The 144,179-nt window shown below is 43.9% G+C and overlaps 1 protein-coding gene across 1 annotated transcript; it reads left to right on the top strand.

Moving 5' to 3' along the window:
• The first annotated feature begins 31,010 nt into the window (after nucleotides 1-31,010).
• On the top strand, nucleotides 31,011-143,932 carry CCDC149 (coiled-coil domain containing 149). Its single transcript, XM_021668216.2, is given in 13 exon segments — nucleotides 31,011-31,106; nucleotides 67,392-67,553; nucleotides 69,979-70,017; nucleotides 92,045-92,152; nucleotides 107,130-107,246; nucleotides 108,007-108,179; nucleotides 108,923-108,995; nucleotides 110,394-110,478; nucleotides 113,769-113,913; nucleotides 123,292-123,368; nucleotides 125,073-125,105; nucleotides 126,157-126,273; nucleotides 138,008-143,932. Coding segments are annotated over 13 exon segments (1,623 nt in total). The 5' UTR covers nucleotides 31,011-31,043; the 3' UTR covers nucleotides 138,439-143,932.
• The last annotated feature ends 247 nt before the right edge of the window (nucleotides 143,933-144,179 follow it).

Below are 144,179 nucleotides of genomic sequence, written 5' to 3'. Positions count from 1 at the left end.
TGCTCCAAGCCAAATTAGTGAATAAACAAATATAGGAGCTCAATATATCTGGATGACAGATGAGGGAGGCCTCCCACCTCTCTACGACAATTTGGAAGGAATCTCAGAAGCTGGAAGTGTCTTTCTGCGTAGGATCAGGTCCCCATAAGCACACGACGGTGGGCACACTGTGTGCAGGGCGGCCCCAGTTACACTTAGGGCACAACCTCTCTGGTCTGATTTACCTAAGAAGTCTGTAAGTGCATCTGTCCCAGCAGGAAAGAGATGTCACATTTCTGTGGGGTCATTGAGGAGAGTTTAATGAAAAGATTGTTTCCAACAGAATGGACAAGGTTCAAAGAAACCCCAAAGGAGTGATGAAGCTCTGGAAACTAACAACAGCAGCTGCTACTGTTGTCTGAATGGGCAGGGTTAGGGGATTGCATTAGACTGTTTTCACGCTGCTGATAAAGACATACCCAAAACTGGGTAATTTATAAAGGAAAGAGGTTTAATTGACTCACAGTTTCATATGGCTGGGGAGGCCTCACAATCATGGTAGAAGATGAATCAGGAGCAAAGGTACGTCTCACATGGCGAATGGCAAAGAGAGTTTGTATAAGGAAATTCCCCTTTATAAACCATCAAATCTCATGAGATTTATTCACTATCACAAGAACAGCACAAGAAAGAACAGCCCTCATGATTCAATTACCTCCCACCGGGTGCCTCCCATTATATGTGGCAATTATGGGAATGACAATTCGAGATTTGGGTGGGAACACAGCCAAACCATATCAGGGATGATTCTGGAACCCAGAGAGAGGAAGAGAGAAGTATGGTGAAAGGAGGACACTGGGCAGAAGCATTGCCACTGCCAACCAGTGGCCTGGCAGGGAGGGGGTTAAAGGTGTCAATGCCCTGACCTCTATCTTATTTCCATCCTCCAGTCTCCTATGAGCACCTCCTGCTGGCTTCCACTAGGTTCAGCCAGCAGGCAAGGTCATTTGATGATGCACTCCTCAGCACTGTGGAGCCAGAGCAGGGTGAGAATGCTGGAGTGTGGGTCTGCAGAGGCAAAGTGAAAATCCAGCAGAGTAGGATGAATCCATGAGCAAAAAGCCTCCTACTATTAAAAATACAAAGACAACACAATACTGTGGAAGACATTATTCTGCTCCATCCATTTTATTTCACAAGAGAGGAGACTGAGGTAGAAAACAGGGACTTGAGTTGATCCATTTGCAAAACTAGAACCCTTGTCACCTGATGGCAAATCCCTAATTTGTCCTAAAGAACATCCTTTGAACTTTCTCTCTTGGACGTACTTCAGAGTCACATGCTCCTCTAAGGACTGCTGTTTGCAACCACTTGCTGATTTTTCTTGATAGGTTTCTTAAATCACCTGCTGTAACCCACTGCCTGCCACTCCTATACCTGTGAATTTACAGTTCCAGTTAAAGTCACGTCCATGAACAGGGAGGGAACAAAGGCTCTCCCTATCCCTTCAAGCCCCCAAATTGATTTGGCACTCGAAGTCACTGTTATATTTTATACTGAGTCTTCTGAATCAGTTCATTGAATTTTAGCTGTAGCTATATAAAATCCTCTCCAGTGAAATTATTTGGCCATATTGCAGATGGCTCTGCCATGATCCATCAATGCCACTAACTATCAGCAATAAAAAAAAAAATCCTCCTTCTCTTTTCATTGTAATGAATTTTCTAAACTCGGATTGAACCTTGGAAGGTACTTCACTGGTTTTTTAATTTTTAAAAGGTAGCATTTTGTGTTTTTTATATAAAGCCCACAAGATGGGTGGTGGCAAATTTTGAATATTTCCTATTCTGAGAAAGGTTGTTGAAGATGAGGTGATTCAGGCAACCCTGGCTTGGATTTCATGGAAGAGGAAGATAGATGTGAGAAGAGCTTCACTGGAGTTTAGTTTGATGCAGACATCTGTGACTTTGTGTAGGTTAGGAGGGAGGAGTTTTCTAAGTGTATTAGTCTGTTCTCACATAGCTAATAAAGACACACTTGAGACTGGGTAATTCATTAAGAAAAGAGGTTTAATTGACTCACAGTTCAGCATGGCTAGGGAGGCCTCAGGAAACTTACAATCATGTCAGAAGAGGGAGCAAACATGTCATTCCTTACATGGCAGCAGCAAGCAAAAAGAGGAAAACCCCTCTATAAAACCATCAGATCTCATGAGAACTCACTCACTATCATGAAAACAGCATGAGGGTAACTGCCCCCATGACTAAATTAACTCCCATCGAGTCCCTCCCATGACAGGTGGGGATTATGGGAACAACAATTCAAGATGACATTTGGGTGGGGACACAGCCAAACCATATCACTAAGCAAAGAGCAGGGATGAAAATCCAGCTGTGATTCTTTCAATGCATTAGTAAATAAATAAAGGGGGAAAATTAACATAATTTATCCAATAGTTGCAAAAATATATATTATTGTCCTGCACAGAAACCTGATTTCCCAGGCAGAGAAGCTATTGAAATTGACTTTAGGAAAGTATTGTAAAGTGGGTATAGGAAGCAGATGGCATTACAATGAGGAAATAATTCACAGTTTGGAGAGGAAAATCTATGAGTACATATGAATATATGGACACCACAAGTAACTGTGTATTAAAAACCTAAGTCTTAAACTCTAAAAGTGCATCTGGAGTTAACATAAATAAGATTTTTCAGGCAAATCTTTAGACTAATCACAAAGCTGGCCTTAATATTAACTTGCCCAGTAGGCTGGCAGAGATGAAGTTTCTACCCACGCTAGGATAAAGTGGCCACATATTCACTGTGGTCTCCTTAGACTGCCATTTAATATACTTTCCTTTCTCAAAGGAACATCCTTTAGTGAATCAACATTTTATTTTCTCATTAGCTATGCAATGGCATTTTAACCAATGGCAAGTTAATCGAAAAGATTTTTTAAAGTATCTTTAGCAAGTACCCTCTCTTTGTTGCAACATTTGCATTACTTTCGTAATTAGGAAAAATACCAAGATGTTTTAGTTGAACAATGTTACGTATGAATTACAGAAAAATGGAAGTAGATAAGTTCTCACTCCTCCTTAACCCAACTAAGTACAGATCACTTCAAAGACACATATGAAGACAAGTGGTATTCTGTTGTTAGTTTAGGTTCTTTGGTTGCAAGCAACAGAAATAGACTCTTTAATTTTATAAAAAGGGATTTATTGGAAGGATGCTGGGGAGTCACAGAATCTCAAGGAGGCTGGAGAACTGGCCTGAAAGTGGACAGGATTCAAACTAAGCAATTGAACCACAACACCTGTCCACAGTGGAGCCTGGTCATGGCACTGGGAAGAAAAAATGCTATATGTTTGAGTCTGCATCTCTTGCTAACAACCTAAAGTCCCAGAAGAGAGAATGATTGGCCAAGCAAGGGTGATGTGCCTATCTCTGACTGTAAAACATTTTTATCAAAAACATTTATCACCTAAATTCTTCCATTTTTGCCTATGGGAAGGTACTTGGCCTTCTTTTGTTTTTTTCCTAGAACAATGGTTCTCGAGTTGTGATGCATCTTGACCAAGAGCATCACCATCACTTGATAGATTAGTTTGTCATGGCTGCCAGGCATAGTGGCTCATACCTGTAATCCTGGCACTTTGGAGGCCCAGGCAGGCAGATCACTTGAGGTCAGAAGTTCGAGACCAGCTTGGCTAACATGGCAAAACCTTGTCTCTACTGAAAACACAAAAATTGGCCAGACATGGTGGCAGGCCTCTGTAATCCCAGCTACTTTGGAGGATGAGGCAGGAGAATCACTTGAACTTGGGAGGCAGAGGTTGCAGTGAGCTGAGATCGTACCACTGCACTCCAGCCTGGGTGACAGAGCAAGACTTCGTCTCATTAAAAAAAAAGTTTGTTAGGGCAGCCATAACTAATTATCATAAACAGAGTGACTTAAAACAACAGACCTTCACACTCTCACAGTTCTGGAGTCCAGAAGCCTGAAATCAAGGTGTCAGGAGGGCCATGCTCCCTTCGAAGGCTCCGACGGGGACTCCTTCCTTGCCTCTTCCTAGTTCCTGGAGTTGCCAGCAATTCATTGGTTTTCCTTGGCTTAGAGATGCATCACTCCAATCTCTGCTTCTGTTACCACATACGTGGCACCTCCTTATGTGTCTCTGGATCTGTATGTCTCTTCTCCTCTCTTTATAAGGACATCAGTCCTACTGGATTTGGGGCCAGTGTGATCTCATCTTCACCAAGTACATCTGCAAAACCCCTGTTTCCAGGAATCCCTGGTGGACATGAATTTGGGTTTGAACAGGGGAGGGGTGCAATTCAACTCAGTACACCTGAGTAATGGAAATTCCCAGAAATGCAAATTCTCAGCCCCTACCCGAGAGACCCAAGGGGTCATCAAGTTTGGGAGTGGAGCCCAGCAAACCATGCTTCAATAAGCCCACTCGGAGATTTGGAATTCTCTAAAGCATGAGGACCTATGTCCTAGAGGGGGCTGCACAGGCATCTTCCCACTTCAGCATTCAGTTTTCATATAAAATATACTGGTAGTTTTCCATTTAAGGAGAAAGGAGGGTTTGATGGGAGAGGTAGTTTGGGAGTAGGGGCTGGACCCTGAAGCAGAAATGAACCTGCACCTGCGCTCTGATGACCTTACCAGTGTTGTGAATTCCCTTACACTAATACTTGCCAAAAATAACTACGATAGTCACTATCCTTTCCAATTATACATGGCAGAAAACAAGTCATTGCATAGAAGCTCTCAAAATTTATTTTATTTTACTTTAAGTTGTGGGATACATGTGCTGAACATGCAGGTTAGTTACATGGGTATATACATGCCATGGTGGTTTGCTGCACCTGTCAACCCATCATCTAGGTTTTAAGCCTTGCATGCATTAGGTATTTCTCCTAATACTCTCCCGCTTTTCTTAATAGTCAAAGGAAAAACAAATAATATTCCTCTTTTAGGATTTCTAACCTCAGACTCCTCCTGATAAGGGCTCTCTCTCTCATTAATTTCTCTTTAATGCTCATAACTGATGCATGACACAGATTCATTCTCAGGGTCTGGCTGAAATGAATTTACACTATTTGGAGATCTTGGTCCTGATGAACTCTGGTGATTTCACCCTGATTAAGCTTTACTCCACATATCAATCAACCCATCAACAAAGAAGAAATTTCAAGCATATGCTCTGTGCTCCAACACTGTGTTAAGTATTTTTAGAGAGGAATAGGAAGGCATATACGGAAATACCAAATAGCCCCTACACAACCATTCCCCCGCCACACCGACATATCATCCTTAAGGAGGCAGCGCAATATTTAGGAAAGAGGGTGAATTTGGTGTCAGAAGACCTCAGATGTATTGCCAACCTCCCTCTTCAGTTCTAGAACAGTGGCACATTTACTCCTCACCGACTTCCATGTGCTCTTCTGTAAGTCCCTGAACCTCTTACAGTTAGGAGGAGTCACGTGTCTAACTCTGGCCAATAGGTGTGAGCAGAAGTGATGTACGTCACTTACAAGCCAAAGTATTAAAGGGCCAGTATGTAACTCTCCAGCTTTTCTCCTCCTCTTCCTCAGCAAGATTTGAAGCCATCAGCTGGGCAGTACAACCAGAATAACCTTTAACAGCCTGCATCTCTGAGTGACCACATGGCAAGAGCCTCCGGCTTAACTACAAAGACTGAGCAAAAACCAAAATCTTTTTTGGTTAGGCCTTTTGAGATATGGGTTTTTAGTATGTCACTGCACCATAACCTATTTGTTAAGCCACTGAAATGTGGGTTTTTAGTATGTTATTGCAGCATAGCCTAGTCTGTTGTGACTAATACAGATGCTGATCTAAATTTGGTCAACAGGTTATTCTCCCAAGGCTTTGAGTCCTGAGTGAGCACCTCAATTCAAGAATAAATGCTTGAGGACATTCATCATGACCACAGTTTGCTTATCAGAGTATTTCTGCTACAAAGCTAACACCACAGCACCTCCTTCCACCCCTCCTGAGTTCCATTTATTCCTATCTGTTTCCCAGCCAGGTTCTCCAGATTTTTGTCAATTCTGTGGTTCTCTTGATAACCTTCTAATAAATTCACTTTTGCTTAATTTAGGCCAAGGTCTGCTTCTGTTGGCCTTGATAGGACTCTCTTCTCCTTGGCCTTGGCACCACCAATAATGGGAAGTAAAAGAGACCCACCTGTGCCCCTGAAGACATTTACCATTCTCCTTTCATCAGCACTGCCCACTGCACCACCAAAAAGTACTTCAGAAACCAGGCTCCAAAAGGAGTCTGTAATTAAAACTTGTTTTCCCTTTCCCCTAAGAGACTTTCAGGACTGATCTCACTACCTCCGACATCACAAAAGTGATGCCAGCCCCTCAGGCCATTCCTTGCTGACCCAATTCCCATGCAGCTCTGGGCATCTCCTAATGAGTCAAGTTGCCAACCCTTCCCACTCTCAGGTTCTTCCAGTGAGCCTCTAAAACCCCTGTTCCCCACCAGCGGTAACATCCACACTGTCCTAGTGAGGGACTGCGGAGGTTGATTAACGGGAACAAAGAGTTAGACAAGAGGGATACACTTTGCTGTCCCGTTATATACTAGGGTGACTATAGCAAATAACAATGTAGTATATATTTCAAGAAAGCTAGAAGAGGAGATTTTGAATGTTGTTACCACAAAGGAATTATAAATGTTTAAAGTGATAGATATGGTAACGACTTTCATTTGATCATGATACGATATACACATGCATTGAAACATTACATTATATCCCTAAGTATGGACAATTATTATGTGTCAATTATACATTTAAAAAATAAATTAAAAATATTTAAAGAAAATAAAGCCTGGTTTTCCCCGAGAACAGTTTCCCTAAAGCCCTCACCAGTCTTCACTGGCTTTCTTCCTGGAGGAGGTACAGGGGCACTTTCCTCATTGCTCCTTCCAGACCACTATTTTCCACCCTACTCCCTGCTTCCCCATCCTGCAAACCTTGCAGCTCCTTGGAAGCATATATACTACTTTCCTAATGCCCTTGCCTACCAGCCTCAAAGACACCCTCCCCATTCAGTGCAGAGTGAAGCAGCTGGTTTGACTCATAGTATTTTCTCTCCACCACTACTTGTCAGCATTCTTGGAGGCTTTAGAATTCATGTAGACAGCCTATCCAGCACTCTGGGCTCTTGGTTCCTCTCTTCCAATTGTCTTTGCTTGCACCCATCTCAGCTACCTATTCCCAGAATCACAGTGTAGATCTTGACATTATCAACTACTCCATTTCCTTCAAAACCTCTGTTTCAGTTAGCAGCCTACTCTCTAATTATAATACCTCCTTCCATCTTCCCAGCTCATTCCCTTTGCTATCCTAACTCCAGCCAAAATCTTCCATTCCACTGACCCTGCAAACTCTTGCTGTCCATCACTGACCTGATGCCTCTGCTTTCTTCCTCACCATCTTATTTCGAAGGTGCATTGCTACAACCACTTTTGTGCACGCATCCTCAGCCGAAACCTCACAGCACTTAGCAGCACAGGTTCTGAGCAGACTGCTGTTCACCTCTTGACTCTGGCACTTACTAGCTATGATCCCTTAATAAGCTATTTAATTGATCTGCACATCAGCTTCATTATCTATAAAATGGGGAAAATAATAGTATCTATCTCACAGGATTGTTGTAAAGATTAAATGGGTTAATATTTGTAAGGTACTTAGAATTGTGTCTGGCCCACTGTTTAAGTGTGTTAAGTTTTTTAAACTCCTCAATCATTTTTGAAAAAAAAAATCTTACTCCTTCTCTTTTACTTACCTGGAAAAAACTAATTCCACATTTATTCCACACATGGGGTAAAAAATATACAGCCATATTTTATTTTGAATTCGTGAATGTACGACTGTATACCTCACGTGGGCTCAGATCCTACTGCATTCCCTAATCAATACATTCTCCCACTCTGTTTTTAAAGCATCTTCTTCTCTTCTTGCATCTGTAATATCCCTCCCCACCCCTTAGCTGATGACTTTGTTTCTCCTTATACTGAGAAACCAAGACAGCTGGAACTTTCTCACGTTGTGAGCACCATATCAGTCAATCCACCTGCATCTGCACCCATCTTCTCTTCTGTTTTAAGGGCAACTCTTCGTCTTGGGCACTAGATCCCATTCTCTCTTATCTACTCAAAGACTTGGTTTCTGCAAGCATCTCCTTCCTCTTCTGCAATGTAAATTTCTTTCCATCAATGATGTATATTTCAATCATTATAAAAATATGCAGTAATATTGCCTGTCTGAAAAAAATTCTCAAAAAGCAAAACTGAAAACCTTTCTTATCTATACCCCCCACTGATCCTACTGACCCATTTCTCTCCTGTCTTTTTAAGCAAAAGTCTTGGAAGAGTTGTATATAAGAGCTGCCTCAACTTTCTCATTAGTTCTTTTTTCCCTACTACTCCACTCAACTTGCTCTTGATGAGGTTGCCCAAGACTTCCGCACCAATGAGCACTTCTAATCTGAGCTGACTAATATCAGCAGCTTGGGTGAGCACTGCCTCTTTCTTGGCACATCCACTTTCCATGGCCTCCTGGGAATCATTCTCTTTCTTGTTTCTTCTGCTTCCTCACTGGCCACCTCTTTTCTGTCTCTTTTGCTGACCTCTTCTGTCCCTGACCTCTGAAAATTAAGAGTTCTGGGCTCTGTTCCGTTTCATGGTTTTAAATACCAGCTATATATTGATGACTTCCAAATATATAACTTTGGTTCTCCCTCTCCCCTAAACCTTAGAATATATTCATTGTGTCTAGTCTTTTTCTGGCTGCGATGATAAAATACCATTTACTGGGTGGTTTATAAGCAACAGAAATTTATTTCTCACAGTTCTGGGGACTGGAAATCCATGATCAATGCCCTGCAGATTTGGTGTCTGGTAAGGGCTTGCTCTCTGGTTCACAGATGGTGCCTTCACACTGGGTCCTCATATGATGGAAGGGGCAGGGGAGCTTTCTGGGGTCTCTTTTATAAAGGCACTAATACCACTCATTAGGGTTCTGCTATGATGACCTAATAATGTCCCAAAGTCCCCACCTCTTTAGACCTTCACATTAGGGGTTGAGTTTTTACATGAATTTAAGGGAGACACGAACATTCAGATCAGAGTACACTGTTTAACTAAAATCTCTATTTTGATTTATAATAGTCCCCTTGAAGTATTTAAAATATAAGTCTTTACTTTTACTACTCCTGACCCCAAATCTGCTCTTCTCATGTCTTTTCCATTCTAGAAAATAGCACCATGATTAACATGGTTGTCTCATCCTAAAATCTTGAAATGAGTTTTGTATGCACTTTCTTTCACTTCTACGTCCAATCTATTAGCAAGCTTTGCTAGGTCTAACTTAAAAACACGTCCAGAATCTGATAATTTATTGCAACTCCATTGCTACTGCTCTGGTCTAAGCCACCATAATCTCTCATCAGGGTGACTGATAGAGCCTGTTATCTGGTCTCCCTCATCCCACCTATCCTCCTCCTTTTCTCTGATCCATTCTCTCCATGGCGGCCAGTGTAATCCTTCAATATATAAGCCATTTCATGTTACTCTTCTACGAGAGATTCTCATCCCATTTGTAATAAAATATAAGGATCTAATCATGACCTTCAAGTCTCATGATAACCTGTCTGCCTCTCTGTCTCCACCAACCACTTACTTACCCTACTCTCGGTCTTCTTTAGCCACATCCCAATCTTTCTTCTCTTTGACCTTCTCATTAATCCTGAAAGTCACTAAGTGTTTCTAGCTCAAGACCTTTGTCCTCATGGTTCCCTCAGTCTAGAGTATGCATCTAGGACACCTTTGCTGTGACTCAACCTCTCCCTTCATTCAGGTCCCTGTTCAAATGTCATTTCCTGCGATTACAATATCTAACATAGTCCACTGCTCCCAGTCACTCTCTGTGGTAGATAACGAATTCTGCCACTAGTAGGTTGAGTCAGTATCTCCACCCTTGAGTTTGGGCCAATTTTGTGGCCTGCTTTGATCAAGACAATGCAGAAGAGGTAGCAGTGTGCCAGTCTGTATTAGTCTGTTCTCATGCTGCTAATACATACCCAAGACTGAGTAATCTATAAGGAAAAAGAGGTTTAACTGGCTCACAGTTCCACATGGTTGGAGAGGCCTCACAATCATGGTGAAAGGCAAAGGAAGAGCAAAGCCATCGCACGTGGCAGCAGGCAAGAGAGAGAAGAAGAGCCAAGCAAAGGGGGAAACCCCTTATAAAACCATCATATCTCATGAGACTTATTCATTAGAACAGTATGGGGAAAACCACCCCCATGGTTCAATTACCTTCCACTGAGTCTCTCCCACAACATGTGGGAACTATGGGAGCTATAATTTAAGATGAGATTTAGGTGGAAACTCAGCCAAATCATATCACAGTCCTAAGATTAGCCTTTAAGAGGATTGGCACCTTCCACTTTGGTCTTCTCTGGAAAGGCCAGCTGTCATGATGCAAAGAAGATCAGGCTAGACTACTAAATGGTGAGACTAACACCACAGAGGGTGACAGAGGACACATGAAGGAGTCCTGAGGCATCTAACATATGAATAACTTCTTGGATCTTTCAGCATTGTCCAGTGCCAACAGAATGCTGACAAGTGGTTGACTCCACCTGGTGTCACATGGAGCAGAAGAACCATCCAGCTGAGCCCTCCCCATATTTCTCACCCACAGTCATGAAAAATTGATGTCATTGTTTAAAGCCATTACATTTTGGGATAGCTTGTTACATGGCAATTGATAACTGAAATACTCTCCAACTCTTCATTCTGTTTATTTTTCTTCATAGCAATTATCTCAATAAGAAATTACACAATTATTAGCTTATTTGTTTACAGCTTATTAACTCTCTCTCCCTCCAGAATATGAACTCTGTGAGGAAAGGACTTTGTCTTGTTCACCACAGTATTCCTAGTGCTTGGGACAATGCCTGGCCTATTTCAGGACTTAACATTTGTTGAATAAATTAAATACTAAGAACCCTAACATACACCTTAATGTTCCATAAAAAATTACACCCATCTTCATAGAAACATTTTTTGCTTTAATATCCACATCCAATTACTTTTCCCTTTTATATCAAAGTTCTCTGTCAATTTGTTAGAAAAACTTACCAGGCATTTTTTTTTTTAAATCCAGAAAATACTTTGGTTCAAGATCTGCAATACATTTTAAGATGACTTGGACATTATTACCATTCACTGAATAATCCCGTGCGTAGGTTAATGACAAAGTACCACTTAGTATCCTATCTTCCAGGGTAGATTTCTAGTGCCACCCAGCCCCTCCCATTTAAGTACATACAAGTCCTCACTTTTAGGATAGCACATCCAAGCAGGGGCTGTAGTTCCTTATTAATTCCTGAAATCCCACCAATTTTTCCATCAGGGAAACACAAGAACAACCCCCTCTTGGTTAGTCATCGAAGAAGATCATTTTCTGGTATTTTTCCTCCCTGACTCACTGGCCCTGACCATGCATAAGACATCAGTCGCTGACACATTGGGAATGCCTTTCTCTGAAATAGGTTTGCTGTGATTTCTCTCATGCCTGGTTGGAACACAGAGTCATAATTAGAACAAGGCTCCTCTCCCAGATCATTGTTCTGATGGCTCTAAATTGGTTTGTGCAGTCCCATTTTCTTTCTAAATGAACGGGACCTTTGCTTTTCTGATTGTGGACATGTGAGATTGATCACCAGGTCCCTGACACTTTCTTCTGACTAACATTTTCCCTGGTGTTTTCAGGTATTCTGCCCTATTCATTTCACTTTGGAAGCCAGTGCTAGGTTGCAATTTAATTTTTCTAAATTTAGTCTGAAGAAGGCTCATGGCCAATGGGAGGGGATTACAGCTTACCAGGAATCCGCATTTAAAGCAAAGGAAAGTCATCTCTGGGGATCTGGATTTATTTATGGAGTTTGAGGACTCAAAAGAAGACCAAATAGACTTAGCAGCCACACTTCCCTGCTTCAATTTAACAGTCTCTTAAGCACAAAATCGAACACAATATAAATAAAGTGGCTTGACTCGTTCCTGAGTGTCTTACCTTAACTTCTCCTGTCTTCTGTCTTACTGTCCCCTAGGTGTCCCCAAAGATCCCATTCTATCTTCTGTAAAGACCTCTAGCTTTTAAAGGAGAAACAATCACATCTCCTAAAGCGATTCCTGGTACAGCTGGAGCAGTCTGACAGTGTTGAAACTTAAATTACTAAAAGATCAGATCTGTTGAAAATCTTCATTAGAAAAGGTACTAATTCTATGCAGTGTCTTTCAGAAAACCTGTTAAGTGCATAAAACTGTACTTGGCATTATGAGAAGTACAGAAACAAATCAATTTTATATTTTAGTCTTTGCTAACAAGGAAGTTAAAAAGAGAAGGCACAATATAGTATAGTAGTTTAGAGCAAGCATTGTGGAACTAAACTGACTGTGCTACAATCCTGTTAGAACACTTAGCCTTTTGGTGCCTCAGTTTCCTCATCTGTAAGTGGGATACTCACCTGTACTACCTGGTTAGTGTAATTATTTCAGCAAAATATACCTAATGGTTTCCTGCTGCCTTGTGGAATAAAGTCTAAAATCTTTTGCCTGGAATTTAAGAGCTTAAATTAGAACCTTTAGCCTTTCTGTGCCTCAGTTTCCTCATCTGTAAGTTGGACACAATAAGTGTAGCTACTTCATAGGGTTACTATGAGGATTTAAATGAGTTAATAAATATAAACAGAAGAGTGGTTACTGACATGTTACTGACATGTAGTTAGTGTTACTGACATGTAGTGATTTATATTTTACATAGATATGGATTATGCATACTTCTATATAGATATACTCTCCATACAATATAGGGAGGAACATATGACAGTGCTGCCAGAATTCAGAGGCAAGAGACATTGTTTGTAGCTAGAGGAAATCAGGAAGGCTTTCTGGAAGATGCAGTGGCAAAGACAATAGTGCTCATAAATATGCATTGCATTAGCTCCACCTGCTTGCTTCTCAAGGCTTTTACAATTAAGGTCATGTGACTGGTTCCTGCCAATTACATGTGTATAAAAGTGTTGGGTTCATTTAACCTCTCTTCTCTCCTGCTGCAGTGAATGAGAAGGCTACTCACCCCAGATGTTGCAGCTAAAGACAGTAGAAAGGCCATCAGCCTGTGTGCCTGAGTGTTGGTGTAGAGCAGTGACACATCCCCCCACCCCAACACACACACCTCACAATGGATATGTAGTATGAGCAAAATATAAACCCATCATGTGCTAAGGCACTGGGAGTTTAGGCTTAATTTTGCACTGTGGCATAACCTTGCCTGTCCTGATTGATATATATACACCCACGTATCTGTGTGTGTATATATGTATACACACGCACACAGGTTAAGGTAACCCTAGCTGCTGTAATCATTCTGTTTATGTAGTCACATAAACCCAAAATTGTGCAATGGCTGAAACATGGGACACACTTATTTCTTACACAGAATTCCAAAATGGTGCTTCTGAATGGTAGGTGGCTTCCCTCCATATGATGATTCAGGGATGCAAGCTCTTTCCGTCTTGTGGCTTTGCCAGCTCCTAGCTGTGGTTTCCAAGGTCACCATGCTTATCTGCACCAAGCTGGCAGAGGGGGAAGGTAATGGAAGGTCCTTTGGAGGTCTAATGCAGGTCTAAAAATGGCACACATCGTTTCTGTTCCCTTTGCACTAACCCAGTTACAGGGTCTCCTCCAGCTGAAAAACAGGCAAGTAAATGTCATTTGTCTGTACAAATTTCCTTTTTTCAGGAAAAAGAGGAAAGGGGTAAAGGTGTTGGGGAATCATAGCAGGCCCTGCTAAACACTTTTCTTGTCAGCACATGTGTATAAAAAGAATGATAGTAAATTTACAGTTTCTTGTTCTTTCAATAGACATTTGTTGAGCATCTGCATTCAAAGCGCATGCTTGTTAGCTGGTAGCGGGAGACACAGAGAGTCAGAGAGACAGTCTAAAATTCATAATCAAATAGGGAAAAATATGTATATAATCAATAAAATATAAAGCGGAAAATGACAAGAGCTCCAAAAGAGGCTCAGATAAGACTTTTTGGGAGTTCAGAAGCAGGGCTCGCTGGAAGATTCTGTGATGGGAGTGGATGTTCTAGGCAAAACAGAAGCAGAGGCACAGAGGGAGGGAATCAGGGAGTCTTTATGACAGAAAGTCAGAGATTCACTTGGACTGCAGTGAAGGGTGTAAGAAGAGAAGAGAGAGAGTTTGTGTTGGAAGATGGTGTTGGGGGTCTGATCTTTCAAACTTTCCCTAATCACACACGATGTGCATTTCTGCGAGAGGCTATTCAATCATCTATCTCCACAGTTTCTATTTTTTCCCACCTATTTTTCATTAAGCAGGTACCCTGCTCCTTTTCCACTTCAAATAATTATAAAGATGATTATGGAAATTATAGTGGTGGTGGCGCTAATGATTAGGAGGGAGACAAGATTTTGTAAAATGTCCTCATCTAACCAGAAATCTTTCTGCCTCGCTCTAAGAAGAATCCTTGAGACCATGATTCATGAGCCACTGAGAGCTGATTTCCAATCCCTGGGAGCCCACATGAGAAACAGTGCTGCAGATGATGGGCTGTTTGTGAGAATCAGCAGAGCAGGGCCGCTTGGCAATTGGTTTAGGAAACACAGAAGTCATAAAGCAGCACATTTAGGTCAACTCAGAATGGGACCAAGAATCTTCACCAGACCACGGGGAGGCAAACCCCAGGTGTTGAAGCTGGATTTCCACACCTCAGCCTTTCAAAAAAGAACCAGTGGATAAAAGCACTCTGCAAAAAGGGTACTGATTCTTCATTTAAATTAGGCGAACAGATAGCTCAATGCATGACACTGTAGCAACCCGGCAGATGAAGTTTAGCAATAATGTAGGATTATTTCAGCTGGCCATAAATGTCACCTGAAAACGAGAAGTGTGCTGCCCAGCCTTGTCACATGAAGTTCACCCCATTCCTCTTGTTCTTTGCCTTCCTGACCTTCTGGACTCATTTCAGCTTTTGGATACATTAGGGAGTGACAAGAAGACACCTCTGCCCTGTGAAGACCATGACGGCACCTGTATCGATTTCCTAGGGTTGCTGTAACAAATCACCACGAACTCAGTGACTGAAAACAACAGAAATGTACTCTTCCACAGTTCCGGAAAGAGCATTCCAAGCAGGGGGTCCCTGAGGTGGGAGAGTGCTAGGCAAGTGTGATTGGAGCAAAGAAAGCAAAAACAAGAGTAGTATGAGCTGAGGGGAGTCTTGAATCACCCAGTCATGGTCAGGTTCACATATTGGCAATGAGGAGTCAGGGAGTTATTGAAGAAAATGAGAAATACTCATGGTCCATGTTAAGCCTTCGACTTTTATGCATACCATCCATTCTGTTGGAATTCCTAGGCATCCTTCAGGACAAGCTTGTGCCCACTTTCCCGCACTATGCCCTACCCTCTCCTCCCCTTCACCATCTTCTCCTTCCTGAGCACCTGCACCATCTACACATAGTATTAATCTTAACCTCTTTTATGCCACCACCATCCAATGTACATGTCTCTAGAAAAACACCTAGCATGTTGCTTTGCACACAGCAATCCCTGAATAGTGTTTTCCTTCTTTATCTCTTAAAATCCTTACCACAACTTCAAGAATTTTCACTGCAAATCAAATTTGAACTGAGTTTTTAGAGAAGTCCAAGTTTATGTGCAAAGACATAAAGATATAATAGAATCCTTTCAAAGAGCTCTCTTGCTAATGCTCAATCACAGGGAACAATGCATTGCCTGACATTTTCAGATTCCCAGACCAGACATAGAATGTGATAGAGGGAGGGAAAGGGGTGAGCCATTTTATAGAGGTTTTTTTGGTTCCTATCCTTCTTCTAGACTCCATCTTTATTCTCAGGGCAAAAGGAAGAAATACACTTAGATTTCATGGATGTGCACAGGTATAAGCGCCATGACTTTTTTTTCAAGCCAATTCATATATATAAATATATACACCCTGTAAAGGATCTAAGGAACTCTAAAGGACTCCAGGGTGATACAGGAAAGAGTGTGTGTGTGTGTGTGTGTGTGTGTGTGTGTGTGTGTAGAGAGAGCCAGAGTTGGTGTATGTTGGACATGGGGGAGGAGGTGGTAGATAAAGTTAATATAAGGAAGTTTAATAGGCATTTGACTGTTTAGCCAAATGTACGAGTAGTTCCTAGAGAACTACATCATTATACGGGAAGGAGGTTGTTTGTAAGTGGAATACTTCAGGCTAGGAGAAGGTTTCAGCACCTGCTTTAATCAACCTTACAACTATTTTTATGAAGATTTACACTTACAGAAGTTTGAGTTGTTTTCTTGAGTTCCTTCCCTTTGCTTATAGTTTGGAATTTTTCCATGTTTTTGGACACAAATAAATGCAGCTGTTTGCTCTGCAAGAGCTATGGAAAACATATATTTATGCTGCATTTGTAATACAGAGAATGTTCAATTGAGACTGAATTTGGCTTCTTGCCTTATGTTTCAACTTTTCTTTTTAATAACGTAAGATCTTTCATTCATGCAAATGATGCTATTGACTCCTCAGCATGGTATAGTGAAAGAACAGAGGTCTGGCCATAAACACAACTGAGTTTCAGTTCTGCTTTGGCAGTAATGACCTTCCTGGATGTGGGAGATTATATTTTTGAAAGATGACTGCAAGAATCTTACATCTCATGTACTCCTTTACAATATGACCTTGATATCTTCTCATCAAGAGGAGAAGTCTACGTCCTCTTCACGAAAATCCAGATGAGCTTGGGACTTCCTTGTAACCTCTGGAACGTAGCAGAAGTGATCATGCATGACTTCTGAGGCTGGGGGTCTTAAGGCAATGCCACTTCTGCTTTGTCCACCAGAACATTCACATTAGGAGCTGTGCTGCCTGTAAGGAGTGTGACTGTCCTGAGATTGCCATTCTGCGAGGAAGCTGAGTGGCACAGAGTAGGTGCTCCAGCCAACAGTCCTCGTCTTCAAGTTCTCCCAGCCCAGGTACAAGACATGGGATTGAAGAAACCTTCAGACAATCCACAGTCCCAAGCAGAGAATCACTCCCAACCTTCAAGCGTTTCCAGCTGAGACCCTAAACAGAGCAGAGACAAACTTTCCCTGTTATGCCCTTTCTGAATTCCTGACTGACATAATCCGTGAGAATAATAAAATGAATATTTGTGCTACCAAATTTGGAAGCAATAGAAACAGAATCAGGGGCAATAGAAATAGAAACATTGAAACAGAAATTTGGAACCGGAAGTGGGAGTTGATTGTAACAACAACAAACAGAAACATGTAGCATTAGCACTGGGACACCCGGCAGTCAGGGGGAAGCCTCTTGTGAGGGAAGGCAGGACAAGCTGGAAGGGCCTCACAGGGAGTGCTGATGAGGGTTTAAAGCTAACTGCGGAGTATGTTATCAGAAACCTAGGAAAGGGAGATCCTTGTTATGCAGTGGAAGAAAGTTCAGCAAAACTGTTTCCTGTGATAATGCAGAAAATAGGAAACATATTTATTAAACTTGATTTCCAGGCAAAGCATTGAGGGTGCTGACTAACTTCTTTCAGTTCCCTATAACAAAACGAGAGGAGTGACAGAAACTAAAGAATTAATTCTTAAGTCTTCAAGCATAATTGGAAGGATATATAAGGCCTCAAAATGGTCATCTTAGCGAGGAAAGTGTCCCAAATTAGGACATAGGCTCTGGGAAAACATAAATTCAGAATGGGACTGTAAGATCCCTTGTTTAAGTCTCAGAAATAGCTTACATGCTACTTCAGAGAATCTTCCAGGAAGATAAAAGTTCTTCTCCAAGAATCTATAGTGTTTGCCTTATAGACCTTCTTTATTAAACAATAAGACTGCAAAGAATCTTGAGGGCACTGTCCCACAACAGTGACACAAAGACCCAATATAGGGAAGGGCCTGACTCAAAGAGATTTGAAAGTGTGATTTTTGTCTATAAAGTGGATCATACATTGATACAAAATAAAACAAAACAAAACACCACAAAGTTTTTTTTATCTTTAAAGGAAGCTATCAGTTCAGTTCTGATGGACAGGAACAGATACAGCATCAAATGAAAAGAATTCTATTGATCCCCCACCCCCAATCTTTTAAAGGCAAGAACCAGGCTAAAAAGGCTATTCAATTACATACTAAAGTATTTCTTATGGAAAAAGAAGGATAACTCAGAGAGCTGAACCAAGAACCACGAAGAAAAACTCCCAGAGAGTGTGAGTGCTAAGCTGTCCCGACATTTCAGAATTGCTATGGACCAGTGACCACCAATGCCTTTCATTTTCCCTGCTTTTGAACAGGAGTGTCTACAGCAGTTATCCAATGCCTGTTCTACTGTGGCATGCTGCTGGCATGAGGGAAAGATAACTCATCTCTTTAGTTCATAGATCTACAGAATAAGGGGAAGATTGACCCAAAAAAAACTGTACCTGAGGAGCCTCAATCACACTTGGACAAGATTTAGTTGAGATTCTGGACTTATAACTGATGTAGTAGCAGGAGGAAACTTTGGCTGTCTTAGGAGAGAGGTTATTCATTTTGTATACATGATGGATATTGTAGCCAGTGGATGTGGCCACAGTAGTAGACTGTATTTTCCAAAGGTGACTGCAACAATTTCTTCCATCCCACAAGCTCCTTCAAAATGAAACCTTGATACTCATCCATACACAAGAGGTGGCATCTGGACAAGTTTTTGACTCACTCACAAAAGAAAAATAATGTGGTGGAAATGATGCTGAATGACTTCCAAGAATAGACGATGAAAGGCAGTGTAGACGCCACCTTGTTAATTAGAATAGTCACTCTTGTGACTCCATGGCACAATGAGAAGAATTCACTACTCTGAAGCTGCTGTGTTATGAGGAAGAAACACCACATGGAGAGACCACACGTAAGGCATTTTAGCCGACAGTCTTAGTTTTTGGGTCCTCCCGAAGTAGGTGTCAGGCATGCAAAAGAATGAGTCTTCAGATAACTCCAGCCTCCAGCCACTGAGTCACCCCCTGTCTTTGAATCTTCTCAGCTGAGACCTCATGCTTCATGGAGCAGAGCCAGCTGACCCTACTGTGTCCTTTCGGCATTCTTGAACATGGAATCCGTGAACATAACGAGATGTTTCACACCACTAAACTTGGGATGGTTTGTTATGCAGATATAGTAACTGAAGCCCTGGACCTCATTTGGCTTTCACATGTGTAAGATGAAGAGTTTGGCTTAAGTGACTTCCAAGATCCATTTTTTCAGCTACAAAGACTTGAATATCTGATCTCATCACTTTATGGCTTAAGATCTTTTGGGTCAGAGTGGTGCTGCTCCCCTTATCCCAAATCCGTTTTCATCTTTCTTGGTACTTGGCCACCCGGCTAGAGAGTACATTTCCCGGCCTCCTTTGCAGTGATGTGTGGCCATATGACTGTTCTCACTAATGGAATGTGAGTGGAAGTGACATATGCTACTTCCCTGTCACTTGCTTAGAAGGATATTGCCTGGACCTCTTCCCTTGCCACGTGCTGAAACACACTTGAGCTGTAACCCAGCTTCAAACCTGCATCTGAGGGCAGTATCCGAGGTGAAGAAGAACCATAGTATGTAAGGAATCTAGGGTTCAGAGTGGCCTTGGGGAGCAGGGCTGCCCTGCCAACCTGTCTTGTGAAGGAGAAATTATATTCTTTCTTAGTCAAGCCACTGTATATTTGGGTGTCTTTGTTACTGAAGCTTAGCTTTAATCCTAATACACACTTCAAAGGTTCCCAGCGCTTGTGTGCTAAATTCCAACTTCCTTAACACATGGCTAAGGTTCTGGTCCTCCCTCCCTCCAGCCTGATCTCCTGTCACTCTCTTCCCTCCTCTCTGTTCTCTGGTCACACTAATCTTCATTCAAGTTCTTTTGTTCTCACGCTGTTCTCTCTGCCGGCATGCTACTCCTCAGTCCACCTCCTTGCCTACCTAACTTTCATACATTCTTCAGGTCTTGCTTTCAATGGCACTTCACTGATTCCCTATTAGATCTCTCAACCTTTTCTTTTTTCTTTCATAGCATTTATCACCTTAGTGATTAAATAACTTTTGCATAATCGTTAGATGTCTGCTTCCCCACTATACTATAGACATCATGTGGATAATATTTACGTCCCTCTTGTCTCCCCTACTAGCCCCAGTACTTAAACAATGCCTGGCACAGCAGGAACTGAACATAGGAGGAACTCAAGAAGTATTTGTTGAATGTTATTTAATGAACTTGTAAGATAGCTGACCAAGGTTTGCAGTTTAGGCTTGTGGCCACAGAAGTAAGCAAAACATTAACCTGCCCCCGTGAGTATCAGCCTGTAACCTTGTCCCCATAGTTATTATGCTCACAAATCAGCTGAGCTCACCCCACCAGGCTGTGACCCTCCTGAGCTTGCTCCCTATAGACCATCTTGAGTGTCATCAGGGACGCTTCTGATAATAGACTCTCTCTCTTTAAAAAATTGGTTTATGGATGAAAAAGTCCCAAGTATATAGGATGCTGAGTTTAGCAGAATCTGTATGTAAATTGGTATTTTGCTGGTGATCAATCTTGTGCTAAAAATGGAAAATCAATAAAAAAAGAAAATCTAAGGGGAAAAATAAGTTGTAGACATTTTTGGTCCAATGATTTTCCAAGTCTGAGGACACTGCATCTGAGACCAAGGTTACTGTGTGTTTCAAAGGAGTATGCAAGAAAACCAGACAACCATCTCACACACTCGGAATATAGCACAAGCCCCCAGCGAGAGAAAAGTTCCAAAGGCAATACCTTCCTATAGCACTCACTGGGGAAAGCCTTTGTAGTATCTCCTTGAACTAAGAAGGGATTCATCATTTGAGAACAGCAGTTCCAGGATCTTGCCAGCTGCAGAGTTCACTAAACTGCTGAAGGGACAGGAGCTGACTCACATACCAGCCACTGATTGTACGAACAGCAGTGAGCTTCAGGACGTTGGAGAAGCATGAAAAAGAATAAAAACGAGTCCAAAATGCCCCATCTTGCAGCCTTCAACTAGGTATCAAAATGATTTGGTACAATAGAAGGATGTCAGTTGCATGGAGGAAGGGCAAATATTACTGAGTGAGTGCCAGTTCAGACTGCTTTGACTGAAGTTGGTGGGGCAGGAGGAAGTCTCGAAATGGTGAAGCATTCACTAGGACCTAGTGGACATACACAATGTGAACATTCTCTAGATAACTTATGTAAATGCCTAATTAACTTTATTATAATGGGGGGGAGATGTGTCATCGAAAAGAAAGTTGCTGTAAGTGCTGGATTGTGCCCTTCTCCCAAATTCGTATGCTGAAATAGGGTCATTACAGATGTGATTAGTTAAGATGAAGTCATGCTGGAGTTGGGTGGGTGTCTTATCCAATATGATGGGTGTCCTTATGAAAAGGGGAAAATTGGACACAGAGACAGATATCCACAAAGGGAAGATGATGTGAAGAGACAAAGACCTGGGACAGATCCTTCTCTCAAAGCCCTCGGAAGGGACCAACCCTGCCGACACCTTGACTGCAGACTTCTAGCCTCCAGAACTTTGAGACGATAAGTTCTGCTGTTTAATCACCCTCCTCTGTGGTCCTCTGTCACCCCTAGCAAACTGACACCCTAGCATAGCACAGCACTGGGGAGCTGGGGGTGTGGATTCTGGAGGCAGTGTAGTCCTGGATCCAACCCTTGTGAGCTATGTGACTTTCATCAAGTCTTTAAAAAAAACTCTTTAAAGTCCTCAGCTTCCTTTTCCCTCACATATGTGGGTAATTAAGACTCCAAATAGTCAACAGCCCATGAAGTGCAGGGCAGAAGCTGCCATTCCCATACATGGGCACTGAGGGGTGACAGCAGGCACATTACTTCTGGAAGACCCAGTCCAGTCTTGCTTGGATGGCTAGATGGGCACCAAACATTTACCTGCTGAGGTACCAGCACCACCTGCATCAGGGCTTTGTCTACCTATTTAAGGTCTTGTCAACTTGGTTTAGGAACGGGAGCCATTGTAGGAGAGCCATAGAGAGCTCTCTGTCATGAGGGAGGCTCCTGGGCCATGCGCGTTGGGTTTCTCCTGGGCTGGGGAGTTGAATGGGGGACAGGGGTTAAGTGTAGGGTTAATTTAAGGGAGACAGAATAGCCATAATTTACCAATCTATGTGGAAGTATTTTGATATTTCAATGACCAATAGGGCCTTCCTGGCTTTCACCTGCTGAGTATCAGGCCTGAGATCATCACAGATAATTATATGGTTTTGTGAAGATTAGATGCAGGGACATGTCACATGCTTAGAAAAGTGTTTGGTGTATGACAAGTCCTCATTAAATGCTATTTATAGTATTAATGAGAAGACTAGTACCTAAATTGAGCTCAACAATCATTTTTAAGCACCTAATATGTACCAGGCACTGTAGGCGCAATCACTGCTCTCAAGGAGTTTATTTTTAGCAAAGCTGAGACACTCTTTTCTATTCCCTTGCTTTTTCTGATGAAGGGAAATTGAGGGTCTTCCAGTGTTTCAGTACCTGTTGCTGACAGTTCCACCTTCTTTTTCATGCTAGATATTCTCACACATTCCTCAATAACAATTACTTTAGGAAACCTCTTACGCCATGGTTTGGCTTAAGTGACCCCAGAACTGGTATTTTCTAAAAATATATATGTATTGAGGCCTGAGTTTAATTGATTTTGTTTCCACTAAGATAAACAATGTCAGATTTGGTTAATACTTGTCTAATATGTTTTTTTCCAAACAGGACATGGAAGAATAATTTGTGGTAAAAATCAGAATTGCTGCTATGGTAGCTTGTCTCCAAAGATGGAGGTCATCAAATCCTTTCCTTCCTGTACAGACATGGCTCCTTTCTATGACCATCTAGAAGTGGAGTCTATTCATCCACCCCTCTACATCTGGGCTGACCTGGTTTTGAATGCTTTGACTAATAGGATATGGTGGAAGTGACTCTATGCCCGTTCCAGGGCTAGACTTTAAGAGGACTGGTAACTTCTGTTTCCTCTCCCTTAGAACACTAGCTCTTGGGAAGCCTTCCCTTGGGAACTCAGCTGCCATGCTGTGAGAAGCTCCCCTGGGAAGCTGCCATGTTGTGGGAAGCCCAGCATGAAAAGACATGAGTGGGGGCTTCAGTTGACAGCCTCAGCTAAGCTTCCAGACCATGGCCAGCCATGTAAGTGGGCCATTTTGAATGTCCAGTGTAGTTGAGCCTTCAGATAACCACAGCCATGGCCATCATTTGACATTCACCTGGAAAACTCCACATGAAAACCACCCAGCTGAGCCCAGTCACAAAACCAAAAGAAATGGTAACAAATTGATGTTTAAGCCACAAGGTTTGGGGTGGCTTGTTGCATAGCAATAGACAATCAGAATTCTGCTTTTCATGAACTTCAAATACCTTCAACTTCTAAGCATTGTGAGGGAGCCAGGGCATGGGAATTAGAAGTTCCAGGTCATAGCTACAGCCTTGTCCTTAACATACTTTGTGACCTTGGGCACATTGCTTTATCTCTCTGGGCCTCTCTTTCTTTCTTTACTTTTTTTTTTTTTTTTTTGAGACGGAGTCTCACTCTGTTGCCCAGGATGGAGTACAATGGTGCAATCTCGACTCACTGTAACCTCTGCCTCCTGGGTTCAAGCGATTCTCCTGCTTCAACCTCCCCAGTAGCTGGGACTACAGGCACGCACCACCATGCCCGGCTAATTTTTTTACATTTTTAGTACAGATGGGGTTTCACTATGTTGGCCTGGCTGGTCTTGAACTCCTGACCTCATGATCTGTCCGCCTTGGCCTCCCAAAGTGCTGGGGTTACAGGTGTGAGCCACTGTGCCTGCCCGCTATTTCTTCTCTTGTATAGCAAGGGGTCCAGATCTCTATGATTCTTAATATTTCTATGTGCTAAGTTATTATGATCTTTCTTGGATAATAGTAACAGCACCTTCACTAACCTTTCATACAGAGTCCCCACCCAAATGTAAAATTAATTTCCTAGAGTCACAGGCCATGAAGATCATCTGGCCCAATCCGTCCATGGTGTAGGTGACAACACTAAGTCACAGAAAGGTTAAAGTGTCACACTTCCTGTTTCAACCCACTGCTCCCTTTTTAAAAGTTTTGTCCAATTACTACTTCCTTCACTTTGGAGAGTTCATTGCTCCTTGTTTTCCAATGTCCTGAGATTTGGTGAGTCTAATCACCCACTCATGCTTTCCACATCTTGGTAGTCTTCAATCCTGCCCTTCCCACAGCTTTCCAAATAGACCTGGTTTTCCTTTCAGTTCCCCCCGCCTACCCATCAAGGTTGTTGTTGTCGTTTAACAGTAAAATATACATAACATAAAATTTTCCATTTTAACCATTTTTATATGTACCCAATGGATCTAGTTTTATGGTTCATTTCCAGTTACCGAAAAGGCTTTTTGTGTCTCATGTCAGGGCTAGAGTCCAATTCTGGGGTGTCTCTCCGTGTTTCTGCAGTCTTAAGCTCTTGGGAACATGGCTATCATATTCCAAAAGCCTGGAGGACAGAGGTCTGGGTCCTGGTTGTCATCCTCACAGCCTAGTTCAGCATATAAGAGAAGCTCAAGAAAGGCTCATTGAGTGAATGAATGACCTGGTATGTTAGAGACCCTGCTTAGCCTCTCTTATAGTACCTTAAGATTGTTTTTTTCTGTTTCATGGAAACAAATGGGGTCAATAAGTGGCAACCAATGTGTCGTATGTGGATACAGAGGGGGCATCCATGTAACTCCCAAAGGTAAGAAGCTTGGTGCAATAGCAGGGAACATGATATGCTGGCAAAGAGCCTTGATGACAGTGTCTATCTAGAAATCATGTTTACTTGTTTCTTTTGGAGAACAAAGAGAAATTTGACTGAATGAGGTCAAAGCAATGTAATGAATATCACCAAGGGCTGGCAGTTTCTGCCCTACAGGTATAATAAAAGTGATCAGATCACTCCCACTTTGAAACAGTTGCTCCAATACACTCACACACCATGGCTCTGAGCTACAGATCAACTCCTCTTTTCTACTGCCAGGCCAAGAGAGCCCCAGCAACTCAGGAACCCAGAAAGTTTTGGATAAAGAAAGGAATCGCAGCTTTGGCCAAAGGCAGGAACCAGTGCTGGTAAAATCTGTGTCTTACAGGAGTGGAGGAACAGTAAAACTCTTTGGTCTGGCTTTGCACCTTAGTGTCTTGAATCTCCTGTTTCAATGAAATTGTAAGGTGCAGAGCAACGCCCGGCCTAGGGAGCCAATTCTCATACTGTGAAAGCTTTGATGTGCTGTCTCGGTCACAGCCAGGCTAGAGAGGTTGCTACCAACTGGGAGAGCCATGTCATTAGATAAATGCTATGACCTGGTGTGGGGATGGACGTGGATAAAAATCAGCGTCTGATGTTTTGAAGGACAGCCTAATGGACAATAAATATTTTACCAGTGCTGGCCATTTATATGAAATGCCACCTTTTCACCTTCTCAATCAAATTGTTTTCTTTTATTTCCCCCTTCCCCAAGCCCCATTATTCTTCTACAGTACAGAAGAAAAAACATTTCTGTCACTTCACTAGCAATTTCCGTGTACACAGTAGGTCCTTGATCATATTTATTCTCTTCTTTTTTCTCCCTTTCCACCCATATCCACTGGCTAAAGATTGTCCCCCACCCTAAGACAAAAATTAGATAGGAGGGCAATGTAGGTGATCCTATTTTAGACATTCATCAGATTTTTTTTTTTCATAAGGCTTCCAGAGCGACAGGGTCAGTCCCTCTTCTGGCCTGCGGGAGAGGCCAGTGGCCCCCAAGTCAGACGTTTCTATTTTCAGCTCCCCAAGTCCAGAGAGCAGTAACCTCCACCTTGCCAAGGGCCAGGCTGCTAACCCGCAGGCAGCATGGGGCCTGCTGCCTCTCTGCGTTTTCATTTCCATAAATTTACATCAAATTTGTGCTGAATCATATCCCCCCCACGCAGAAGAAATGAAATACATTATCAATAAGTACAACAAATTTGAATAATCTGAGAGCAGATGACTTTTCCTGTCTCTTTTCCATTTAACTCCTTACGTGGGCTGCATCTCGATCCGCTTCCCCCTCCAGCCTGGGGTTGGATTTCTCCCCACCCAGCCGGCTCCCAGGGTTTTCTGCTCTCTTCCCATGGTTCTTGATCTTCGGGCCTCTCCTCCAGTGCCCCAGGCCCTGCCTCTCCCTCTGTCTCTCTGCTCCTTTCAGGTCATCCTTCTTTCCTCCTGACATCTCAGCCCTGCTTCTGGGAACCCATCCAGCAGCCAAGGAGTGGCCTTTCCACCAACCCCTGTCTCCCGAAATGCCCAAGCCAATCACGCCCAAGCCTGTGCCCCCTTAGGATGACAATTGTGGTACCCAGCCTGCCAGGCCATCATCAGACCCACTCAGTCATTTTGAGTGCCTCAGAGGGAGGCAGTTCAGCAGGGAGTGCAACTTCCGTCCACCCCCTGCTGCCTGGCTGATTGGCAGCCAGCGGGGCTGGAGGGGAGCAGTTTTTGCTGATTGTTTGCCGCTGGGCAGGAAGGGCTTTGTGGGGGGGGGGTGGCCGTGAGAGGACCTGAGAGCTCAGGGGTCTAAGAGACACAGAGGATGCCCTGAGTCAGGAACCTGGCCAGAATCTCCCATCTCCCATCTGTCCCTCTGGGGTTCGGCTGCTGGCCCTCTGTAGGGAAATGATAGATGAGGTCCCTCCCAGAGGACCTCTATGTAGGGGGAGGAGAGAGAGGCTTATCTTCTACAGAATTGAGGCCAGTGATTCAGGGAACCTCAGGTCTCAGGCCTCTGCAGAAGGCCTGGCTGCAGCACACACCAGGACCCGCAGTCTCCTGACCCTGGTTAAAATCAAGAGCAAAGGAAGTAGTTTAGCAGCCAGGCTATAGGGGCTCCTGGCAGGACCTGTCAAAACCGCCCTGCCTTGAGAAGAGCAAGAATTGGAAGAATTGGGGACCTTGGCTCATATAGAGCTAATTAATAAATATATGTATGTACACACACACACACACACACACACACACACACACACACATCATTATAAACCACAGTCATTATGAATCATTTTCTGCCCAGATTGAGTTTCTTAATTGAGGCAGGAGAAAAGTCACTGGGGAAAAAATGGCCATGAATATTGCCCCAACTGATATTGCCGGACTTCAGAGAGCAGCCTGGCCAAAATCTCTACTGGAGATTTGCTTAGTTTCCTTTAATGAGAACTCCAAATGCCAGAATTTTGCCTGGGCAGCCAGCATTTGAACTGAAATACTGTCTGGAGAAGTCACATCAAAAGCCTTAGGGCTTTCCCGCGTGTCTGGGGTTGCTGAGACCTGGCCAGAGTCTTCGTGCAAGTCGGTATAGAATCCATAATGAGAGCTTAGGTTGCTAACAATAAGTTCAAATCATCCTTTCTTTCCCAATCTCCCCAGAGATTTTGATTGTTTGTTTTCATCAGTCTGTGCTGGCTCAAGTTTTTAGATTAAGCTATTTTGGAGTTTCTGCATCTAAAACCCTCTCAAACTTTTAAAAGTGAAAAGCATCACTCAAAAGCATCTAAGTACTTTCTTCTAACACTATAGGTGCACATAAATAAATCAATAAAACTGGTCCTGGGGCAATGAATATATATGGAAAAATTAGGTCTCTAGAGATGAGTTTTCAGAATGCTAAGGGGATGTGAAAATAGAGGCTAAAGCAAACGTTTCAATACTTTGCAACAGAGTGGCGCATTTAAGACAAGGGTACCCGGTTTTTAAGTGGTCTTGTGCCAGTGGACTGTCGGATGAGACATTTAATGTACTGCTTTTATAGGGATAAAGATAGTTGGTGTATGGGTTTATTTTTTCTTTGAAAAAAGTTAACCACAAAATAATTAGCTCTCTTTTTGTCAGTCTGGGCTGCTGTTGATGAGGTATCTAGAGGCCTTCTGGTATAGGTGCCTAAAAGCTTAAACTGCATTTAATTATTATTATTACTCAATGTCAGGCTACATAAATGAAAAGAGATAAAAGAGAGTTGCTTGCAGCTACATTGCCTTGGTTTGTGATTTCATCACATCTCACAAGCAAAGCAGGTTTGAGCTGGCACTTGGGGCATGAAACCTCTAAGGAAAACCCAAGCAGCTAGAGAAGCCGTTTCAACTGAGTTGAAGGTTTCTCCACATGCTGGGGAGGGTGGATGCTTGCCACGCTTTGATTTTCCTCCCCAGCTTTATTTTTAAATACCTTAATAACTGTCTCACTTATTTCAGAGAAGGAAAGCAAATAGGGGAAATGGAGTCACAGGGAGAGTACTCTTAAAGGTACATAGCCTGGAATGTGAAGATTTCTTGGCTCTCAATGGCTCACTGTCTGTCCTGCTGCCTGAAATACCAGTGAGGGCGCCAAAGGAGCAGTGGTACATCATGAAGGACTCAGCTAAATGTGGAAACTGGAATGGGCTTTCCCACCTGAATGCAGGCAGAGAGCAAGCTGCAGACAAGGAGGCTCAAAAGGCAGATGGATCAAGTTCTGCCCACTTTTCCTACAGTCTATTTCATCCACAGGTCAGGATGAAACCAGATGGCTTGCCAAAGGGCAATATATTGGCGGGCAGTACCTTGCTTTTCAGGCATGAGACGTCAGGCTTAGGAACAAGTGCTTGGCACTGAGTTAATTAACTCTAGACATTCAGCTCAAGGATGACCTTCTTTCTACCTCCTTGGATTAAAAAGATAATGAGTTAGGCAGTCCTGAATGGTCAGAAGACCAGAAGCTTTAGCTGCATTCTAGGCCCCCCGCCGACCCTTTTTTCCTTTTGTTCTCCATAGCATTAGTTTGCAAACCCCCTAGGACAGGGACTATGGTGTGCAATTTTATTGAACTTCCCCAGGATGAGTGCTGCAGTTATATGCAACAGGCAGAAAAGCAACGTGCTGACTAGTACACTGGTTCCTTTTCTTAGATCCTGGCCAGCCAGTTTGTTGTAGAATCTTCTTTAGATTATGATGCCAGGGACTGTTGCTTTTTGAAGGGCTGCCAGGGAGAGTTCAAGCCATTCAGGCCCTTCATCAGTTGTGTCACCATCCATTTTGATACCTAGCAAATTGCCCTAAAACTTAGTGGCTTAAACTGCAACTACTTATTTAGTATGTGATGCTATGAGTCAGCTAATTGAGGAAGGCTCAGCTGCGTGGTTCTTCTGTTGGCCTCAGCTGGGCTCACTCATGTGCTTGTCATCAGCTGCGGGGGTCAATGGTCTCACTCATGCATCTAGTGATTGTTGGCTGGTGATTGGGAGTCCTATCTTATCCAGCAAGCTATTCTGAGCTTGTTTACATGGTGGTGATCACAGGTTGTCAAGAGCAGAAGCAAGAGTAAGTCCCACTGCATAAGTGCTTTACAAGCCTTTTTTTCTGGTAACACATGTACAAACGTTGCTTTGGCCAAAGCAAGTAACATGACTGAGAACAGAGTGAAAGAGACAGTGGCAAGGCAATGAACAAAGAAGGGGAATGACTGTTACTATTTTGCAAACAATCTATCATGTGCAAAACAAGGCCAAGAACAAACTTCCAAAGTGATGCTTCATCCTTAGAGTTCCAAGATGCTGGAGTCAGAAGTTCTAGTTGAGTCCCTGTTTCTCCATGTTTCACACCTCAGTTTTCTTATCTGATAAATGGGGATAACATTCATTTCACAGGGTTGATCCAGAATCAACAAGGATAAAAGTTCTAAATAAATGTTGTCTATGATGCTTCCACAACTGCACAATGGGTTCATGACTTCTCAACCTTCTTGCTTATCTCCACACATAGTGTTTCTGTGAGTACAGAGGGCTCACTATTGGTGGTGATCCATGAGGGGATTTTAGGTGTCACAGGAACACCACCTTGAATAAGATTGACTTACATGTGAGATTCAACTTTCCTCTGTCATTCTCTTTCAGTCCTTCCTCTTAGTAGAAGTCTCAGCTTAATGCCAATGTCTTTTCTTTTTGCTAATTATTTTATTTTTTGTAGAAAGAGGGTGTCTCGCTTTGTTGCCCAGGCTGGTCTTGAACTCTTGTCCTGAAGGGATCCTTCTACCTCAGCCTCCCAAGGTGCTGGGATTACAGGCATGAGCCATGGGATACCACCAATGCCAGCTTGTCTTTAACATCTCTCTCAAGCCATGCTAACCACCCGCCTCAGAGTTTTGGGCCCTATTTAGAATTGAATGCTTTATTTTCAGTGTTTACATTTGCTTTTTATTTATGATAGCTGATACGTTAAAAAAAAAAATAGATACAAGCAAACATTAACAGTTTAAAAAATAATGCTAAATATATAATAATATGTGGTTCATTCATTCTTGCGTTCAACAAAGATTTGTAAAGCATCTTCTACGTGCCAGGATCATGCCATCGGCGAACCAAGGAAGCCCCTGCCCTCAGGGAGCTTACATTCTAGGGGTGAGAGTCGGGATGGTGGTCACGGAAGGGCTGGATTTGGGGATGTGCTGGATTTGGGGATGTGCTTCTTGCGCAGTACACAGGCCAGTCCGTGGGGCCCACCTTCTGCGCCGAGAGCGCTGAGGGGTCCCCAGTGACCTGTGGGCTAAGACCCCGGCCTCCGTTTGCCTAGAGGTCGGGCAGGGGGTCCCGGAGCCCGGGATCGCGGAGCGGGCCGGCGGGGCTCGGCTGCGGCCCGGGCTGTGTCTGCGGCCCCGGCGGCCGCGCCCCTCCTCCCTTTCCTCCCGCGGAGGCTGACGTGGAGTCAACAGCGCGGGCGGCCGAGGGAGGCGGCGGCGCGGCGGCTCGGAGGCGCCGGGCCCTCTCTGGGCCTCTCGGGGCCCGGGCGGCGGCGGCAGCGGAGCGACGCCGAGAGGAGGAGGAGGAGGCGGGGGTCCGTGAGGCCGGCCCGCGCATGGAGGAGGAGGCCATGAACGGCGACCGGACTGAGAGCGACTGGCAGGGGCTGGTGAGCGAGGTGAGGCCGCGGCGCCGGCCAGGCGGGATGGGCCCCGGGCCCGCGCCCCCGGAGAGGCCGAGCCGGGAGGGACGAGTGGGGGGCGCGCACCCCCAGTGGCCGCGGCTGCCGCCCCCGCGCGACCCCGCCAGGTGGCCGCTCCTCCCGCATTCGGGTCTGCGCGGGCGCCACTTTCTTCCGCGCCATCTGGTGCCAGCCTTTGGGGAGGGCCCCCCCCACCCCGGGCAGGGGTTAGCCCTGGATTGGAGGCTGCAGCCCTGGGATCCGGGAGGAGAAGGTGCCAAGCTCCACCTGCCCGCTCGCCACTGTTGTGGAGCCAAGCGATTGGACGCCTGGGACTAAAGCGGAAAGGTGGTGCCATGGGGGAGAATCCGAGCCCTGGGGTGGCACCTGGGCCAGGTGGAATTCTCTGCGGCGGTGGTGGTTCGAGTTGGGGGAGTTCGGGGGTCCCCTGAAGCTGTTCACTTATTCACTAACTCAATCCAGTCAACACGTGTTTACTGCGGGCCTACCATGTGTAAGGTGGGGAGGGGCATTTATCAAAAAAGTGAAACACAGGTGCAGAAGTGATTCGATTTGTGGAAGCGCAGAACACTGTGTCCCCTGCCCGCGACTCTTTTGTCATAAACCTACGCCGAGGGTCCACTTTCAGGATCCTGTGCTGTTTGCTCTTTAGTCCCCACTAAGAGTTTTGCTGACCAGAAGAAGCTGCTGGCCTCTCCAGGTGAGAGGGAATGCAGATGTCTCCCTCTCACAGGTAATCTGCCCTGATTTGCCACCCTTTGTGCTGGCAGTTCCCGGTGTTACTTAGCCATACTGGGGAATTTCTCCCTTCTGAGAACCAAGCTCCAGCCCAAGGCTCCTTTTCCTTTTTTTTTTTTTTTTTTTTTTTTTGAGAGGTCACATTCTGTTAACCAGGCTGGAGTGCAGTGGCGTGATCTCAGCTGCGCCTTCCAGGTTCAAGCGATTCTCCTGCCTCAGCCTCCCAAGTAGCTAGGATTACAGGCGCGCACTACCACGCCTGGCTAATTTGTATATTTTTAGTAGAGATGGGGTTTCACCATGTTGACCAGGCTGCTCTCAAATTCCTGACTTCAGGTGATCCACCCAACTCGGCCTCCCAAAGTGCTGGGATTACAGGCGTGAGCCACCGCGCCCGGCCGGGGCTTCCTTTTCTTTACTCCTGTGCACTCAATGCGGAATGTATGGGTTTGCTCTTTTCCTTCCCTTGTGGGGTATGAGAAGGGAAACCCTCTACTGTCTCACTCCTTTCATCGTTTTCTGGGTCTCCAGGTCAGTCTGATAATAGTGCTTCATGCCCAGTGTGTGCAGAGCGTTGTGTTTCTGAAGAGGAATGACAAGCGTAGCTTCTGCCCTAGTTTAGTTTGCTCAGCATTGGTCTAGTACTTGAAAGTTCTCCTGTCTGGTGTTATGATCCATTGTATTGCAGCCTGGCTTCATCTTCTCAAACTGTCAGGCTTTATGTCAAGGGACAGATCCTCTGGGGACTTTGTTTCTGGGCCCATCAAGATACTTAGTAGTCAAGGAGGCTGGAGGTAGTTCTCCTTAGAAGTCCAGTGTTAGGCCCTTAAATCGCATTAGAATTGTCACTACAACAATTGAATATCAGATGCCTGTTAGGAGTTAGGTACATTGTTAGGTGCTTGGGATTGGGATTCAGTGATGCATAAGACAAAGAACTCCCCTACCCTCAAAGACCTCCCGGGGTTTTCATGATATAGTCTGGGGGGAAGGTCATACCATAGACAATAAGAGCATGAGTGTACTAAAGGATGGAATGTCTTCAAGTGCTAAATGGCATGGGATGTCCCTCAGTGGGCTGGGCTTTCCCCCACCTTGCGCTGACCACATTATTGTAGCAATGGGTTTCCTCACTAGGCTGTGTGCTTTGTTTGGCTCTTTATTTCAAGGGTCTATACACTGCACTCTGTATGCAACAGGTGCTCAATAAATGCTTGTTGAATAAGTCAGTGAATCCTGAAGTAGGTCCTTCAGGAGTTTTCCTGCCCATTCCAGCAGAGTTTTTCCAGAGTAACACCTCCTTAACTTCCACGAACATGAGGTGGGCACATAGCCAGTGGCCATGAGGGGGGTGAAAATGGGTCTAACTTAATTCTCACCTTAATAACCAATGACTGTTTCTTGAGTGTATTGTTCATGTGAAACATTTTACATGGCCTCGTACTCACAATGACATAGTGTAGGAATTCTTTCTTATTTTACAGATAAGGAAACAGTGGCTCAGACAGGCTAAGGAACTTGCTCAGAGCCTCACATCTGGTAGGTGGAAGAGGCAGGATTTGAATCCTGGTCTGTCTGACTCCTTGCGTGAGCCTTGCTTGTCTGAGCCTTGCTAGGCCCCACTTTCTGTTGTAATTATTGCTCATCTGTCTGTATCTTCTGCTGGATGGCAGGCTCCCCAAGGAAGGGGACCCTGGTTCAACTTTGAGTCCCCAGCAACTGGATCAGTGTTTCTCAGAGTATGGCCTACAGATCACCTGCATCCGAGTCATTTTGAGTACCTGTGAAAAATTCAAGTTTATGGGTCTCTCCCAAATTTATTGTAATGAGTTGAATTGTGCATCCCCCACCATAGATGCATCTGAGACCTAACCCCAGTAGCTGCGAATGTGACTGTATTTGGAAATAGGGCTTTTGCAGATATAATCAAGTTAAGGATCTTTTGATGGGATCACCCTAGATTTAGGGTAGGTCCTAAATCTAATGACTGGTGTCTTAGAAGAGAAAGGACAGAGAGATTTAAGGCACAGACACACAAGGGAGCAGGCTACGGGAAGATGGAGATGCGTGAAAGATACCATGTGAAGACAGAGGCAGAGATTAGAGTGATGCAGCCACATGCCAAGGCATGCCAAGGGTCACTGGCAGCCCCTGGAACTGGAAGAGGCAGATTGTCCCTCAAAGTCTCCAGAATAAAACCAACTGCTGACACCTTGATTTTGGACTTCCGGCCTCTATCAATCACGTGAGCAAATACATTTGTTGTTTTAAGCCAGCCCATTTGTGATCATTTGTTACAGCAGTTTATTAGTCCCTTTTCATGCTGCTGATAAAGACATGCTGTAAATCGTCCCAGACTGGATGATTTACAAAAGAGAGGTTTAATAGGCTTATGGTTCCATGTGGCTGGGGAGGCTTCACAATCACGGCGGAAGGCAAGGAGGAGCAAGTCACATCTTACATGGATGGCAGCAGGCGAAGAGAGAGAGCTTGTGTAGGGGAGCTCCTCTTTATAAAACCATCAGATCTCGTGAGACTTACAATCACAAGAACATTATGGAGGAACTGCCCCCAAGATTCAATTATCTCCCATCAGTTCCCTCCCTCCCAAAACACGTGGGAGTTACGGGAGTACAAGTCAAGGTAAGATTTGGGTGGGGACATAGAGGCAAACCCTATCAAGCAGCCACAGGAAACCAAAGTGGATAAGCTTAGAGGGAATTCACTAGGAAGAGGCAAGGAAGAACCCTCCCCTAGAGCCTCACTGGGGAACGTGGCCCTGCCAAGACCTTGATTTTGGACTTTTAACCTCCAGGTTTGTGCAACAGTTGAATTCTGTTGTTTGGAGTTACCCAGTCTGTGATAATACTGCTCAAAAGTGCCTGGGGATGCAGCCCCCTGATTTGCCTTTCTTACAAGCGGAGCTGCCCAGGTGATTCCCCTACCCAGTCACATTTGACTGGCAGGGTTTCCATGGGTGTGACTGGGTCCGGTACCAGCCAAGTAGGAATCAGGGAAGAGTGTGCTCAGCAGCTGTGGTGTTGCACAGTGATTTGGGGACCTGACAGAAGAACGTGAGGAAGATATCACTGCACAGCTAATCTGGACCACATGGGATTTTTGTGGGCTTGTATCTATTTCTATAGAAGTCCTGGGTGCTGCCTCCCACTCTGCATCCTCTCTCCATCACCCTTCCTGCCCAGAGCCCTGTCCTTTCTTTCAATCAGTTTGCTTCCTCCAGTTGCCTCTAGGAAGCTGTTTTCATTTAATACGATCCTAGAGAGATCAGTTTTATTTTCATATTTTTGGCATAATAAGCTGAAATTTCAGCCTTCTCTCAGGCCCTGAAGTAAGCACACCCATGCGTGCGAAAGAAGCATGGCCGGTGTTCTGTTTTGGAAATTAAATGTCTAGGGAGGGGCAGATGTTCTTATCACCACCTGAGGTGAGCTTTCAAAATTGGAGATATCTCTAAGTGCAACCATGCAGGCAATCAATAACTTTTTATTTCCAAGATAAAAATCCTGGTCATCACTCAGCCCATCACTCTATGATAAACGATACATAATTTCATTTCACTAGTTTAATTTTGGTTAATTAGATAACAATCAATCTCCTATTCCTTGAGCATGTTGTATGCGGGGGTCAGGAGGCCAAAGAAAGTTAACAGTGGACCTCTGCCCAAAGTAAAGATGATTTTTTGTTTTTGTTGTTGTCGTTTTAGAGATGAGGTCTCACTCTGTTGCCCAGGCTGGAGTACAGTGGTGCGATCCTGGCTTACTTCAGCCTACATCTCCTTCTTTATTTACCCAAAAGCAGCATGGATGTGGTGCAGACAGCCAAAGGGCCAGAGGATACCTGAGGGGGGATGAGGGAAGACACAACAGTGACCTAGAGTGACCAAGGGCGAGATACAAGACTGAATTAGGAGAGTGTGGGTGGGCAAAACAGCTCACCCCAGCACCCTAGCCAAGACTTAGCCTTAGTATTAGTATTTCATAAGTCCCCTAGAATTTAAATACAAATACTCCTGCGTCAGCCTCCTAAGTAGCTGGGATTACAGGCACATGCCGCTATGCTCAGCCAATTTTTTTTTTTAGAGATGGGGTTTTGATGGCGGATCTTGAGCTCCTGGCCTCAAGGAATCCTGCCTCAGCCTCCCAAAGTGCTAGCATTACAGGCATGAGCCACTGTGTCTGGCCTAGCCACTGATATTTGGAAAGGAGAGGTTGAGTAGGTGCAGAGATGAGCTCTGTGGTTAATTAAGGTAAAGACCCAACTTTGAGTTTCAGTCGTTGACTTAGACTCTGAAGGTAATAAGAGACGCCGGGGTACATCTTGACCCTGCTTCTTTCTTGATACAAAAGATCAAAAACCCAAACCAAAGTGGATAAGCTTAGAGGGAATTTACTGCCTGATGTTGTAGGTTTTACTGTGTCCCCAAAAGGATGTGTTCAAGTCCTAACACCCTCCCCTCAACTGCCACCACACAAACACTTGTGAATGTGACCTCATTTGGAAGTAGGGTCTTTGCAGATATAACCAAGTTATGATGAGGTCATCCTGGGTGGGCTGTAATCCAATGACCTGGTGTCATTATCAGAAGAGGCAAATTTGGACACAGAGCTGCACAAAGGGAAGACAATGTGAAGACACAGATGGAAGAAGGCATGGGACAACAGAGGCAGAAACTGGAGTTATGCAGCTGCAAGCCAAGGAAAGCCAAAGATTGCTGGCAACCACCAGAAACTAGGAAGAGGCAAGGAAGAACCCTTCCCTAGAGCCTCACTGGGGAATATGGCCCTGCCAAGACCTTAATTTTGGACTTTTAACCTCCAGGATTGTGCAACAGTTGAATTCTGTTGTTTGAAGTCCCACAGCCTGTGATAATTTGTTATGGCAGCCCCAGGAAGTGAATATAACTAACATAACTAGTAATTCCATGCTAGGGCTGGCTTTTGACTGATTCAAGACTCAGACAGTTTCTCTCCATCTTTGGGTCTGCTTGCTGCCTGGCTTTAGTCTCAGCCTCTCATCCTCTCAAATTCAAGTCCAGAGGGGAAGGCGAGATCCTTCTCTAGCCGATCCCGTGAAACCCTGGGAAGCTCCATTTAAAGCCACTTAGATCACTCACCTATCCTGCAGAAATCTCTCAGGCGGGCAGTGATCTGATTGTTTTAGGCCTAGAGTTGTACATGGCGCCCTGCCCCAGGACACACAGACTATGAGTGAAGCTAGGGTAGATCCCCAAGTAAAATTGGGAGACTATTTTCCAGAGGAGGGAGAATGCGTGTTGAGGGAATGACTGCACCATGCAACTTCTCTGAGCCTCATTTTTCTAGGCTTTAAATAGGGTAATAAAAGTACCTACCTCCTAGTGCTCCTAATTGTGAGGATCAAATGAAATAATCATGCTTGCTAGTGTGTAGGCCTCTGCCGGGCAATGCAGCAGTGGAACAGTGAGCGTGAACTTCACGGGAGAAACTCTGGTGTGTGAAAACTGTATTTTGCTATGATGCCTTCATTTTGATTACAAGTTTTTGTGGTTTGAGTAGTGGAAATGTAATCTGCATATGAAGCCACACCACTCCCTTTTCCTGAATTTGTATTTAAATTCTAGGGGACTTATGAAATACTAAGACTAAGGCTAAGTCTTGGCTGAGGTGCTGGGGGGAGCTGTTTTGCCTACCCACACTCTCTTGTCAGTCTAGTATCTCACCTTTGGTCACTCTAGGTCACAGTTGTGTCTTCCCTCACCCCCCTCAGGTGTCCTCTGGCCCTTTGGCTGTCTGCACCACATCCATACTACTTTTGGGTAAATGAAGAACAGATAGATGAACTGCTTTTCACTGCTCTGGGCATGGTGAACGTTGCTGTCTTGGCCGAGGTGGGGCAAGGTTTATTCATTTTTAAAATTTGGCTGGGCATGGTGGCTCAGGCCTGTAATCCCAGCACTTTGGGAGGCCAAGGCAAGCATATCACCTGAAGTCAGGAGTTTGAGACTAGCCTGGCCAGCATGGTGAAACCCTGTCTCTACTAAAAATACAAAAATTAGCTGGACATGGTGGCATGTGCCTATAATCTCAGCTACACAGGAGGCTGAGACAGGAGAATTGCTTGAACCCAGGAGGCGGAGGTTGCAGTGAGCTGAGATCGTGCCACTGCACTCCAGCCTGGGCGACAAGAGTGAAACTCTGTCCCTCAACCCACCCCCGCAAAAAAAATAAATAAATAAAATTTGTTTTACTGCCCCTGAGTTACTCTAGGGCTAAATTATTATGCTGCCCTCGAATCACTCTGAGGCTTATGGGAAACTATTGTGCACACACATGTCACAGCACCAAGGCTGGGTCCAGGGAATTGGAGATTATTTTCTACTTCCTAAGAAATAAGAGTGTATTTGTTACTGTAAAGTCTAAGTGACTGTGAGAAAGATGCCTGCCTCCAAAATAGAGTGATTTAAGGTAGACATTTGTGTCTTTCATGTGACAGTGTGGTACTCCAGGCCTAGAGGGCAGCCCTGCTCTGTGAGTCATCTCAGAATTCAGGTTTCTTCTATCGTGTTTCTCCACCATTAGGGTCCTCATCTGTGTGGCTTAAGATTGTTGCTGCCACATTTGTGTCCCAGCCCATAGGAATGGGGAAAGAGAGAAGAGGGAAGTCCAGAGCAGGGGGCTTTTCTTTCATTAGGGATGAATGGAGAGCTGTACATATCACATCTGCTTACATCCCATTGGTCTGAGTATAGTCATATAGCCACTCCTAGCTGTAAGGAAGGCTGTAAATGTAGTCCTTAGCAGGATGTGCCCAAGTTAAATTTGGGAGGGTCTTATTAAGAGTAGGCCGGGCACAGTGGCTCATGCTTGCAATGCCAGCACTTTGGGAGGCCAAGGCAGGTGGATCATCTGAGATCAGGAGTTGGAGACCAGCCTGGCCAACATGACAAAACCTTGTCTCTACTAAAAATACAAAAATTAGCCAGTCGTAGTGGCATGCACCTGTAGTCCCAGCTACCCAGGAGGCTGAGGCAGGAGAATCACTTAAACCTGGGAGGCGGTGGTTGCAGTGAGCTGAGATCGCGCCATTGCACTCTAGCCTGGGCAACAAGAGCAAAACTCTGTCTCAAAAAGAAGAAAGAAGAAGAGTATATAGAACATGAAACAGATAAGTTATCAAGAAAAAAATGAATACGTTGGCATTATCAAAATTAAAAAGTCATTTTCTTCAGAGGACTCTGTTAAAACGGTAAAGAGTCACAGACTGGGATAAAATATGTGCAGAACAGATACCTTGTATCCAGAATATATAAGGAACTTTCACTACTCAATAAGAACAAAATAAACAATCTGAATTTTTAAATGGACAAAAGGAATAAATAAACCCTACACTGAAGAAGAGATATAGATGGCAAATAAGCACATGAGCAGAGGCTCAGCATCCTTAGGCATCAGGGAAACGTAAATGGAAACCACAGTCAGATACCACGACGTACCTATTAGAATGGAAAAGCAACAAGTTACAAAACTCATCATCCAAAGGCTGACAGGGACTCAGAGCAACTGGAAGTCTCATACATTGCTGGAGGGAATATAAAATAGTACAGTCACCTCTGTAATCTTTTAAAAAAACTGAAAAATACTGAGTTTACTGAGGTATAAAAGTTTTGCAGTTTTTTACGAAGTCAAACATACACTTAACCAAACAACCCAGCAATCCTTCTCCTGGGTGAGATTGAAGAGAAATGACGACACATGTCCACACCTCCACACCCGTCTACACTCTGTGTATGTAACTCAAACAGTATATAACTAAATAACTTTCTTTAAAAAATATATATTTTAGCAGCAGAGGTACTGCTACTTGTGGAGCAGGGCTTCGCCACAGGCACTGTGCCCAGAGCAGCCGCAACCAAATAACTCATTTGGGGAAGTGGGATGCAGGGTACCTGGTACAGGATAAAAGCTGATGGTTTTAACATTTGTGATGAGTGACTATTTTGAACTCATGAACTAATGCTATCTCTTTTTAAAAACACCTTTATTAAGGTATAATTAATATATAAAAATGTGCACATATTTTAGGTATATAATTTGATGAGTTTGAATGTGTGCATACACTGGTGTAACCATCCCCACAATCAAGGTATACATGAAATTCTTGAAAAGTAAAAACTAAAAAGACAGAAAACTGATCAATGATTGCCAGAGCCTGAAGGTACAGTAAGGAAATTGGCTGCAGAGAAACGTGAGGGAATCTTTTGGATTTATGGATGTTCTCTATGTCTTGATTTTGGTGATGATTACGTGACTGTGTAAGCTTGTTGAAATTCATGGAAACTTACACCTAAAAGGGGTAAAATTTTCTCTATACCTCAGTAAACTCAGTATTTTTCAAAAGTTGGTGAATGGATATTCAAGACAGCCATTGCTGCAGAGAGCTTTACTCCTTACCTCTCCAATTCCCCAGCTGATCAGGTTTCCACCAAAACTAGCTGTGCCCCCCAAACCTCAGCCCCGAGTCCTTGCTCTGCCCTCCCGACCCGAGGCTGATTGGGCCAAGCTCAGTGTTCCTCCTTGAAAACTGATAACCAATCTCTCCTTTGCACTCTGATTCTGCTCTTTTCTCAACTTATCCTTTCTAGTCTTTTGAGGAGCCATGGTCAAGGGCGCCACTATAGAGACTCCACTGTGCCCTCATATCTTCAGGAGCAGGCCCTCAAAATGGAAAAGCCAGTCAGCTGTTACCTGCGTTCTGCTGGGCTATGCCTTTCTTGGACATAAAGGCAGAATGTCTGGCTTCTTAAAAACAAAGAGGGTTGTGTGGGGGAGAATTAGGGTAGGGGTTGCAGGAAATGGAGGCAAGGTGGGAAGACAGGCTGTCAGTTAATAAAATACACTTGTTTTCTTTTTTCTGAGATGGGATCTCACTCTGTCACCCAGGCTGGAGTGCAATGGCACAATCTCGGCTCACTGCAACCTCTGCTTCCTGGGCTCAAGTGATTCTCCAGCCTCAGCCTCTTGAGTAGTGAGACTACAGGCATAAGCCACCAATGCCTGGCTAATTTTTGTATTTTTTGGAGAGACAGGGTTTCACCATGTTGCCCAGGCCAGTCTTATATTCCTGAGCTCAAAGTGGTCTGTCGGTCTCAGCCTCCCAAACTGCCGGCATTACAGGTGTAAGCCACCGCACCTGACTTAAAATATTCTTATTAGCTGGTATTTTAAGATGAAAACACCATGTGCAATAGTGGACAATAGATCTTAGACATTAATGTAGGCAGTTGGTGAGGCTTGATGAAGTGGGGAACAGCTTCTTAGAAGTTGAGCTTGAACTGAGCCCCTCCCCTTTGGCTGAAGAGGGCAAGGGAGATTATGAGCAAGCATGAGCACTGGGCCAAGTTGGTCTTTGCAGAGATGCTCCAGATAAAGGCAGAAATCACTGGGTTGAAGTACAGTGGAAAATGAGATTGGATAATCAGGGAGGACCAGATGGTGAATGACTTCAAAAGCCAGGCAGCAGGATGTGCCCTGATGTAGCTGGTAATGGAAGGCACTGAATGCTTTTTTTAGCTGGAGTGCAAATTGAGGAAAATACTTGGGATAGGTTTGTTTCTATTGAACTCAACAGTTATTGAGTCTGTATTGTCTGCAAGGTACTATGCTAGGCCGTGATGATATAAAAACTAATTTGGTGACTCTGTCAGGTATCAGGGAAGGACAAGTTCAGAAGTGATACCAGTAATCTAGCCTTTTCTGCTGCCATCAGCATTCTCAATTATTCCCATTGCACCTAAGTCGTACCACTTATTATGTGGGTTTCAACCTAACCCTTGACTTATCTTTCTCTCCACTGGACCCAAAAGATCTGGAACTCTTTGAGAATAGGGACTATATGTTATTAATGTATAACGTTAGCAGTTAGCACTGTACCTTGCCCATTGCAGGTGCTCAATACATGTAGAATATATGGATGTTTGGATGTTTGAATGAATGAGGTGTGAAGAGGTTACAGCATTGGTGGGAACAGAGAAAAAGGAGTGGCTATGGGAAACATCCTAAAGGAAGACCCCCACAGCAAGTCATGGCTAGCAGGACAGGGGAGATAGAATAGAATGAGTCCAAGATGGCCCTTGCTGCATGGCTGGAGGGAGGTCAGGGGAAGTGAGTCTGGTGAGAAGAGCATGGGTTCTGTTCAGAACTGTGCATTGTTCAGAGTTTCCTGGGAGTACTTGAGCTCTTGGGAAGCAAGCTTAGTGCTTACTGGGAACATTTTCGATGAGCAGCTATCTTCATAGTGGCAAGCTAATTTCAGAGTAAGTTTATTAAAATTAGTGTGTGGGGGAAAGTGAGCTGAACTGCTATTTTTAACTGATGGGATTCATGTTCTCTCCTGTGCGGGGAAATTCACATATGTGCTCCTAAAATTGACAATTTCTACTCTTATTATGTTAAAAAATTAATATAGTGAGTTTCACATTGAATAAAATACATTGGCTGAAGATGAGAAGAGGACTTTGGCCAGTCCCTGAATGAAAATGACCGGAGTGAATGACATCTCTTACTCACTGTCTGGTTTTCCACCAATAAAACCATCCTGGGGCTTTGGTACCTCCAGGCAGAGAACTTGCTTAAGTTGAGAGTCTGCGCCTCTCTCTGGCCCATCAGGCAAAATGGTTCCCAAAGAACACAAACCTTCGGTTGATTTTTACTTTGAGGTCTTTCCACTTTCACCTCTTCTGATCCACTCTCTTTTTATTATCTGAAGCTATTTTATTGCAACAAACACCCTAATATTGTTCGGGGTATCAGATTCTCTTCAAGTCAGTTTATCCTTTGTACAGCTAGCCAATTTAACCACCTTTAAGAAAGAACATTTTTCACAAGGTCCTCTTACTCAGAAACCTTCAGTGGCGGTTCCCCATTATCTGGTGTTCGAGCCTCCTCATGCTGGCCTTGACCTGTCTTTCTGCCTCTGTCTCACTGCTCCCCGCAGAAGTTGACTGCTTCAGCCAAAATGATCTGCCATGCCTGCTGGCTGCCACCTCATCCATCTCACACCCTGACCTCATCCAGGTGGCCCCCTCCCTTCTCCTCTGACCACAGCCTTCACCAGTCCTACATCCCTCCTAAAATCCTCCATGACTCCAGTCTTGGAAGTGAGCTCTTTGTCTTGTTGCCTTATGTGACTTAGCTTAAACGGTGATCCTTTCACACTCACATGCTACCTAAGAAAGAAAGGCACCTTCTCTCTGTGTGGATATTAACTCCTATATAAATTGATGAGCTCCTTAGAGAAAGGACTGTGACCACCTGTGTTGGGGCAGGAGCCAGGAATTCTGGAATGATGAGGCATCAGGCAGTGGCTCAGGTGGTGCAGGAGAGGGGGCACTGATACAGAATGTGGAACCAACCTGGTTCTGGCCCATTTGCAGAGCCTCTACTTTGATCTCACATCCTCGTTTAGGGAAAGCAGTTCATGGATGTGCCTGCCCACCTATAGCTTTATTAATGGCAGGCACAAAGGTAGGGGTCAGTGATGTCAGGGAGATCCACCCTTATACTGGGTTGGCTGGTTGATGTGAAGGAAGAGTGAAGGACAGCCCTCATATGTCAGTAGGACAGGATGTCTAGCAGAGGAGAAGGTCAACATTCAGTATGCCAGTTACATAGTGAGCATTGCTATGTGCAAAGCCTTCTGCATGTGACAATTGCCTTCTAGGAGTTTACAGTCCAGTGGTGATAGAGAATGGGGATGAGGCCACTACCCTATGGTGTGCATTGTGATAAGGGTTTTTCAGGTTAAGGGGAAGCTAATTCAGATTTGAGGATTGAGGAGGGTTCTTGATGGAGGTGGCACCTGGGCCAGGAAGGTTGGGCAGAATTTCAGCAAATGGAGATGTGAAGGAAGGGTATTCTAGACGGAAGGAATGGAGATGGCAAAGGTGCAGAGGTAGCAAAATGCAAGACTTGTAGGGGAAGTCCCAGATCATCTGATCTCTGGTGGGGACACGTAGTGGAGCATCAGGTGGTATTGGTTAGGCAGACCTTGAATGCCCTGTTAACTGTATAGAGGGTGCTAGGGTCCCGAGTATGGCATTCATTCTGGAGGTGAACAATGGCACAAGAGTATTCTTTGCACAGAAGAAGTTGCCTGGATGGATTGGGGAGGGAACTGATCTGCCAGGAGTATATGTGAGGGACTGGACAGGGATGGGGCTTGGGGAGAGCACAGGAGCCCATCTGTGTCTGTCTGTCCCTTTGCCCTTATCCACTGTCAACTCACTTGAGTCTCTCATTCACAGCTTCATTGGCCCTGATAATGCTTTTGCCAAGACTGCTTAAGACCAGCTTCCTAACTGCCACACCCAGTGGTCTTTCTCTAGGACTCAGTCCCTGGCCTTGCAGCCTCTGCCACTCTCCTCTCCTTTTCCTACATGCTGAGCTTCTGCATCCCTCTGTGTGGCTCCTGGCCATGTCCCCAGGAACTAAACACCTTACTCAGTGTGCCCTAAGTGGAACTCCTGCTCCTTCTGTATCACACTTTTCCTATCTCTCCTCCTTCCAGCCTGTCTCAATGGTATCACTGTGAAGTCTACCTTGATTCTTCTTCCCAGCTTACACCTCCCAACCCAATTTAATTATTAAGATCCATCTTTTCAGCTTTCGAACAAATCCTTAAACAGGGCCTCCATATCACCATTCTTACTCTTTCACTATGGCCCAGATTCTCAACCCCTCTCCCTGGAATAGCTTCTAGGATCATCTTTCCTCCATGCAGTTACTAGAGTCATCATCTAAGCATTGAAGTCACGTTACCACTCTACTGTTAAGAGCTCTCTCATGGCTTTCCAGGGACTGCAGAGTGAAAGCCATGTCCCTCAGTTGGCCTTCAAGGGCCCTGTCCACTCTACATTTCTGATAACTCCTGTATCCCGTATTTCCACCACCTCCCCTACTCTTCATAGAACTCCTGACTGTGACAGATCACTCCATGCCCTGTAGCATCTCTAAGGCTTGCTTATGTCCAAAGGTGACCTCCTACTCATATGATAAAGCCCAACTTAAACGTCACAGACTCTCCTTGGGTCTCCCACTTCCCTTGAACCTCAAGTTGGGCAATGAATGGCACATTGCATTTGGGAAGATGGCGTGGGGACTGTTGGCAGGGCCACTGGGTTCCTGAGGATGGGGTGGTGGGTGGTCATCAACGTCTAGCACAAGGCCAGGCACAGGAGAGACACTTAGCAGTAGCTGGTAGAAGGGACGGAACAAGAAGGAAAGATAGTTAACCTTGCCGTTCCCAGGTTTGTCTTTGAAGTCAGGCCTGCTGTTGTGCCCCACTTCCAGCCTCTCCTTCAGTCAGTCATGGCCCTAAGAGAGCTGGGAGTGTCTGAAGTGCCCCAGAACATGCCAGTGTCCCGGCCAGCTTCCGGGCTCAAGTTGCAGTGGGTTTTGTAAGTCACCAAGCTCCACCAATAAGTAGCTACCTGGTTTTGAGCAAATCTCCTGACTTCTCCAATGCTTCATTTTCTCTGGACTTTGTACAGTGAGGATAACAGTACTTACCTGTGTCTCTCAGTTAAGTGATTATCATCAATAAAGTGAGATGATGTATGTGAAAGTGCATTATAAAGCCCCCGATCCTCTCCAGATGAGGTGGGGCTTTGGGAAAACCTTCCGGGGCTTCAGAGATGCTCCTGCGGAGGGAGGTGCGGTGTCAGCTGCCAGCTGTCAATATGACACCATGGAAAAATCATATTGATGGGGTGCAGATTGCTGTGCCTGCTTGCTCTGCCATCTGCAGACCCCACGACCAAGGCAGTATTAGAAGTGGCAGGGATGGGACTCTTCTCACTAGCCAGTTCCAATTTGCTTTTTAATTTACTCCAGCCTGGTGAGTGCTGCTGGGGTCAATCTGTAACCTCTTCTTCCTTCCCAACAGTCTCCAGCTTTGCCAGACTTTGTAGCGTGCGTGCAGTCTGCTCAGTCAAGCCTGGGCAGCTGCCATTTCCACGGCCTCCTAGTTACTTTCCGACTTCTTACACCTCTTACTGTACCCAAGTCCAAACTCGTGCCCAAATTGTTCTGCCTCTCTTCATTCATACCCCTTTCTGGCCTTCAGAGCATCTGCTGGCCGCTTCCCTTTGCTAATTTGCTTGGGTTCGAAGAAGCCTTTTATTAAGCTGATTTCAGTGCTTAGGGAAGAGCACTGCAATTGTTCACAAAGAACTCACAGCAACCGCTCTCTGGGATTTTTTGTCGGCCTACTCAGCAGCCTCCCTACCTCCTGTGTCTCCTTGTACCTTTCCATCGCATTCATGACTGCCTGATCAAGTGCCTGGAAGCAAAACTCTGACCGTGACCCTTCCTCCCTCACAGTCCTCCATAGCTCCCATCAGTTCTCTTGTTGGCTCAAACTCTGTTGTCATTTAAGGCCTTTCTTTCATCCAAACTAAACTTTCCAGCCTCATTTCAACTTTCTCCTTTTCATACATCCTGCGCTCCTGGAAAACAACCACTTCCATTTCTGTCTGAAGCCCATGCTGCCACACACCCAGCCTTTGATCAGGCCGTGCCCTCTGCCTGGAACTCTTGTTCTCTTACTTTTTCTTACTTCTCTCTCCAGGTTCAGTCACAACTCTCTTGCCCCCAGACTAAAAGCCCTCCTCCCCTTCTGTGATCTCACGACTTCTAGCCATGCCTCTCCGACCACGTGTCTCCCTGGCCGCTGTGGGTTGGAATTACATGTGTTTGTGCCTTACTGCCAGCCTGGAGTTACTCAGTGTAGGAACTGACCAATTCATCTTTGAATCTCCCGCTGTGCCCATCACAATGTCCTGCATATAGTGGAAAAATCTAAAAGAGATGACAGACCTCACGGTTTCTCAGTTAATACTCAAATTGAAAAACTACTGAATTAACACAAGGACGTTCATTTTTTTTTTGTCCAAACAACATTCTCAACTGTTTCTTTCCTCAAAGTCCCTTTGTATCCATTTTATCCCACAGACATGACTTTCAAAATATAGATTGTGATCTTTTCAAGGTAGTAAGTCAAATCACCTTTTAATAAGCTCTAAGGGATTTATGAACTTACTATAAGTCAATTCCTTCCTCCCTCCCTTCTTTGCCTTCCTTCCTTCCAAACTGGAATTTTATTATCTCAGATATATTGCTTGAAAAAAGCCAGGCAGAGGCTGTGGGTGGGAAATCATTTGGTTATAAAGAGCTACGTTCTATAATGGGATTTGACCTGTATTATATTGTGTCTGAATGTACACCAGGCTTTAACTCTCTTCTGCTCTAGAATTCAAGCTTGCTCCAAAGGTTATTTGCCACCCACGGTTGACTCTTGTGCAAAAAAGTCCTGCAATTTCTTTGGTCCCTATGGTTTCCTCATTAAGAAAAATAATAATAGTTCTTTACATTTGCCTTACATCAACTGATATTTAAAAGGATTTACTGTGTCTCAGGCACTCTGACAAAAGTTGGGGTCCACAGCCCACTAGGATGTCATCACCTTCCTCCTCATTTCCTTATGGAGCCCTCATAGCAAGCTTGTGGATTGGACTGAGCGGATGGTCGTGACCTCATTATATAGACAAAGACATGGCAGTTCAGAGTGTTCATGAAATACTCAGAAATTCAGCATCCTTGTTTATGGTCACTCAGCAAGAAGCAAGCAGGTAGAGCTTGGTTTTAACTTCCTGTCGGATGTTTTTCCCCGCTGCACCCAGGGTTTGTGCTGGGAACCCTGGATTCAGGCCCCCTGCACGCTCACCTCTAGACAAGAGACAGCAGCCCTTGCATGCTGCAAGACTGCTTTCCTCATCTCTACTTGTGCTAACCTGATCTAAACCTGAGCATGTGAGCTGAAAAGGAGACTTTTCGGGTCTGGTTCTAGATTTCTGCCCAGACTTCAGTATAGGCTGGAAATTGAACAACAGTGGAGTCAGGAGTCAGCCACAGTTGGGTCAGGTCATCCTGAAGGGATGGTCTCACAGCCCCTCTGCTGTGGGAGTCTGAAGGCAGGTGCCCCAGGTGACACAGTCCTGTCTGAGCAGAGGCTCCGAGGAAGTGAGATGATCTAGTAACGCCTGCCTCGGACTCACCCCCACTTCATGCCTGCTTCATCCCCACTGTAGAGAATTTCCTCAGGCAGCTGTGAGGGGCCTGCCCCAGACTGCCTGAGCCTGTGAATGAGGAAAGGTTTGAGATGAAAGTGAATGACTAAAGGTGTAGAGATGATAAATGTCTTGGGTAACAGTGAATTTTAACTTTAAACACTGAGCAATGTAAATTCACTGTACCCTCCAAATTTTGAAAATAAAAAATACATATAAAAGAAAAAAAGCCACCTACAGTTTTACTACCCAGAGCTGACTGCTGTAATTGTCCATGTTTCCATGCTGTAATTTCTAAAAATGAGTTTATAGTATATGCTGTTTTACTATTTCATTTGTATCAAGGCTAACATGTAGAAAGCAAATGCACACATTTTAAGTGGACAGCTCAGTGCATTTTTACATGTGCACACAGCTGTGTAACCACCACCTAGAGCAAGTTCTAGAGCATTCCCAGCTCCCCAGAAGGCTTCCTGTGCCCTTCTGAGCCAAGATATTCCTCCTGCCTCACCCAGAGGTAACCGTTATTCTGGTTTCCAGTACCATATGCTGTCTTTACAGCTTGTTCTTATTCCTAGTCAGCAGTAAGTAGTAAACAGTTTCCATGTCACTAACTCATCATCACCGTCATTGTCGTCGTCATCATCATCGCCACAGCGGCAGCTTGGGATTCTGCAGTACTGACAAACCATGCCTGCGTTGGACTTGATGTTTTAGAAATACCTACTGTAGGCCGGGCACGGTGGCTCACGCCTGTCATCCCAGCACTTTGGGAGGCTGAGGCGGGCAGAAAACAAGGTCAAGAGATCGAGACCATCTTGGTCAACATGATGAAACCCCGTCTCTACTAAAAACACAAAAATTAGCTGGGTGTGATGGTGCGCGCCTGTAGTCCCAGCTACTCGGGAGGCTGAGAGGCAGGAGAATTGCTTGAACCCAGAAGATGAAGGATGCAATGAGCTGAGATTGCGCCACTGCACTCCAGCCTTGCAACAGAGCAAGATGCCATCAGAAAATAAATAAATAAATAAAAATACCTACTGTATTGTTTCCCACTATCAGAAAGCCTATGTGGCTGGCATCAGGGGTTCTATTTGGTTCTAGCACAGGCTGCAGGTGTGTCAGTGACTTCGAGATTTTTTTTTTTCTTTAAGGCCTGCTTATGCCTTCTGTGGCTTGTTTAGTTTTTTTGAATATACATGTGTTATGCTAAACATGCTAATAACCATTGCTGTGTGTGTTCGAAAGGGCATCTCACATCCTAGCATGCATGTGAGATGCACTTTGGAACATACGTTTGCTCTGGTGTTTACAGGAGAACAAATACCAAGGTGCTAGTTTGTCCCATTCCTCAACTTCTTCTTAAACCTTTGTTTTTAAAGAGGAGAGAAACTCACTGGACAATTTAAGCACCTGGGTTGAGAGAGAAGTTCTTTTAAGATGACATTGGCGAGCAAGCAAATGACTATTTTGATTACAGGAATTATTTGTGAAGACACTGACGAGGAAGAGAAAAGCTCCACGCATCTCCCAGAAACACCCTCCTACTCAGTGCTGAACAGCTGAGTCTTGATTATGTAGGCATTAACTGTGCACACTTGGAAACCTGCCTCTCTTCACCCTCGCTCACTTTAGGTTTTGATTATCTTACTACCACTATCACTACAACCACTATGCTGATTGCTACCACTACTCTTAATATTATTACTAATGGCAAAACAATTATATTAAGTTTCCATCTGTGGTGTGCCAGGCACTGCATGAAGATTTTTAAATGTAATTTTCAGGAACTTATTTGAAGGGAAAAGGAAACATTCGTTGAGCACTTTTTTTTTTTTTTTTTGAGACGGAGTTTCGCTCTTGATACCCAGGCTGGAGCGCAATGAGCACTTTTTAATGCTTTGAGTCCTGTGCTGGATGCATGACGTATGACTTTCAGTACTGCTAAACGATGATAGGTAAACATGGGGGAATAGGCAAGAAAAGCCAGAGCTGGGATTTGAACTCCAGATTTCTCTCATTCTGAAGTCTGTGTTGTTCCTAGTCTACCATAGCCTCACCAAACGAATGAATGAAGGAATAAATGAGTGAGTGATTGCACCAACCAACCTAGTGCTGCAGCACTCATGTTTAAGAAGTCTGTGTTTTAGCCCCAGCGCGGTGGCTCACACCTGTAATCTAAGCACTTTGGGAGGCTGAGGCAGGCAGATCATGTGAGATCAGGAGTTTGAGACCAGTCTGGCCAATGTGGTGAAACCCTGTCTCTACTAAAAATTTAAAAATTAGCTGGGCCTGGTGGTGGTGCCTGTAATCCCAGCTACTAGGAAGGCTGAGGCAGGAGAATCACTTGAATTCAGGAGGCAGAGGTTGCAGTGAGCTGAGATCGCACCACTGTGCTCCAGCCTGGTCCACAGAGTGAGACTTCATCTCAAAAAAAAAAAAAAAAGTCTGTATTTTAGATTGTGCTAGAAGGGAAATATTCTTTTATTTAAAACCCTAACTTCATAATGTGCTGATGTAGTGCTTACATGCTTTTGTGTCTTGGATAGCCGATGTCATCTGTCAGTGGTGACACAGAGTTCTGATTGTGAAGTGGATTACAAATCTTGCAATATTAGGTGCCCAATTTCCTCATACCAGTTATTTGGGTATGTTGGTATTTTATTTAGGATTAATTTTAATGAAATACCAGAAGTAATAATGGCTTAAATAATACTGAACTTTCTTTCTTTCTCAAGTGCAATAAATTTGGAGCTAGGCAGTTTAGGGCTGGCATGCTGGCTTACAATCTGCTAGAGACCCAGCCTTTTCATTTTTTTTGGTTCATCATTCCACACTGACTCACACCCAGGGTCTTACTTGGAGGTATCCACTGCTTTCCATCTTTTGAAGTTTCTCTGCCTCTGAATTTCATCTCCTTTTGGAATGGTCAGCCTAGACATATATTTAACAGTCCATTTTGATGCTACTATTTATGATCATCCTGATGACTACTGAATTTCCTTTTGACCTTTTTTTTTCTTTTTGAGGCAGAGCCTCACTCTCTCCCCCAGGCTAGCATGCAGTGGTGTGATCATGGCTCATTGCATCCTCAACTTCCTGAGCTCAAGGGATCCTCCTGCCTCAGCCTCCCAAGTAACTGGGACTACAGATGTGTACCACCACACCCAGCTACTTAAACAAAGAATTTGTGTTGAGAGGCTGAGGCGGGTGGATCACGAGGTCAAGAGATCGAGACCATCCTGGTCAACATGGTGAAACCCTGTCTCTACTAAAAATACAAAAAATTAGCTGGGCATGGTGGTGCGTGCCTGTAATCCCAGCTACTCAGGAGGCTGATGCAGGAGAATTGCCTGAACCCAGGAGGTGGAGGTTGCGGTGAGCCGAGATCGCGCCATTGCACTCTAGTCTGGGTAACAAGAGCGAAACTCTGTCTCAAAAAAAAAAAAAAAAAGAATTTGTGGAGAAGGGGTTTCATTATGCTGCCTAAGCTAGTCTCAAACTCCTGGGCTCAAGCAGTCCTCCCACCTTGGCCTCCTAAAGGGCTGGGATTACAGGCATGAGACACTGTGCCTGGCAAATTTTTTTTATTGAAAGCAAAATGCCCAAACCTTGAGCTTACCTGAATTAGTGATGTCTATGTGCACTTCTCCAAAGGAATTTTTTATTTAATATTAGATCTTATAGATGCACATGCAAAAGAGTAAACTGAACAACCTATTTTATTGTCATTTAAATGTTCTCCTGATCAGTAGTGATGACAGAGGTGATGCCATGGTGGTGGTCAATGGACTGTTCAGGAAGGCAGGTCAAATCATGCCCATCATTGGCTTGCAGTCCACTGGCAATCTGCAGCCAGAGAAGATTTTGCCATTTTCCCTGAAAGCCATAATTAATTTGGGTCACCCATGGGAGCGTTTTGCTAGCATAATCAACCCATGGCAGTTATCAGCCAGAGAAACAGACCTGGATGGAGTCCTCGCCTTAAGCAATGTTTACAATTTAGTTTGTTCTCTGAAAACTTCAGTGATTCGAATCATCAGGACTGTACACCCACCCATGTCTCAGAATAAATCTCTGCCTGACTTTTTGCTGGGGGGCTGAGTTCTGAATTGACAGTTCTCGTTGAGGAATGTTTCTCACTAATCAGTAGTGTCTGGAGTTGATGGAAAGAAAATAAAAATGACGAAGATGAAGTGCAGGAGCAAATTAACAGTGCTCAGGAAAATTTGAGCAAGGCACAGTGAGAGGGAGAAAACAGCTCCCAGCCATAGGGCTCGGCTGGGGAGGCCTGCAAATGCTATAGGCAGAAATTCAGAGCCCAAGTGGCCCTTTAACAATGACTCTGAGGTTCTCATCCAGAGAGAAAGACTGTGATGATCATGATTGGTTGAAATCTCAGCAGATGGTGGTAAGAACTCTATTTACTTGGATAATTAAAGTAGTGATGGATTTGCACGGCTGATTTCAAGATCTCAAGTCTGCAGATGACTGCCTTTTGGGGCAGACTGGGATGGAACACCTCCTTGCTTTAGAGTATGTGCACCTGACTCAAGTATCAGAGAGCTGGGAGCCAGGGACTGTTCTCACACATGCTCCATCTTGAGTTGAAGCTTCATCTTGAACACACTGGCCCTCTTACGGGACTGTTCATCCCAGCAGGGGAATCATATTTTTCAGAAGGCAAGATCTGCCGACAAATTGAGGAATAGAGAATGTTTTCTGTCTTCAAATGGTACAGACTCAGTTCTTTTGATTACCATGATAATAAGATTGGTGTCTTTAGAGCTTATTGAGTGCTTTTTTTTCACATGTGTAGTTTTATAGAGTCCTTCCAACTCTCCTGTGAGTGAACGGGGTGCTGTGGCAGAAAGGGCATGGGACAGGCCTGGGTTCAAATCCCGCTTTTGTCTCTTACAAGCATCATGATTTTTTTTTTTTTTTTTTTTTCAAAAAACTATTAGAGCCTTAGTTTGTTCACCTATAAAAGTGGGTAATGATGTCTACATTTTGGGGTTGTGATGAGGATTAGTGATGAATGTATGCAAATTGCTGAATCATCTGTGAGTACTGAGTAGGCTTCAAAATGCTGCTGGCTGTTCATAACATTATAGAAAAGAAAACTGAAGCACAGAGTTGGGGCGTGGCTTTTTGTGGTCCCCGTGGTAGGAGATGGTGGCAGAACCCACATCATTTCACTCTCAAGCCCAGGTGCCACATTGCTTCTACTAATGATGGCTTCTGGTCTATATCTCCTGAGTTTCCCTTTTGTTAAAGGACAATCAAGGAATCAATCCTCGTTGTGCAAATGCCACCCTGTAACCCTCTCAGCACCTCATCTATAAAGTGGAGGCACGATTGCAGGTCTCCTTTGCCTCCCAGAGTTCAGGAACAGGTCTAAGAAGTTAAGAGCTGATAATATGCAAAGGTACGCTGGGGCTCATCAGGAGTAGGGTTTTTAGGGTCTTTTTAGGATTTCTTTTGAGACAGATAAAACGAACCACAGCAGTTTTACAGCTTTTAAAGTCAGTCTGACCAAAATATTGTACATGCTTTGCTGACTTTTTATTGCCACACAGCCCACAAGAAAAGCTCTCTGCAACTGAATTGAATTATTACTCTGTAATGAAGTAACCAGTGACTCTATCATTACATCCCATATGTGATAGTTCTGTGTCATAATATGTAATTGCAGTATGTGAGGGCTGGTGATACAAGCTGTCTGTCACCTGTATCCAGCAGACCTCAGGCCCCTGGCAACCTGGATGGCAAAGAAAGGGTTTCAGATGCATGGGGAATTTTAGTGCTTCATCCTGAACACATCCATGATCTCTGAAACAAACCAGAACTACAAGCCACATGGGCAGCATCTTGGCCTGAGGCAAGGTCAGATCAGCCTAGCACTGGGGACAGAGCAAATTCACTCTAGGCAAGCAATGATTTTTAGAAGCAGATACTCTCTTCAGCAAGTGAGAGGGGGTTTCCCAGTCCATTTATGGCCAACGAGAAAGAGAGCCAATCCTTTTTCCACGTGTTTCCTCCTTTTCTTTATAGGCTTGCAGAGGACAGGGCATGGTCAGTGGAGAATGCAGAGACTGAGAAGATGGTGAGAGGGAGGAAAGGAGAAATAAGAGAAGTGAAAGGATTGAAATAGATATTCAGGCAAACCTTCGTTATTCAAAACTTCGGTTAACCAAGACTGTCAGTGAATTTCACATGCCCCCCAGCTACTATAGTTCACATTATAAACTCTTCCAATTACCTGAAATCTCACTTAAATTTCAGCACATCCCCTGGGGCATTCAAATAATCAAAGTTTGCCTGTCAAAAGTAATACCAGAGAGGGGAAAACACCATGGTGAGCCTGAGAAAGATAGATCATAGAAAAAAAAAAGTCATCTTAGAGAATGGCATTAGAATCATTAAGCTACCAACTTGAAATTGCTGAAATGTTATCTAAAAATTACAGAGGTGAATACAGATTTAGAAATAGCTGTGGAAATGCCCAGGGAGTTTTACAATTGGAGGATGGAGCATACACGTGGGTGAGAAAGGCTCACACCCAGGATGTGAGGGAGTTCACATTGCCTGGCTCAGGGATTGCCGCAGCCTGGAGGACTGCAGCAATATGAACATCAGCGTGTGGCCAGCCCCACGGGGCACTGTACTCCACAGATGCCCAAGCCCATGTCTGGAGAGGTTAAATGTACGTGTATCTCCAAGTGGCAGTTCTGAATGCCTGTCCAGGGTTGGTGAATCTGCAGGACTTTTAAGAATGAAGGTGGTGAATGGAGTGTATACCCCTGTGATGGCAGGGAAGTGGTCCTTTTAAGCAATAAAAATGAGGTCAACACGCAAATGTCATTTTGATGATTTTTTTTTTTTTTTGAGATGAAGTTTCACTCTTGTTGCCCAGGCTGGAGTGCAATGGCATGATCTCAGCTCACCGCAACCTCCACCTCCCAAGTTCAAGAGATTTCCTGCCTCACCCTCCTGAGTAGCTGGGATTACAGGCGTACACCACCATGCCTGGCTAATTTTGTATTTTTAGTAGAGACGGGGTTTTTCCATGTTGGTCAGGCTGGTCTCGAACTCCCAACTCAGGTGATCCACCCGCCTCGGCCTTCCAAGAGCTGGGATTATAGGTGTGAGCCCCCATCAAAAGAGCCTGTTTTGATGATGTATAGGAACATTCCTATTTATCCTCTCCATATACACTGAGCTTGTATAACTGGATTTTTTTTTTTTTTTACTCAAAGCATGATGCTAAATGAGATTTAGACCTTTAGGCACAATAATAAATTGATGGCTATCTGACTAAAATATGTAAATCTATCTATCTATGTATGTGTATATTCAGCTTGGTGGGAACTGAAACTTATTTCTCAAGTATGTATTCAGGATACTCTGTGGGCCAGGAGCTGTGCCCGGCTCTGAAGGTGCAAAGATGAATAAGATGGGCCCTGGCTGCAAACAGGCCTCAGTCAGACAAGTGGGCAGGTGGGCAGGTGCTGCAGTGCAGCGTATGTGCGCGCTACTCTAAGTGTACCCACAATGCTGTGGAGCCAGCTCTCACTCTGCCTGGGTGCATGGCAGAAGATTCCCTGACAGGGACTCGGGAGCAGAGTGGAGGACAGTGTAGAAGAAGAGAGAGGTAAGGAAGCTTGAGTGTGGGGGCAGCAGTAGGTGGACTGAACAGGAAAGTGGAGGGCAGGAAAAGGAAAGCTGACGATGAAGTCAGAGAAGTGGGTGCAGCCAGATACTGAAAGACTCCTGTTTGTGAATCTCCTTAACATCAGAGATTTTTTTTTTTTAAAAGAAGAGTAGCAGGGCCTAATTTACATTCCCTAAAGGGACTGGTACCTGGACTAGCCAGGTAGGGAAAGAAGGCTGCTGTGATGGTCCTGGCCAGAGATCACAGGGCAGAGCCAAGTGGAGGTTCCAGGCATGGAGGGGTGGCTTGTTGGAGGCTGGGGAAGGGATGCTGATTGTTGAATGCTGTTTACTTGGAGCTGTTTGTTTGGTGGGAAGTGAGGTATTGCTGGATCGGGGATGGAGAAGAGGGGAAGGCAAGGGTAGTTACGAGTAGAGAGCGGCCAGGGAAGGAGGCATCTCTACAGAAGAATGAGTCTGCAGTTGAGAAGTTCCTGAATTATTCCTGAACATGAACCCTTTGGCCATGTCTGTTTATCATCTGCTGAGAATCCTGTCTGATTAGCAGGCATGTCCTTGTAGCAGCCAATGAGAGCTAGCTTGATCCCGTTAGTAAAAACTGCCAAGGACCAGGAATCTTTGGTGAGAGGTAACTCCACCCCATTCCCCCTCCCGCCACCACACCTCAGCTACCTTCATCTCTCAGCAGCAGTTATCCGGCTCTAAAGCCACCCAAATAGTAATGTAGTATGTCAGATAGTCCTTTAATTATTATGATCTTTTGATCTTTGTTGTAGCAATTCTGATTTGCTTTAGTGCAGGTAACAGTAAACTGGCAGGTAAAAAGCCCCTCAATGGCTGAGGGTTTGGGCTCTTAGGATGACGAGCACAGGGCTGCCTTCATGGTGTTTGTGTCTGGGCATGAATTAACGTTGACAAATGAGTTATGAGCTCTGCTTTAAAAGTGTAATTGAAATGCAATTCCAGAGAAATATATTTTGAGAGAATAATAAAAATATTTTATGATGTCTAGTATTCACACCCAAAACCGGGCATATTTTACTGAGCTTATTCCATCTGTGTGTCACTGGATACCCAGTATATTTGTTGTTAGTATATACCAGGTGGTTTCTTTCTTTCTCCAGCTGGTAGGTGTGTACCTAAAGGCAGCCGCGTGAGCCTCGCCCTGAGTGTTCCTGCAGCTTCTAGGGACTCCTGTGTTTCTGTGTATGATTAATGGAGACTTAGAGGTTAATTAAAGTGAAAGGATTATTATTAACTGATCACCATTTCTTTTTCAATCTTTATTCGAAAACCACAAGAAGGGGAGCCTTAGCAAGGTTGAGAAATACGCTCAGTAGCATGGATCTCGCCAGGTTGGTGCAATGCACATTCGTTGTTTTCTCACTTCCCAGCATTCCTTTATCTTTCTCAGTAGCACTTCAAAGTGGAGGGTATTACCATTGGATACAATCTGTGTGCGTTAAGAACTGCAGAGAGGTGACCAGGCAAAGGCTTCCCATGATCTGCTTTAGGCTGCTGGAGACATCCTTGAACAGAGATACAGAGACTGAAATGTAACAGAATCCAGTTCATCCTGTTGGGCATCCTCTGACTCAACCTTTCCTGCAACAAGACCTGGTGGTTGGTAGTTCTTGGTTCCTGTCTCCATTGCCCGGAGTTGCCCTGCTGCCCAACTGTGTCTAAGTCTAGCTCTGCATTCTCTTTCCATTTTTATGGAAATTCTAAAATTTTTAGAACAATTTTCACTCTAAGTGCCAGTATCCTTCCAATATATTCCTTTGTTAGAGTGTCAGTTACTGTTGCTTACAACCAAAGAATCCTAGTTGATATACACAGGTAACAGGCTGACTCTGCCACTTACTACCTTTGTGATGAAGGATAAATTTACCTCTTTGAGATCACTGTTCTTCTCTGTAAATTGGGACTAATCTTACAACCTATTTCATAGTGGCCATATGGATTAAATATAGTGTTTGAAGTAGAACATTTAGCAGTTTGGAAAATAGTAATGCTCACTAGATGGTGGCTGCTACTGTTACTGTTATAATCAAATGAAGGTCTTCTTATTATTACTCCTTTTTTTTTTTTTTTTTTGAGATGGAGTTTCGCTCTTTTTGCCCAGGCTGGAGTGCGATGGCATGATCTCAGCTCACCATGACCTCTGCCTCCTGGGTTCCAGTGATTCTCCTGCCTCAGCCTCCTGAGTAGCTGGGATTACAGGCATGTGCCACCACACCCAGCTATTTTTGTATTTTTAGTTAGAGACGGGGTTTCTCCATGTTGGTCAGGCTGGTCTCAAACTCCCAACCTCAGGTGATCCACCTGCCTCAGCCTCCCAAAGTGATGGGATTGCAGGCGTGAGCCACTGTGCCCAGCTCTTACTATTACTCCTAAGAGTACATGGCACATAGTAGATTCAAAAAAATTCTAATTTCATTTCTCTGTCCCCTCTCCTGAAAACAAACTGAAATCTTCTTGAGCTGGGAAGCAGAGAGAGAATGTTGGTGGTCCCTACTCTACACGTGAACTTGACCAGCAGAATTTCATCTTATGAGCAAAAGTGGAGGCATTAGGAGAATAAAGTGTGTGTCTCTGGGCCCCTCCTAGTGACCAGAAGGTGGGGTATTTCCCCGTTTGGCCCTGCTCAGCTTGGCCCTTCGGAGTGTGTTTGGGCAGCCATGTGACCCACTCACCCACTGATGTGATTCTGGCACCAGCTGTCACGGCGGAGGCTGAAACCATGCATATGTCTGGTTGCCTGGGTAGCACCCTGTCTAACAATACTACATTAGACACCATGATCACAGACTGCATTAAGAAACAGCAAAGCCAGTGTGTTCTTTGTAGGCCTGACAGCTCAGATCAAACTGCAGGATCCAAAGGTGTGTCTGCAGCAGAGTAGGCCCTGAACCACAATCACTTTCTCTTCTCTTCACAAGCCTGGCAACAAATTCCACCCACACTGTACTATCCAATATAATTTATACCACAGGATGTCTGGATGGAAGTTTCTTCCTAAGATGATTCTTAATGACACTCCCCCATTCAGAGCTCCTCGGGGCTCCTGGCCGCTGGAAGAATACAATCTGAACTCCTCAGCACCACGTGCAGGCCCTTTCTGACATGACCACCATCTGTCTTTCTGGCTTTATCTCGAACAGTTGTACTCCCACCCTCCACTGCAGTTAGCCCAGGGCGTCACTTACTGTTCTGACCAACCATCTTCTGGCCTCTCACCTTTGTGCTTTGCTATGGCTGTTCCTGCCAGGAGTAACATCTTTCCTGCCACTGCCACTTGTCACAACTCCATCTATCCCCAACCATGATGAATCCCTCTACCTGTCCTTCCCAATCCATTTCAAATACCACATTGTCCTCCAACTCCTTGAGCACCTTCTTTGCTAAGCTATGATCACTCTCCTCCATGATAACAACAGTAGCCATGATCACGAACACATATACAACACACTATTTTAAATGTTTTACATATACTAACTTTTAATTCTCACACCAACCCTCTGAAGGTGCTATAAATATCTTCATTTAAAAATGGAGAGACCGAGGCACAGAGAGGCTAGGTAATTGATCACATCGCTGGTGAGTGACAAAGCTGAGATTTGAACGCAGGCATTTTTGGCTCCTTCTGCCATGTTCCCAGCCATTAGTCTAAACTGCTTTTCTCTCTTTTCTGGGAGTTTTGTGTCTCGTTTTATGGTGTTTAGTATACTGTGCTTAGCAACTATTAGTGAATGATAATCAGCTTCTCATTACCAACTATTATTGTCTATACCCATGCACTGCTTAATGACAGGGACATGGCCAGAGAAATGCTTTGCTGAACAATTTGATCATTGTGTGACCGTCCTAGAGTGTACTAACACAAAGCTAGATGGTATAGTCGGCTACGCACCGAAGCTACATGGCACGGCTTGTTAGTTCTGGGATGCAAACCTGTACAGCATGTGCCTGTACTGAGTACTGTTGGCAATTGTAGCACAGTGGTGTTTGTGTATTTAAACATATCTAAATATAGAAAAGATGTGGTAAAAATATGGCCACATAATCTTATGGGACCACCATTGTATATGCAGTTGTTGTAGACATTGTTAATTTATAGATGGCCTCTTGGACCTCAGCCATGTGGAATTTGACTTAAGGCCCCGGGAGAGCTGCGTCTCTCCCAAACAGGACCGGGAAATGAGTTACAATGTATTCCTCTGAGCTATGTGGTTACCTCTAGGAATGTCTTGTTGAAAATATAGTTTTGCTCAACACAGGTAATATGGTGTACCACTTATAATTAATTTAGTGCCAATATAGAATAGTAAAAAGAACCTGGAATATGCAATGGAAGGTTCTGGTTTGAGCTGACAGTTGTTAGTTATGTGTCTCTAGGAAGACACTAACCTCTCTGAATCTCAGCTATTTTGCCCATAAAATGGGGAAAGCAGTTCTCGCCCCACCTGTCATACAGCATTGATTATCAAATGGGAGAGTGTCTGTGAAAGTGTTTTGTATGCTTTAAATGATCCCAAAATAATGTTTCCAATCTTTTTTTAAGTTTACAAGGCCTTTAACATAGCACACTTCCTTTCAAGCTCACAAGAACCTCAATGTGGAGGGGAGCAGGCAGTGGGCAGAGCTGTGACTCAATCCCAGAGAACCAGAGAATGATTCCCATGACATAATGGTCTCTATTCAGACCTCTATTACACCTACTCACCTCTCAGAATTCACATCAAGCATCATCTCCTCTGAGGCCTTCCTCCCTTCCCCACCCCCACCCACCTGTGCTTCTCTTCTGTTCCTTTCACTAAATATTTATTGAATGAATGGATGAGTGTCCAGAATGGCTTACTAGAGAAAGGTAGTTTTCAGACTTTTAAAATGGCAGTCTATAAGAAATATGTGAAAATAGGCATATGTGTGTGTTTATTCCTATAGACTTTTCAAATAGAAAAGCTTCAGGAAACAATAATTACCCTTACTGCAGAGGATACACCCTGATATTTTCTGCTCTGTTCTGTATCTTTTTTTTTAAAGAAAATAAGAGTTGCGACGAATGTATCATGACCCACAATTTGGAAGATGCTGTTATGGAAGATGCTGGAAGTCAGGATCCTTGTTCTTTGCAGTTGGGCAAGTCACTTGGATTATCTGTGAGGTTTATTCCACTTCCAGCATCCAGTGCTGACTCTAAAGGATGAGGAACACATAAGCATATGGAAACTGGAATATTTACTGCATTTAATATACTTTTAGTTTTTCTTGGCCTATGTGAGGAAGTAGAAATCTAATGAATGCTTAGCTTTTTGGGCGATTACTGTTGGAGAAAGGTTTGATTTTAGTCACACATATGTCATTGAGACTGTAGAGATTTGTAAGGGTGACTCCAAGATTCCATATCGGCCGTGTGCAGTGGCTCACGCCTGTAATCCTAGCACTTTGGGAGGCCGAGGCAGATGGATCACCTGAGGTCAGGAGTTCGAGACCAGCCTGGCCAACATGGCGAAACCCCATCTCTACTAAAAATACAAAAATTAGCCAGGTGTGGCGGTGGGTGCCTGTAATCACAGTTACTCAGGAGGCTGAGGCAAGAGAATCGCTTGAACCTGGGAAGCTGAGGATGTAGTAAGCCAAGATTGTGCCACTGCACTCCAGCCTGGGTGACAAGAGTGAGATGCCATCTCAAGGAAAAAAAAAAGAGATCCCGTATCTAAAGTTCTTGGACCCCCGGATGTGTTTCTCATGCAGGAATTTTGAGAATCTGAAATGAAATGCAATACACATACTGTATATTATATGTCGTCCCTGGCAGAGTCTCAGGCAGCAGCCAGGGATCAAACACATTGATTTTTCTTCAGCAAATATATGAATATCACACTCCATGGGTTAAAGGCCATAGATCAGTGTCTATGGTCACATCAGCTTAGGTCACTAATGAGATAGGAGCACATTTTCAGGTTTCAGAACTTTCAATTCCAGAGAACAGGAAATAACATCTTGTATCCAGGTGTCATGGCTTTCCTTTTCAAAATTTAACGATACCGTTTATCCCATGTATATCCCGTATATAGACCATATATCATAGCTCAGTGCCCAGACATAAAAGGCATCCAGAAAATATTTAACTGAATAATGAGACCAACTATAGCTTATAGAAAACTCCTGTTGTGATTGAACTGCTTTTGGGAAAAGAACCTTCTAGATCCTTTCTGAGGCCCGTTGGTTTGTCCCATTTCTTAGAAGTGAAGTGAATGGAAACCTTATTGTTTCCACTTGCCTCTGTCACAAAGGGGAGAGAGTAGGGAGGCTTGTGGATTTGTGAACATTTTGTTCCGTCTTCCTTCAGCCTTTGCATCTGAGGAGATAAGTGGCAGACCCACTCGTTTTAGAAAAATTTGATTGGATCAATAAAACCTTTATTACCATTGGTTCTAGGTCCAGAAGAGTAGCCAAATTCAAAATGTGTCTTTCTTTCCTTTCTTGTACCAGGAATACCGACTAGATGTGGTAACCAACTCCAGGAATATGCTGATTTTGGGGGCACAGAATGTTTAATTTGTCAGGAGTTGGGGTTCCACAGGCTTGGCTCTGTAGTGAGCTGGGTTCAAATTCTGGCTTTGCAGTCCCTTGGCACATCATGCAAACGCTTTCATTTAAGCCTCATTTCCTCATTTAGCAGATGATAACACAGTAACCTCATTGCATTATCGTGAGGATAAAAGGAGATTATACAGGTAAAGCATGTGTTACAAAACCTTGCTTTTTGTCATCAGTAGCACTGCTAATAGTGATCACATGAACCCTTGTCCTCAGTTTGGTGACTCAGTAGACACACAGCCCAGGGACAAGTAGAGCCTCCCTCCACCCCAGACATTCCCGCTCTTTGATATAGACCATATGAGTCAGAATGGGTTAAGTTATGCTTCAGTAACAAACCCTCAAATCTCAGTACCTTGACACCCCAATATTTTTTTTCTGGATCACACAAAGTTCTCTGTGGACCTGAATGGCTCTCTAGGCAGGTGTCCACTGTGCTTGGCCCTCTAGGCTCTGTTATCCTGTGGCACTCCCATAGCGACCTGCGCTCCCATCATTGTTGCTGCAGGGGAGGAGGAAGCCCAGCAAGTCCCACCTCCCCTCTCAAGTGCCTTCCTCCTGGAAGCAACTCAATCCCTTCCAATCCCATTTTATCAGGCAAAGCAGGTTCCATGTTTCTGCCTTACCCAAAAGCAGTGGGGATGGACAGTCCTGCCCATGCCTGGAAGGAAAGGATAACTAGAAATATTAGCAAGAGCCATGAATGTTGACTCAATAGACATTTGGCCTTTTCTCCCTCTATTTTAAATTGCTGCTACAAATGCAGCTTCAGCCCCAGCACCCTGTCCCATCAGGTGGCTGTCCGCAAGCCCCTGCTGCCAGAGATTCTGGACCTACCCTGGCCACAGATGGGCTTTGGAAATCATTGAGCCAGTTCTGTCTTAGACAAGGCAGAGAAAGCAAGTTGTGGGCACTCGAATCGAGTCGTATCTTCTGGACTGGAGCCCTTACCTCCCTGCAGTCTTCATATCCAGTGATATTGGACAGTGGTGTGGAAATCGTGGGTTCCTCAAGTTGGAGAGCACCCTGGGAACCCCCTTATCTTCCAGGTATGGAAACGAGGCCCAGGTGGTGTGTGCTCTGGTTCCTTGTGCTTTATGGCTTTCACAGGGTACCTGCAGTTCACGATGAGCCCATTGCTGGATCTGCCATCTGTAGTTACTGAGCCTCCTCTGGAGCCTAAGCTGCCCGAGCTCAGTGACTTAGACTGTCTGGTTTTCCGTTCGAATTTTGGTTCCTTCTAATGCCCCAGTCCTTTATTTGCTGGTTCTTCAGAGCTGCCCACTAAGAAGGATCTTCATGATCCTTTTCTCTCCTGTGTTTTTGTTGTTCATTTCCAGTCAGAGGGATAAGAAATGGGACATTTTAACAGCCGTCATTACAGGGAATAAACTTTTACTTTTTTAGAATGAGACCAAGAAATTTCATCTCATTCTCCAACACTCCCTTCTCCCCACTTCCTAGAGTTTTCTGTTGTTGTTTTGATGAGACGCATATACGGTTCCGTCACTTAACGACGGGGATGCTTTCAGAGAAGTGTGTCGCTAGGCGATGTTGTCATTGTGTGAACATCACAGAGTGTATTACACAAACCTAGATGGCACAGCCTACTACTCACCTAGCCTATTGCTCCCAGGCTACAGACTTATACAGCACATTACTATACTGAATACAAAGCAATTGTACCACAATGATACATATTTGTATATCTCAACATATCTAAACATAGAAAAGGTACCACCACCGTTCTATGGTAGGACCACCATCATATATGCAGTCTGTCATTGACTAAAGGGTGATTGTGCTACATGGTTGTATAAGATTTTTGACTAGATGCAGTAAAATATAGTCTATTTTTGTACTTGTTTAGAATCCCAAAAGCTACGAGGTGGCACAGACACTCACTGGAATGGCTCTGAGACTGTTCCTTGCCCCTGAACTCGTGGTCTGTGGCCTCTCAGTCCCTCTGGACTATTTTGGTTGGTTCTAACTTTTGAGACACTGTGCAGCTTGAGGCTTCCAGAGGCTGAGTTTTCAGAGTGTGGACTGGATAAGAATCATCTGGACCATGTGCTAAGAATGCAGACTCCTGAACCAGGCACCCGAGATTCTGATCCAGTGGGTCTGGGCTGGAGCATCCCAGGTGATAGAGAGCAGTGTTTTCTTTTTCTTTTTTGAGATGGAGTCTCATGCTGTCACCAAGGCTGGAGTGCAGGGGCAAGATCTCAGCTAACTGCAACCTCCGCCTCCCGAGTTCAAGCGATTATCCTGCCTCAGCCTCCCAAATAGCTGGGATTACAGGGGCCTGCCACCATGCCCAGCTAATTGTTTTTTTTTTGAAACAGAGTTTTGCTCTTTTTGCCTGGCTGACATGGTACAATGGCACCATCTTGGCTCACTGCAGCCTCCACCTCCCAGGTTCAAGTGATTCTCCTGCCTCAGCCTCCTGAGTAGCTGGGATTACAGGTGCATGCCACCATGCCTGGCTAATTTTGTACTTTTAGTAGAGAGGGGGTTTCACCATCTTGGCCAGGCTGGTCTTGAACTCCTGACCTCAGATGATCTGCCCACCTCAGCCTCCCAAAGTGCTGGGATTACACGCGTGAGCCACCGCGCCCAGCAGAGGGCAGTGTTTTCTAGGGTTCCTTATAAATGCCAAACACTGTCATGCCAGGGTATGGCAGAACTACAAGGGAGGTGTCTTGCCTTCAGCCAGAGCTCTGCTTCGAGCTACTTTATAAATAAGGCTTTAGCCTAAGGTTTGTCTTGCTAATAAAAATAAGTAACATGGAGTAAAATTGTTGGGGCCTACAGAGCTGCTGCTCTTCAAATCCGAGGCTAATGGGTCTCAGCAGAGGCCTCTGTGCCTGTTTTCTACCAGGTACCTTCGACCCAGAAGCAAGGGAGATGTTTTACTGCCCTTCACAGCTTTCATGGCCCTATTTGGACTGTGCCTTGTGAGTGAAACGGCTTTTCTCTTGGACCCTAACAGAGGGCTGTTCAAGGTCAGGGAACTTGAATTTCCACTTTGGCAGTCAGCAGCAGCCCTTACCTGTTCCCCTTCAGTAGACAAGATATTCCCTTGGTGCTTACCTCCTGCAGCTTCCAATGTCTCCATGCTTGACGATTTTTGTCCCCTACGTTGGAAGACACGAGTGTCTTTGGGGCCTCAGATTTGAATCTAAATGAAGGGATAAAGGTGACTGTCTTTGCGTCACTGATACAGTGCTGACACCCAAGGCTGCTGATTATGGTAAAGAATGGGAGGAACAAGGGCAGATGTGTTAAATTGTGTGTAAATGGTATTTTTCCTGTGAAATCTCAATACGTCCCAGAGGACACTGCAGTTTGGGTTTCTGAGCCACTCTCCTCTGATATTTACTCATTGGGAATTTTACTCTTGAGAAATCACTGTGGCAACAGAACCATTTTGCCTCCATGAAGACGATGTCAACTTCTCAAAATCCAGGACGTTTTAAGGCAGAATTCCAACCTCATTACTGCCAGGAATAAAATTCATCCGAGGTGGAAGTATCCTTTTTTAGAACTCAAATCTGTCTCAGAATGCCTTTTCTTTCCCCTTTGTTTTTGAAGCCAATTACTTTTTTTTTTTTTTAGGAAAAAAAAATTGTGCAAATGCACAAAACTCTCTTTTCCCCCCTTTCATTTATTTGAAATTGAACTTAACAAAGTCAGTTCCGAGCAAGCACTATATATGAGTAATGCTTTTTGTCCATAAAAGAGCATTGACTCCAGTGGAATGGGAGTGCTGATTCTCGCTCCGCTTTGTGTGAGCGTCCATAATGACAAAGTACTCATGTCAGAGTGTATAATGAAACTATAAATTGTTTTCATGAATGCTCTGAATTTGGTCTTTTACGGGGCAAATTCAAAAGGTATTTAGTGCCACATTTCACATATGTGAATAATACCAGACGGTGCAATATATCCAATAAAAAGTGAAGAGTCCTATTCGGGCCCACGCTGGCCAGTATGGTGGGTCAGGCTTAGGTGAGGGTGGTTCATGGTGCAGGAGAGTGAGCAGGAGGAAGGATGGAGAAATCTTGTCACTCTGAGGCAAGGGTTCCAACTGAGTGTATTCAACTGCTTTGGGAGAATTCAAAATGTGGCTAAAATACTTCGCTCTTAAGATTAGTCTCTAGATCAGGAGAGTGCCTCCATTTGAATCATAGGAAAAGTTAAACACATCAGGAGCCTGTTAGTGGACAAATTTGCCAGTGAGAAAATACCTGCTAGGTTTGGTGGGCAGGTGCAATCTATGGCAGTAATTTATGGTTCAATTATTTTTAATAATTTTGGGGAGCATTTTTTTTTTCCGATAAAAACCATATGGTCCAGGCATGGTGGCTTATGCCTGTAATCCCAGTACTTTGTGAGGCCGAGGTGGACAGATCACCTGAGGTCAGGAATTTGAGACCAGCTTGGCCAACAGAGCCTGGCCGTCTCTACTAAAAGTACAAAAATTAGTTGGGCATGGCGGTTCGCGTCTGTAATCCCAGCTACTTGGAAGACTGAGGAGGGAGAATCGCTTGAACCTGGGAGGTGGAGGTTGCAGTGAGCCGAGATCACACCACTGCACTCCAGCCTGGATGACAGAGCAAGACTCCATTTCAAAAAACAAACAAAAAACCATATGGATTTACTCTGGAAACAGAAAATGCAGAAAAGCATCCAGAAAAATTTTAAAACCTGGGTAAATAATTTTACTACCAAGAAATTATTGTTAGCAACATTTTAATAAAATTTTTATTGAATATCTTAGTAAGATTTTACATAATCTTATTTGGGTATTTAAGTCCTTTTTAAACAAAATTGGGGTCCAGCTGTCTACCTGTTGATACGTTTATGCAACTTTTTAAAACGTTCTGCTTTCTAATTTATTTGTCCAAGGTTTAGGTTCTGTCATGAGGGCGCTGCATGTTGGCACTGTAGAAGCCTTTACGTACTTATGTCATTAGCTGAAAAATGTCTCTCTGGACATGTAAGCTCTAAAAATGAGAATGGCAAAAACTCCCCGGAGGGTGTGTGAAGCACAGAGTGTGTTAAATGGAGGCCGGTGAATATTTTTGACCCGTTACCTGGATTTGTTTGCTTTGCAGTACCTGGTGTGTAAGAGGAAGTTGGAGAGTAAGAAGGAAGCCCTGCTGATCCTCTCCAAGGAGCTGGACACCTGTCAGCAGGAGAGGGACCAGTACAAACTCATGGCCAATCAGCTCCGGGAGCGCCACCAGTCACTGAAGAAGAAGTACCGAGAGCTGATCGTAGGTGTTAGGCTGCCCTATTCAGAGACCTTCCTGTCCCCCAAATTACAATATAAAGAGATTTTCACATGCTGTTTCTTTAGAAAATGGTTAAATACAAACAGTTGAAAGTGGAAAAGTTTAAAAGTGAAAGTCACCACCCTATTTCCTTTACAACTCAGTCCCACTCATGAGTTAATCTCTCTCTCTCGTGTGTGTGTGTTTGTGTGTGTATGTGCTTCTTGCTCTGCCATCTGTGAATATATATGTGTGTGTTTGCAGTAGGCTCCCTCCTGATCCAAGGGAGACATGTTTCAAGACCCCCAGTGGATGCCTGAAACCACAGATGGTACGAAACCCTATATATACTGTTGTTTAATCTGATAGCAAACCAGCTGCTAAGAGACTAGCAAGTGGGCCACATAGACATCGTGGATACCCTGGATAAAGAGGCGATTCACATCCTGGGTGGGTTGGAGGGAAATGGTGCAAGATTTCATCACACGACTCAGAACAGCATACAATTTAAAATTTATAAATTATTTATTTTTGAAATTTTCTATTTAACATGTTTGGACCACGGTTGACTTCAGGTACCTGAAACTGAGGATAAGTAGGGACTACTATATGTGTGGCTGTTTGCTTGTTAATTTAATTATATGGAGTTTTTCAAAAAGAGGATTCGTAAGTCTGCAGTAATACAGAGGCCACTAGCTACAGCTAGCTGCTTAATTTTAAATTAATTAGAATTCAGTAAAATAAGAGACTCCATTCTACCGTCTCAATGTCATATTTCATGGGCTCAGGTGACTGATGGCTACTGTACTGGGCAGTGTGGCTAGAGAACACTGCCATCACTGCAGAGAGCTCTATTAGGCCAAATGCAGTGACACACCTGTAATCCCAACTACTTTGAGAGGCTGAGACGAGAGGATTGCTCGAGCCCAGGAGTTTGAGACCAAGCTGAGCAATAAAGAACCCCTCTCAAAAAAAATTAAAAAGTTCATGGAGAAATAAAATAAGTTCCAGATTTATTTTAAAAAAAATAATCAAACATGCTATTTTCCCTCAGCACTTTATTTCGGACATGTTTCTAGGTATACAGATCCAACTCATCCAGATTTGAATCATCCAGATTTCCAGGCATGCAGATTTAACTTAATCTTTTAATAGCTCCATGGTAATCCACAGTATGGACATATCCATAATTTTTGTAACCTTTCTTGTATCCTGGACTTTTGTTTTTCTCTAGGTTTTTATATGGCAAAACTTTTAAGATGCAAATGATACTGAAATGGAGAACGCCAATTGTATAATACTAGTTTTCATTCTTGCTGCTTTTGAGGCAGTCTCTTTTTTAAGTGAGACACCGTTACTGACATTTAACTATCTGTGCTGACATTATTAAACTGCCCTGGAGTAGAAATAGAATAGAATAGATTCCTCAGGTTAAAATCATGTTGACTTATGTGTGGGCTGCATCAGATATAACAGTGCTCATTTAGTGAGCATTTGCTTATTCACCTGAGATATTTGTATTCCCAGATGTGGCACAAATGGGAGAGCAACTGAATCTTTTTTTTTTTTTTTTTTTTTTAAGACAGAGTCTCCCTCTGTTGCCCAGGCTGGAGTGCAGTGGTATGAGTGCTCACTGCAACCTCTGCCTCCTGGGTTCAAGTGATTCTCCTGCCTCAGTCTCCCTAGTAGCTGGGATTACAGGCACCTGCCATCATGCCTGGCTAATTTTTGTATTTTTTTTTGTGGAGATGGATTTCAGCATGTTGGCCCAGCTAGTCTCAAACTCCTGACCTCAGGTGATCTGCCCGCCTCAGCTTCCCAAATTATAGAGATTACAGGTGTGAACCACCACACCTGGCCTGAATCCTTTTAAGGCAAAAAACAAACAAACAAACAAAAAAACCTAATAGGACTAGAAATTCTCGATGTCCTCTTAACTTTGAGCAAATACTGTCCTTCCCAACACTGATTGTTCTGCCCATAGAGAAATCTCTCTCTCTCTCTTCTCTCTCTCTCTCTCTCTCTTTCTGTGTGTGTATCTATCTGTGTGTATGTGTGTCCCCATCACTGTTCCTTTGGTTCTAACTATTTAAAAGAGGAACTCAAACCAAATGAAATATTATTTCAGCTTAGGCTCTGATCAAAAACAGTTTTGACAAATCCAGTTTTTTATTCACATAATTTTAGAAAATATATAGATTTGGTCCTAATGGGAACTGATTCCCTAGAGGTTTTTCCAAAATAACTCTGGTTCAGTTTGTAGTTAATTATTTTTAAGTATATTTGAGCTTGCTTCAGTACATTACTGGCTGCAGGGTGGAGAGGGTGGGGAGAGTCTACATTTAAGTTGATAATTTAGTCAATTTCTTGTTTCTAAGTACATCTATTTTTTAAAAAAGAGTAAAATGTAGCATTTATTTCTTTGTAGGATGGCGATCCATCACTTCCTCCTGAAAAAAGGAAACAGGTAAGACTTATTTCTGATCTCGGATTGTTTTATTGATACCTTGCAACGATTGGGAGGATCAGGGAACCTCAAAATGTAGAGAATTTCCTTTAATTTCCTGGAATTCTTTCTGTTATTGGGAGGAGTGGGTAAAGGTTTCAACTGCAAAGAGAAATTGGGAGTGGAGTGAAGGAAACTCAGTGAAGTCTGGATGGAGGAGGTACAGCAGTTGACTGCATTCCCTTTCTTGTTGGAATTGTGATGGGAAATAGAGTTGAGGGCACATGGTCACAGCACTTGAGCTACCTGCCGTTCAGTGAGCATATGCTATGGGCATATACCATTTGGTGAGTGCCTGCTGTTCAGTGGGTACATATTGCTCAGTGGATACATACTGTTGAGTGGGTGAGTGCATACCATTCTGTGACTGTATACTGTTCTATGGGTGCATACCATTTGGTGGGTGCATACTGTTTTGTGGGTACATACCATTCTGTGGATGCACACTGTTCAGTGGGCACATACCATTCAGTGGGTGCATACCATTTTGTGGGTACATACCATTCTATGGGTGCATACCATTTGGAAGGTGCATGCTTTTTATGGGTGCATATTGTTCAGTGGGTACATACCATTCTGCAGGTGCATACTGTTAAGTGGGTGCATATAGTTCAGTAGGTGCATAGAATTCAGTTGGTGCCTGCTGTTCAGTGGGTGTATACCGTTTGGTGGGTGCATATTGTTCAGTGAGTGCATACCGTTCTGTGGGTGCATACCGTTCTGTGGATGCATATGGCTCAGTAGGTACATACCATTCAGTGGGTACATGTTGTTCTGTGGGTGCATGCTGTTCAGTGCATGCATATGGCTCAGTAGGTGCATACCATTCATTCAGTAGGTACGTGTCATTCTGTGGGTGCCTGCTGTTCTGTGGGTACATGCTGTTCTGTGGGTGCATACCATTTGGTGGATGCATACTGTTCAGCAGGTGATACCATTTGGTGGGTAAATACCATTCTGTGGGGACATAATGTTTTGTGGGTGTCACATTCTGTAGATACATAACATTTGGTGGGAGCATGCCATTCTGTGGGCACATACTATTCTGTTTAACAGGTTTTGCCGCTTCACATTCTTAAAAGCTATCTTCCGTCACAATTCACATGCCTTTGCTTTCTTTTCTCCTGCATGGTGGCCAACACTGTTTATTGTCTAAACCAATGGTTTTAGATGCACATTTTTATCATCAAATCCTTATGTGGATCTGCCTCTTGACTCTCTGTTCTGTTCCTTTGAGCTTCCTGAAAAGTCCTGTGGTTCTACCACATTATTCTTATTGTTTTGCTTTATAATACTTTGAATATCTTCTTGAACTAATCTCCTTCACTTTGCTCTTCCTTTTCAGAAGTTTCTTATTTGTTACTTTTCTCAGATAAAACCTAGAAACATTTGATCAAGTTCTCCTCTGATCTCTCCCACACAAATCCTGTTGGTATTTTGATTGGGGTTTTGTTAAATTTATAGATTAATTTGGTGTCTCTCTCATAGATAGATATGTTCTGTGGCTTTATAATTTTAAAAATTTACATTGACTAAGGAGAATCTGATGAATTCCAGTAAGTCTGTTAAGCTGCATTCTTACAGCTCTAAAAATACAAGTTCAACGCCCTAAACATTGGCTTTGTAGCATTTACAATGACGTTAAGTTTCTGTCCGTTTAGGATTGAGACTGTGGTGGTGGGAGCTTGGGCTCTGCAGCCTTTCTGCCTGGGTTGGAACCACTGAGTCACTCTCTCTTATACATGTATTTATGAGAGAGAGAGTGAGAGAGCAAGCTATTTTCATATATACCTTTGTTAGAACTTTCCTTAACTTTATAGTTTTCTGTACCGACATGCCCTAAATGAAGGCTTTTTATGGACTTGAAGGGAGTCCAGATGATGGTGATGTTAATGCTATGTGTTTCCCGTTATAGGGAAGCCTCTGTGCCTGAGCAGGACTTTGAAATGGGTGGATGCAGAGAGCGACCCAGGAGTGATTTCCTCTCTTCCCAGCTGTAATGGCTAACCCAGCATCCTGCTTCTGTTCATTGATGGTGTACCAGAACCACATGTAAATTCCTTGATTCCTTGGGGCCATTACCTTGAGATTTTTTTGTACTGGTGAACAGTATACCCAACACACACACATTTATCCTCAGAGAGCAACTCAGTCCTATGGTTACCCATTCATTCATTCTTTCATTCGGTGTGCTTACTTATACACTCCCTTCCTATCTTACAGGATTATTTTATAATGCTCCAGGTTTGATCTAAAGTCACATTTTTCTGTGGTGCACATTCATGTTTTTTTCTAAATAAAATGTAGAAATTTATCTTTAATGTTTAAAAATTGGAGTTCTTAATTCTGAATTGCCAGGTGTTTTGGGTTTTGTGGTTTCAGTGGTTATAAGCAGCACTTTTGCTGCTATTTTAGAGTTTGTTAGTATTCATGAAGGAGTTTTAAGGGAATTCACATTCTACAACTTTATAATAAAAAATTTATGTCATCTGAGGAGAGTCTGATGAATCCCAGTAAGTCTGTTAAGCTGCATTCTTACAGCTCTAAAAATACAAGTTCAACGCCCTAAACATTGGCTTTGTAGCTTTTCATAAGGCATTAAGTTTCTGTCCCTTTAGGATTGAGTGTAGTGGTGGGAGCTTAGGCTCTGCAGCCTTCCTGTCTGGGTTGGAACCAGTGACTGCTGCATGAGATGGATGCTTCAGAGTGCAAGTGACAGCAATTCTAAACTGCTTGAACAATAAATGAATTAATTACCTTACATAGCCAGATCAGAGGTAATGTGGGCTTTAGGTACTTGATGGTCTGTGGCTTCATGAAGTTGTCATGTACTCGTTCTCTCCAGTGTGCCAAATTCAGCAAGTAAAAATACAGGGCACCCAGGTACATTTGAATTTCAGATAGGAATGTAGAAAATTGTATTCTTTTAAAATACGAAAGTATGTTCCATGTGATCTGGGGGATAAGCTTATACTAAAGTATTATTCGTTGTTTATCTAAAATTCAAATTTAACTGGACATTCTGCATTTTACCTGACAACTCCACCATTTTGCCAACTTTAGCACATCAACTTCCTCTTACATTTAGTATCAGCTTCTTTCTGTGGCTGGTTCCCCCCAGGAGAGGCAGAAAATGCAGCCATGGAAAATACATTCTCCTCTCCAGTCTGGCTGGGCTGGTGTAAGACTTGCTCCCATTCCTGGTCTAATAACATGCACCGGGGGCCTCTATACACTCATTGGCTTTGATTCATCACTTGGGATGGAAGGGCTGTTAGGAGTAAACAATGATGCCCACTAAACTAATTGAGAGGCCTTAGGAAGGCTCCTTTGAGTGTCTCGAGTCTCAACTTTCTCATCCATAAAATGGGGATAAATATGGCACCCACCGCATGGTGCAGCTGTCAGGATCAAATGAGACAATGCAAGTAGAGCCCTCAGCACAGTGCCTGGCGCAAGGTGAGCATCCATCAGTGTTTCTCACCTGCTGCTCCTCATTGTCATCTCGTTTTTAAACAACTGTATGTTAGTAGGTTGATTCTGTCCAGCACAGCTCTTGGCTGTCAACAGGACACACTGCCTCTGTTGGGACCCTTTTAGTTGCAGTTGGTGCTCAAAGTAGCTTGCTCCATAGAGGAGGTTCCAGCTCATAGATTATGGGAAGAGTCGGTTGAGCAGCCCCCATGGGCAACAGAAGTGCAGCTGAGCCCCAGGAATAGCCATAGCAGGGCCCAGAAGCCCAGGCCTCTCCTCAGCTTTCATCTCCTTTTCTGCACGTGCATCCTCAGAAGCAGAAGCGTGGCTGCCAACTGCAGCTGGGATGGAGCCCCCACACTAGAAAAAGGCCACTCCCGAGTTCCACGGGAGAACTCCCAGAGGCCAGGCTTGTGCCAGGGGCCTGTTTCAGGGTCAGATGGGCATGGTCAGGCATCCTGCAGATGAAAGGCAGCTCCTCCCACCACCATGTAGAGGGGTGCTGGGTAGACAGTCTCACAGCCATCTGTCTTACACACCTTCTTAAAACAGTCGCAGGAGGACAGATCATAGCAATCACAGCCGACAATATTGGTGCTCACTCTTACCAAGTGCCAGCTGCTGTGCTGGACATTTTGCTGTGGATGTTCTCATTTAACTCTCAGACAGCCATATGCAGTAGGTACTATTATTGTTATTGCCATCTGATAAAGGAGAAAATTAAATCATATAGAGCTCAAGGAAACTACCCAAGGAAATAACACAACTAAGTGGTGATGGAGCCAGAGCTTTGAACCTCTGCAGTCCACTCAGAGTTCATGCTGGTAACTACCATGACTCAGTGGTCACCCATGGGTGTTGTTGGAAACAGGTTTTTAATGCTGGGAAAATCCACACCGAGACAATGGATCACTCAGCAAGGCTAGTTTACTTCCTGCAAGAAGGGTGCAACTCGCTGGCAGTCTTGCTACAAGAACACACCTGAACAAGGGAGATGGGGACATTTTAATTTTCACAACCTGATGCAATCGCCCTACTGCTGTGTCCAGTTTCCACTGGCCAGAATGAGACCTCACATTCCATGCTTGACCTGATTAGCTGAAAACTTGGAAATGTCCTGAATAGATAAGGGGGGAAGAAGACGAGGAAGAAGACAAGGAAGAAGAGGAGGCTAGGCAGGAGAGGGCCAGGAGGGTTTCCAAATAAGGATTGGCACACACCAGGGTCTGGAGCTTGCCCAGTTCTGTTCAGACATTCCGGAGTGAGTCAAGGTAGCTGAAATAGAGAATATATATATATATGTTTATGCTAATAGCAGATAATAGCCATAGAGCAAGAGATTGTAACTTCTTTTAATGTAGTCAAAGATATGAACTTTGAAGAAGAACTTTCCTATCTCTCACAGGTATTCATTTGTAATTTAGACAGGTGGGGCACAGGGGTGAAAAAAGGCAAACCCAGATCCCTGAGCTTGGAACTTGGATTGCAGTGAAAGTGACCGCCCCTTCATCTTACCCAGGATCGTTTCCACTGACACCTCTTATCCTGGGATCATTTCTATTAGTGCCTCCTTTCACCCCACAAGGCGTCTTGGTTTGGACAGTCAACAATATAGTTAGCGTATAGGGATGCTATGAACAGACAACACACAAAATAATTATAATATATAGGTTGTTAAATGGTAATCAGTGCTAAGGAGAGAAACATATAGTCCAAAATTAGGGAGGGAATTCTGACTTAGTAATGGGCAAAACAGTGGGGGAAATGGCTCTAGGATTTTAAAAAAGAAGACTCTTGCCCATTTAACATATTTTACTTTTTTATTTACCGTTAATTTAAGCATGTGATTGGTTTTAGGGTTGGTGGTAAGATGTCCTCTTCATAGTTCAGCATGGGGCGGAAAATGCAGCATTAAATTTTTAGCGGTGGTTGTCATGAAACTTTCCATTTAGCCAGAAGCAGAAAGCTTTGGTGTACATGGGCAAGTATGGGAAAGGAGAGGCACAATTAGTTTCTAAACCGTGTCACCAGCAGGATGGGGATCGAGGCACACACCCTGACTTGGGGTCTCCTGTGTTTTGCTAAATATCTATGCCAAAGGCAGCACAGAGGGGGAAGTATTTACCCCTCCAGCTGTAAAGCAAACACACCTTGTATAAGCAGAAGGCACTGGAACAAGAACCAGCTGCCGAGTTAACAGATGTGACGTGGAGGTCGTGAGATGTATGTAAAGGAAAAGGAGAAGATGCCACAATGAGCATATTGTTGCCTATTGGCCTTGAAGCTGTGACCTTGATTTCTTGACCCAGAAGGTTGAATTTCTGTGATCTGACCTTACTGGTCTCTTCTGTTTGTTTCTTGACTCAGAGGGAAAGATTGTAATGATCACCCCTTGTCGGATTTTCTCCTTGTTTCAGTTCCATTTCTCTGGCCCAGTGGTTCTTAAACTCTTGTGATGTGAATCAGAGATACCTTTGAGAATCTGTTGAAACTCATGGGTCTTTGCTCTAAAACAGGATGCATGTGCGCAAAAAAATTTGCATTCATCACAGACCTGCAGCCAATCTACAGATCCTTGGTGTTCCATGCACCACATTTAAGACTCACTGCTCTAAATGTATTGATGGTTCTTCTCAACTATAGATAGAAAACAATACCGCATTCTTAGTCTTTGAAACACTATGTACTTTACAGAGACCGTGTATATATGCATGCCTGCATGTAATCTCCTAACATTCTTCTGAGGTCACACAGGGAGGTATGTCTTTCATAAAGTCACAAGGCAGCATCAGTTAGCAATAAATAAAAAGAGAGCTTAGATTCTGGCATTTAATTGCATTGCGTGGATTCAAGTTTAACCTTTACACTTGCTGACTGGGCAAACTATAACCTTTTGTTAAAATGTGCGCTCTGCATGAAGAGACCCCCCACAAGCAGGCTTTGTGTGAGCAGCATGGCTGTTTATTCACCTAGGTGCAGCAAAGGGTGGTGGGATAGGAGTTGGTTTTTTATTTATTTATTTATTTATTTATTTTTTATTGCATTTTAGGTTTTGGGGTACATGTGAAGAACATGCAAGATTGTTGCATAGGTGCACATGAGGCAGTGTGATTTGCTGCCTTCCTCCCCTTCACCTATATGTGGCATTTCTCCCCATGCTATCTCTCTCCAACTCCCCACCTCCCGCTGTCCCTCCCCTATTTCCCCTCAACAGACCCCAGTGTGTAGTGCTCCCCTCCCTGTGTCCATGTGTTCTCATTGTTCAACACCCGTCTATGAGTGAGAACATGCAGTGTTTGATTTTCTGTTCTTGTGTCAGTTTGCTGAGAATGATGCTTTCCAGGTTCATCCACGTCCCTACAAAGGACGCGAACTCATCATTTTTGATGGCTGCATAATATTCCATGGTGTATATGTGCCACATTTTCCCTGTCCAGTCTATCATCGATGGGCATTTGGGTTGGTTCCAGGTCTTTGCTATTGTAAACTGTGCTGCTATGAACATTCGTGTGCATGTGTCCTTATAGTAGAACGATTTATAATCCTTTGGATATATACCCAGTAATGGGATTGCTGGGTCAAATGGAATTTCTATTTCTAGGTCCTTGAGGAATTGCCACACTGTCTTCCACAATGGTTGAACTAATTTACACTCCCACCAACAGTGTAAGAGTGTTCCTATTTCCCCACATCCTCTCCAGCATCTGTTGTCTCCAGATTTTTTAATGATTGCCATTCTAACTGGCGTGAGATGGTATCTCAATGTAGTTTTGATTTGCATTTCTCTAATGACCAGTGATGATGAGCATTTTTTCATATGTTTGTTGGCCTCGCGTATGTCTTCTTTTGTAAAGTGTCTGTTCATATCCTTCGCCCACTTTTGAATGGGCTTTTTCCTTTTTTTTCTTATAGATCTGTTTTAGTTCTTTGTAAATTCTGGATATCAGCCCTTTGTCAGATGGGTAAGCTGCAAAACTTTTTCCCATTCTGTTGGTTGCCAATTCACTCTAATGACTGTTTCTTTTGCTGTGCAGAAGCTGTGGAGTTTGATTAGGTCCCATTTGTCTATTTTGGCTTTTGTTGCCAATGCTTTTGGTGTTTTGGTCATGAAGTCCTTGCCTACGCCTATGTCCTGAATGATTTTGCCTAGATTTTCTTCTATGGTTTTTATGGTGTTAGGTCTTATGGTTAAGTCTTTAATCCATCTGGAGTTAATTTTAGTGTAAGGTGTCAGGAAGGGGTCCAGTTTCTGCTTTCTGCATATGGCTAGCCAGTTTTCCCAACACCACTTAGCAAGGCCAGCGGACCCCGGTGGGCAGTGGAAAGTTACAGAAGTTACTTTAGGGTGGTTTTTTGCAAGCTGGGAGGGGGTCATGGGTTTGCAAGCTGAGAGGGAGTCATAGGTTTGCAAGCTGGGAGGGGGTCGTAGAGTGTGGAGTCAGGAGGTTGGGCCAAGGCCAGTTACAAAGTCCAATGACCTTGTCAATTAAGGCAGGAATAAGAAACAATAGAATAATGTCTCAGGTTAGTTAGGCGCCGCAGGGGTTGATCGGTCTTCCAGCTACTTCAGGTTTTCTGATTCCAGAAGACCCTCCCGAGGTGTATGTGTGGTTCATGGGGTTGCCATGCTGTCCACAGTGCGGTCAGACCTTACACCTCTCAGAGACTCAATTTCCTCCTGTTCATAATGGACATAATACTGAGATGTGTTTGTAAAGCTCTTAGGAGGAAGTAGGGTGGCAATGTTTGTGATGCTCATTGCCTGTTAGTTGGAGAGTGCTCAATGAATATTGGATATTTTAAATTTTTCCTGTGACTTATCCAAGGACACATAGCAGGTTAATGGAGAAGGCCTAGAATCCAGACCCCGCTAGCTTGTAGTTCAGTGTCGTAGTTCAGATTTTTTTTTCTATATTCAATTGTTAGACTGTTTGAGCTGGGAAGAACCATAGTCAATGTTCAGTCCAGCCCATTTGGAAGTCTAAAGATTAAGTGGCTTGTTCAAAGCCCTCTGCTTAGGAGTGGTAGAGAACCAGAAATTGAGCTAGGAACTTTTACCTGCTAAGCCAATCTTCTTTCCTGTGGCAACCAATATCTGGGTTTATATACATACACATGTGTGTATGTGTTTGTGTATGTGTATACATATATATGTATGTGTGTGTATATATGTTTTATATATATATATATATATTTTTTTTTTTTTTGCTTTTTGGGTCTTTGCATTAAAGGACAGACTAGAACTTCTACATTTGTAGTTCTAGAAATATAGTTGTTGGGGTTTTCTTTTGGCACTCAGAATCCTTTTTAAAACAACCAATTTCCAATGGCAAATCATCCGTTAAAGAAGCTGTGAAGAAATTGAGACAACAGTGATTGCACTAATAGCTTCTCTTGGGATATTGAAATGAAAATTTCTTCTTGTGACTTCAGGCAGAAGTGTACACAGAGCGCCCTTTTGCACTGCAGTGCGAGATCACCAAAAGATCTCAAACGACCCTTTAAATATTTTTCTTTTGCTAAATAAGCAGTTCCTGCAAAGCAGACAAAGGGGAATTTTAATTATCTTGGGTTAATCTTCTTATAAACGGGATTCTTCGGGATCACAGAGGTACATTTTCTCCATGAAAACTCCTTGAGTAAACAGTCAAACACATCTTTAAGATCTTTGTCTTTTCCTGTTTTGATTTCAAGCAGACATACCTCGAAAGGTATCTCTCTTGGTTGAGGAGGGAGCTATTGCTTTCTTGCCTCTTAAAAGTAATGGCTTATTTAGACGGAGACATGCGCCAAGATGACAACTCTGGAAAAATCAGAGCGTAGAGTGGCCCTTTGTGAGATAGGAAGGAGCCTTTCATTTCAGTAGAAAAGTCTCCTTGGTCAAGCTTCTTTCAGTCTCCTGTGACTACAAATCACAGTGACTTTATATATGCGTCCTGGTTTGTTGCTCAGAACCTGAAACTTCCTTCGAAGATCTCAAGTGCTTTGAGATGTTTCTTTTTATATCACTTTGAATGGTATGACTTTTTCATTACACCAGGGAAACTAGGAAGAAATCTCAAGTCCAGCCCTTAGAGCACTCCCAAATCATAACAACAGCAACTTTATTGTGAGGACTAATGCACCTTGCCATAAGCCCTTGTAATCCTTGCAACAATTTTGTGAGGAAGGTGGAAGCACCCCTCAATTTATGTATGAGGAAATTTAGGCTCAATGAGTCTAAAGAACTTGGGAGCTATTAATGGAGCCACTAAGTGGCAGATGTAGAATCATAATGGCCAAGATTAAACAAACATTTATTTAAATAGCAACCTCCCAAGCCTATTCAAAAGCATTTGCCTGTGAGGCCTAGAATCCATTTATTCACAAGTGTGTGTTTTGAGATTAGAATTGGCAGTAGGCTGCTAAGGTCTCCTTGCACAGCCAAAAAATGTGTACGAATAAGCTCTCGGGTGGTTGTTTTTTTTGTAAATAAGAAAGCTGTCGCTGTAGCAAAGGTCATCACTTTGGCAGTTGCTGTGAATAGGGGGCCCTTGCTAAGCAAAGCAAGTTTCTCTCTATTCCTGTTAACACAGGAGTCACCATCAGACCAAAGCAGCAGAGTAGAAACTGCAATTAAATTTGCTATCAATCACACCTCTCAAGAACACTTGATGTTTCATCAAACATTTTTTTAAAATGTATTCTTGCTTAATCTAGTACTTTCCCATATTGAAGATAAAGGGTCCCAGAGTACCACACTTTTTAATACCATGTAAAAATCTGGTCTCTTTTTCTCTCTCATTCTTTTTCCTGATTTTTCTTGAGAAAGTGCCTAACCCAAGGGCTTGCTTGTCCATGTCTATCTCTCTCTCTTGTTTTCCTCTCATTTTTGAGTTCCAGTTCTCATTCATATGACTTCAGATTGAGAGGTATGTTACCAGACTTTCTGGTATACAGTATTTCTATATTATGGTGTAGAATAATTTTTCCGTGGCTAGGTTACATATACAGTCAATCCTCAGTATACAAAGGGGATTGGTTCCATGACCCCCATGTATACCAAAATTCTCACAAACTCAGGTTCCTCCATCAGCCCTGCAAAACCTGTGAGTAGAAGAAGTTGGCCCTCCATATCCATGGGTTTTACATCCTGTGAATACTATATTTTTGAACTGTATTTGGTTGAAAAAAATCACATATAAGTGTATCTGTGTGGTTCAATGCCCTGTTGTTCAAGGATCAAATGTATTTAATAAATTCTGAAGATTTGGGTGACTTTGTACTTCCCAATGGGTTCATTTTACCCCCTGCCTAGATAGAGCCAATTTATCAAGAAAAGAAAATTGCAATAGAGAAAGAGTTTAATTCACGCAGGGCCAGCTAAATGGGCGACAGGAGTTTTTTTTTTTTATTACTCAAATCACTCTCCTTGAGCATTTGAAGACCAGGGGTTTTCAAGGATAATTTGGCAGCTAGGGGCCCAGGGAGTGGGAGTGCTGATTGGTTGGATCTGAGATGAAATCATAGGAGTCTAAGCTGTATTCTTGGGCTGAGTTGGTTCCTGGATGAAGGCCACAGGACCTGTTGGCTAGTCCCGGTGAGGTTATCCAGTTGTCAGAAATGCAGAAACCTAAAAAGACATCTCAACTGGCCAATCTTAGGTTCTGTAATAGTGTCATTATTAGCAGGAATAATTGGGGAAACTGCCAATCTTGGGATCTCTCGAATAACAGCCGGAAATTATTTAATAATACCTACCCTTCAGTAGGATTCAGGCCCCTCTGTCCTTCTAACTTGGTGGCTTTTTATTAGTTTTACGAGAGCAGTTTATTTTTTGAGAAGGACTGTTATTTAAACTATAAACTAAACTTCTCCCAAAGTTTGCCTGGCCCACGCTGGGGAATGAGCGAAGACAGCTAGCCTGTGAGGCCAGAAGCCATGTCAGATTTCTCTTACTGTCATAATTTTGCAAAGGCAGTTTCAACTTGCAGGATTGCTCCTGGCATGTTGGCGTTTTCTTCTCTTGGCTACTGGTCTGAAACATTTAAGGACACAGGTGAAAACATGTGGCCTACCCTTCTGATTTCTATTTCCAGTGTCTGGAATAGCACAAGGTTAAAGGGTGTCTCTTAAACTTTTTTGTTTTTGTTTTTGTTTTGTTTTGTTTTGAGATGGAGTCTCGCTCTGTCTCCTAGGCTGGAGTGCAGTGGTGTGATCTCGGCTCACTGCAACCTCCGTCTCCTGGGTTCAAGCAATTCTCCTGCCTCAGCCTCCCGAGTAGCTGGCACTACAGGTGCAGAACTACCATACCCGGTTAATTTTTGTATTTTCAGTAAAGAGGGGGTTTCACCATGTTGGTCAGGATGGTCTCGAACTCCTGATCTCAGGTGATCCACCCGCCTCAGCCTCCCAAAGTGCTGGGATTACAGGCGTAAGCCACCGCGCCTGGCCTCTCTTAAACTTTTATCACTTTGTTTTCATTTTGTCTGTGGAAGAAATAAAGGTTTTCCTTTCCCTTCTTAGATTCAGTGACTGGGGCCTACAAACTTAAATGACAAAAGACAAATTAACAGGAGAAAAAAAGCATACAATTTTATTAATATTTTACATGCAATGGGAATTCACTGAAAAAAATAAAACTCAGGAAGCAGACTCAGGGGCTTATATGCCATTTTAACAAAGGAAAGGGGATTTGGGCTTTGAGTGATGATGAATTGTGGAAAAGCAACCAGGAAACATATGGGAGAAAATAATGAAAAATAAGAGTTATTTTAGTAAGGTTTGTTTATGGAGAATATTGCGTCAGGTTTGAATCAGACTAGTTATGTTAACTCTAGCAGGGGCCAAGAGGTTTCATAATGAATCAGTGGCCAACTAAATGTTTTCAAATTCACGATTTATTGTGAGGGTTTCACACACCAGCAATCATGTAAGTATATTCAGTACGTACACTGGCAGTGATGAGAGAGAGGGGGACAAGCCACAGCGAGTAGCTGGGGAGACCCACACACCCACAGACAAACTAGATAGGCCCGGAATTTTCTAAAAATGCTGACCATTAGGGGTTACTGCTCTTTTTGGGCAGAGCTTCTGGTGACCCCTGATAGTATGGAGAGGAGACCTCAGTGTTATCACAGACAGAAGTTGTACACAGGCTTCTCGAGGGTCAGCCACTTTGCTGTTTGTTTTTTGTTTTGTTTTTTGAGATGGACTTTCACTCTCGTCGTCCAGGTTGGAGTGCAGTGGCATGATCTTGGCTCACTGCAACCTCTGCCTCCCAGGTTCAAGTGATTCTTCTGCCTCAGCCTTCCGAGCAGCTGGGATTACAGGCACCCGCCACCATGCCCGGCTCATTTTTGTATTTTTAGAAGAGACGGGGTTTCACCATGTTGTCCAGGCTGATCTCGAACTCCTGACCTCAGGTGATCCACCCACCTCAGCCTCCCAAAGTGCTGGGATTACAAGCATGAGCCACCACGCCTAGCCGCTTTGCTGTTTTGTTGGCCCTCCACGGGAGGGTGTGCACTAGCTATCTCAGCTGCCATGTGACTTCACTTTCTGGTCAGGTCTCAGGGGTGCCTGGCCACAGCATGTATTATCACTTCAGTCCATTATACATATGTTTATCACTTTGAGGGGGTCAACAGTTTTACTGTCACTTGTCGTCAGTGACTTCATTTTGAGACATTTAGCATCACAAAACGTTACTACATATCAAGATTCATCTGGGTGCCGACTGTCTCTGGTGATAGGAATCTCTCTCTTCTTCCTGGTACTGGACTAGGGGACACCTGCTCAAAGGGAAATGTATGCCCGCTTTTAGGCTGAAAAGGGAGTGCAGAGAGGTCTTCCTTCGTTTGTTGATTCTCAATTGCCTTCAGCTCAAAAGACTTTTATGCCAAAGTGGCATCATTTAGGGCAGTGTGTCCTGATTCCCTTCATGTCCATCTTCTCATTTCTGACAGCGGGGATAGAAATGGTATACAGTGGAAACTTCTCTCCCAAATCTAAAAGATGTAGGGCCGTTTCTTATAACTAGTATCCTGAAATCCCTTTCTTGTGAACCAGTGTCAAAAATTTGATCATTGAAAATAGGTTCCCTTTACATCATGGTCATTGCCAAACAGTATACGTGATTACACAGATACTCCTCAGCTTATAAGAGGGTTACATTTTTTTTTTTTAATTTCAGTAGTTTGGGGGGAACAAGTTGTGTTTGGTTACATGAGTAAGTTCTTTAGTAGCAATTTCTGAGATTTTGGTGTACCCATCACCCGAGCAGGGTACACTGTACCCAGTGTGTAGTCTTTTATTCTTCACCTCCATTCCACCCTTCCCTTTGAGTCCCCAGAGTCCATTGTATCATTCTTCTGCCTTTGTGTCCTCATGGTTTAACTCCCACATATCAGTGAGAACTTACAATGTTTGGTTTTTCATTCTTGAGCTACTTCACTTAGAATAATGGTCTCCTACTCCATCCAGGTTGCTGCAAATGCCATTATTTTGTTCCTTTTTAAGGCTGAGTAGTATTCCTTGGTGTGTATATATATATATACCACATTTTCTTTATTCACTCATCGATTGATGGGCATTTGGGTAGTTCCATATTTTTGCAATTGTGAATTGTGCTGCTACAAACATGCATGTGCAAGCATGTTTTTCATATAATAACTTTTTTTCCTCTGAGTAGATACCCAGTAGTGGGATTGCTGGATCAATTGCTGATCTACTTTTAGATCTTTAAGGAATCTCCATACTGTTTTCCATAGTGGTTGTACTAGTTTACATTCCCACTGGCAGTGTAAGAGTGTTTCCTTTCTGCCACATCCATACCAACATCTATTATTTTTTGATTTTTAAATTATGGCCATTCTTATAGGAGTCAAGTGTTATTGCATTGTGATTTTGATTTGCATTTTCCTGATGATTAGTGATGTTGAGCATTTTTTCATATGTTTGTTGGCCATTTGTATATCTTCTTTTGAGAACTGTCTATTCATGTCCTTAACTCACTTTTTAATGGGAATGTTTGTTTTTTTTCTTGCAGATTTGTTCGAGTTCCTTGTAGATTCTGGATATTAATCCTTTGTCAGATGCATAGTTTTTCTCCCACTCTGTGGGTTGTCTGTTTACTCTGACAATTGTTTCTTTCGCTGTGCTGAAGCTTTAATTTAATTAAGTCCCATCTATGTATCTTTGTTTTTGTTGCATATGCTTTTGTATTCTTGGTCATGATGTCTTTGTCTAAGCCTATGTCTAGAAGGGGTTTTCTGATGCTATCTTCTAGAATTGTTATGGTTTCAGGTCTTATATTTAAGTCCTTCATCCATCTCGAGTTGGTTTTTATATAGGTGAGAGATGAGGATCCAATTTCATTCCTCTGCATGTGGCTTTCCAATGATCCCAGCACCATTTGTTGAAAAGGGTGTCCTTTCCCCACCTTATGTTTTTGTTTGCTTTGTTGAAGATCAGTTGGCTGTAAGTATTTGACTTTATTCTGAGTTCTCTATTCTGCTCTGTGATCTATGTGCCAGTTTTTATGTCAGTACCATGCTGTTTTGGTGACTATGGCCTTATAGTATACTTTGAAGTCAGGTAACGTGATGCCTCCAGATTTGTTCTTTTTGCTTGGTTTTCTTTGGCTACATGGTCTCTTTTTGGTTCCGTATGAATTTTAGGATTGTTTTTTCCAGTCCTGTGAAGAATGATGATGGTATTTTGATGGGAATTGTGTTGAATTTATAGATTGCTTTTGGAAGTATGGTCATTTTCACAATACTGATTCTACCTATCTAAAAGCATGGGATGTGTTTCTATTTGATTGTGTTGTCTTTGATTTCTTTCAGCAGTGCTTTGTAGTTTTCCTTGTAGCAGTCTTTTATCTCCTTGGTTAGGGATATTTCAAAGTACTTTGTTTTTTTGCAGCTGTTATAAAAGGGTTGAGCTCTTGATTTGATTCTCAGCTTGGACACTGTTGGTGTATAGCAGTGATACTGATTTGTGTACATTGATTTTGTATCCTGAAACTTTACTGAATTCATTTATCAAATTTGGGAGCTTTTTGGAGGAGTCTTTAGGGTTTTCTAGATATAGGATCATATCATCGGCAAACAGTAAGTTTGACTTCCCCCTTACCGATTTAGATGCCCTTTATTTCTTTCTCTTGTCTGATTGTTCTGTCTAGGACTTCCAGTACTATGTTAAATAGGGATGGTGACAGTGGGCATCCTTGTCTTGTTCCAATTCTCAGGGGGAATGCTTTCAAGTTTTCCCTGTTTGGCACAATGTTGGCTGTGGGTTTGTCATAGATAGCTTTTATTATCTTAAGCTATGTCCCTTCTATGCAGATTTTGCTGAGGGCTTTAATCATAAAGGGATGCTCAAGGGGGTTACATTCTGATAAACCCATCGTAAATTGAAAACATTGGAAGTCAAAAATGTGTTGAATACACCCAACCTACTCAACATCATAGCTTAGCTTAGTCTGTCCTACCTCAAACATGCTCAGAACACTTATGTATATTATCAGTGTATGGTTGGGCAAAACATCTAATATAAGACCTATTTTATAAAGTATAATTTTTTTCATACTGTACTGAAAGTGTAAAAACAATAGTTGTATGGATACTCAAACTACAGTTTCTACTGAATGCATATCTCACACCATTGTAAAGTCGAAAGATAGAAGTCAAACCATCATTAAATCAGGGACTGTCTATATTTTAAAACCTCCCGTTGGTTCTTATAAGTTTAAAAAACATGTGCATTTGTAGAATAAGCCATTCTCACATATTTTGCAGCATTTATAGGGGAATTGGAACGGTGGTAGAGGCAAGAGCTAGAGTTCAGGGTGCAGTAGGACTTAAAGAAAGGTTGCCAGATAGCTCCCCTCTCACAGGTGGCTAACCGACCTCACTGAGAATTTCTGCAAACAGGAAGAGGCTGGGGTGAGATCCGATGGCTCTATCAATTCCCTGGTCTTTACCTTCACAACAACTGTCAGTATTTGTAGCCATCATCCCTGTCCAGAAAGAATTTCCAGGGCCTCCCAGTTCCCACACCAGGGGCTGTCTTTGGTGAATTGCTTCTGCAGACATCATTTGTAATTGGGAATTGAGTTGTTCCTTGACAAAGGAAGGTATTTCAGAATGGAGAGCTGTCATATCCTTTTGGCCTTGAATCTCACAGTTATGTTTCCATCAAATCTCTCTTCCCTCCCTTTCCCATCACAATTTTAATAAACTCCTAGCTAGAAAGAGTGACTTAAATATATGGATTCTACAGTGTATCCCACTGTATTCAACATTCCACTATTATCAGAGCAAAAATGTCAACCTTTAATGTCGGCCCTGGCTTGATCTGAATATTTAAAAGAAGCTTCTTTGTAAACCTTTTTATGTTTTGCTATTTATGCTGCCTCCTGCCCCCAGAGATTTAGAGGAAAGCATCTCTTGGTTTTGTTTTCCTTCCCTGTGAAACCCAGTCTTAGGCGGGCTGCCACCTTTTCCCTGACATTTCCTTTACATAGTGCTGCTATTCTAAACTGATGGTCACAGAGTCCTTCTCAGTAACAGGGAGACAAAGCACTCTGCATAGCTGATAAATTATAAGCAGGCACCGTGTGTTAGCTTGATGGATTATTATAGTGAATGTGTGTGAGTCATGGGTGTTATTTTTGGTCAAAAGAATTGTGTGAACTTTCCTCCTCTATTTCGAGCACTTTGAAATGGACTACTTTCTTTTTTTTGTTTTTCTTTAAGGTATATGTCAAGGAATTAGGCGCCCTATCAGAATAGTCATTTTCTAGTTTTCAAAGTTATTGTTTTGGAGTTGAGAAGGTGGAGGGACTGAATAGAAAAGAATTGCATGTTGACAAGGAATCTAGCCTGTTACGTGTAAAAGAAAATTATAGTCACCTGCTTTGAAGGTGACTGAACTCCAGGGGTCAAGTTTAAAGCTGGGGTAGATTTACAGGGAACTCACTCTTGGAGGCATTGTGATTTTAATAAACCATTTTTTGCAGCCAATATAGAAATACCTGGCTTTTGGTAGATTTCTTTTAAGCCAGGCTGCAGAGTAAATAATGTTCCATAGTCACATCACTGGATCTCTAAATAAATGTTTCCTAAAGCAGCCCACCGTCTGTCCTGGCCATCACTGGAATTATTGACTGACTTTTATACTGGGTGTCTTCCTTACTCTAGTTTCCGCATTTCTAGGAAAACCGTTTCAGCTCAATGCTTTTTACAGTGAGGCCGACGCTGCAACCTAATTGTTTCTGGTTCATGACAAGATACGTACAGAAATTGAGAGTAAGTGTTCAGAAACTTTTATAGCAGTTTGACAGCATGGTTTTATGTCTATTTAATGATACACGCTTGGGGTTTTATCTTGTTGTCTTCTTAAATTTATCTGCCTAGTAATTCATTTTTATTAGATTTTATAAAAGTATTGATCTATTGTGGATTGGAAAAAGAGAACTGGTCTTTCCTCACCAATAGATTGACTTGTACTGGTTTACTAATACAGTAACTACCAATGGAGCTACTGCAGTTACATTGTCAGTGACTGTCAGGGTCTTCCCACCCACCAGAGACTAAGGAGATATTGATTTAAAAAGGGAAAGTTAGGGAAGTTGGGGACTTTTTCCCCCTGTCTTTTGTTACATTTTCATTGTTGGTCTTACAGACATTTCTCTAGGCCACTCTTTGCCATTTAGCAGAAGGCTAAATGAAGGTTTAGGTGAATTTTGCTGCACGTCCTCCAGATGAGGATGCTGAGAGTCACCTGAATGTGCAGTTGGCAGCCAGCTCCCAGACTGAGCAAAGGCTGGGCTGCTCCTCCTGCCACTCCCCAGGGACAGTCACTGCTGCCCGGTGGCCTGGCCCTCCATCTGGTAGGGAGGGATTATGTTTGCTGCCAAGGGAAAGGATCAATGAGCTAATGTCTGGGGAATGTTCTGGAGTTCCATGGAGGAAAGGCAGAGGCCACCCACACGTGACACCTTGAGCTAAGGAAGGAGAGCTGTGGATAGAAAGGGGGAACCAGCAAAGAAAATCAAGAATTGAGTCATCTCTTGATTTCACTATAGTCCCTGGGGTCAGCCTGCTTTTGCGGCCTTGAACTATCCTTTCAAATGGAAGTTTTGAGACGTGATGGGGAGAGGGAGAGAGGGAAGGCTGTTTGCCTTTTCCCCTGCCTGGGACTTTTTCTCCACAATATCTACAAGGCTCTGTCTCTTGCCTTTTTCAAGTCTTGACTTAAGGCCTTACTGAGACCTTTGGTGGCCCTTTTCTCCAGCTCACTCTATTCCCTTTGCCTGCTTTATCTTTCTCTGCCGCATGTTATCAGCTAACACATGGATCCATTATATATTCTATTGTAATATAATGTAGTTAATGTGATGTCACCCATTCAATGCAGTTTCCAAGAGCAAGGGTTTTGTCTGTATTGTTTGCTGCTGTGTCTTCAGGTCTAAAGCAGTGCCTGGCAGATGCCAGGTGCCCAATAAATACTTGTTAGAGAAATGAATGAATGAATAATCAACAGTGAAGGGGCAGAATCGTAAAGGAGTCAGCTGTGTCCAACTAGGCCTTCTCTGCATCCACGCAGCTCTGTTCACTGAGTGTTGGAGTAGGAGACATGAGATGGGCATAGCTAAGCGATGTAAACCGGATGCCAGGCACTGTGGTAGGTGTTCCATGTTCATTATTTAAAGATTAAATCACTATGTATTGATAGCTCCATATTACAGATAGGGAGACTCAAGAGGTTAAGAAACTCCTGCAAGGTCACCCAGCCCAGGAAGTGGGGCATGATCAGAATGCAGCCTCGTCTGATTTCTCCCATTCAGGGAAATTTCCAAAAGCAGTCATTCGTTCATTTGTTTCTTTGCTTTCCTACCCACAAAATAGGTTTTAATTTTCCTCATCCATCACCAAATTTTTGTCTTTGGAGAACAGAAATCTGGGAAAATTGGAACTCAAATATTACAAGATGGGAGCTTTGCAAATAGGGGGCTGAAAAATTCAATGGAATTACTGAGTAATGTTCTCAAATAAATGAGTGGAGATCAGAGCTTGATTAAGTGATCAGAGCTATTGGGGATGAATGGTGGTTTTGGGTTTTTTTTTTATGAGACAGAGTCTCACTCTGTTGCCCAGTCTGGAGTTCAGTGGTGTGATCTCAGCTCACAGCAACCTCCACCATCCGGGTTCAAGTGATTCTCCCGCCTTGGCCTCCTGAGTAGCTGGGACTACAGGCATGTGCCACCAAACCTGGCTAATTTTTGTATTTTTTAGTAGAGACAGGGTTTCACCATGTTGGCTAGGCTGCTCTTGAACTTCTGACCTCAGGTGGTTCACCTGCTTTGGCTTCCTGAAGTGCTGGGATTACAGCTGTGAGCCACAGCGGCCGGCTGGGGATGAATGTTTTTCTATGCAAGGCTCCATGCCAGACATTGGTTTCAGTCTTGGTACTTGCTCTTATTTTTCTCAATCTCTCCTAGGAAGAGCGCAACCTCCACACTCAGCTTATTGCCTCTTATTTTAAAAATAGTTATGGAGCATCTACTAGGTGCTTGGGAGAGGTCAGTAGAGACAACGAAGTTCCTTGCCCTTCATGGAACTTATGTTTTAGTAAGAAGAGGGAGACAGGAAGTCCACAGAAAGCAATGAACCATGAAGTGAATGATATGGCGTATTAACACATGGCAAGTGCTCCAGAATCAAAGAAAAGGTAGCACGGGGGAAGGTTTCAGTATTAAATCGATCGGTCAAGATGGACTCTGTTGAGACAGTAACCTTTGAGCAAAGATTGAAAGAGGTGAGGAAGTGAACGAACAGGCTCTCTGGAGGGAGAACATTCCCGGCAGAGGGAACGGGGCCCTGGCACTGAGATAGGATCATGCCTGGTCTGTGTGGGGGGCCACAGGGAGGGGAGCATGAGGTGGGGAGACTTGGTAGGTGTAAGTGAGACAACAGGATATCCCAGCAAGTGAGATACGGGAGGTGAGCCAGCATGGGATCGTCATCTTTTCCTTTCATTCTCTTTTTAGTACTCACTGTAGTCACATATTCCTCCAAGTATTAGCATTGAAGTCTTTGGAAGTGTAGCCATTTCAGTCGGGCTCGTTCCCTGACCTCTCCGGATTTGGGTTTCTGCAGCTGTAGCAGGAGGGGATCCTTTACTATTAAGATCATCTTTAATATCCCTTGTTTGACTCTCCTTGAATGCTTCCCCCTTCCTGAGGGCCTGTTGGATTGCTTACTTGCTTCCCTCTCTCCTTTCTTCCTTCATGTATTCATCATGAGCTTTTAAAGCACTCTTCCATACCCAAGCGCTGTCTGGAGCAGTGCACATGGAAGCAGAGGAAGTAGAAAGCAGAATCTTTGCCTTTCAGTAGCTTGCAGTCTTTTCTTGCTAAGGTTTAATAGGAAGGTGATAAGTCAGGTGAGAATTAGGACAAGTCCATTAGCAAAATAAGAATAGTACAGGAGAACAAGAAGCCATTCCAGCGAGGAGGAATGTGAGTGAAAGTCTGGAGTAGGTAGCTACACTGGCGGGACAGTCAGAAATTCCAGGTTCAGGGAATGTGGGAAAGGGGTGAGGATACGGCCAAAGGTGTCTGCATGCTCTGGGGAAAGGGGCGATGAGGCTGTGACACAGAGCCACACCAAAAGGGGAGGCAGACCAATGCACCAGCCGTGGAGACCCAAGAGACCTTGATCCCGACAGGAGGCGAATCTTAAGGAAAGGATGATGCCGTGAAGATAGGAACAGAGAGCGATTATCCTGGATATTTAGTACCGTGTGAGGTAGAATAAGGAAATAAAGAAGGGAAAAGCAGCCCAGAAAACTGTTGCATTTCTTCTGGATCCTGATTTTGAAAATTCTTGCTTGTCACCGACCTCTTTTCTGGCTGCTCCCTAGAAATGTAATCAAAATTTTGGACATTGAGTTCACATACAAAAGCTTATGAGGCAACATATATTTGAAGAAAAAAGGAGTTATCTAAACAAGAAAATGAAGCTTTTCTTTTATATTGTTGGCCCAATTTTTAGAATTTAGTTCTGTGTCCATTTTCAAGATTTTTAGTGATAAACTCTCAGGTTATTATTATTTTTTTTTTTGAAATGGAGTCTCACTCTGTTGCCCAGGCTGCCGTGCTGTGGTGTGATCTCGGCTCCCTGCAACCTCTGCCTCCTGGGCTCAAGCAATTCTCCTGCCTCAGACTCACATTTTTTTAAGGCAAATAAGACTGACTCTTCCATTGCTTGTTCAAGTACCCTCTGTGAGCCATTCTGGAAACAAAGAATATCCCCACATTGAGGTTCATGGCCAACTTCACTTTCCTCCATGCCATTGCAGTGGTGTGATTCGCACACTGGCTGGATTCATATATGCGTTTCCTCTAATGGGCTTTGTGTGGTACAGCTGGGCTTGGATGCTGGCATCAACAAGCCCGATAAAACCCGGCATTTATCCACGCCTCCATTTCTGATTGTATTTCATAATGTGTTGATATTTCTAGGCTAATCTTGCACAACTACTGAGAGATTCTCAGGACCGAAATAAACATCTGGGAGAAGAAATTAAAGAACTTCAGCAAAGGCTTGGAGAAGTCCAGGGTGACAACAAGGTACTGTGAGGATTTACAGAGAAACAGCTCTGCTGCAAAACTGTGCATTAGAGGTTTATGTATTGCACATCGGAAAAATGTAGTGCGGCATTTGTTGAAAAATTTGTTACAGATTTTTAGATTTATAATGGGAATTCGCAGTTAGCATATCTTTTTACATTCCCTTTGTGTGTGTGCATTCCTGTATATGTGTGTTTCTCAGTGACTCTAAAATATTGCCACAACCCATTGTAGAAGTTTCATTACGTTCAGCTTGGTGGTGAATAGCACTGTGGTGGAGGGCAAAATAAAACCCAAATGCTATACTTTCCCCCTTCTATACAAATAATGGATTTGTGGCTCAAATGATTGGAATTATTCACATTCGGTTTTGAATTTTAAGTAGTCATCCTACTAATTATGTTCACATAACCAATTTATTTTATTGCTAAATTTGGCAATTTGTATGGAACATTACTCAAAATCCACTGCTTGGTATTAATCAAACTCCCCTGTTGGCAACGTTAATTATAAAATATGAACTCATAAACTCCCAACTAAATGTGTGCACTCCCTCTCCCAGCTGAAGCTGTGAACAAAAGTACAATTGAGAAAGGAAAGAAAAACTAGCGAAGTTTAATTCTGTCCCCCAGAATCATCTCCTGTTTTACCAAGATTGATTCATTTCCAGCTCCCGCCAGAGGCAGCCTTTGCAACAGAGATGGCATTGGAAGTTGACTCAAGAAAACTATAGTGTGTGTGTGTGCACGTGTGTGTGTGTGTGTTGGGGGGAATAGTTCATAGGGAAATGTTTTTAGATGTTACCAAATTGCTTGACAAATGATGGTGAGTTTCATCATTGCTGGAAGTTGTTAGTTATTAGAAGGAGCCATTTTGAAAAATGCTTACTCTAAACAATGCACAGAATTGCCTGGGTTGTCCAGAGAACTCTTCCGTAACAAGACATCAGAGAGGACCCTGCATACCGCTGGCTTGAGGGGCCTGACTTGAGGGCATACATGCATCTAGTAAGCCTTGTTTACACAGCTTCTTCTCCACCTAACTAGCCTTAAATTTTTTAACCTCTTGGATTTAACATAAATTTGAAAAATTAGGCTTTACTGTTCCTGGTCATGAAATAGAGGGTGGGAAAGAATGTCCAGGAAAGGTTCTAATTAACACTGGACAAGCTAATCCGGCCCGTCGTGTGGTTTTCTGCATCATTAAAAGGATTTAGGCTCTGTAACCTAGGTGTTTGGTCAATTAAGGACCAACCTTAGTCATTTCCTCAAGTGATAACAGCAGGGAAAGATTTTCTAGAGAATTAAACAAAATGTATGCAATGGTTTTCTTTAAGCCCATGAAAATACTGGAGAAGTTTATAAACCCATGAAATACTGAAACATATTTAAGATGTGACTTTTGGATCTGTGACTCCTCTTGACTGACTGATACAGATTTTTTCTATTTTATTTTATTTTTTTCCTGAGCTACCCCCTCCCCCAACTTTCCTAAATATGCTTCTGTCTCATCTTTTGGTCACTTTTAATTTTTTTTTTTCCTTCTAGGCATGAGAATTTAAGAATTGATGTTTGCAACTGATAGTTCATGGAAACAGCAAAGGGAGAGCAGTCAGGCACGGTGGTGCATGTTTATGGTCCCAGCTACTCAGGAGGCTGAGGCCCAACGATTGTCTGAGCCCAGGAGGTTGAGGCTGCAGTGAGCCATGATCATGTCAATGCAGTCTAGCAAGGGTGACGGAGTGAGACCCCATCTCTTTCAAAAAGAAAGAAAAGAAAGGGAGGGCCTGTGTGTGAGTGTGTTAGTGTGTATGCGAGAGCATGTTTGTGTGTGGAACACTGAGCACAGATTGTCACAGTCTGCACTTTGTGATCTGCGTGCTCTCTGGGTCTGGATTCCAGTATCCGCGCACATTCATCAAACTTTGTCTTCCCACCTTAGGTTTAGAATTTAGTGACTCCTATTCATGGCCTGTGAAGAAATTTGCCTGCCAAAAGGGGTAGGGAGGATGTTCTGTTGTTAAGCATCCCTCCCCATTTCAGTGTCTGGCCTCTCTCCCTCAAAAAGAAAAAAAGGCTAACTGCAGTGAGCCCCAGAGATTCCATTTATTCTCATTTGCCTGTAAAGTTACAGGGCTGGTTTATTTTCAGGCTCGTGTGAGTCATGATAATCCTTCCCCCAACCCCCACCTGGAGGCCAGATTACTCATTCCATAATGATACCAGGCTTGCTTGAGAACCTCAGAAGCCCCTGTTCCCAAGTAGCTGTGACTGTGTGGTAGAGAACGAGTTAACCCTTCCGTTTGTTTAAAAAATTAATTATGACCCTTTCTGCTCCAACACTTCCATCACTTTCTGTATTCAGCTCTACCTCCGGGTGCACTAGGCCTCCATGATCACGGTGTGTTAGGCCCCCATGACCTGATCCCTACTGATTTCTACAGCCATATCCTTGCTGCTGGTCACCTCACACTTGAGCCGTAGAGTGCGAATTTCAGCCCCTTTGCTGTGCTACACTGCCCATGGCCACAGGACCTTTGCACCTGCCATTTGCTCAATCTGGAATACTCTTCCCCTTTACTTCCCCTGCAAGCGTCTGCTCGTCTCCCAGGTCATAGGTCAAATGCAGTCTTCTCCAGCTCTTAGGCATCAGTCCCGTGCAGGCTGCAATGCCCCGCTCTGCCCCTCTGCTCGCACTTGTGTGGCACCACCAGCCCCAAGGGTAAGCTCTCTGAGGGCCAAATTTCCAACTGTATCCTATAAATTAGTATTAGTTCCTGATATATAGATATTATACAATCTCTACTGAAGGAATGGAATAGAATAAATGAATGAAATGAAAAGGGAACAAGAAGAAGAGCAAAAGGATTCAAGGAAGAGAAGGAGAAAAAGAAAAAAAGCATGCAAGAAATAAACAGACCGATTGCCATCTGATTGTCATCAGTACTTTGTAGAATAAGTAGTTTAGACATTTGGAGAAAGGAACTAGAAAAGCAAACTGTTCCACAGGGGTGGAACCAACCCCAGATACGTGCCTTTGAGAAGCTTCTGCGGAGAGAGCGGAGGGTCAGCTGCTGAGCCCTGGGGGACAAAGGATGAGTGTCCTGCTCATTGGCTGGTTCAAGTCTGTTAAATTCAAGAATACTTAATTATTGTTGTTTTTGGACTCTTAACTCTGAGGCCAAACAGCAGGGCTAATGGCGTCATTTTATGAGTGACTGTTAAAGTGGAAGACTTTTTATCTCCGAGTTGCCATTTTAACTGATGACCCTTATCCATATTTTGGGAAGCCCAGATTCTGGATGTTAAGTACATTTGAAAAACAAGGTGATAGGAAATTACTTGCCTTGGCTATTTTAGGGTAGACTAATTTTTCCATTTGTTCAGCTAGAGCCTTGTAACCTTACGGGCCATAAAGCATTTCCAAACAGCCTCTTGAAAGATTTGTTGCCACCCTGGCTTCCAAGCAGCTTAGCTCTCACATGGGGCAGAGGCGGGGTTCTTGTGCTGGCATGGGCGTCCTGTGATGGGGGGGCCTGTGTGATCGATTTCCTCCTGCCATCTCTGTCTAGTTCCCAAGAATTTCTCAGGCTCCCGAACTAACACAAACTCCCAAGCCAAACCAGATGAGAGATGTGAAAAGGGAAACCTCCTGGATACCCTCCCTTCCTTAAAAATTACAGTTCTTAAAGATTGACAAGGAAAGAGGAGGCCTCTGGGGAAGGGAGGGCTCACAAAGCCACGCATTACGCTTTTCTTTGTGCGTTGCCCAGGGCTCGCAGCATGTCAGTCTATGAGGAATGAGGAGAGACTCAGGCAGTGCTGGGACCACGGAGACAGCCGCAGCTCCCCTTGGCCTGCCTCAGAGGTTGGCCTGCTTCCTCTTCTGGATGTTAAGAAAAAAGTAGATTCAGGGAACAGGGATCAGGAGGAAAAAAGGGCTCTCAGAGAACTTAAGGATTAGTAAGTCAAACAGTAGAACTAGCAGAGGACATCTGAATCACAAAGACAGCAGTCCTTCCTTATCTGTGGGGGATATTTTCCAAGACCCTCAGTGGATGCCCAAAACCTGGGTTAGTGCAGAACCCAGTTGCCATCAGTCAGAGCCCATTTCTGTCATGTCTTCTACCTACAAATGAATGCCTTTTCCATCTTCACTGAGTACTTCCGCACTGTGGCCGTAGGTTTTGTAGTTTGAGGTGCAGCAGCAAAACTAGCACAGATTTCTCCTTTCTTCTTTACAATTTCATGGATAGAAGATTAGTTCTTATTGTAGATCTCAGCAACCTCAGCACATGATTTTTTTGCCTTAAGTTGAGAACTTTCACCCTTTCACTTAAAAAAAGCACTATATGGCTTCTCTATGTCTCTATATGTCCAAGTTGTCAGCATCACTGTTCTTGTGTTTGTGGTCAGTATTTATTTTTTATTTTTATTTATTTTTTTAAGACAGAGTCTCACTCTGTTGCCAGGCTGGAGTGCAGTGATGCAATCTCAGCTCACTGCAATCTCCACCTCCTGGGTTCAAGCGATTCTCCTGCCTCAGCCTCCTGAGTAGCTGGGACCACAGGCATGTACCACCACACCCAGCTAATTTTTGTATTTTTAGTAGAGACGGGGTTTCACCGTGTTGGCCAGGATGGTCTCGATCTCTTGACCTTGTGATCCACCCGGCTTGGCCTCCCAAAGTGTTGGGATTACAGGTGTGAGTCACCGTGCTCGACCAGGTTATTATTAAGTAAAATAAGGGTCCCTTGAACACAAGCACTGTGATACCATGACAGTTGATCTGATACCCGAGATGACTACCCAGTGAGTAAGGGGTGGGTAGCGTAGACCGCAGGGACTCTGGACAAAGGAAGGATTTGCATTTCTCTGGCGTGCCCGGGTGGGACAGACCAGTACATGAGATTTCATCATCATGTATTCAGAACGGCGCATGATATAAGTCTTATGAATTTTTTATTTCTGAGATTGTTCATTTAATATTTCCAGACCACGGCTAACCGCAGGTAACCAATACCAAGGATTAGAAGGACCACTGTACCCAGAAGCGTGCTCATGAACCAGCTCTCTGAAAGAAGCCTGACGTGTAACATTTTGCCAGTGTCTGTGTGATAAATACTGGTACCATGACAAACGTCAGGTTACCAAAGTGAACTCACCGAACTTGGAAAGATTTGCACTCCAGGAAAAGACAGCTCCAGGCTGTCTCTGTGAAGTGGAGAGTATAGTGTAACCCAGGAGCTCCATCTTTTAAAATCGTCAGGCCTAGGTTTATGTTCTCATTCTGCCAGTTGTTGTCTATGGCCTTGGGCAAGTCAATTTTCTCTCCAGGCCTCAGTTTACTTATCTGTAAAATGGCAGTAATAACATTGCTCATAGAATTGTTTAATCATTTATCCACCACATCATTTATGCCCCACATAATTGAGGACTTACTACATGCTAATTAAACATTCTAGCAGCTAAGGACCCATCAAGGAATAAGAAAGACAAGGTACTAGCTCTTAATGGCACTTACATTCTAGTTGGCGAGTAGATAATAAGAACATAAAATACATAAGTAATTTCATCAGACGGTGCTTAGTACTGAGAAGAAACAATGAGATTGAACGATTTAGGGATGGACACGCATGCAATATCGTTTGTAAAAGATGCTGCGTGGTGCCTAACACCCAGCGAGCACTTAACAGAGGGTAAGTGTTGCTGTTATCTTTAGCACAACATAGACCCATGTTGACTTAGAATCCCCTTGTGCAAGAATTCCACCAGAAATCTTAAGATCTTCCTCCTTATGGATCAGCTGTTTCCAGTGAGCTAGCTATGTGCCCCCTCCCAGTAGACACAATGATCCTGCTGAGACACCTGCCATGTGGCAGACGGATCCCCAAAAGTCAGCCCTCCTTGTCACCAGCCTTGACTTCACCAGCTTCGGGCATTATTGCGTTGGTGGCAAGCTCCTGGGAACTTTCTTGCATTTTGTGTGCCCCTCGTGGAATAAGCACCTAATAGGAGACACCAGAAGCGGCAACTCAGGTTCCCACTGGGACGGATGACAGTTGGTCTTCTTGTCTGTTTGCTTTAAAGATTATGGCACTTTTGCGCAGAGAACCAGTAATATGGTGTAATGTGTTCAAAAGCAAGGAAGTTCGCGGGAGGCGGATGCTCCTGCCAGCGTCATGCATCTACACTTCCTGGGCCCCTGCTGGCAAATTTAAATTTAGCTGTTGTGATATTGCATAAACACAGGGTTTCGCCCTTAATAATGAGCTTTATGCGACACCAGCTGAAGGTCTTTAGGTACCTCTGTTTTATCTGGCGTTGGTGTCATAAAATGATGGAGACCCTCTGTGAACATACCTCAGTTGACGTGAAACTTTAGGATGAATTTGGCAAGCAGACCAATTAACAAACAGCCACAAGCCAATAAAGACAGACCAATGAGTGTGCAGGTGACAAATTAAAGTACACTTCGTTAAAAAGAAGTGCTCAGCTGTGAATGTTCGTAATGGTCCAGCATGAGGGATCTGAGAGCTCTTTGGAAGCTGTTTCACTTTATGCTTCAAAGGGAGCAGAGAGGTCCTAGCCTGCAAGAAACTCAAATGAAGACGGCACTCTAATGAAAAGCTCTCGCCTTGGGGCACTATAGAAATTAATTATGGGCCGGGCGCGGTGGCTCAAGCCTGTAATCCCAGCACTTTGGGAGGCCGAGGCGGGTGGATCACGAGGTCAAGAGATCGAGACCATCTTGGTCAACATGGTGAAACCCCGTCTCTACTAATACAAAAAATTAGCTGGGCACGGTGGCGCGTGCCTGTAATCCCAGCTACTCAGGAGGCTGAGGCAGGAGAATTGCCTGAACCCAGGAGGCGGAGATTGCGGTGAGCCGAGATCGCGCCATTGCGCTCCAGCCTGGGTATCAAGAGTGAAACTCTGTCTCAAAAAAAAAAAAAAAAAAAAAAAAAAAAAAAAAAAAAAGAAATTAATTATGAAGAATTGCAGTGAGAGAGAAGGGCCCTTCACTGTATCCCTGCCCCCACCCCCGGGCCCCATCATGTCTTACTCTACCCGGGATCTTGATTATGAACTACAGGCTGTGCTCAGCGAGTCCAGCAAGCGGCCAGTCTCGTTCAGCAGTCTCTCATGTTTTGTTCTTAAGTGAATCGGATACACTTGGTCTTCAGATACCCTATTTGAGTCTGTCGTGGCTTACGTGAGCTCATAGTATGGGTAGAACATGTGACTGAAACAGCATGGGTTTTCAGATATTCATCCCATAGACTGGAGCATCGCACTTCTTAGTGAACTGACTCTGAAAGATAGCTCTGCCCAAGACTTACTTTATCATATACCATATCCAAATTACACACTAAAATAAAAATAAATCAGAGCTTCTTTAAAACTGCTTGATGGGACACGATAAAGATTTTGGCTCTAGGAGCAACATGTGCTGAACTATCTAACTGTAATCCAGGGGCTTCTTAGCTGTGTGATCTAGGGACAACTGTTTGACTTCTTCGTGCCTCAGTTGTTCTCATCTGTACAACGGAGATAGCAGTAGTACCTCCCTCAAGGAAGTTGGTTTGGTGCAATTCATTTCAACACGTATTTGTTGAGGACGGACTGTTTGGTCTGAGGCTAGCAGCAAACAACACCAATGAGTCCCTGCTCCCGTGGGGGTTTCATTCTAGTGGGGGCAGATGGACAGTAAGCAAATAAATCATATTTCACAGACTCTGAGAGGTGCAGTTTTTCACATTTGGACATCTCTGATACAGTTGGTATTATGTAGTTATGATTGGCACTTTTATTCTTTTTAGAGGTACACAGTGTTCGCTCTTAAAGTTGATGGAGTCTTATATTTGACGAATATAATATGTCATGAGTATAAGGTGTCAGGAGGTGATAAGTGCTAAGTGAAAAACTAAAGCAGGAAGAGGGGCTAGAGAGTGAAGCTCAGGTGGGGAGGGGATGCCGTTTGGATCTGGTGGTCAGGGAATGCCTGCTGCTCATGTGCGTGGCACAGAGCCCTGAAGGAAGTGTGGTGAGAGGGGTCAGATATAAGGACGAGGGATGTGAAATCCAAAGACCTTTGGAGGGGAGCGAGCTTAGGATGTCAGAGGGTTGGTGTGGGGAGGCGGGCAGTGTGCCTTTTGTGAGGATTAAATAAGGAAAGTTCTATAAAGCACTTGACACAGAGCACATTTTCTTTTTTTTTTGAAGAGTTTCGCTCTTATTGCCCAGCCTAGAATGCAATGGCGAGACCTTGGCTCACTGCAGCCTCCACCTCTCGGGTTCCAGCAATTCTCCTGCCTCAGTCTCCCAAGTAGCTGGGATTACAGATGCCCACCACCACGCCCGTCTAATTTTTTGTATTTTTAGTAGAGATGGGATTTCACCATGTTGGCCAGGCTGGTCTCGAACTCCTGACCTCAGGTAATCCACCCACCTCGGCCTCCCAAAGTGCTGAGATTACAGGCATGAGCCACCGTGCCTGGCCGAGCATACAGCACATTCTCTAGGGGAATTGCTGTGTGGGGATTGTTGCCACAGTTGTGAAGAGAGGGAGCACAGCATAGACTTCAGAGCCCTGAACTGCCAGGCTCAATTCCTGACAGCCATTTATAAGATTTGGGACATAGGCAAGTTCCTCTACCTCACTATGTCTCAGCTTCTCATGTGCAAATAAGGATAGCAGCAATACCCGCTAGGGTGCTTGGTGGACTTAAATGGGTGGATGGGAATCAGCACGTAGGACTGTGCATGGAATGGCGCCTTAGTGCTAAGTGCTACCCGGCCCAAAGCTTTGGGACGAGGGTACTGTGGCCCACTGAGTTTTTGTTTTTTTTTTTTGAGATGGAGTCTTGCTCTGTCACCCAGGCTGGAGTGCAGTGGCGTGATGTCAGCTCACTGCATCCTCCACCTCCCAGGTTCAAGCAGTTCAACTGCCTCAGCCTGCCGAGTAGCTGGGATTATAGGCACACACCACCATGCCCAGCCTAGTTTTTGTATTTTTAGTAGAGATGGGGTTTCACCATGTTGACCAGGCTGTCCTCAAACTCCTGACCTCAAGTGATCCACCCGTCAGCCTCCCAAAGTGCTGGGATTACAGGCGCCACACCCAACCTGGCCCACTGATTTGTACATGGTTCCCAGTGGGCCCCAGTGCCCTCGCCTTGAATTTGGGCCAGTTAACACTGGCTTCAGAGCCCTATGCCAACCTCTCAGGGGCTTCTCCACTATAAAGAGATGACAGTGTCTGCCTCTGAGAGTTGTGGGAGCACTGAATGAGGGCTTCCTGTTTATTAGATCTAAGAAGCATGCCAGACACAGTTGTGGAGCCCAAGGTGTTTCAGTGCATATGACAAGCGAGGTTCGTGCCATGATGGAGCTGACAGTGGGGTGGACACAAGCAGATGAATGCAATTATTTCTGGTAAGTATGATGAAGATGGGGAGGCAGGGCAGTGTGGGTTGAGAGTGGTGTGGGGATGAATGCCTCTAGCGATGATGTACAGGGAAGGCTTCTCAGAGAGGGGGGATTTGATCTGACCTGAATGAGACGAAAGAAACAGCTTCTGGACAGACCTGTGAGCAAGCTCTTCCAAAGGCAGAGGGAGTGCAAAGGCCCAGGGGCAGACATGAGAGTGGCATGTTTAGGACAAGGGAGGGAAGCCAGCCTGGCTGGAGCACAGACATAGGGGGATGGTTAGAAATGGGGTCAGAAGGCAGGTGGGAGCCGGTCATGTTGTGCCTCTTCAGCCCTGGTAGAGGCTCTGTGTGGAGCTCAGTGCTGCGACCAGCCACTGGGGGTGTCTGTTGATGGTGTAAGGAGAGCTGCTGGCACATTGCTCGCTTGGACCACATTGGGAACTGGGAGACAGCCATATCCACACTAATGAGTGTGTGCCTGATGATCTCCACGATGAAAACTGCTGTTTTGATTTGTTTTAAGTGAAAAATTCTTCTGTTTGAAACTAGAACTGGAATGTCATATAAATGTAGGAATTTGGACTCTGGTGTACACAGTAGATGGCCCACTTGGAGCCTTTTCCTCTCTCATGTCCAGTTTTATGGAAGGTATTTCCAAAAGGTCAGGGGCATTTGGAGAGGATGTAGAGGAAACCAACAGGAAAAGTAAAGAAATAATAGGCAGGGTCTGGTTTATGGAATCGCCCTGCAGAGTGCCACTCCAGATGAATGCTTAATAAATGCCTTTTGGTGCTGACCTCTCCCCCATGTGCCATCTGCAGCAGTACACGAGGACTAGGGGCAGGGAAGGGCTAGCATCCACTTCCTGTTAATGATTCTTTCATCTGACCCTCCCAATAGCCCTGGCAAATTGACAGCCACTGTATAAGAATTGTAACCATGCCAACTGTAACTGGGGATTGCACTTTGAAAGCTCGTGGAGTTCCACAGACAGTGGTCTTTGCCTTGTATCTTCCCATTGTGGGAATGTGATCTCTGCAGATAGAGTTGTGCAGTGCACAGCCTGGGCAGCTGTACGTGACTGTCCTGTCTACAAGATGGATTTTATCATTTTTTGTTTTTTTTTAAACAAGTCCCATGTGGCCCACCAAGGTTAGAGAGCTTGCCGAGGGCACATAGCTAGGATTAGCAGAAGCTGGATCTGAACATAGATAACACCCGGAGAATAGCTGCTCCTGCACCTGGCTGCCTCTCGCTGTTGAGTGAAACAGATTCAGGCAAATGAAAATAGGATGAGGTAGAGAATGTTGAGGGCTGCGAGAGACGAAGGCTGAGAAGAGATCAAGGAGGGAGCAAGTCATTCTGACTCGGGAGGCCTGGGCAGGCCTCGCGGAGGACAGATTGAGCAGGTCCTTGGCAGAGTTGGGGGCAGGGCACCCAGAAGCCATTTTACCACATTGTTTTGCGGCCTTGTCCCTCAGCCACATCCCAGCTGCAGCTGCGCCTCATCCGCAAGCTGACGACTCACACCCATAATTCATTCATAAACATTTATTTCTATCTAAATCAGCAACTGAATGCATCTATTGGTGGCGGCGCGGGTGCTGTGCGAGGCACTGATCCACTTTGTGGGCTGGCACAGGGAGGCTGGCTGTGCAGTTTTGATGGCCCTGTTTGAGGAAATAAAGTGCCCTGAGCGGTTGCTTCATAGTCGTTTTCCAAGGTGGAAAAACAACATTGTTTGCCTGCGCTACACAGATAAGGCTGGCTCGGGAGCTCGGCTTTCTCCAGCTTAGAAGAAAGGTCAGGCTTCCCTAGTGGGCTTCTGTGTGGGAAAACATACATGGATGATGATGATGGTGATGATGATGATTGCAATAATCATAAGAGCCCCTAACATTTAGCATTTATTTATTAGACATATTATATGCTCCAGGGGCTGTGCTAAATATCGACGAGAAGTCCCATCTTCTCTTAATTAGGGTTCGATTCTGAAGTCAGCATGGAAGAGACAGAAACTTGGATGTAGCCAAAATTCCCCCCGATGGTCCCTTGAAATTGTCCAAAACTTTCAGAGTGTGTGCATGCTTCAGAATAACAGTACTCTGTAAAAATAGAACAGTGTGACTTTGCATAAATGTATTATCAGTCTGTCTCTCCCCTCATTCCCCAGCAGGGATATTGCGCATAGGAATTGGGAGAATCACACAGTGTTCTGGGTTATTTCTCTCTCATCCTTTTTTTCGTCTTCTTTTTAACCACCAAACTCATCTGTACGAGGAATTGAACTCCCCTGACTTCAGTGTTCTTTTAATGCAACCCCACCACTCTCTCACTTCATACTTCCAGCACTTCTCCGAGGCTACACTTTTACTGCTGTGTTTCTACAGAGGAGGAGACTGAGGCTCCGAGAAGTTTAGACAAGGTCCTGAGACTGCACAGCTCACAGACTGTGGAGCCAGGATGCATGCCCTAGGTGGGCCAACTCCAGTGCACACCAGCTGTCAGCTGGGAAGGCAGGAGCTTTCTCCCTGGGGCTCTGCCGTCCTCCCTGCAGTGACTTCCTCAGACCCCCTCAGCTACTGCACTTGAGTTTCAGACCCAACTAATGGACCAGCTATTACCAACTTGGGCCTCGCTTTTAACAATAAGTTTCAACCAGTCCGGCCCTGAGATTTAGCAGCTGATGCTGTATGCACATTAAACACCAAATGATTGTTAACATATTTATGGAAGCTTAACAGGCATCCAATATATGAAAGATGACTCTCTTATATGGCTGTCAGACCTCAATAAACATGTTTAATAATTAATTGGCATTAAGGAAACATAATTGTGCGATTCTAAATTAAGTGCTCAGTGAAGCATACTGGGAATGGAAAACCACAGGGTTTTATTACTTAAAGTTCAGGCAGTCAGTATGGCTTTTCATAGACCAAGAAAAATACCCTGCGTTCGAAGACGTGACCTAAGCCTCCTGTTGGCCTCATACTGAAAGGCAGGAATTTTCTTGTTCCTAGACCCTTGGATCTGATAGACATTTTTTTATTTGGCTTGCTGTTTGCCTTCCTGTGTATCCACTTTTGGGGATCTGATGTCCCAAGCCAAGAGTTGTGTGATGTGATACGGTTTTTGCATATCAGCTTTCAGTGGAATTGCCAGTTTCGCTATAAATTTGTTCGTGAAGTCACTGCAAATGACTAGACTGGTGAATACTGAGCCATTGCTCCTAGGAGAAACGCAAGATGAGGTTCCTGTAAGCCTCTGGTCACAACATTTTTGCCAGTTGATCAGTCATAACCTCGTTTTATGTGTGTTTCTGTTTAAAGTCACCTTATTTGACATATATGGTTAATTCATGAACAGTGAACTGAGTTCAACAGCACCGTCACTCATGCCTGGAGGAAGCTTCTCTAACACACCTATTATCTCCATTAGGTACTTACTACTTAGAGCACTAAGTACAAGCACTTCCAGCACTTCAGCACTACACATAGGGGCCACTTTAAACAGCAAAGTCACCAGTGCAAAGCACAAAAATGTGACAAATGTGGCAACATGCACTAGATCCTGAAAGGGACATTTGTTTGCAATCCAAGGGCTGAAACAAGAAAACAGAATGTGGCCTTGTTTGACCTCCATGGGAATGTGTGTGTCAGGCGACTCTAATTTTTTGCCACTCTCTGCATGTCTGACAATGACCATGAAAGCACTGGAAATATTGATTTTGGGGTTAAAAATAAATTTCAGCAAGTAAGTAGATTCACAAAATCAGAATCCATAGATAATGAGGATCGAGTGTAACCAGATTCCAGCAAGTGCAGCCATCTGCACATCTAAGCGTCCTGCATCTTCTGCCTGCCTTTGCACGGTCTGTTCCACCTGCCTGGGACACTGTCCCCCCAGTCCCAATGGTGCTTTTGCTCTCGGCAGGGGCATAGTAAATATTTGTGGAGTTCGACTGCGTACTTTTCAAATAAGGACCCAAAGTAGGTGTCATTTGAAAATGCACTTTACTTTTCTTTAGTCATCATTTCTTTCAAAGTTCCTTGCTGTTATTTATTATTTCAATTTAGTTAATATTCTCCCTTGGCTTAAATTAACTTCCTATCTCTCACCTGCCCATAAATCCTTCAGAGACTCTGAAAATTAAGCCATTTTCTCGACTGGCAACGAATCCCTTAAGATTCATGCAGGAACAAGGAAGAGCATGGCCCCCACAGGCACTCCGGCTGGGTCGGATCTGTGTGACAGTGAAAAACTGTCCCCAGCATCCCATTCATATATGAAACCCATCCACATCATCCCTACACAGAGGTGTGGAATCAGACTTAAAACCTCCATAAAAGAAACATTGGAAAGCGCTGCTGTAACTTTTGAAAGTCACTCTTCAGTGGCAATCCTTGGAGTTGTGATGGGCAGGTAGGGTGCTCTGAGACCATTGGGGTCTTCCTGGGCCTCTCACACTGTTTCCATTGCAGCCCCACCGAGAAGGTTTGGAGCTGCAGGTGGGGTCTTGGCTCCGGAGTCCAGGAAAGCTATGGGTTCTGCAGGGTTCTTTTGGAAAGATTTATGTTTTGGAAGACTGGAATTTTACTCCTGAGGATTTTAAAATGTAAATAAAGGTATATTCTGAAATTCATGCAGTGAATAAATATTTTAAAAGTTAGAAAGTAACAAGCAGATAGCAACAGTCTCACCATTACCGAAATATACACATTTTAAATATTTGAGTTCATTTGGTCATTTTCTCTCTCTCTCTCTCTCTCTCTCTCTCTCTCTGTGTGTGTGTGTGTATGTGTGTGTGTGTGTGTGACAGAGAGAGAGACAAAGAGAGTTCTTAGTACAATTTTAGTCATACTGCATAGAAACATTAGTATTCTTTTTTCCCCCCACTTAACATGGCATCATAAACATGTCCTCTGCTGTTACCTAGTTCACATAATAAGCGTCATTTCAGACTGCTGCAAATAGGCCACTTGACTGGTTTGCACTGCAGTTTGCTAAGCATTCCACTATTGTTAGGCACTGTTTTTAGTTGTTGGTTTTTTTTTAACTCTGTAAATAACAGTGCAGTCCACTTTTTTATATTTTCTTAAAGTTAGCAGTCTGGGATTATTTTTAGCCCAGATTTTTAGAAGCAGAATTACTGGGTCATTGGGTGGGGACATTTTTAAGGCTCTTGATAACATCACCTCACTGTTAACGTGTGTGGGAGTGTGCCCATCTCAGCAGATTGTCCAGCATTGGGTTATGATTTTTGAATCTTGTCTAAATGTTAATGAGAACCCTATAGCAGTGCTCCACCAGACATCCAGCTTAGAGTGCCTGGGACTTAAAGAGTGTGTGCATGTGTACACTAAATACAATATATATTTTTGATTTTTTAAAAAATTGATGATACTGACAAGTAATTGTTTTGCACTTTCTCCAGTATTTCTTGCAAGTGTCTTATCTCCCAAAAATTTCTTAGTGTCCTTTGGTTTTTATTTGGATCCATTTATTCTCTGTCGCTTTTTCTTTTTCTATCATTGAACAATGCAGCTCTTGAGGATGACGATTGCTAAACAGAGGCTCGGAGATGAAGAAATTGGCGTGCGACACTTTGCAGCCCATGAGCGTGAAGACTTGGTTCAGCAGCTAGAGAGAGCTAAGGAACAGGTTCTCACTAACATTTATTCAGAGTGGGGGATGTGTTTGCACAGCTGGACACAACACAAACAAGAGTGGACCATGCCGTGTCCCGTTCCTCAGAGTGTGGGATGCCTGGGATGCACATTGAATGCCTTTACTTCCTCGGCACTGCACTAGGGTCCCAAGCTGACTCTTGGGTTTCTGGCCTCCAGCAGGCAGGTCTGCTCCCTGACATTGGGTACCATTGTTCTGAACACAGTAAGAAACCTTCCTCCTACCCAGGATAGACAGGGAGAGAACACCACGTGACAAACTGGCCTTACTTTGCAAGTTTCTGCTAAAATGCTGAGCAAATGCCTTTTCGGCAAAATCTCAACAAGTGCAGAGCCCTAGTTAGGTAACAACTAAGACAGCCTGGGCTTCCTTTCCTTCCTCTTACTAACTGAAGAGCAGAACAAGATTTCTGGGTCTAGAGCGGATTTGAAAACGTGTGGATCTGTCAGACGCTGGCAGCTGCAGGGCACCCTGAAGAAGGCGAGGGTTCTGTTCTGGTTTTCCAAGCTGCTGCACCTCTCCTATCTTAGATATAATACGCGGCTGGCAGGAAGTTGTCCTCTCACTTTTAGCTGTTACTGCATTCCAGTGTGTGGGGCTTATGGTTTCAGGGCATGCAAGTGGTATTAATAAGTTTTGTAAAAATCAGTCAACCAAGTGGGAGGCTCCATCTCTGGCAGTAAAGCTGGTGCCTGAGGAACATCTTGAGTAAGGGCGCTCCCTGTGGTTTCAGATTGAGTCTCTGGAGCACGACCTGCAGGCTTCTGTGGACGAGCTTCAGGATGTTAAGGAAGAACGGTCTTCCTACCAGGACAAAGTGGAGAGGCTCAACCAGGAGCTGAACCATATCCTGAGTGGGCATGAGAACCGCATCATTGACGTGGATGCCCTGTGCATGGAGAACAGGCAAGTGGCCAGGCCCAGGCCTGTGCGTGGGAAGAAGGCTGGCTCTATACAGGCCTGCAGGCTGGGAGTTATTTGCAGGCCTATTTACTTTGGAAAAAATTGCCTTACAAGTGAAAAGTAACTCACTCCCCCCAAAATGATGACACCAATGCCATTTATTAGTTGTGATATAACTAATTATAACTAACATATGGAAAAGAAAGCAGCCCACCCCTATACAGTGGCCCACATTCATCTCCCTTCTCATTCCCTACACCTTCCTTGGTAGGTCGAGAAGGGCCAGGAACCTGGGAGAGTTGCTTGTTATTGCCATCAAGGAGAAAGAAAAGAATAAGAAAATAAATTGAGAAATTCCCTTAGCTGTTCCTTTTCCCTGAGGCAAATTTCAGTATGTGTGTGTCTAACTTAATGTTATGTCTGGTGTTGCCTCTTCCTGCCTCTCTTCCCCGTGGAATCATCTTAATGAGAATTATGTGAAAACTGTGTTGATATCCCTTAGGGGAGCTCTGCAAGGGCTGGTTTAAAGTGGGGTGTCTGTGATTTGGGCATGTTTGACCTTGACTGTATTCATTTAAGAAAAGGTCATGAAGATGCATGTGGCTCTCCTGTCTCGTGAGCAGGCAAGGTGTTAAGTGTAAAAGATAGCTCTTCTGGCAAGTGGGTTTTGTTTTTCCTCTTAGATATCAGTGTGTGTTTTTTATTTAGCCCTCAAACATTTCCTAGTTTTATGTATTCTTTTCCAGGTACCTTCAAGAGAGATTAAAGCAACTCCATGAAGAGGTCAACCTCTTGAAATCAAACATTGCCAAATACAAGGTATTGTATGACATGATGACAATGATGGTGATTCACTATTGTGCCTCTAAATATCACTCTATTTTAATTCCCTTTTATGTACCAAAGATATTTTAGTACTTGCCTGCCCTCCCAGATACAGTCTAATAAAAGCTTTAACTAGGGTAACCAGCAAAAATTAAAATCCCAAACAACAAACAAAACCACAGCAGCTTTTCGCAAGAGCTCCTTCTGCGACTGTTATCCAGGCAAGGCATGGCCACCCACGATGTGTTTTAGCGCCTGCTGTAGCCTCTCCACCAGAATCTGAACATTGACTCTTGCCTACTGCACAGCCTTGGTCCATTTGCAATTAGGTTTCTTATCTGTTTTCTCTGTAACGTGTTCACTCATCAGATGCTGTTTCTCTCATAATCATCCATAAGAAAATGGTTTCCAAGTGATGAAGAAACAAATACTGGGAAGTCACAGTCTAAAGCATAATGTTCATGTCACACTGCAAGGACAGAATGTTTAAATTCTCCCCACTGTTATTTAGTCTAATTCCAGCACCATTAGTTTGATAATATCTATTTCTGCAGATGTTAGTTGTAAGTGTTATAATTAGAAAAATCTCCTGGGTTTCTCTGCCTGGAAAATAGATTGATTTCTCTTCCTGAGGGTGAAGTTTTACAGCCGTCTAGATGCTTGGAAGAACCTTGTTTTCCCAGCTTTTGACATTAGCATTTGTTCTTGCAAGTCTCCATGCTGTTCTTTCTTTCCATGTTGTGGGGGCCATGCATTATACCGTCTATCTATACGCATTCAGCCAAAGAAGAATATAGTCTTCAAGGTTGTATAATTAATACATAGTTTTTTAAATGTATGGATGCATTCATTTAACAACATTTATTCAGTTCTCTGTGCCAAGCACTGGCTAGATTTACATATCAATTTTAATGTAAGTCTGTTCTAGAAATGACATGTAGGTGGCACATATGTACTTCCTTAATCTGTAGCCACGGCAGACATCACTAATTGATCATGGCTGTCTTTCCTTCCAGAAATCACCATTGGTCCATGAAAATAAGCCTAGTCACCATCTCAAGTCTATTCAGAAGGAATTTTCATTACTAGTGACTTTACATTAGACTACATTCTTGCTTCAGATTTTATTTAACATGTATTAAGTGCTTTTTGTATACAGGGGACTGTAATTGCTATAATTCTGCCATATACCACCTTTGGAAAAAAAAAAAAGACTACTTACCAGGCCATAAAAATTATAACTCTTGGGTGTAGACTTGGAATTCTAAATATTAGGCTAGCACTTGGAGTTTGCAAGGGGATCTTGTGTGCCGATGGGAGGAGGCACCTGCTAGGTACTTCTCCATTGCTGGCTTTTCTGACGGGCTTTTTTCTATCCCAATCCTGTTTTAGAATGCTCTCGAGAGACGGAAAAACTCGAAGGGCCAGGGTAAATCCAGCAGCAGTGCTCTGACAGGAGTCCTGTCTGCAAAGCAAGGTAGGATATCGTGCTCCAGGAAAGACCACTCATGAGCGTACTACAGCTGCGAGGCCACATCCCATCCAGGCTGCTGCTTTTGTGGGTTGGGAAGCAAGACGATCCGTAGGAGGGTGGCTCCGCGACTTGCACATGCATCGGAGCTGCCGGGAGGGCCTGTTAAAACACAGATGACTGGTTCCACCCCAGAGTTTCTGATTCATAGGTCTGGGATGTGACCTGAGAATATGTAGTTTTAAAAAGTTCCCAGGCAATGCTGACACTGGTTCAGGGACTCCACTTTGGGAACCACTGCATTCGAGGTTTTTCTAATGACTAGACCCCATTTAGGCATATTCCTCTAGACTGTGCTCTCTTTTCCAGAATGTTCTCCCTTTCCTAATCACCAACTCAACATCTCCAAGGATGTGTTTCAACCTCCTTGAATTTCTCCTTTTTTCCCCGGCCTCTACGATCAGAAAAGTCTCCTAGCTGCTGAAATCATTTTCTCACATAACATGCGCCTTCTTCGAAGAAGCTTTTATTGATTGCAATTTTGTTCCTCCTTCTTGTCGATTCCAATGAAAAATAATGATCTTCCAGGAACAGTCCAGGGGAATAAATAGCAGCACGCTGGCTTCTGACACTTAATATTCAGAATTCAGTGCTAAACATAAGTCTTGAGTTGAACATGCTCAGCTGGCCCACTTTTTGGTTGTTGATAGTGCAGACCAGCAGCTATCATATGGCAGTCTTAATCAGCACTACAGTGGCTTAAAAAAAAGTGCTGAGTCTCCAGCCTACATAACAACCAAGGCTCTTTTCCAAGCAACTTCTTTTTTCCACTCAACCAGAAAAGAACACCCTAAAATTGTTTTTAAAAAGAAAACTACAATACTCTATAAAAATGTGAAGTAGCCCATCTAAGTTTAGCTCTGGATACCAAATATAGCAAACCATATTTGAATGTTGACACCCAGTGTTATCATTGATGTGGGGAATGCCAGCCACACTCAGACACGGTGGCAGAACCGTAAATCTGGCACAGCCTTTCCAGAAAACCTATGATAAAAAGCATTCTATCAACAATCTATTGGTATTGGTAAATGCAATCTATGACTCTATGGCAACGTGCTATGAAAAGCCTTAAACTGGCCCCCTTTGAACCAACAAAAAACAATTACAGACATGTAAATACTTTGCTACAAGACAGTTCTTCATACATTACTGATAAAAAATATTGGAAACATCATAAATGTCTAGCAGTAGTTAAATAATTCTATATCTGTTTTTTGTTTTGTTTTGTTTTTTGAGACAGTCTCACTCTGTCACCCTGACTGGAGCACAGTGGCGTGATGTTGGTTCACTGCAACCCCTGCCTCCTGGGTTCAAGCAATTCTCCTGCCTCAGCTTCCTGAGTACCTGGGACTACAGATGCGTGCCACAACGCCCAGCTAATTTTTATATTGTTAGTAGAGATGGGGTTCCACTCTGTTGGCCAGGCTGATCTCGAACTCCTGACATCAGGTCATCTGCCCACCTCGGCCTCCCAGAGTGCTAGGATTATAGGCGTGAGCCACCACACCCAGCCAAATAATTCTGTATCTGTACATGGACTACTAAAGCAGCCATCCAATTTTATGGTTTAAGGGATATTAATGATGAGTATTATTGAGTGAAAAAAGCAGGTTTCTTTTTCCATTTTTGAAGGAAAACTTTGTTTGAATTTGCATATTTGTAGAGAAGATATACAATATGAGATTTATACTATTTTTTTAATGTCTGGTAGGAATACCAGTGATTATTGTCTTTTTGTTTAACTCTTACTTTATCTCCCCCTGAAGAGTGCATTTGAAAAACCCAAAGCAGACTTGAAGAACAGCCATTCAGAGTCAGAAAGACGCATACACAGGAGCATCTGAGTAACCCTAGGGTAGAAAAACACAGTGGGAGAAAAAGCAGAAGATGCAGATGTAGATTGGAGCCATGCTGTAGATGGATGGGGCTGGTGGCTTCTGAGAGCAATTTAAGCCAGTTCAAGCCCAGCCAAACATAAATGGGGAAGCACAGTTGTAACAGTATCACATGTGAAAAAGTCACAGATGTTTTAGCAGGTAGTATTGTCATATTACTCATTAATAGTGTTTTACTACCAAAGAAGCTAAGGACATCTTACATTCTATTTACAGAAATATGAAATTTGGAATAAAGGAGGTGATAGTCCTACTATGTGCTAAGCTAGTCATACCACACTGTAATATTCCTTTATATATTTGTAAGTGGCATGCAGACAAATTAGGAATTTCTTTAAAGTAGACACTTTGGAAACTGGACAAAAAAATAATTTTCTATCAGACCCATCCGTAGATGACTGGAGATGTTAACAGACTCATCCAGCACAGGATATGCACAAGGGGTGGGTCTCTCTCATACGGGTCTCACTCCTTCAATTGCATGGAACTGTGGGTGTTGATTGACTTTCATTTTGAACTTGGCCGTGAATGGGATCTGGCAGTTTGTGGAGTAACAAGCATCCAAGAACAGCTAGCTTTTGTGCATACTCTTTCCCAATATTTAGATGTTTGCAGTCTGCTATGTAACTTTTTGCCCTATCGTTGTTCCATCTTGCTATTGTTTGCTTAATATTTTTCTTTAAGTCGATTTTAAAGTGACTCATTCTACTTGGCCTTGTCCTATGTAGTAGCACCTGTGAAATCACTGGTTTATTATGTCATTTATATCCTTTTCTAGAATGCCTTCAAACAAATGCATAGCTATTAAAATACAAAGCATATTTTGCACTTTAAATAATCTCCTAAATTATCTTACCACCTGCCTGGGGTATCACACCGTGGGAAACTCTGACATAAACAAGGCGCTCGTAGCTAGGAGTCATTGTCATTTGCGTGGCTGTGTGATCTTCAGCCAATGTTCTTAACCCATCTGTGCCTTGCTTTGTCCATGAAATGGAAAAAAGAAAAAACAATATTCTGTAGGGTTTCTTTTCCCCCAATTTTAAGACTTTATGAGTTAGTCATTCATTATGAAAGTGTTTAAAATATTAGACAAATGCAAATATTATTATCCTCTTAAAAATTGCTGATAAAATTCCTGAGAACTTCCTCCTTTCTGTTTAGTCCTCACACTGGATTTTACTTTGTTGTGTTGACATTGGAGGTGGACTCTCAATACATCTAGTAGCATTTTGAAGCAGGGGAGACATATCATTATCCAGGAAGGATTGACACCGGTTTGCATTCCAGCGTTTCAGAAGAATGATGACTGAGTTATATATTTTACGTCCTATCTAGTTCAGGATCTGCTATCTGAGGATCACGGATGCAGCCTCCCAGCTACTCCGCAGTCCATTTCTGACCTGAAATCTCTGGCAACAGCCCTGTTGGAAACAATCCACGAGAAAAACATGGTCATTCAGCACCAGCGGCAAACCAACAAGTAGGTGGCCAAACTCTTGGGTTGGGGGGTGGGCGCGAAGGAAGTGGGACCAGGCTATCAGAAGTGAATGTCAACCAGGTGGAGCCACAGACCTGCAGGGCAGGTGAGACCCCTCAAATCAGGGAGGAAACTTATTAAACTAGGATGGTGCGTCTGCTTTATATCAGCATCTTGGCTATCAGCTGGAGCCAAGCACGGAAAGAATACCAGCCATATCGAATGCTTCCTCTGAGCTACTCACTGAGTAGTATGCATTTCATGGATGAGTTCCATAAAATAATCGCCTGAGTGACTTGACCCACCTCTCCTCCAGCTCTCCTTTTACGGGAGAAGCTGCCTCAGTGCCATTTAAAACTCCCAGCATGACTTTGAGGGTCTTTGAATGGCAGAGACCACCCAAGCATCAACTTCCACAGGCTGCTGGGCCTAGAAAAGAATCTCACGTCACTCTTCCAGATCAGCAAAAACGACGTGAAAAGGAAGAGTAATTGAAATGGAATGTCTCATTTGTATTTTATAGCATGTTGACTATGCTATGTAAAACCAAACAAGTTAAAGATGGTTAAAGCAGCCATTAGAGATGACAGAGTCCATTATCGAGAGTGCTCAGAGAGTGGTGAACACACAATAAATTAAAGTAGCAAGTACTACACATGGGGTTGGCTTCGTGGACATGCAGCCTGTGCTCAGAAGGACCCCACATTAGGTCTGATCCTCTGCTGTCACCATCTTGGAATTCTTAGTCATTTTTTTTAACAAGAGGGCCCCACATTTTTATTTTGCACTGAACCCTGCAAAGTATGTAGCTGGTCTTGCTTGTAAGACAAATGTACACTTGGAATGTTCCCAAAATGCAAGTGTGAGAGAACCGAACGGGGCCTAGGAAGTTAGGCTTCAAGTGACAAAGGAAGGGACCAGAGAACTGGGGGCCTGGCGAACGCAGGGGCACGGGAGAGAGGCAAGTGGAAAATGATTGAAAGTATTATAAAAACAAAATAGAAAAAAGAGAAGCTGGAGTGAAGGGAAGATCGCACCAGAGATGAAGATGTATGTGGAAGAAAGCAGAGAGCAGCAAAGGGAAGCAGGGCAATCTCGAAGGGATGACAAGGGTAATTTATTGACAGGAGATTTAAACATTCTTGAAAAAATGAAATCTTAACCAAGGAATGAAAAGCCAGATGCTGAAATGCACATGCTTCTCAGGGGAGGAAGAAGGAATGGGCATCCCCTGCAGCACAAAACATCCTCCGTGAGCTGGCTTCATCCTTCTCTCTCTACAGAATACCTCATCTTTCAAGCCTTCTCAGGTCTTCTAAACCCTGGTCCGTTCTGAGCAGGTGACCTCAGTTCCTCATTCACTGAGAAAACAGGACTTCTCACCGTGAGCCCCTCAACCTGTGGCTGCCCTGAAATCAGTGTCTCCCCATGTTCTGCTCACTCCTGCCTCCAGGAAACACACCAGCCCACCATCTTGTTGGTCCATGACATCCTTCCTCTTCTGGGCCTCCGCTCCCCTGGGACCTCCTCTCTCACCCTCGTCAACCTCCTCCCTTCCTCTGGCTTTTGCCTCTTTGCCCTGAACCTCCAAACCCTTTCCTCAATCCTGCTGCCTTCCCCAAAATTCCACCAGCCTGGAATGTTTGTGAAGAAGGCCTCCTCTCCTTCCTCAATGGCCACCCTATCGAAGCGTGTTCTAGGAGGTCACTTATGTTGGAATTGCTTGGATGCAGGGACCTGGGGGGCACTTGTTTATAAATGCAGATTCAAAGAGATTTGTGGGAGGGAAGGTTAGAATTCTGGATTTTAGTAAGTCCCAGGTGAGTCCGTGCACAGGACAGAAAGATGACCTTGGCTTTAATGCCTCCCAAGACCTCCTCCTACATGTCCCATGCCATTCTTTCTTTGCTGGCCACTAGTATCCCCAAACTCTACCTTTGAGTCTCTTTCTTCTTTAATTTCTTCACATCGAGATTTTCATCTTGAAATCCAAATAAGATGGGCTCCGAGGGAGAAACTCCAACTCTCTCCACTGTCTCATTTCCTTTTCCCACCTCTCCCCTCACCCCCACCCCAGGCCCACTCCATCTTTTCTCTCTGTCTCCTGTGCTTTTCCTCCCACCTGGGGGGCCTCATTCCCTGTCTCCGTTTTGGCCTCTCACTCTCTGCAGACTCTTCTCAGATCTCTTGTCCCCACCACCCCGTCAAGAGCAAGACCAAGACCCACATTTCCAACTCTGGTTGCTGGTTTCTCCGGATATCCTTTCAGCTGCTCAAATTCCATCAGTCAACATCCATTCCCTAGTAGGTTTCAAATATGGCTGTTCCCTCTGAACATCACTTCTTCCTTGGGGAGACCCTCCCACAGCTCCATCCTCAGACCCCAGCCCTACCTCCCCGACCTCACCCACCTGCCAGCTACAGTTCTGAGCATGCCACGAGCCTTCCCTGCAAAGCAGGCTGAACCCCCATTGCGTGCCAAAGACAGCATCCACAGGCTGTCAGCCTGACATGCCTCTGCAGAGGACTCCAGGCTCCTCTGACAGATTGATTTCCTAATGTGTTCCTAACCATACCCGCTGCAGACACGCGCATTCCCCAGGTTCACAGCACTCTCTCCCTCCATTGAGAAAGACCAGCATTTTCGTTTGACCATGTTTATTTTTGTTTCCATGCACTTTTTCATGTTTATTTTCAAATAATTTTTGAGCCATCCTCTGGGTTTTTTTTTTTTTTTTTTTTTTTTGACAGGGTCTCACTCTGTAGCCCAGGCTGGAGTGCAGTGGCACAGTCTTGGCTCACTGCAACCTCTGCCTCCTGAGTTCAAGTGATTTTCATGCCTCAGCCTTCCTCGTAGCTGGGACCACAGGCACATGCCACCATGCCTGACTAATCTTTTGTATTTTTTTTAGTAGAGATGGGGTTTCATCACGTTGCCCAGGCTGGTCTTGAACTCCTCACCTGAAGTGATCCACGTGCCTTGGCCTCCCAAAGTGCTGAGATTACAGATATGAGCCACCATGCCCGGCCCCTATAGTTTTAATTTTAATATTAATTTAAAGTTAAACCACAATGTATTTCCAAACTACTCCCAGCTACCTTAATCCTCTTCCTGGAAGAAACATCCATTCCTCATTTCTTATGTATTCTTCCAAAGGATGCCTAGACAGTATACTCGAATGCACAATACATTTATGTGTGTATACATATACTCATATGTTTACATAGATATATTGTCTTTTTTTTCTTTTTTTACAAATAGTAGCTGGTATTTTTTTTTTTTTTTTTTTTTTTTTTTTTTTTTTTGAGACAGAGTCTTACTCTGTCGCTTAGGCTGGAGTGCAGTGGCATGATCTCGGCTCACTGCAACCTCCCCCTCCTGGGTTTAAGCAATTCTCCTGCCTTAGCCTCCCGAGTAGCTGGGACTACAGGCACACACCACTACGCCTGGCTAATTTTTTGTATCTTAGTAGACACCGGGTTTCACCTTGTTGCCCAGACTAGTCACTGAACTGCTGAGCTCAGGCAATCTGGCCGCCTTGGCTTTCCAAAGTGCTGGGATTACAGGGTGAGCCACCACACCCAGCCAGTATTCATTTTTTAAAAAGATTTGTGTTTTCATTGTTCTACACCTTGAATTTTTTCCCCCTTTAATAATGGATCTTGGAGATTGCTTCATATCAGTATATAAGTTGCCTATTGTGCAATCTTTAATACTTAGAAGATCCTCTGTTTCATACTTTTAATAAATGTTTTATTTGGGGGCATGTAAGGGAACTAATTATACTACAAATGGAATGAGGGCTGAGAGTAGAATGTGACCTTGGTCTGTGTGCATTCTCCCCCCTCGATTTAGCCTTACATGACTAAAATAATAAAATAGCTTTCGGAATACACTGGAACCCACCTTGGTCTCTGTGTGCATGCCCCAGGCATGCACATTCCTTTCATTCTACTCACATTCTACTCACATTCCTTTCATTCCATTCTCAACTAGGCATCATTGAAATACATTCCCATACAGCCTCACCACCAGCTGAGTCTTGTATGTGGTTTTGGACAAGTTAACTAACTTGTCCATCTTAGGAAAAAAAATAATTAATTAATTAAAAAAAACAAAAGAACTGCCTTTGTTTTGCCGGAGCGTTATAAATAGTAGGGAAGGTGTCGTTCCTGGCAGCATGCGCTCCCCTGCTGCTTTTCCACTGCCTGACGGTTACCGCCCTTGAGAGGCGCCAGTGGGAGCCATCCCGCCGAATTGATGAAGAAACCTAGGACTTTACATCTTGAGCGACGTTCAATTAATAGACAATTTGCTTGAGATACTTCTTGCCAGCGAGTTGGCAGTGCCTGGTGATGGAGAAAGAACGGATGTGAGGTTCATTTGTCTTTTGAACTGGGTGGCAAAGCGTTCATGGAAGAGGCCGGTGTTCACGTGGAGTTTCACTGCGCACCACATTTAGTTCTCCCGACCTTCTCCCCAGGCTCATGCCTTGCCATGGCTGGGGGTGGTGGTGAACATATGAGGACATGTTGGCCTTTTGCTATGTTTCCTGCTGTGCCTGAAACTGTTTCGTCTTCTCTTTCCCTGGCCGATGGTAAGTGAGCTTGGAAGTTCAGCATCTTGGGGAGCAGCAGCAAGACGGTGTCATGGATCCAGAGCAGAAATGCGAAAGGAGGCTACCTGGGGTGGGAGGAGGCGGGGGCGTCTCCAGGTGTGTAGAGACACAGTTACCTGCTTCCCCTTTCGAGCCAGGCTTTCCTTAAAGACCCTCGCTCAGGTACTCCTGCTGTCTGTGTCGTCCAGAGAGCAAGCACAGCAGCGCAGTTTCTGTGTGAGTTCTGTCTTCACAGACTCCTCATCCCACCTTCAGTGATGTCATTATTATCTAAAACCACTGCAGGGAAGCCATCTGGAGGCCTAGCGTCCTAAGAGATTTCCCTAGACTACTATGTAGATATATGCTAAAATCTCCCCCAGAACAACCCATAGCTAAATAAAAACTTCAAAACATTAAAATCTCCCTCATCCTGCAAGAAAACAAAACCAAAACCCTCGCTCAAGCCTGCGTATGCCTCAAGCTACTGCCCTGGTTGTCTCCTGCTCTTCACTGCCAAGCTACTGGAAGAGCTGGCTCCATTCACTTTTCCCATAGTATGCTTCTGTCTCTGCCCTGTCCCTTGGATTCCGGATTTCATCCCCTTTGCTGTCCTGAAACATCTCTCCTTCAAAGGTCAGGCACATCTTCTAAGCTGCCTCTTCTCAACTCCTATCTTGCATGACCACTTTCTAGAATAAGACAATACTGATCACCCCTTTGCATCTGTACCCTTCTCCACCTGGCTTCCAAGGTGGCACGTTGTCCTGACTGTCCTCTGCCCCCTCCCCTGTTCCTTCTGACTCCGCACCCTCTGGTGGTGAGCTGCTGGCTCTGCTCCCCTAACCTGCCCTCTCAGAGCTTTGCCTTTCTTCCTGCATCCAGTGTGTCTGCACAGATCTCTCACAGGCATCTCAGACTCATCTACCTCCTTGTTATTGTCCCATTCCTGTAGCACCCCTGCATCCCCACTGGCTTGGTTTGGACCATATCGTCCCCAACCTGGCCAATGCTCTTCTAACTAATCTGTTTCTACTCACATTCCTTTCATTCCATTCTCAACTAGGCATCAAGAATACTTTGCCTAAAGTTCCTTATGCTGCTTCCCTGCTTAAAACCCTTCACTCAGCTGGTGCGGTGGCTCACGCCTGTAATCCCAGCACTTTGGGAGGCCGAGGTGGGCTGATCATGAGGTCAGGAGTTCAAGACCAGCCTGGCCAATAAGGTGAACCCTGTCTCTACTAAAAATGCAAAAATTAGCCAGGTGTGGTGGCATGCACCTGTAGTCCCAGCTACTCAGGAGGCTGAGGCAGGAGAATTGCTTGAACCCAGGAGGCGGAGGTTGCAGTGAGCTGAGATCATGCCACTGCATTTCAGCCTGGGTGACAGAGTGAGACTTCATCTCTTAAAAAATAAAAGAATAAAATAAAACAAAAAGCCCTTCACTCTCTCCCCATTGCCAATATAGAAAAGGCTGAATGTTCTCAATAGAGTAGGTAGGTTTTTCATGGTCTGGGTTCCTACCAGTCTCTCTAGATTGATCTTACGCTTAGCTCTTCATTTCTGCTCTACAGTTTTAATAAGCACGTGTGTATTTTCAAGCCTGTGTTCTTGCCTGGATGCTCTGCTCGTCAGCCGTGTAAGCCTGGGTGAATTAGGTAACCTCTCTGAGTCTGTTTTCTCATCTACAACTGATGTATCAGTTGCTGCAGGACACCAAGAAGTGTGTGTGCATACCTGGTACACAAGTGATTCATACGTGCCAGCTGGTATTAAAGCCTTCACTGCACTGTCCTTGTATGTTTTGTGTATCTGCATCGCTCTGTCTCCCACCAGACAGGGACAGGCTCTCCTCCCCATTATCCTCTACAGCCTGTAGCATAGTGCTTTACAGAGTTGGATTCAGGAATCATCTGTTGAATTGGTCAAACTGAATTGAATGGACTCGGTTCCTACTTCTTCTCTCTCCACCTATCTGTGCTGCTGGCCACTAAGACGCAAATAGCCACTCTTTTCTCCCTGGTCTGCGTCACACCAGGTTCAGTGGGCTCCCTGCCATGTTCTTTCAGTGTGAAGCTAACAGAGACTCTCTTTGCCATGTGAAGCACTGTTGCTTGTATTTTGCAAGTCACCTGTGGCCACATCCATATTTCAACATGAACAGTTTCTAAGGAGCATTCCATGCAGACATGAAAAAGAAGATGAGAAAGTTTGTTTTTGTTGTTGTTGTTGTTATTTGTTTGTTTTTTGAGATGGAGTCTTGCTGTCACCCAGGCTTTAGTGCAGTGGTGCGAGCTCAGCTCACTGCAACCTCTGCCACCCAAGTTCAAGCAATTCTCCTGCCTCAGCCTCCGGAGTAGCTGGGACTACAGGCACGTGCCACCACACTCAGCTAATTTTTGCATTTTTAGTAGAGAAAGGGTTTCACTTTATTGGTCAGGCAGGTCTCGAACTCCTGACCTCGTGATCAGCCCATCTCGGCCTCCCAAAGTGCTGAGATTACAGGTGTGAGCCACCGCGCCCAGCTGAGAAGGTTTGTTTTAAAGTGCCATTATAAGGTATTGGTTAAGAGCATGTGCTTCAGAAGCAAATCGAGGTTTACATTCCCATACAGCCTCACCACCAGCTGAGTCTTGTATGTGGTTTTGGACAAGTTAACTAACTTCTGTTCCTCAGCTTCCTAATGGGAAGATGGACGTATGGTGGATGAGATTGCTAGGGGCTGGGAAAAGACAGAACTTTGAGATAAACTGTGCATCCTTGGGCAAGTTGCTTAACCTCTCTGTTCCTTAGAGTCCACATGTGTGAAAGGAAGATAACAACACCATGTATACCATAGGGTTTTTGTCAGGTTAGATGAGATAACAGGTCAATGTTCAGCGTGGTCTCTGATGCGTATTAAGGACTCAGGAAAGATTAGCTGGCTATTTGTGTTAACAGTAGTGCAGTTGCTATTGTTGTCGATGGTACTATTGTTGTTATTTCTACTATCAGAACCACTACCAAGTCCATTTTACTACCTTCAGCCCTGCATCAGATGCTGATAAGTGTCAGGTCAGAGAAGAAAGCTGACAAACTTAGGCAGGGGCCCTAAAAGTAGATTGCGGGGGACACCAGCACATTCACTTCATTACATTTTTGAGGCAATGTCTGTGTTATCCCAAAACATCAGAAAAAAATATAACCCAATATCTCTTCACCACACCTTCAGACGCAGCTCAGATGGCAACCCCCAGCCTCCACAGAAGAGTTAAGCCTTATCTTTTGTTTCCAAAAACCAGCCACCTACAGATGATCTGATCTAGTTAAGAAACAGGCATCAACTTGAACACTGTTGTGATTGCATCTCAAACCCATCAGCTGGTGAAAAGGGAGCTTGGATCAGAAGGTCTGAGCAAAATATGGAAAGCAAGATTACAAAGGATAGTGTCTATTGAAGGGTCAGGCACATGAAAGCAAAAGAGACCCAACAAATGGAATGAAAATGGAAAGTAATTGACAAAGACTATGCATAATTTTAAGACTTAGGGAAAAGAAGAAAAGCTCTAAGTACCTAGATGGAAGAAAACCACATAGAGTAATTCCAGAGTTTTCTGTGAACTCAAAGGGAATATTAATTAAGATGGTACAAGTCAATTCAGGTAAAACAAGGATGAATCCACAGCCATATGTATGTGCAGATATATACATATTCATGTCTCTGTGTGTATGTGGGTGTGTGCAGCTATCTCTGGAATATAAAAAGAGGTAGGAGAATAATTCTAGTGTTCTGATTTATCTTGCTGAAAGGAATTGAAACTTTGCTATTAAGGGGAATTCCACATCGTTTTAACACAGCAGTGCCAAGAAAATCCCCCAAATAAAATAAAGACTGGTTTTTCAATTTCCAGCCCGGTGGAAAGTGATTGAAGTTTTAGATGACTATTAAATCATTTCTCAACTATATTTAAGTTTTTATAGAGTGAAGTGGGAGTATTATCCCACATGTCTATCCATGCATGTAGTGAAAGTTTGACTTCCAAGTAAACCGTATAGTCTTTTCAAATACACACATTCTAAAACTGATATATCTTAGTGACTCAGAATGGTCACCTTGGAAAGCAATGTAATTATTCTAACGATTCTGCAATTACTGAAAACTCTTTTGAAATGCCACTTTTTCATTCTTCCCTTAGCTAATTATGAGTCATGAAAAAAGAAAAGCATTTATTTAATCAAATATATTTATCAAACACCTCCCGTGTATCAGGCATTGTACTAAACATCAAGAATATGGACATCAGTAAGATGGGGGTCTAAGAAGGCTGATGGTTTTATTTATCGACTCAAAATAACAATACCAAGCGTGCCCATCCATCTTATTTTTTAGACCTGGTTTTTTCCAAAAATCAGATCCACCCTCAAAGAATCAAGGTGTGATACTACTAAGGGTATTCAACATTTATTATCATCTTTGCAATGAGCATTTCTCAAACAGAACTTCCATCAAATGATTTGGGCAGTAGTGGAGTCATTGTGTAGTTTCCCAGGTGAACTACCTTTTAGGAGAGGACTCACTTTCATGGCATTCTAGTATTGTTTTTAATAAGTCACTGTGCTTTCTATTTGCATATGTACTTTCAGTACAGCACATATTATTTACACACATAAACATACAAATTCTCCGCCCTTAGCATGTATCATAAATCTCAACACTTTTCTATTAGGGCACTCGTGGGATTCCTGGGGCTGTGGGCTGGCAGGATGCTCAATAATTGATTGTCATTTTCTCCCCTTTTTTCAGAATCCTAGGGAATCGGGTGGCTGAGCTGGAAAAAAAGTTAAGAACTCTGGAAGTTTCTGGTTTGTGGAGTCTTCCAGGTAAACAGAACTTTATGAAAACTATTTTCCTTTATGTTTTTTTTTAAAGAAATGAAGTTCCCACATAATTTAAAAGAATATGCTACCTTTTTAAAATTATTTTATTTGTAGATCATTACTGAAAAAATCTATAAGTATTCTAAGTTTAGAAATTGACATGGTGGGGTGGGGGTGAAATCAGAAAAATGCAATAAATATTCAGGGTCTCATCTGTGGAACTATAATGTTTTGTAAACCTGAATTCTGAAATTGTCACTGTGTCTGTATTTTTTTTTAAACTTTCATGAATGTAGTGAATTGTTTCTTTTAATCTGTAGATATCTTATAAGGAGTTATTCGATTTGTTCAATTTAATTATTGGCCCTAAAACTGAATATAAGAACTTAACAAAGATTTGTGCAATCTAATCACCAGTCCCAAAATTGAATGTAAGAACATACAAAGATTTGTCCAATTTAATCACCAGTACTAAAAATGAAGATTAAAAACCAACAATTTCTCTAACCCAAAATATACCCCACCACCTCCTTCTCTTCCCTTCCCCCATCCCATTTTTACTTAGTCTGAAATTCTGAATTTTCTGTGATTTTTTTTTTCAGTCGTACATTGTGTTTGGAAGCTCTGGCGTTCCACTTTAATTAGCTATATTTATGTCACTTGTCTTGGTAAACTACTCTTTTTGTGAGACCCCAGTCAGCCATTCCCCATTGATGTTTTACTCTTCAGAAACTTATATTTACCATTTCCACCATCTCCCCTTTCCCTGGAAACCATGCTGTACATACACTTTTAGTTACTTAACCTTCCGCACAAACCAGTCTCCTTCCTTCTTGTATCATATGGACGCTTCCCTGGAGTGAACGATAAGTAAAAATTAGCACAGGGAGGCAGGTGGACAACAACATGTTTTCTGAAATATAAACCCGAATCACTGCCTTAGGTTGCCTTTATGTGTGTTTCTTTTTCTTTTTTGAGACGGAGTTTTGCTCTTGTTGCCTAGGCTAGAGTGCAAGGGCAGTATCTCGGCTCACTGCAACCTCCGACTTGCAGGTTCAAGCGATTCTCCTGCCTCAGCCTCCCAAGTGACTGAGATTACAGGCATGCGCCACCATACCTGGCTAATTTTGTATTTTCAGTAGAGACAGGGATTCTCCATGTTGGTCAGGCTGGTCTCGAACTCCCAACCTCAGGTGATCCACCCGCTTCAGCCTCCCAAAGTGCTGGGGATTATAGGCGTGAGCCACTGCACCTGGCATGTGTTTCATAAATTGGAATTTTTAGCAGTGATTCCTTGAACTTGATGTCAAAAGACCTGACAGAACTAATTAGGGCCGGGTACAGTCCTGGGGATTTGAATGATCCATTTCTGTACAAGAATCTTTTGATGCTGTTAAAACCTCATCTTCTATGAAGGCCTTTCTTTTATTGCATTGAATTGCAACACAGTTGGGCACTTGATCATGTATTTGTAGTCAGACTGCCATTTCTGTGTATGTACAGGGGTACAATTTTGATTTTTTTTTTTCTCAGAGTGACTTGGTGAAATTTCTCACTGTTTCATTTCTACAATTTATATTAAAAGATGGAAGTTACATGAGTGAACAAATGCTGAGAATTTTCTATGGTTTTGTTTGGTCTAGGTACGACTTCAAATGGCCATTATGCAATAACAATTATTTCCTTCCTTCTTTTTGCTGCCTGAAGGCCTGAGCTACAATGTTTCAGTAGGATTTGGGAGTATGTTCTGTTTAAAATCTCTGTTTTTGTGGCTAATATCAGCAGTGCGTTATGTTGTCTCTGCATGTAAATAAGTAGAAATGCATTCTCTACCTTTCCTTGAATGTTTCTGATTAGAATTGTCAATTGAAATAGAGAATTCAATTAGTACAAAACAAATATTAAAGGATGAAATTAGCTTTGGGGGCCTGGCTGAATGAATTTTATGCTATGGCCCTGTGTGTTCTAATCTCTGGTCTCCACATAGATACAAAGTGGGAGGATGGGAAAAAGAGTGGCAGCTCCTCAGATCTAAGACAGCTTAAGTCATGGCAATAGCATTGCCCTCCTGCAGCAATGAAGGATGTTATGATGAAGAATCGCGTTAGAATATTTTCAAACCATGGTGAAAGTAAAGGGAAAAGAGCCTCTTCTAGTGTAGATCAGATCAGTCTCTTCTGTCTGCTCACTGTCTTTTGTGTCTCCATTTAAACTACTGAATGGTAGAATGAGATGCAATACGTTCTTTTTCTCCCCCTCCTCCTCTTCCTCTTCTTTCTTTCCCCAAGTAGGAGTCAAATCATAGTGTTTAGCCAACTTGAGAGCAGAATCCCAATGACATCAAAGAATTGCCAACCCTCTCCCATTTACCATCACCTGGAAAGAATCCATGTCTCTTCCAGTAATCAGCCCGTCGATGCGCTGGTACCCTTTCAACATTTCAGCATTGACTTTGTGAATTCAGTTCTGTGCCAGGCATCCTAGACATGCTTATCGCCCTCTACGCCAGTCCACGTAGGGAAGCAAGATGAACACACATCAAGCAGTGAGAGGAAAGGGAAAAACGGCCTATAGTTCAGTGCTAAATTAGTGATAAAGATTTTGTGCGTGAGTGTGTGTGCAGTGGTTAGGGCTAGAGTGGGTGCAATAGTGTAAAGAAGTATGGAGGGTGTCAGCAGTCGTAGCAGGCTTCCCTTTAGTGGTAGCCCTGAGCCAATTAAGTGTGTGGGACTAAATGTAACCCAACTCCACTGATGATATAAGACATCCATTTTCCCCTTTTCCACAACAGGGGGCAAGGACACCATACTGTTCAGTGACCCCACTCTTCCTAGTGGACAGAGGTCAAGATCCCCACTGCTGAAGTTTGTTGAGCAGCCCCCTGAGAACAAAGTGGACCCCAAGGATGGTAAGCACTCTTCAATTTCTCTGTCTTTACCTGGACTGTGCCTGCCACAGAGGAGTGGCTCAGTGGACATCAGTCTCCTCCCTTCCCCTTCCTGCCGCTGCTTCGGCATCACTGGGACATTCCTCAGATTTCCTCTTGTTGCTTATGTGGGTTCATCTTGTTGGGAGATTTTAACTGAAAAACGCAGGCCCCTGCTCTCTGGGCATGGTGGCAGAGAGGTTAAGAGACAGGACCCCGGGCCGGGTACAGTGGCTCACACCTGTAATCCCAGGACTTTGGGAGGCCGAGGCAGGTGGATCACCTGAGCTCAGGAGTTCAAGACCACCCTAGCCAATATGGTGAAATACTCGGGAGGATGAGGCAGGAGAATCGCTTGAACCCGGGAGGCAGAGGTTTCAGTGAGTTGAGATCGTGCCACCACACTCCAGCCTGGGCAATAGAGCAAGACTCCATCTCAAATAAATAAATACATAAATACATACATACAGAGTGAGGACCGTGGAGTTGAACGACCTGGGTTCACAGTCAGTTCCACATCACATTGGTTATGAGAACTTGGGCTGGAGACTTCAGCCACGGTTTCCTTTCCTTTAAAACAGTGACATGATCATGCCAACCTCAGGGAAATCTGGCACATTGCTTGATACATGGGAAGTCTGCAAAGCAATAGAATAGAGAAAAGCTCCTCCTCTACCAGACAGTTCTGGAGGCAGGGTGTTCTGAAAGGGCTCAAGGACCCATATAGAGACCCAGATGAGCCAACAGGTTTGAGAGCCTGAGCTCTTCCCATGTGGGAGTCTTGTCTCCCCAACAAACTTCTTATCTTCTGAAGCTTTGCTTGTCTTCTTCTGCCACCCCACGTGTGGCAGCCAGCTTCTGAGAATGCACCAAATACTCCCTGCCCCTTGGTATTCATGCCCCCGTGCAACCGCCTTCCATGTTGTATCAGGATCGGTCTGTTTGATTAATAGAATACAGAAGTGAGAGTATGTGACTTCTACAGCCAGGTCATAAAAGACAAGAGACTTGTGCCTTGGGCTTTCTCTTAGGTCGTTCACTCTGGAGGAAGTTGGCGCCATGTCATGAGGACACTCAAGCGGCTATCCACACTGTTCATGTGGCATGGAGCTGAGGCCTCCAGCCATCAGCCACTTGAGTGAGCCATCTTGGAAGGAGATTCTCTAGCCCTAGTCAAGCCTTCAGATGCCAACAGCCCTGGTCAGCATTTCTTGGGCACCTCATGAGGGACCATTAGCCAGAACCACCCAGCTCAACTGTTCCCAGACTCCTGAGTCTTAAGCTGCTAGGTTTGATGTAATTTGTTACACGGCAATAGATAACCAATATACATCCACATTTCTTCTCCATCTTCTCTTGCTCGGACTCTTGCATTTACTCATTACCTCCATAAAAATACTCTCAAAGTTACTATAAGGACACATGCACACAAATGTTCATTGCAGCAGTGTTTACAATATCAAAGACTTGGTACTTGATATTGTAAACAAATGCCCATCAATTATAGACTGGACAGGGAAAATGTGGCACATATACACCATGGAATATTATGCAGCCATAAAAAACAATGAGTTCGTGTCCTTTGTAGGGATATGGATGAACCTGGAAACCATCATTCTCAGCAAACTGACACAAGAACAGAAAATCAAACACCGCATGTTCTCACTCATAGGTGGGTGTTGAACAATGAGAACACATGGACATAGGGAGGGGAGCATCACACACTGGGGTCTGTCGGGGGGAAATAGGGGAGGGACAGTGGGGAGTGGGGAGTTGGGGAGAGATAGCATGGGGAGAAATGCCAGATATAGGTGATGGGGAGGAAGGCAGCAAATCACACTGCCATGTATGCACCTATGCAACAATCTTGCATGTTCTTCACATGCAACCCCAAAACCTAAAATGCAATTAAAAAAAATAAAAAATAAATTAAAAAAAAATACTCGCAAAGTACTTTTCCCCCACAGGGTTCCATCTGCAGAGTTACACCCCACATTTCCCAGAGCCCCAACTTGCCTTGCCCTGAATACTCCGTGGACTTCTCAAGCACAACATCACCAATTCTTCCTGCTTTCTTCCTTCTGTTTTTGTCACCGTCCCAGCTTCTCAGGCTCGAAACCTTGGAGCCATCAACCACTGTCAACCTTCCGTCTCCAGCTCCATGTGGTCTTTCACTCAACTCTTTCTGCAGTTTTCGCACCTGGGGGCCTGCCACCTCTGGCATGATTCAGGCCCTCATTTTCTTGTCGGCAGGGCTCCTCTCCTGGTTTTTCATCCTCCCTGACTCTCCTCGCTTTATTCCCATCTTCATCCTGCTACCGTAGAATAAAGCTTTTGGAGTACTGTTTGCATCACATTTGTGCCCTGCTCAAAAATCCCAAGTGGCTCTCCACTGCCTTCCACTTAACATCTCAACTGTGCGGCCTGGCCTAGCCTACCTTTCCACCTCGTGATTGTCTGCCCTAAGAACTGTGCTCTCATCTAAATGGACTAACCAGCTGTATCAGTTCACTATTATTGGGTAACAAACCAACTCGAAATATAGAACTTAAAGCAACAACTATGTATTGTTTTCGCGAGTCTTTGGGTCTGATGGGTGGTTCTGCTAACCCAAGGGAGGCTCTGCAAGGCTCTCTCTTGCATATGAATGAGGGAGCCTTGCAGAGCTGAGCTTAGATTAGCAGAACTGGAACCACCCATCTGACCCAAAGACTCATGAAAAATAATACATAATTGTTGCTTTAAATCACTCATAATAGTGCATGGAGTGATAAGAAGACCACTTCTTATAACTGGGTAAGAAGACCCAGATGAGCCAACAAACAGGTTTGAGAGCCTGATCTTACATAAGGCCGTGATAGTGCCTGGAGTGGTAGAAACCAGGACATAGCTGAGATTTGAACAGAAATGTTACCCCCACCAAGTACATGTGGGGAGAGAGAAAGACCCTGACTTTAATTAATTCCACATCGGCCAGAAAGCAAGGCCGCGTCTTTGCAGCCAGCCTCATGTGGCTGCTTGTGAGGCTGGCCTGGAACACTATGGCCCACTGTGTGGTTTGGAACATGTTTTGGCTGGTGATTATGCCATGCCGAGATCCAGTGTCCACATGGAGATCCAAAGCCTTCTGTCTGTTCTGGGCTCGCTGAGCCTCAGGGTGGACCTGGGCCTGCTAACCTGAAATGGAGCATGAGCCTGGCTTGATTTTCACAAGGATGGTGTAAGTAGTGGACCGATTCAAAATGATAGCTTCCAGAGTTGTATCATTAGCTCTCATTGTTCCTACCCCATCCTCCGACAGCGCTGGGTGGGAACAAGGAAGGCTTTACGCCGTGACTGTCAGCATCAGGGATGGCCTCATCACTGTCATGTCTATGATCAATTCCAACTGAAAGCGGCACACACTTGGGAGGACAAAGCCTATCAGAGAGCAGTTAACAAAGGAAGATGAATCGCCCCTTTGGGCCAGTAGTGGAGGGGAGGCACATATTTGGGTGATTAGCCATCTTTTAAACAAAGAGATACTGTTTCTTTATCTTTTAGAGAAAATATCTTTCTCTTTCCACACTATTTGTGTCATAATGTGTTTGTATCGGTTGATTGCCTTATTATTGATATGTGTATTAATAAGTATTAACGATAAATCTGTTTGCTAAAACAACATAGAATAATTACTATTATTTGTAATATTTTCCCACCCTTGGTTGGTTCAGAAATCTTTTATAGAAATAGCAATGCTATGTGTCTGTCCTTAAAAATAAAACGCCCACAGCTTAAGAGTTAAGATTCTAGAATCTTTAAAGGAGGATTTTGCTCCCACAGCAAGTAACCAGAGGTCCCAGTGATAGCTCAACGTTTGTGACATTTTTAGTAACTACTTTTTGTCTCCTGATAATGACTTGAGTATAATTTTTCAGCATGTTTTGGATTTAAAAAAGATAGGCAGGGGGGTGGCTCATATTTGTAATCCCAGCACCTTGGGAGGCTGAGGTGAGAGGATCACTTGAGGCCAGGAATTTGAGACCAGCCTGGGTAACATAGTGAGACCCCATTTCTACTAAAAAATCTAAAACATTAGCCGTGAATGGTGGCACATGCCTGTAAGTCCCAGATACTCCAGAGGCTGAGGCGGAAGAATCCTTTGAGCCCAGGAGGTTGTGACTGCAGTGCGTTGAGATCGTGGCACTGCACTCCAGCCTGGGACAATGTGAGATCCTGCCAAAAAAAAAAAATTTTTTAAAAGTCGGGGAGTGGGTTGGTAAATCCTTCTGCTGACTTGTTACAGTCCAATTCTAGATCCTGGCTCCTGTCGCTCTGTGATCCTGAGGCTCTGAAAATCTAGCCTTTCTCAGAAAAAGTAAACAGAGTAGGATTCCAGCCTGAGTTCATTCCTCTCCTTACTGTGACTGTGTTTTAACCTCTAACGAGGATAGCAGTGTCGGCCCCACACGCACCCCCACACCCTCTGCTTAAAAAGTTCTCCCTGCTAATCTCAGAGGTTTACCATATTAAAAGAGACTCATACATTTGGACATGAGCAGAATGTCATCTAGCGAAATGGCACAAGGCAAAATACCAGCAAGGGAAAGTCCCCTGTGTAATTTAGACCACCTTCACTTAGATGTAAATTAAGGTAGAGAAGATTAACCTGACCTACAGTAAAAACACACCGCAGATGGTTTAGGAGTTAGGTTGTTACGAGTAAGGTTAATTAATTTTTCAGGGGCACGAGAATATACTATTAAGTGTCCTGGAAGAAGTAATTTCATAAGAGTAATTTCTAGAAAGAGTTTATTCGTCTCACGTTGGTGAAAAATTTAGCTGCTGAGAGTACCGTAATTTACTCCTTTTAAATAAAGCTTCCCCACCATGCTGGAAACTTGCTCATTTTGACCCGCTGTTTCTCATGTCCTCTGTGCGACCACTATAAAAATTTTCATCTGTTAGTATGAAAATTATGTGATTGCTTCTCTGAGCTACCTTAGATGTAGATAAATGTTTGTGCAAGTCAGAAATCTTTATCTTTCTTTTTCAAAAAGTACCATTTTCAAAACTTTTAGAGTATCAACCTGAACACAACCTTAAATGACTACCATAAATTCAAGGATTGCTTTCATATATTAATGAATGGTATTTAAAGAGATGTACTAATATATTCATGGATTCATGTATATTGTTCATATAGTCAAACATTTAATAAGCTATTTATTATTGAGTCCCTACTGTGGAACAAAGTTAAAAAATTAATCAGGCAAGATTCTATATTTAAGGTGGGACTATTACTTCTGGCCAGATGTAATCAAGCAGGCATCATGGAAGAGGTGGAGGTGGAGCTGACTCAACGTTCATCCCTGGGACATACAAGAGAATGACAGTCATGGAGGAATCAAGTTTCTAAGTATAGGTGCTGGGGACAGTGGTGGGCGACAGGAAGGGCTCAGTGTGGCTGGAGTAGAGGGAACAAGGAGAGGAGTTGGTTTGCCAGGTAGAAATGTAGATGGATGTTGAGTCATGGAAGGCCTTGAATGCCAGGTTATGAGCTCAGGCTTTGTTCCTGAGACACTGGCAGCCTTTACATGATGTATAGCTGGGGAAAGTCATGGTGAGATTTGTGCTTCAAGCTTGCTGTGCTGCTCAAACTGAAGCGTACACCTCAACACCCAGGATCCTATTAAAGTGAAGATTCCGAACCAGTAGTTCTGGAGTAGGGCCGGAGATCCTGCATGTCTAATAAGTCCCCAGGTGATGCTGCCACTGCTGGTCTATGAACCACACACTTCGGGTAGCAAAGCTTTAGGGAAGGTTCCTCTCCCAACAGGTTGGATTAGTGCAGGGGGAGACTAGAATCAAAGGAACCTATTAGAAGCTAACATACCACCTCCTGGCTGAACAGATCTGAATAGTTTTTTTTTTTTTTTTTCAAAATCAAGGCTTGATTTATTCATTTATATATTTGCGCGTTAGGAACTAACATATCTTATCCTGGCTGAACAGATCTGAATAGCTATTTTTTTTTTTTAAATGAAGCCTTGCTTTATTACACGTATGTACTTCATTGTAAGCGAAAGTAATGGTCTCCTTTGCGGATATAATACTGAGGCCAGTGAATTCTTAGAAGAATAAACATAGTCGTGTGTGACTAAATGCAGGCTTCAGAAACCATAAAGTAGATTTGGTCAAAGTTCTGTCCCTGGGATTTGTCATTAGTCATCAAAAAGGCTGAAGACAACGGAAACTTATTTTGAATGTGAAAAGTAAATTTGTATCAGGAGAGTGAGAGCTATGGGGTGTGGTCACAGCAGCCAAGACCCGCCTTGCTCGGCTGAAACCCACGGTCCTGTTTGTTGATACTGATGTTTGTTATCGCATAGATGCTTCTGTCTGTGATCATTTTCTCTTCCCTCCTTGTGCCCCACCCTTCATCTTGGTGTTTCATTTTAGTCTTAAAGCCCATCTGATTTCACTCTTTCATTTCTTCTAGAGCTTCTCAGAGTTTTTACCAAGGTTCAGCCACTTAAAAACATTTAAACATCTGATGAAGTAAATAAATGCTCAAAAGTTTATTCAATTATGTAATTAAGAAATGCTCAACACCACATTCCATGCATATCAATCAATACTTTATGTCGTATCAATACTCTTATGTTGTATTAAAATTAGAATGGATCACAGATGTAGTAACATTGTTACATGCTGCAGAAACTCTAAGCTCCATTTTAATTCAAACTTGTTAGATTATATTTCCTTTTTAGGTTGTATTTAACCTGAAGTATCTAACCACATGCTTAGACTTAATGTGCTTTTAATATACAATTTTTCTAAATGATATAAATAATCCTTACAAATTCGTTTTATAAATTGTCACCTGCCAAGGTCTGAGTTCCAGAAACATTGGGCATGGTTTGCCCTTGCCTTTTGAATGCTTACCTGTTCATTGGCTGAGGGGAAGTCTGAAAGTCACATCCAGCTGAACCTTGGGGAAATATGCTTCAGCAGTTTATCTAGAGACCTTAGAAATCCAAGCCATGTTCGGTACTGGGCAAGGAGAAGAGTGGGCAGATGCAAGGAACATTTCTGAGTGTTTTAGTTCAGGCTGCTATAAGAGACTACCATTCCACAACTACCATGTTGAATGTTTTCAACAATAAGCAGACATTTATTTCTCATAGTTCCAGAGGCTGGGAAATCCAAGATCAAGGTGCTAAGAGATTCTGTGATTCACGAGGGCCTTCTTCCTGGTTTGCAGATGGTGGCCTTCTTGTTGTATCCTCAAAGAACAGAGAGAGAAGGGGTTCTGGGCCCTTCCTCTTTATGTAAGAGTGCAAATCCCATTATGAGGGACCCATTTCATGACTCGTCTAACCTTGACTACCTCCCAAAGGCCTCACCTCCAAATACCATCACACTGGGGATTAGAGCCTCAATATGAATGTTGGGAGGACACAAGCATTCAGTCTATAGCACTGAGGGTGATATGGTTTGGCTGTGTCCCCACCCCAATCTCACCTCGAATTGTAATCATCTCCATGTGTCAAGGGTGGGGCCAGGTAGAGACAACTGAATCATGGGGGTGGTTTCCCCCATACTGTTCTCTTGGTAGCGAATAAGTCTCATGAGACCTGATGGTTTCATAAATTAGAATTCCTCTGCACAAGCTCTCTTGCCTGCCGCCACATGAGATGTCCCCCTTTGCTCTTCCTTCATCTTCCGCCATGATTGTGAGGCCTCCCCAGCCATGTGGAACTGTGAGTCCATTAAAGCTCTTTCCTTTATAAATTACCTCATGTCTTTATTAGCAGCATGGAAACAGACTAATATAGAGGGACAAAAACACGATTTGGCATTGACTGGTCTTCAAGGTCTTAAGCCCGTGTGACCGTGAAGCAGTACTGAAACTGCAAACAGGAGGGACTCTATGGGGGAAACTATCTTCTGGAAAGTGCCAGCAGATTCTCCAGGTGGAAGATCCCATTGGCAGCCAGAAACATGGGTTTGTATCTTTTACAGGAAGTGGTCAGAGCCATCGATACAGATCTGGGAGCTGTACTCAGAGGCAGGAATTAAAGTCACGTGATAGCGAATGAGTGAGAATGAATGAAGAGAAACAGATGGCAGATCCCTGGGGAAGTGCCTGCAGGAGGAGCCAGAAGGAAATATCAGAATCAACAAAGGAAACTGGGAAGGCATAGATAGGAGGTTGAATATGGGCCCTCAAAGATTTCAGGTCCAATTCCCTGAAACCTGTAAATGTTACCTTATATGGCAAAATGACTTTGCCGACATGATTGATTTATGGATCTTGAGATAAAGAGATTATCCTGGATTATCCGGGTGGGCCAAAAATGCAATCTCATTTATCCTTTCAAAAGGGAGGAAAGAGAGAGATTCTGCACACACAGAAAAAGAGGAGGGAGTGTGACCACAGCAGCAGAGATTGGAAGGATACAGCCACAAACCAAGGAATGTTGGCAGCCGTCAGAAACTAGGAGAGGAGAGAAATGGAATCTGCCCAGAGCCTCCAAGGGAGCACAGCCTTGGTTTTGACCCAGTGAATTTTCTTTTTTTTTTTTTTTGAGTCAGAGTCTCGCTCTGTTGCCCAAGCTGGAGTGCATTGACACAATCTTAGCTCACTACAACCTCTGCCTCCTGGGTTCAAGCGATTCTCCTGCCTCAGCTTCCCGAGTAGCGGGGATTACAGGTGCGTGCAACCACAGTCAGCTAATTTTTGTATTTTTAGTAGAGACAGGGTTTTGCCATGTTGGCCAGGCTGGCCTTGAACTCCTGAGCTCAGGTGATCTGCACACCTCAGTCTCCCAAAATGCTGGAATTATAGGCATAAGCCACTGTGCCCAGCCCCAGTGAAATGTTTTTGAACTTCTGATTCCAAAGCTATAAGAGAATACGTGTTTTGTTTTAAGCCACTAAGTTTGTGGCTATTTGCTACAGCAGCCATAGGGAATGAATATAACATGCTCACAGAACTAGATTGAAGGAGAAACCAGAGACCACGGGGGAAAGAGCTTGAGAGGAGCATGTGGCCAATGGGAAAGTATGCTACGGGTTGGGGAGGGGGACGTAGACCTCACAGGCAGGAAAGATGCAGGACAGACTGAAGGATGGAATGTGTGAAGCAGCCCTGGGACGTGGAAGCAGTGGGTGTGGGTTCCCAGCTCTACAGATCAGTGTAGAAAGGAAAGATGAGGTGATGATGGATGGTAGAATCTTGGAGGTTGCATATCTTGTTTTATAAAATAGGAATACAGCACATGTTAAAAAATGTAAACAGCACAGAAAGGTGGAAAATTAAAGACTTCCTCCACCTTTGCTTTTTGCTGTGGTCCTCAGTCTACTTTCCAGAGACAACCTTCAATTTTTAGTGTGTATTATCAGAAAGAATCTCACAACTTGGCCAGTAAATCCGTATACATAATTCCCTGTTGATGGGCACTTGAATTTTTCCAGACTTCTGTTATTAAAAACAGTGTTGCAGTGAGTATCTAAGAACAATGTGTCTTCAAATATCTGGGCTAATATCCATAGGTAGATTCCTAATAATGGAATTACTGGGTCAAAGGGTAAATACGGTGAAAGTTGCAATAGATAGTGTGACCAAATGGCCTACAAAAGAGTCTTACTAATTTTTATTTTCTCTATTAATGCATGACTGTACCTGTTTCCCTGCATCCTTCGCAGCACTGAGTTTTGTCAAACCTTTTCATTTTTGCTATTCTGATAGAGGAAAAACTACATCTCCTTGTGACTTAGATTTCTGCATTTTTGAGTGATGGTGTGAATAGTTTAATATGTCTGCTCTCCATTTCTCTTTTTCTGTTTCTGGCTTGCCCATTTTAATTCAACATTTACATACATGTTGGAAATTGTGGTGCATTCAAATAAACAAATTCTATACTCAAAAACGTGAGTAAATCTCACAAACATCACGTGAAGCAAAAGGACCCAGCACAGTAAGATTCCTGGATATAAAGTTCAAGGACCAGGCAGATTGCATTTTGGCATTTTAAACAGGCTAGTGGTTATCCTTGGCAGAAGAGAAGTGACTAGAAAGGGGGTCTAGGAGTATGGGACTGGGAAGTATTTGCAGGGGTTGGTAATATTTTGTTTCTCACCCTGGTTATGTGGGTGAATTCACTTTGTGAAAATTCATTCAGCTGGATACTTCAGTTCTGTGCACTTCTCTTCATGTATATTCTACTTCCATTTATAAAAGAAAGGGAACTATTTTTTAAATATTTTTGAATGCTTAGAATGTGTCAGACACTGGATGAGTCAGATGAGGCTCCTGTTCCCATGGACTTAAATTTAGAATGAGATAAACATGTCAAATATTTAGTGCAGTGCCTAACATGGAAAAGCACCCAACAAGCATTAGCTGGGAGGATTTATTTAAGACAGGGGAGAAACTGATCAGTGCATATGGAGACCTAATGGGCGCGTGGCATGGCTGGAGGACACGTGTGATGGAACTGTGGGAAATGAGGCTGCAGAGTGAAACAGGAGCACATCAGCAAGACTTTGTCAGGGTCTAAGCAAAAGGCAGTGTATCCTGAAAGTGACAAGGCTCCAGCAGAAGGTTTTAAGCAGGAAAAAGGCATGGCCAGATGATGCTCACCATCCTTGCTAACCTGCTGCAGTTCTCCAGCTCCCCATGGTCCCACTCACAGCTTGAAAACACACCTGCACACATCTGATGGCAAGCCCAACTACATACATAGGGTTCTGCTGTGGTTCCATTCAGGGGTCAGGAAGTGTTCCTGGGGGCCCCTCATTCTTGGTCCAGGACCTGCACCCAGGCTAAACCTAGCCCCACTGTGGCTCTATCATACATTTCTTCACTGCTTAGCCTGAGGGCCGAGGAGAAATTGGCTTCTGGGGAAACTCAGTGTCTGTTGTGGAATGCACATGCCCAGGTACTAAGCACTCGCTCCACCACGCTGCTCCCCACTCACGCAGAGCAACCATTGCTGGTTAGGTCCAGAAGGGGCAGCAGAGAGTCCCGTCCCGATCACCAAGCAAGTGAGTAGGGAAATGAGGGCTGGACATCAGCCCTTTTGGGGCTCCCCTTTCTCTCCCATGTCCTTCCTGTTGCAGTGCTAGAATTTCCATTCTATAGAGAAGGGGTTCAGGGACAACAACTCAAAGGGGGAGGGAGCTTGAAGCTGCATTTGCATATAATTGATTTGAAATTGAGGAACATCAGGTGTTTGCATTAAGGAATGAGATGCTGATGGAGAATCGTGGAGAAGTGGTGGCTGGAAATCCTTCTCGAACTGCCCTTCCGCTTCCCACCCTCAATGCAGCCGGAACCTTTTTTCATTACTAACCAGCCCCAGCTCTGAGCTGCAGAACCAACAAAACCTGTGTCCTCAATTTAAATATTTAATGGGCACAAGGAGCAGCCATTAGAGAATGGAACAGAAGCTGACCAGGTGTCTGCAAAGGATGGATTATGACATGGCCCAAGTGCTCCCTTGCCCTCCATGAATAATGCAGGAATCACTAGAGTGCATGCTCGCTGGTTTCACCTGGGTCCTGTGTTCTCCTTCGTCTCCAGTGCCCTGCACAGGGAGTCAAAACAAAGTCTTCCTTCTTTTTTAGAGGCCCCGTGCCGGCAGGCTGGGCGGGAGGCTGGCAGAAGAGGGGCGGTGAGGGCTGACTTGCTGCCAGAGGTTTAATGCTGTCCTCGTTCTGTTTTCAGGGGAGGCTGAGAAGCAAGAAGGAGATGAAAGTTGTGCGGCTGCTGAGGCGTTGACAGCGCCTGAGGATGCTGGGAGGCCCACTGTCAACTCCCCACCAAATCAGAGCTGCGGGAACCAGAGCAAGCTCTTTCTTTCTTCGTTACCCCAGTTACCTTCTGAGGAAGAAGTAAACAGCCTTGGAAGGGAAATAATTAAACTGACAAAGGAACAGGCAGCTGCAGAACGGGAAGAGGTCAGAAGAGAGAGTCCCATAGAGGGTCAGAGGAGTGAGATGGGGCCAGTCCTGCAGGGCCTGGCCGCCCAGGGGGAGCTCCCCACATCTCACCTGGATTCCTTCGAGGCCAGTCAGCCAGCAGCCGAAGCTCCCGCACTGGAAGATGGCTAAGGGATCCCAGAGGGCACAGGCACGAGGAGCACCATGAAAACCTGAAGGGGAGAGGGATCTGACACAGTGACTCACTGAAAGCCCCAGAGAGGGTCAAGAAGGAAGCATCAGAACGGCGCGCCCACGTCGCCTTCTGAAACACCTCCGAGTCTGCAAGTGAGAAAACGATCTGATCCAGTTGCAAACTAAGAATATTCTGATGATGCCAGTACTGTTTGATTTATTAAATGGAGGTCCTCAAGCTTCTCCATGTCATCTCTCTGCCGAAGAGCGCTACTGTGAACAGGGCCAGGCCCAGGAATTGTGTCCGCCATATGGCTGGTTTTCAGCATCCGTGTTTCTGTCAGCTTTTGTTTTAAGAGAGATAAGATGTTTTTGTATTAGCATTTCATGTTGTCAATCAAAATTACAGGAAGAGCTAGAAACTGATGGGGTTTTTAATCAGGTCCCTGACTTGGTCAAGGTTAGGCAGCTGGAGAGGAAGGTGTAATTAAGCAGAATGTGTCCAGAGGGCCCTTGCAGCCCATCAAGTTAGGTCTCGGTAGGACCGCCTGGCATGGGTGTGCCTGGCATTGTGCCCACTGCACTGCTGTCATGGGGCAGACTGGCGGGTGGAAGGGGCCTTGAGCAGGCTGAGAAGGTTGGGCTTCTCGGTTGATCCACGGCCCCTGTTGAGGCCTGTGTGGTGAGTGCCAGAGCTGAGTTTTCCAGCTTGTAAATCTGGAGAATCAACTGATCTGAAGTGATTGGGAGGGGTGGGCATAAAAGCTGGAGATCAGGACTCCCAGTGGTGATCTGGTTTTTTGTGAGGTGAGATGAGATGAGAGCTACAACCTGGAAATGCTCGTTCTCTGCATTCGACCTGTCTCACACTGGGATTGTATGGCCAGTTCAGGTTTGGGAGAGATCTACCTGCTGGGAGCCAGTCTGGTTTCCTGGACCACCTGGAACTTCCAAACCCTTCTTCATTCCTTCAGCAATGTTGAGGCTGCCTCATTTATGCCACCAAGTATTGGAATTTTAAAGACCAGACACAGAGTTCATGACCTCATAAGGGAAAGAGAGAGGAAAACAAAACAGCTTCACTGGAGCCTGGCAAGGGGGGCTGTGGCACCACAGGCACAATCCAGGGTTGAGAAAGGAGGCACGGTCAGTGCCAGCTGGTTCTTTCCTTTTGGATAAAAATTAGGTTTTCTAGGTGGCATCCAGCACTGCAGAAAATTGATAGATCATCCAGCCATAGCTTTTTCCTTCCCTGGAAAGCCTGAGACTAGATCCCAAAGCTCAGAATACCTCTGAGAACCAGAATCACTCCTTTGAGAGACCCTCTTTGCAGGAAAAAGAGAGGCTCCCAGAGTGGCAGCCTCTCTTAGTGAAAATGCATCCTAAAAATTCGATGTTTATACCGGGCTTGTGGCACTAAGATGTGACATCTGGACACGAGGGGCCAGCCACACAGATACATCCCTCCCAGATTGCATCTCCAGGAATCCTCTGCTAGCAGAATGGGAGCCCCATCACTTTCTGTGCTGCTCCTCTGAAGTAGGCCCAAGCGCAGCCCAGACAAACCCAGTCATTTGATGCGCACTGGCTGGGCCTCCCACTACTTTAGTTGAAAAGGGAGCATGCTGCTGTCCAGGCTCTGTTGCCCGGACATACCGTGCAACAGAGAAGGACATACTGTTGACCCCTGCCCACCACCGGCTCTAATGTTCCATCCTTCTGTGTCCCAGCCTGTCCCCTCCCCACCAGGCCCACCCCCACAGCCTCTCCTCAGGAGAGGCTGTTCCTGCAGCTGGAGGGCTTGCACAGATCAGCAGTCATAGAAATCATTCTTCCTGCTGGACTGTGCCTTAACTGCCTGCAAATGTTCAGCACTACTGCGTAGGATGCCAGAGCCACCAAAGGAAAACACAGCCAAATTTAATATAATAATAATAGAAGGAACAATCTCACCCTGCAGAACTCTGGTTTTGACACACTGTCGGTCAGATGCACCTCTTCAGGGCCTGTTCGGCACCTTCTGAAAAGCAGGGCTCATAACAGACTCCAGCACATTCCATCAGTGTCAGGAAAACTGCAGTGAGTTCCAGAGAATCTGGGGTGAGGGCAGGAGCAGCAGTCATAGGGAGCTATAACCTAAACTGTGTGTAGTCATGTAGTCAGCTGGGAGGGTCTTATATTATTAGATGAAATGAGAGCCAATGAGTAAGTTGATCCTGTCACAGATGTAACCATGATAACACCCTGTGGATATGTGACACATGTGTCCTGCCCCTGCTTTCTCCATCCAATGTGGTTTTTTTTTTTTTTTTTTGAGATAGAGTCTCACTCTGTCACCTCAGCTAGAGTGCAGTGGTGCAATCTCGGCTCACTGCAACCTCTGCCTCTGGGTCCCAGCTCAAGCAATTCTCCTGCCTCAGCCTCCTGAGTAACTGGGATTACAGGAACGTGCCAGCATGCCCATCTAATTTTTGTATTTTTAGTAAAGATGGGGTTTCACCATGTTGGCCAAGCTGGTCTCGAACTCCTGACCTAGTGATCCTCCCGCCTTGGCCTCCCAAAGTGCTGGGATTGCAGGCGTGAGCCACTGCACCCGGCCCAATATGGTTCTTCTGTTCCACAGACATTAATGGCCCAATATGGTTCTTCTTTTCCATAGACATTAAAGGGGAGTTCTGCAATCACTTACAGCTGTCTTTTTTAGGATCATCGTTTAGGGGCAGTATTCTCTCCCCTACTTCGCTAGATAACCCTGCATCAGTCATGGTCCTCTCAGCTCCAAGCCACATTTATAGAAACAAACAGTAGGAAAATGAATTCTGTTGTATAACAGGAATTTCGGAAGTAGGGCGTTCCAGGGCTGTACATTCAAGAAAGTCATCAAGGTTCTAGTTTTCGTCTTTCTCCTCCTGCTGTGTCAGCTGCTTTCTCATGATAATGAGATGGATGCACCTGCTCAAAGGCAGAAGGAAGTTTCTCCCACATACGTGTGTGTGTTTCAAGAGCAAAAACCCAGTTCCTGTCACATTTGATGGGTCAGAATGATCACCTGGGGCTTGTCCCATGTGACCTTATAACATGATGATGTCACATGATGATGTCTTAACCAGTCCTTAGCAAGGGAGATGGTATTACCATGATCCGTTTAGGTTCACCAAGATTCACCCTTAAGAACTGAAGAAGAGCCCTGTCCCTAGACATTCAGACTCTAAAAGCCTGAACACCAAAACAGTATCATATCTTGGGATGTGTAAGAGATCTGGGAACAGACAACCAGCGGTGTTGTCTCTGAACCGCGTGTCTTTGTGGGGTTTTTTTGCTGCATGAAAAGCCAGAAAATCATGTTTCTGATGAGTCTGGACTTAAGGGGAGGGGCTGTGGTTGTTTGCTCAGAAAAATGCCGTCTCATCCCCTTCCCTGGCATCCTTCTGAACTGTCCTGTTTTGTAGGTGGAATGTTCCCACCTTTGTTTGTCTCTTCAGGCGTGTTTGTCCTTCCATTATTTTTCCAGCTGGGTTGCCAGCAGAATGCAGAGCAGTCTGGAGAAATGAAACAGAGCTGACAGGTCTCTTAATGAAAGCTTGTTTGCACACCCTGCCTTCCTGTGATCGCTCTGTACCTGAGAGCCTCTAGGTGTGGATTTTTACATATGAGCGTTTGTCCTTCTTTTAATTAAGGCCCTCGAAATGGATTGGTTTTTCTAACCAGGCATTTCTCATCCCTCACTCTTGCTCCTCCTCTTTCCACACCTTCTCTGCCCACCTTCCTCTCCTCTTCCCCTTCCTTCTCTTGCTCCCGCAGCTATTCCCAAGGCCTCTTTGGCAGAGAGGCTCCTGATGGCTTCAGCTCAATGCTGCCTGGATCCTTCCGCCTTTTGGCAATCTTAAGCAAGCAAAATGAGTTTGCCCATCATTGCTCCTCTTCAGGGACCTCCCTCCCAAACATGCACCACCATCACGACACAAAGTTCTAGGAAAGGGTTCTGCTATCAGTTATTCACGTGTTGGAGTAAATATTTTGATGTGTTATTCCTACTGGTAGCCTTTGCACCCCAGTTCACCAGATGGCATGAAAAGTTCTGTCTCCTCTCTAAGGAATGGCAAAGACCAGTTACTTACTCATTGAGGTGATCTTCCGTTTCTTTAAAATTACAGCATGCCTTTGCCCCTCTTGGTTTTCACTCCAAAAAAATGGGGTGCCCTCCTGGCTTCGTTGTTTTCTCATAGCTCTGTGGATGGCTTGGTACCCTACTAATTTTTTATTTTTGAGACAGAGTCTCGCTCTGTCGTCCAGGATGGAGTGCAGTGGCATGATCTCGGCTCACTGCAACCCCTGCCTCCTGGGTTAAAGCGATTCTCCTGCCTCAGCCTCCTGAGTAGCCAGGACTACAGGCGCATGCCACCACGCCCGGCTAATTTTTTGTATTTTCAGCGGAGGGGGGTTTCACTGTGTTAGCCAGGATGGCCTTGATCTCCTGACCTTGTGATCTGCCTGCCTTGGCCTCCCGAAATGCTGGGATTACAGGCATGAGCCACTCCGTCCAGCTTTTTTTTTTTTTTTAAAGAGTCTCACTCTGTCACTTAGGCCGGAGTGCAGTGGCATGATCTCAACTCACTGCAACCTCTGCCTCCCGAGTTCAAGCGATTCTCTTGCCTCAGCCTCCTGAGTAGCTGGGACTACAGGCATGCGCCACCACACTCAGCTAATTTTTGTATTTTTAGTAGAGACGGGGTTTCCCTATGTTGACCAGACTGGTCTTGAACTCTTGACCTCATGATCTGCCTGCCTCGGCCTCTGAAAGTGCTGGGATTACAGGCATGAGCCGCCACTGCACCCGACCTCTACCCTACTTCTTTCTGAAAAAGAGAGCACCTTCTTCCTCTGCTTTCATTCTGAAGCCTCCATTTAAAACACTCCTCCTCCTTAGCAATAGTGAGAGTCCCTTCAGACTAGATATAGGATGTCAAAAGGCCAAAGCATTGTCCCCAACTCACTACTTTAACGTACTCCCTTCTTTCCAGGTGTCTTCCTGAACAGAGAAAAACTTACAGCTCAGAGAGATGCAATTGGGAGCTCCATAGTGAATCTAGTTAGAAATGAGAAGCAGAAAAATTAGGAAAGACCCATCTCTCAATATTATGGTTGCTTCCAAAACAACACCAAACAAGTTGATACAGCATGAGGGCAATTTAAAGTGACAGATCTGGACAATGCTGCCTTGCATTTCATATCACCACTTTACTAAATGAGAATTTTTTTGGATGCAAAGTGTGCATAATATTGAAAAGTTTGACTTTCTGAAATCTATGTGAGCTGAGGAATATATTTGGGGATCTTAACAGAGGCCAGTGGTAGCCTATTAAATGTAAAACAATTGGCTTTGTTTTTAAAACCAACTGCTATTTTGTAGTTTCATTTAAAGGAAGAGTACCTTCTATTCATTTGCAGAACTTGCTTGATTGGATTCTTTGGTCATTATGTATCATAACTATATCTTTTTTGTTAAATGAAATAAAAATGTGGCAATTTTCCTGATGATGATTCATTATCTTTATTATTTGCTTCATATTCCACCCTCAGCACAGGGCAAGCAGAGGCTGACCATGATTGCTAGCATATTGCAGCAACTTACCAGTTGCTATCTGTCACCTAAAACTATTTGATCATATGGTAGTCATGAAAAATATGGAGAATGTAAAGATTTTATGCATTCAGTCAAAAAAAGGCAGATCTAAAATCAGTTGGTTTATTTCCTGCAGTCTTTCAAGTTGACCAAAGCACTC

The sequence above is a fragment of the Aotus nancymaae genome, unplaced genomic scaffold (assembly GCF_030222135.1).
Source record: "Aotus nancymaae isolate 86718 unplaced genomic scaffold, 86718_ANA_hifiasm-v0.15.2.pri h1tg000006l, whole genome shotgun sequence".
Taxonomy (NCBI): domain Eukaryota; kingdom Metazoa; phylum Chordata; class Mammalia; order Primates; family Aotidae; genus Aotus; species Aotus nancymaae.
This window is presented reverse-complemented; position numbering and strand designations above follow the sequence as displayed.